Below are 144,179 nucleotides of genomic sequence, written 5' to 3'. Positions count from 1 at the left end.
GGTTTGTATTGAGCTACTATTATTGTCTTATTTCCATTGCTAATGACAGAATTTGTTCCACATGGAGAGCATCATTTAGAATTTCTACCATTTCTGCCTGGGAAGAGGAAATTCTTGTGACAAAATGGAAACTTTTGTCACTTCAAACAGATATGCTGCAAAGCAGATTTGTGTGTGCGTGCGCGTGTGTGTACATTATGTCTACTCCTTGTTGGGACGCTGATTAACAGCGAAAACAGAGAACCTGTCAACTTTTGTTAGGGCCATTGCCTTGTTATTTCACTATCCAGAATGCCTTTCCTATAACCTGCCCACATGCCTGCATGAATTTAGAAAAGCAGGAAGCATCTTCTGCTCTTCTCTCACTGAAAACCACCAAATCAGGAGCATCTGGGGAGTGGGGGGAGGCCTTCATCAGGGCCTGGACTTTCCTGCAACTTTATTGTAGGAGTGCATTCAAAATAATCTGAGAAATACTGGATTGAGAGTAGATGAAAACAGTAAATTCTGCCACTCCTTGATGGGTACAATTTAGGAAAATTGATACTTGATGCCATGAACAATGTTTCCCTTCCAGTCAAAATTCTTAAGGACCTGATATAAATTCAATGGATAGAACTAATCCTTTTACTCAGGCTACAACCAATGATGTAAAAAGTATTTCTGGGAAAATCAGAGGTTACATGTGGTGCTGTTCATGTTAAGACTATTTATAGGCTGAGCCAAAATTAAGCATAAGCAATGGAAAAAAAATAGTCCAGTGCCCCAATCTTAGGTAGGATGTTAAAGGACAGAAAACTAGGAGTAAAGACAAGGTCAAGAAAAGTCATGGTATAAATGGATGTTTCTGAATTACTTTTCCAGTCTAAGAAATATTTACAATATGAATTATAAAAAGCAGGAAACTGTAATTTTGAAGAACAAATAAAAATGTTTTCCATAGTGTGCAACAATATGAAAAGTTCTTTCTTTTTCTTTTTTAACCAGAGCACTGCTCAGCTCTGGCTTATGGTGGTGCCGGGTATTGAACCTGGGACTTTGGAGCCTCAGGCATGACAGTCTCTTTGCATAAGCATTATGCTATCTACCCTCCAGCCAATATGAAAATTTGTAACTGAGAATAGGAAATGTATATAGTAAGAAAAAGCACTGGGTTATGAGAGGTCTGCTAATGAGTGTTTAGAGCTGCTATTCCCCAGCTGACGCCATATAGACCAGCCCGAATGTGCTTCGGGCACATGTTGCTATGTGAGCGCAACTGCTGGCAAAGCCACCTCTTAGAGGCTCAGTAAACATGGGGAGGAGGAGGAGGGGGGATAGGACAGCGTAGAGGTGATGATACCTATTGCTCTACATGAGTATGTCTAACACTTATACTCAATATTGCATGCAATAATATTCAGCATTTGCACATGCTGAAATACACATCTAGTAAATAGTAAGACAATGAAGAAAAAAACAACTTGAATAAGTCATTCTTGAGTCAAGATGAGGTCCATTATTTCTTCTATTTAAAAGTCATACAAGGACTCTACAGTTTAACCAGAAATTCTACAGCTATAGAGTCCATAGTAGAAATACTGTGTGTTCTTTAAAAACTGCCAAATTCTCAAGAATTTAGAACAAATTTTCCTAAGGACACCAACAAGACAAGGAAGAGGCGCCATCCAAACAGGAGGAATGGCTGAGAGTGAAGTGAAATGACCTTGACCCCAGAGCTTCCTTTCACCCCATTCCAGCTTCCTGAAGAAACTAACCTCTTACTCCTGAGTCTTCCAACTTTTCCAGCTAGTGACAAATGTGAATAAAACACACAGGGTGGGGGTGGAGGTGAGCAGGAAAAAGATAACAAGTTTACAGGTAACATACAGCAGATATATAACAGGAGGTGTGAAAGGGACTCTGACAGTCTCTCTTGAGTATGAAGGTAGGAAGAAAACAACTTAAAGGGCAAAATGTATTTTTACATACCCTCACCAGGCTTTTAAATACTGCCTAATTTTTCCTAACAGGTAAATTCTGAGTTGATGAAAATCCCCAGGAATCAGCCATGTCCTAGTTACCATCCTACTGATATGTCCTCTCACGCAGACACAAAATTGCCCATTTTGAATTTCTATTTTTTTTTCAATAGTCACAATGAGTCCGTTATGATGCAACCTTTTCTCTCTCTCTCTCTCTCTTTTTTTTTTTTTTGGTAGAATTGTCTTTTTTTTTTTTTCACCGCTGTATTTCTCTAAAAGCTCATTCTTTAAATTAGATATCCATACAATTATTACTAAGAACAGCAGGTCCTTAGAGGAGAGTGACATGTGTAAATTTTGAGCTCTTCAGGCTCCAAGTTAACTTGGGTTCCCTTCTCTTCCCCAGCAAAGCAACTTTGAACCGCTCAACTGATCTGAAACTAGAAGCTAGACTTGATGCAGTGACAAAGGAAGAAAGACAGCAAAGAAAGAGAAGGGAAAACAGACTGCAAGGATAAAGACCAGTAGTCCTCAGTTTCAAGGGTTGCCAAGGTTTAAGACCAGTCTTTCCAGATGCACTCTCACCAGCCTCCCACTCCTCCCCCCCTTCCCCTCAGAGCAAGAGTCGAACACGGGCTTCCTCTCCCTTCAAACTCTGTATCTTGCTACAGCTGGTGCACTGAAAGTTATGAGCACAAACAGATGCTGCAGAGAAATCTGTTTCTATTGCTCAACTGTTCCAAGCTTGTCTCAGTATTTTTAGCTCCGGGGATGTTGTGGTGCGCACAAACTCTATAGGAATGATCTGGGACTCCGGAGCCCTGTGTGTAGACGCCGCAGCGGCATGACAGCTGGGCACTTCTAAAGCAGCAGGGCAGGGCAGGCTAAGGGACCACAGCCCAGGTCCACTCGCTCCCCGGGACACACAGGAGGCCAGAGAGAAGGAGGGAAGAAAACACACAGTAGCCCTTACCTGTTGCTGGCGCAGGAGCATGGGGACATGGAGTGCAAGTGGGGGGATAAAGAGGCATGTAAAATCCAGTCGTTTTGTAAAATAAAACAAATAAAAAATAAAAAGCGAGTGAGTCAAAGTAACCCAGAATTCCCAAGAGCCCGCTCGCCGACGCCGGGGAAGGCTGCGGGCTGGCCAGGGCTCCAGTGCGCTCTGCAATATCCTGGGCCCTTTTGAGGCGGTCCGCGAGACACCGGCCCTCCTGACTCCGCCCCCTGGGCGCTGCTAGCCAATCGCAGCGCGTGTTTGAGCGCGGCCGGCCCCGGGGCCCGCGGAGGGGAGGGGTGGGCGGGGAGGATGCTACACCCAGGCGGGCCCCGGCGACCCGCGGGGAGAACCTGCCACCGCTTCCTCCTCCTTCTCCTCCTCCTCCCCGTCCTCCTCCTCCCGCTGAGCCCGGCCCGGGAGTCCTGCCCCGGCTGCTGGCGAGGAGGAAGCTGCGCCCCAGCTGGGACAGCAGCAGGTGGGAAGGTCTGCGGCGGGGTTTCTGCGGCTGCCTAATTGCAGTCTGGTCTTGGGCAAAGCTTCCTACCCTTCTCCCGAACCCCAAGCTTTTCTCTCTCTCTCTCTCTCTCTGGCGGCGGCATTTCTGTGCATGCTCCCCCGAGGGTCTGGGACATGCCAGTGCTGCAGGCGAAACGTGTTCAGTGGCGGAGAGCTGCCATTCAGCCCGGGTTCCTGCATCTGTCTGTCTCTCTTTCCCTGTCTCCCCACCCCCCCATCCCCACTCCTGCACTCCCACCCAGAGCCCCACGCACCCCCCCCCCCCGCCCCAGTCTGCAGCAGAACCAGCGGAGCGCAGAAGAGCTAGGAATTAAATGTGGAGGGGACAGGATCCGCGCGCAAAACCCTGCTGGAGCTGGGAGCTGGGAGCTGGGAACTGGGAGCTGGGAGCGCACACAAGTGTTGCAACTGCTTAGCCTTTTGGCTCTTTCTCCTCCTGAACGATCGTGAATTACAAAGCGCCTTCGACTTCTCTTCTGGGTGAACGACTCGTTCCCTTTTGCATTACCCGCCCTCAATCCCTTTCTCCACCACCGCCAGGCACGCTCTGCTGATCTAAAATGAGAGCAATTAGGGAGTAATGAATTCTCTGGAAGAGCAACTCCTACAGACACTCAGCTCTGCCCTCGCATCAGCGCCTCCCAGCCCTCATTCCCAGCAACCAGGCAAGAGCATATTGCATGTAGACCTTTTAAAAACCTGTGTCAGCTTCACTGCTCCTCAGGTCTGGGTGCTAGAACTTTACAGGTGTGTGTGTGTGTGTGTGTGTGTGTGTGTGTGTGTGTGTGTGTGTGTGTGTGTGTGTGTGTGTGTTGAAAAAGTGCGTGCATTTCTGTGTATTGTCAAATGAAGATTTTTTTTTCTCTCAAAAGGACACAATATATTTAGAAGCGCTTTCCTTACACTGAGTTTGAAATCCCAGCGTGTGTTTTATGTTTATTTCTTCAGATGATCAAATGCGTCTTTGGTGCTGTTTATTTACACTTTTAACAATTCCGTTAAGAGTCGCCAAACTGTTTCACTGAACGAGCTTCTATACTGGGTGGATTCTGTGTGTGTGGGCGAGGTGAAGCTGACAATTCAAGAAAAGGGCTAAACTCTGGTTTCTGTTCAGAGCTTATAAATCGTTCGCCCTTTTTTTTACAAGAGTCCGCTCTGGTACCCACCTACTGGCCTCTACCCTCACATGGCCCCTAGGAGGTGCTAGTGAAATATACTTAAGCCCTCTCCTCGATGATTGCATCTCTTCTGAGCACTGAGCAACATTCTGAAATTCAGAGTGTGGACGTCTGCACACTCAATCAAGTCTGTGCTGGTGGCCAAATTTGTTGTCTCTGTTCCATTCTCAAGACTAGACAGTTTTCCAAGCACTGTTACCAAACAGTCTTGCCTTTTTAGAGCCCTGTACCCGGAAATATATCTCATACAAGAGATAACCACGTTTACATTTATTCAGTCATCTATTAGTTATTAAAAGTTTGAATTAGCTCTGCGAAATAGATGGATGTGAGGAAACCAGGTTACCCTAAATAATGCGTGAAGAATAGACATGCTCATTCTGCATAACCAAAGGGATGATGAGTAACAGCTCAATGAACTTTAAATAAACCTCTTCTGAATAGGTTTCCTCCTGAGTTTCTTCAGCAGGTAAATTTCTTTAAAGAAATGAAGACACAGTTCTAAAATGGTGTTTATTTCCCATAGATTAGTTTATGGAAGGGTCAGATAAATATACATATTCAGTCTTTCTCATCAACCTTACTCTGATCCTCAGGGACTAACATGTAGCAATATTTATTTCTTGAATTATAAGGGGGAAAGGGCTGTTTTCTTTCAATAAGCAATTTCCAAATATGAATATAATTTTGACTTTAATTATTTGGCTAAGTAAGAAAACATGAGAGATTAAAATTTGTCACTGAAACTGCCATTTTAGAAGAGCACAGATTAACTTAGATGCTTCCACTTAGAAAAAAAAAACTATAAATGTGCATGTTTTATAAGTGAATGACTTTTCACTATGCCCCTATTAGGGAAAAAAAACCCTAAGGTTTCAAATATTGAGAAATATGCTTTTTTTTTTTCTTCTTTTTTGTAATGTATGACTCCAGATTTTCTCTAGTCAGTGCATGTCTTTCTTTGGTTAACTCAGTCTTAATTTAGAAAAAAAAATCCCCATTAATTTTGGATACCAATACAATTGGGTGTTGGGATCCATCTGTGGATTAAATTTTTCCAAGGAAATGACAGTTGCTGTCATACTGATTCCCTCCACGGCAACCACCTGTTATTTTAGGGCCAAATATTAGTCACAAGCTAGATTCGCAGGCAGATTATGAATGGTTATGTGACACAAAAGTGATTGTTCTACTGAAAACACAAAATCTTTCCTTTGCACCTAAATAAAGGGCTCCAGCAACTGCTCTGTTCCCAGACTTCCATTAATCATATATACAGTTCAATTTCACAATAAGAGATGGGAATCTCCAATCATCTGCATCTACGCTGGTATTAAAAACCACTTACTAATACTCACAGCAAGAATTAATAATAATTGTCAGGCTGATTTGAAATACAAGCAGGATAAATGTGTAATATGCTGATGAGGACAAGCTACCCACTATGAGATTTTAACTCAATGAATACAATCTTTATTTAGTATTTGTTTCCATTATTATAAAATTTCAGGAATATAGTTTTAAACCTCTGTATATCTATGAAACTCACTGCACCCACCACCAACGTGCCAGTGTTACACTGCAAAATGTTATTCCATAGTGACAGTCTTATCTATTGGAGAACATCTCTGACAATTACGGTTAACATAGTTGGTAAGATTTAATTTTCATAGTAAATTGAACACATGCATTTCTTTAGGAACAACTTTGTACTTTATATGCTAGATGGTATGGAGAGATAACAGCTTAACAAAAAAAGTTACTTTCAAGAATTTAGTCTTTTTCTTTTTGCCTCCAGGGATATCACTGGGGCTCGGTGATGACACCAAGAATATAGTGCTCCCAGTAGTCATGCTTCCTTATTTTTTAATTCATGTTTCCTTTTTAAAAAAATTTTTTTTTATTCAATAGGACAGATGGAGCTGGGGCTCGAACTCAGGTAATTGCACTATGTGTGCTTAACCGAGTGCACCACCGCCTGGACTCTAAGAGTTTAGTCTTTAGTTGAGAAGACAATGTATAAGTCAGATGGTCTGATGACAAATGACTGCATACAAAGATTCAATGCAAAAACCGTGCAAAAACAAGCAACTTCTGGGGAGTTCCTGAGGACTGCAATCAACGGAAATCAAGTTTATGGGGAAGAATGAGTCTGTATGCGTTATTACCAAGTGTAGTTGTGCTAAGGATGATGACAGCCTACCTGAAATCAGGAATGCCTGCCTTTTCTGTTGATGGTTTAATATGCTTGTTATGCCCCCAGATCCATTACAAATTCATTTGTGTGTATAAATTAAAAGAATGGTATCTTGCACATCCCTGCCGACACAGCCAATATTTCCTTTGAAACAACAGTCTTGATTGCACAAGTTGTATTCACCATTTGTAATACACAGTGATGATGTTTGGCATATCTAGAAATGTAGTCAGCCCACAGTGGCTTTGCTAAAGAATTAAAATCTATTTTGGCAGGGGCCAGATGGTGGCGCACCTGGTTAAGTGCACACATTACAGTGTGCAAGGATCTGGGTTTAAACCTCTGATCCCCACCTGCAGGGGGAAAGCTTCATGGTGGTGAAGTAGAGCTGCAGGTGTCTCTCTGTCCCTCTATTCCTCCTCCCCTCTAAATTTCTCTTTGTCTCTAATAAATCAAATAAAGAAGAAATGTTTCAAAAATCAAAATCTATTTTGGCAGGAGGTCTCATCTAGGATATATTGTATGCATCCATGAATTGTCTGTGTCTGTAACACTTTACACATATTTTGGCAAGTACATAGTGTACACCTCTCATGTTCTTACAAATATCATTTTTATATTTATTTATTTTCCATTTTGTTGCCCTTGTTTTTTACTGTTGTGGTCATTATTGTTGTTGTTATTGATGTCATCATTGTTAGACAGGACAGAGAGAAATGGAGAGAGGAGGGGAAGACAGAGGGGGGAGAGAAAGACAGACACCTGCAGACCTGCTTCACCACCTGTGAAACGACTCCCCTGCAGGTGGGGAGCCTGGGCCTCTAACTGGGATCCTTCACGTGGCACCACGTGCACTTAACCCGCTGCACTACCGCCCGACTCCCACAAATATCATTTTAATCCATATATCTAGAACACAGTCAAGTAAATAAATGAGTTTGGAGAAAAATGCCAGTTGAATGATGAGATAAATGAAAGTAATATTTTTTGCATCATGTGTCCTTTAGCATAGTGACACAGTATTGTTATGATAAGCATAAGCCATTTCATTCTTACTTGCAAAACAGCATGCTTATTGGCATAGTCAGAGCATTCTTCTGCATGAAAGACTCTAGACTCATCTTACTACAGTTATTCATTTGTTTCTCCTCCTCCTCTGTCAATGACAGCTTTCACTTCTCTCTTTTTTTTTTTTGCTTCTGCCATGTTCCTTAAATCTATGAAGCTATCATATGCTCTGCCTAATTTGTTGATTCTAATCTGTACTGGACCAAGAAATTATATAATCAAGGTTTTAAAAAATGTGTGTAAAGCAAAATCAAATAAGGTCTGAAGGACTTGAAGCAGATATATATATAGAGAGAGAGAGAGGGAGAGAGGGAGAGAGAGAGAGAGATTTTTAAACAGTTTTAACTGCTGCTAAATCTACAGTTACATTGTTTTGGTCAGTTTCATTTGTGTTGGGAAAAAGCTTCAGGATATGAATTTATAGCAACTTAGCTTCTCAGGGCCCTTCAATGCTTTAGTTCTTACATTTGCTGTGTTAGGAATAATTAAGAAAGATTGTTGCCGTACATGAAGAAAAGTGCTGGATAAGGGAGGTGTCATGCATTTGCAAATATGTACTTGACAGGGATTTGAGTGTTTACTGTGTCTGTTCGATCACATGATTTTTCTATTCCACCAAATATGTCAAAACTATCATAAGCCGGGGTTGCTCTTTAAGAAGCTCACACTGGCTTGTTAATTAGCAAATGACTCACCTCTCCTTCATATATATATATATTCCCTTTGTTGCCCTTGTTGTTTTTATTGTTGTTATTGATGTTCTTGTTAGATAGGACAGAGAGATGGAGAGAGGAGGGGAAGACAGAAAGGGGGAGAGAAAGAGAGACACCTGCAGACCTGCTTCACGGCCTGTGAAGCGACTCCCCTGCAGGTGGGGAGCCGGGGGCTTGAACTGGGATCCTTATGCCGGTCCTTGCGCTTTGTGCCACCTGCGCTTAACCGGCTGCGCTACCGCCCGACTCCCTTTCTCATTCTTTAAAAGGCTTGTCTCATGTGGATAGCAGTTACACCCTGAAAAATAAATACTCATCGAAGGGCCGGCCTCTATATCACTATGATTCTCAATGCAGTCATTGCAATGAGCACTTCATTTGTCTTATCTGTGACATTCGAGCTCTCTGAAAGGTAAGGAACCAGCAGCCTCATATATTCTCTCTCTGTCAACACAAACCATGGCTTCTTACGCCAGGTATTTCTGCCATAAGATGCAGGCAACTTGGCTTTTTCCATAGTTTACAGCAATAATAATAATAATCAAAAAAGAAAAACAACTCCGGTAGCCAAAAAGTTGGTTACTATTATAGATATTTAAGGAATATGCCACAAGCTGCAAAATAAATGCAAAAAAAAAAAATTGGGGAGTCTGGCGGTGGTGCAGCGCATTAAGTACATGTGACTCAAAGCGCAAGGACCTGCTTAAGGTTCCGGGTTGGAGCCCCGGGCTCCCCACCTGCAGGGGGAGTCGCTTCACAAGCAGTGAAGCCGGTCTGCAGGTGTCTGTCTTTCCCTCCCCCTCTCTGTCTTCTCCTCCTCTCTCCATTTCTCTCTGTCCTACCCAACAACAAAGACATCAATAACAACAACAAAAATAACTACAACAATAAAAACAACAAAAGGGAATAAATAAATATTTTGAGTAATGACAACAATACGATAACAATGGTTTTCAAAGAAAGGATAATACTTGAATGTCTGGTTGGTGATATGGGCTTTAACAGTTTTAAATGTATTTTGTTGTTGTTGTTAAGTATGAGTGTAGGGGGCCGGGTGGTGGCACACCTGTTTGAGCGCACATGTTACAGTGTGCAAGGACTCAGGTTCCAGCCCCAGTACCCACTCGCAAGGGGAAATCTTCACAAGTGGTGCAGCAGTGTTGCGGGTGTCTCTGTTTCTCTTACTTTTTCTCTTCCCCATCCCTCTCAATTTCTGACTGTCTGTATCCAATAAATAAATAAAGATTTTAAGAAAAGTTAAGTGGGGCTGGGTGGTGGCACACCCAGTTGACCATAAATATTATACTGCGCAAGGACCCAGGTTCAAGCCTCCAGTCCCCACCTGCAGGGGGAAAGCTTTGCAAGTGGTGAAGCAGTGTTGCAGGTGTCTCTCTGTCTCTCCCCCTCTGTATCTCCCCCTTCCCTCTCTATCTCTGGCTGTCTCTATCAAATAAAGATAGTTTAAAAAAAACTTTTCTTTTTTTAAAAAAAGTTAAGTATGAGTATATGTAGGTCTTTAAATTTTTTTTATTAAAAGAGCTTGAAAGGATAACTTTTTCCATTGCATGATTATAATTTTAATTAAAATTATACCCAATGTGAAAAATAGGCAACACAGATATTTTAAAAATGCAACAAACAGAAAAACACAGAAAGTAAATTCACATTCCTATTATTACAAATAATAATAGTATAGTTCTGGTATAGTTCCTTTTCCCTATATTTTTTCCATATTTTATGATGACATTCTTAAGTGTTTTATGATAAAGTACAGCCCGTAAAGAATTTTGGTCCATACTCCAAGAGATAAAGAAAGTTTCCAGTGGAGGGGATGGGACATGAAACTCTGGTAGTGGGAACTGTATGGAATTATATATTATATCCTTATTATCTTTCAGTCTTGTTAATCATTATTAAATCACTAATAAAAGTTAAAATATAGGTATATATATGTATATATTTCCTACTTTCTGCTACATTTGTTATGCAGTTAAAAATAATTTGAAGGGGAGTCGGGCGGTAGCGCAGCGGGTTAAGCGCAGGTGGCGCAAAGCGCAGGGACCGGCGTAAGGATCCCGGTTCGAGCCCCCGGCTCCCCACCTGCAGGGGAGTCGCTTCACAGGCGGTGAAGCAGGTCTGCAGGTGTCTATCTTTCTCTCCCCTCTCTCTCTGTCTTCCCCTCCTCTCTCCATTTCTCTCTGTCCTATCCACCAACAAAGCAACGTCAACAATGGCAATAATAACCGCAAGGAGGCTGCAACAACTAGGGCAACAAAAAGGGGGAAAAATGGCCTCCAGGAGCGGTGGATTCATGGTGCAGGCACCGAGCCCAGCAATAACCCTGGAGGAAAAAAAAAAAATAATTTGAAGAAACATATTTGATATTCACATATATTTCATGCCCCAAATGTGTACAAACCCTCTTAAATCACCACCTGTACTTACACTTTCATTCACTTTTTAACTCTACTTATAGATTGGTATTTCCCTTCCTCTCTCATAATTGTCTTGGATTTCTAAATTTCAAGTTACTAGATTAAAGGCTATGATGTCTTAAAACTTTTATTTATTTCTTTATTTTTCTCAAAGACTAAAGCATCGAGTTTCAGGGATGTTCTAAGTTATGTGACCTTCACAGTGGTTGCAGCGTGTAGAGTCTGGGCTTTGGAGCAGCCTCATATGTGTCTGCAACACTGATCTCACTAGATGTCATATATTGCTTTAGGGTTTAGAATTTACATATGCATATAGATATGTACAAATGTTAGTATAAATACTGTACATACAGGGTGTTTAAATATGTACGAGTATGCATGTTAATCACTTCCACTTATGTTATTAATCATGATAAAAATAACATTCATAATAACATTCATAATAGCAAGTTATTAGACTTGAGAAAACAGAAAGCTCTTGCAATGACTGAGTGCCTAAGGATATGTGCAGTGGTTAATATCTGAAGACTTGAGGGGTATCTCATGAGACATTAACACTTTATGCTTTCAACAGGGAGGGATCTCCAGAAGTGTGAGTAGAAGGCTATGAGATGAGAGATGTGAGCATGGCTTTCGGAGCATTAATATGTTTGTCTTTTTGTTTTGTTTTGTTTTATCTCTTGCCTCTAGCTTTGGCACTGTCATCTGATCGTCCACATTTTTCTTCATATGATTTCCTAAGTACCAATTTTTAATTCATACAAAAGTAGAGAGACAGCATAGTGGTTATGCAAAAGGCTTTCATACCCGAAGTTGTGAGGTCGTAAGTTCAATTCCCAGTACCACCACAAACCAGAACAAAGCAGTGCACTCTCTTTCTCTTTCTCTCTAAACTTTCTCTCTGTGTGTATATGTATATACTCACACTTCTGGAGATCCCTCCCTGTTGAAAGCATAAAGTGTTAATGTCTCATGAGATACCCCTCAAGTCTTCAGATATTAACCACTGCACATATCCTTAGGCACTCAGTCATTGCAACAGCTTTCTGTTTTATTTAAGTATTTATACACACACAAACACACACACACACACACACACACACATACACACAGATATCACTCTTTCATTAAAAATATAACATTTTTTAAATCCCATTTCGAAGAAGGAGAATGAGGGGGAGGAGGAGGAAGAGGAGGAGGAGAAGGAGAAGGAGAAGGAGAAGGAGAAGGAGAAGGAGAAGGAGAAGGAGAAGGAGAAGGAGAAGGAGAAGGAGAAGGAGAAGGAGAAGAAGAAGAAGAAGAAGAAGAAGAAGAAGAAGAAGAAGAATGGAAATTCCAAGAAAGTACCTGGGTGGAAGCTGTGTTTATGGATTTTGAAAAATTTGGAGTTATTTTTTTTCCTATATTTTCTGCAGAATTTAACTCTCCACAATGTCTCTACTCAGTAAAATCTAGAAATCGTAGAATAGGATCAAAATCCTTTAGAGCTACTAACGCACCCCCCAAATCAGTTCTTCCTGACTCTCTGATTATGTAATATTTGAGATTTTACTCTTTACAAGACCAAATTCCAAATGTTGATGGTCCAATTTTCTTGGGAGCTTTCCTATAGGAGTTTTTTTTCAATTAAAAAATGATTACTATATAAGTATTTAATTGAACTTTTTTCTCCTTCATTGCCCAGTTTGAATTCTGCAGGTGTTTATCCTCAATGGATTTTCAACCCCAGACTTTTGACAAATTTATATTTGAATTCCCAAAGTCCTTGTTAATTAACTTCAAATAAATAAAACTGTACTGCAACTATGGAAAAATAAATGTACTTTGCTATTACTAACAACATTAGTGACTGATGGTAACAGAACAAATAACACTGGTAGCATTAAATATTACTAAAAGAAAATTCAAATAACATTATTACCCATCTTACAGGTGTTTACTTAGATATTCAATGAACTGATTAAGTTCAAACATAGAGACTTATTTTTCACTATTTAGCTATGAACTCCATCCATTCCATTTCACATGTTAAAGATAGTCAAATGAATTACCACTGTTAAGTGTTTGAAGAAAATTCTCTCTATGGCTTGCAATACAGAAACCTTGAATTTATAACATGAACTAAAATGCTGCCAGTAGTTTTTCTGCTTTTGATCTTATCAGAAAAGAAAGGGTCTCATTTCAAAACACATATTTACACAAAAACCTTTTATACGGTTTGCATAACTGAGTCATCAAGTTTTATCAAGGCAGGAACTCACACTATAAATAATACTTTTTCTGTAACCATATTGTCATTTCCCTACTTGTAAACTGATATACGTGAAGGCTCACACAGTACCTAGTAAGCCAACTCAGGAAAACTCAATGAGGAAAGTTAGCATTCCCATTTATTGAGATTAAACTTATTGTCCATGGCAACATATAATTGCAAAAATGCTTGAAAACCCTAATGATGCATTTCCTACTTGGGCAAAGGTTAAGCCCCCAAACTAGTGCTCTTTAATGCCTGTTATTTTTTTTTTAATAAAATTAGACTACCTTCCTGGTATAGAATAAAGTACTTAATAAATGAGCTGGCAGAAAACAAATCCAAAATATAAATAAACATGCAAGCACACAGAGAATTATATTTGTTGGTGCAATGATGAGAGCCCCACTTCTCAGTAACTTGCTTTCATGGTTATGATTTTATGATCTTTAGAATTTAGTTACACTTTACAGTCTGTAATTAAAAACTAATCTCCTCACTTATAGTTACATTTCTTTCTTATGTAACAAAAGACACAAACTTCAAGGTAGATAAAGGCAACTCTGTCAGTGTTTTCCAAAAGTGAAATCATCTATAAAGTTCTAAAACTCAACAATTTCAATATTGGAAAAATTTGGAATACTAAGTAAATACACATGGCATAATTTGTTTCCTTAGAGTAGAAGACAATGAAAATGCTATTTGTAATTCCATGTAGAAATTATCTGCACATCTACCTCGCCTAAGCATAATATCACACACTATCACACACAAGATTCAGTCACTGGCATCTTTACAGTTTCAAATTCCAGCCAGTATAATGGCCTCTTAAATCCCGACTCAAAAGACTCAGTGCTATTTCTTAAGTGAATTAGGCACAGAAATTAGTTTATTTCTCTTGGTGTTCTATCTTCTTTTCTTATGCACTGCTTCTCTTGATTATTTTTCCCCTCTCCCTGGTTTGTCCACTAGATCAGTTCTTCTAAGAAAGAGAAAGGAAGGCTATCAAGACAGCTTAGTGGGAATGGTATCTGCATTGCATTTGAGTATGACCACGGTTTGAGCCGGGCCACCTTTGCACTAGGGGAAGCTTTCATGCTGTGATGTCTTTTTCTCTCTCCCTCTGTCTGTCTCTCTGTCTCTTTCTAGTTGAAAGCGGCCTGGAGTTGGAACACAAATATAGCCAGTGGTCCAGGCAAAGTACACTGAATTACATTACTATTTGACTCGTTATTGGAAAAGCAGCCGAGATTCTTTAGGACTTCAGCTCTGTTACCTAGCGAAGTGGCAGCTCTGGAAAAGCATCAAGCACATGTGTTAGCAGAAAACCAACCTGTAGCTTGCAGGTGAGATGGTCCAGTCAGCAAAAAGAAATCAATTTTTTTATTATTTCTTATTTCACCATAATTGAAATAAATACTCTGTGATTTAACTTAAAAGTCCTAACCAAAATGAAAAAATAAATAAAATAAATAAAATAAAATGAAATAAAATAACTAAACCCTGGGCATCAACAGAGGATTTGTTCTTTTCCTGTCTCCTTAGCCCTCACTGAGTGTCTACCTGAAGATAGCCTGACTTGCAGCCCATTCGAAGCAACAAAAGATCTGGATGGAGCCCTTACCTACAAAAGGCTTTACCCTTAACTCCACCGAAGACCCCTTCAAACCTAGAGAAAAAAATGTTTTCTCACAGAAGAATTTGAGAGTATATGAGTTCATGCTCCAGTGAATTTCATTATTTCCTCTCTGTTCGAATACCAGGGTATTTATTTCTCTTACGTAATTTCCAGGGAGTCTGTTACATGACCCAACTTCTATTCTGTTGGTCTACTGAGAGGCCTTACCGTCAAACTGTCACCCTTGGTGAGAAAGTACCCAAGGACTGATATATGACTGCAAAGGAACTTAACAATTGCTGGAAGGAAAAGGGTTAAGAGCCAGTAAAAACAGCATAAATTTACACATGACCCAGTGAGATTACACTTTTATTCCCTTTCTTGCAGGGAACAACAATGACAATCTCCATAACCAATACTTCCAACTTAAAAAACAAAAATAAAATCTTCCCCTTTTCCTACAAGATGTGTTTTGACCCACTGAGGATGATCTCAGTTACCTTCTGATTAGAAGGACTCTCTAAGAGAAAGAGGCATACAGATACACCTATGGTTAATTTTCTTTTCTAAAGATCTAAACATTTCATTAGGTCATGGAAAAATAGTTTCAACAAGGGAACTGAAGGAACCAGTCTAATTGATTAGTTGGCGACTAGTTTGATTCTAGCTGACAAGCTCTAGAACTGATCTGAATCTTAACTTACTAGAAAGGGGATGGCTTGAATAACCAGAGGACTCAGTTTCAAAAATAATTAGGAGTAGGTAAAAAATAGTGTGGTTAGAAAAGTAAGCCGGTAGTCGGGCAGTAGTACAGCGGTTAAGCACACGTGGTGCAAAGCACAAGGACCAGTGTAAGGATCCTGGTTCAACCCCCCGGCTTCCCACCTGCAGGAGAGTCACTTCACAAGCAGTGAAGCAGGTCTTCAGGTGCTTATCTTTTTCTACCCCTTTCTGTCTTCCCCTCCTTCTCTCCATCTCTCTGTCCTATCCAACAATGATGACATCAATAACAACAACAATAATAACTACAGCAATGAAACAACAAGGGCAACAAAAAGGGAAAATGAATAAATAAATATTTTTTTAAAAAATGAAGTTAAAAATTTTTTTAAAAAATAAGCCAAAAAAAAATCTAGGCATGATATTATTATTTTTCATCCATCAGTATTGTCTCCTTCCTTCCTTCCTCCCTCCCTTCCTTCCTCCCTTCCATCCTGTTTTCTTTCTTCTTTCTCCACCCCCTCTTTTTCTTACAAAATAGAGTGCCGGGCTAGTGTGGGGTTGCCTCTTCCCGGGTGCGTACTCTCTGGGTTGGAGAGAACTTGACCAGAGCCAGCCTGGGCTGCTACTCACAAAGCGACATGAGGGAGATGACTCAGGAACCAAGCTCGTGGCTGCGAAGCAATGCAATATCTTTATTGATCAGAGAGCCAAGGCTTTTTAAGGACATACCCTGACGTGCAAGTCGGAAACGGAAATGGCTAGGAAAGGGGCGAAGAAAGACAAAGGGAGCTGGAAAGATAGAAACTTCCTTAGCAACTGTTGCGAGGGTTTTAACTGGTAGGATTAATAATACCTTGCAGGCAGGGAGGGTCTTGAGGGTAGAAAGAAGATAGATCAAAGGAATGGAATGAGTGGGGCTCTTTCAGGCAAAACAATGATTATGTAGATAGGCCATAGTATCAGGAATGCAGGGTGGAGGGGGGGGAGGGCTGGCTTAATGTTTTAAGGAATGCCAGGCTCCTGGAGGCAGAAAAATGCAGGGTGCTTTGTGAGGTTCCTCACAATTTCCCAACAATAGAGGATAAAGATTTTTATGAGTAAGAGGAAAAATACAGAACATGAGTTTGTTTTCCCTAACAGTTGAGATCAAAAACTCTAAAACGAATTAAGGCAGACATCATGAAGGCTGCCCTAGATGAACCAGCACTTTTCAAATGGAGCAAACAACAGAGAGTACTCTCTGGGAAGAAGAAATTAGGTAGCCTGGACAAGAGCAGGAGTCTCTTGCCAGTGCAGATGCCCTGGTCTCCTAGCACAACCTCATCTTAGCTCTCTTTTCCCTTTTCCTCTCAAATTTTCCATCACTATAAAGTAGGATATCAGTAGTGACATGGGCAGTAAAAATTGCACTTTTGACTTTTGTCCTTTTTCCTGGCTACTTCTGGTAGCAGTAACTTTGCCAGCAGAGCTACTAACATGAAGGAGTATGCAGCTGCCTATCTAGATATGACTCTACACTGTTTCTTTGTCTGATTCCTCCCCCTCCTCAATTTTTTCTGTCTACACACAATTTTCTTTTTCTTTTATTTTTTTTTATATTATTGGATAAAGACAGAGAGAGATGGGTGGGGTAGAGGGACACCTGCAGCCCTGCTTCACCACTTGTGAAGCTTTTCCCCTGCATGTAGGGGCCAGGGACTTGAACATGGATCCTTGCTCATTATAATGTGAGCACCTAACCAGAAGCATCAGCATCTGGCCCCTTACACATAAATTTCTCAAGAAAAATCTACCAAACTTCATGACAACAGAGACAAACTATCTAGGCCAACAGCTATTTAGAAAAGCTGGAATTGGGAACTTTTTAATACAATTAACATTACTGATAGTGTAAAAGTATCCAAAAAACTGAATTAAATGAAAATGGTAGCAATCTAGAAAAAAAAAACTTAAAAAAATGTGTCATTGGTACAAAGAAATTAAAGAAACTCCTTTTTTATGTAGGTTGGTAGAATAAATATTACTAAAATGACCATACTACCAAAAGCAATCTACAACACAATACCTATCAAAATTCCAGTGGCATTTTTAAAGGAAATTAAACAACTTACCCCAAAATTCCTGTGGAACCACAAACAACAACAACAACAAAAACCTAACAAAACTATGAATAGCCAAATAACTCCTGAGAAAAAAGGGGGAAATGGAGGATCAAGCTCCCCAACTGCAGTTTATACCAACAAAGCAACAGTAGCATAGAGAAATACAGGAATAAAAATGGACTCTTGAACCAGTGGAACAGACTCAAGAGGCAGAAACAAATCCACACATAGGCAGTGACCTAATCATGACAAAGGGATCAAATCCACTCAGTGAGGGAAAGGAGGGTGTCTTCACAAGTGGTACTGGAAATATTGGACAGCCACTTGTAGAAAAGTGAAACTAGACCACCACTTAATACTATGCACCAAAATCTGATCAGACCAGACCAGATATTAGATCTGAAACAACACTGTAGAGTTGGTCATCTTTGGTGTTATGGAATTAGTTACCTCACACAAAGAACCGAGGTGTTTGAGTAAGTGATTTTGAAAATATCTCACTCGGTACATCAGTACCCTGTAATCTCACCAATTTCCAGCAGTAATGTACAAGGCTTCCTTCTCACTCCATCCTTTCCATGATTTGTAGTTTCTTTTATTTTTTTCTTAATTTTTTAAATCATTTATTTATTTATTGCCTTTGTTGTTTTTTATTGATATAGTTATTGTTGTTGTTGTTGATGATGTTGTTGTTGTTGTACAGGACAAAGAGAAATGGAGAGAGGCAAGGAAGACAGAGGGGGGAAGGCAGAGAGGGGGAGAGATAGACACCTGCAGACCTGCTTTAACACCTGTGAAGCAACTCCCCTGAGGGTGGGGAGCCAGGGGCTCCAACCGGGATCCTTATGCGGGTCCTTGGGCTTTGTGCCAGGTGCCCTTAACCTACTGCGCTACCGCCAGACTCCCTATTTGTAGTTTCTTATTTTGGGTTAATGACCATTGTGGTAGATATAAGACAATAATCTTTTTTTTTTGCCTCAAGGTTATTGCTGGGGCTCAGTGCCTGCACTACGAATCCACTGCTCCTGGAGGCTATTTTTCCCATTTTGTTGCCCTTGTTGTGATTATTGTACATGTTATTGTCATAGCTGTTGTTGGATAGGATAGAGAGAAATGGAGAGAGGAGGGGAAAACAGAAAGGAGGAGAGAAAGACAGACACCTGTAGACCTGCTTCACCGCTTACAAAGCGGTCTCCAACAGGTGGGGAGCCACGGCTCAAACGGGGATCCTTCCTCGGGTCCTTAGGCTTTGCCCCACGAGCACTTAACCCGCTGCACTACCGCCTGACTCCCTAAGACAAAAATCTTAGAACTCAGAAATGAATTCGTGTCAAAGGTCCCCTTTCGATCTTGATATACCATTTAGGATTTAATATTACTAATGGAAAAAGGTCTACATGAAGAAAATGATGCAGATCAGAGTTGTAAGTTTGTTATTTTTATTATTTATTTTCCTTTTTGTTGCCCTTGTTGTTTTATTGTTGTCGTAGTTATTACTGTTGTTGTCGTTGATGTCGCTGTTGTTGGATAGGATAGAGAGAAATGAGAAAGATAGACACCTGCAGACCTGCTTCACCGCCTGTGAAGCAACTCCCCTGCAGGTGGGGAGCCGGGGGCTTGAACCGGGATCCTTATGACTGTCCTTGCACTTCGCAGCACGTCTTCCTCTCCCCCTCTCTATCTTTCCCTCCTCTCTCCATTTCTCTCTATCTTATCAAACAACAATGACAACAGTAACAACAATAATAATAACAACAACAATAACAAGGGCAACAAAAGGGAAAAAATGGCCTCCAGGAGCAGTGGATTCATAGTGCAGGCACGGACCCCCAGAGATAACCCTGGAGGCAAAGAAAGAAAGAAAGTATAATTCTCATGGGCAATAGGACCTTTTACTAAAATCTGACCCTTTCTGAAATTTTAAATCATGAGTGGAACTGGGGTCTGCAAACTATAGCCTAGAGATCAAATCTGGCCCATTCGCTATAGTCCATCAGCTAAGAATGACTTCAAGTTTTGAAGTGCCATGCTAAATATCAAAAGAGGCATAATGTTTTGTGACACTAAAACATTTTGTAAAATTCAAGTTCCTTCTTTCCTTCCATCTTACCTTTTTTTTTTTTTTTTCTTCCATCTGGGTTATTGCCTGGGCTATGAGCCAGGGAAGTAAGTCCACTGCTTCTGGAGGCCATTTCTCTCTCTCTCTCCCTTTCTCCTTTCTTTCTTTCTTTCTTTCTTTCTTTCTTTCTTTCTTTCTTTCTTTCTTTCTTTCTTTCTTTCTGTTTTATTTGAAAGTACAGAGAGAAATTGAGAAGGGAGAGGAAACAGAGAGAGAGAGAGAAAGAAAGACACCTGCAGACCTGCTTCACCGCTCATGAACCATCCTCCCTGCAGGTGGGAAGTGGGGACTCCAACTGAGTCCTATGTGTGCTTTACTGGGTGCACCACTACCTGGCCCCTGAAATTCAAGTTTTTTGTATTCATAAAACATAATGGGGGGGTCGGGCGGTGGCGCAGTGGGTTAAGCGCATGTGGCGCAAAGAGCAGGAACCGGCGTAAGGATCCCGGTTTGAGCCCCCGGTTCCCCACCTGCAGGGGAGTCGCTTCACAGGCGGTGAAGCAGGTCTGCAGGTGTCTGTCTTTCTCTCCCCTTCTCTGTCTTCCCCTCCTCTTTCCATTTCTCTCTGTCCTATCCAACAACGAATTGCGTCAACAAGGGCAATAATAATAACCACAACGAAGCTACAACAAGGGCAACAAAAGGGGGGGGGGAAATGGCCTCCAGGAGCGGTGGATTCATGGTGCAGGCACCGAGCCCAGCAATAACCCTGGAGGAGGAAAAAAAAAAACATAATGGAACATAGTGCTTGCTCACTAATTAACGTTGACTGCTTTAATGCTTCAAGGACAGAGTTGAATAGATGGGGCACAGACTACATGTACAGACTGCACAAAACCTGAAATACTATTTGACTATTCACCAAAAAAGCTTTCTGAATTCTCACCCAGGGTTTTCCTATGAGGCATAAATCCAAACAGATTGAGTAGAAGTGACTGCCATATCTCAACTCCCTTCTAATATGATGAACAAATTTAACTGAAGGACTTAACTACTCTTGCCTCCTTAAAGTGGTTACAAAATGTCCATGGATTTACTTTAGGATTAACTATGTGATCTTTCAGTAAGTCTTCAAATAATATATACTTGCTGTTCGAAATAGTTAAACATCTGTTTTTCTATCGGGCCAAATTTCTTCATTTTTTAGTTAATAAAATGCTATTTTAATAGACTTCACTGTCTCGAGGTATCATCTTTACCTTAGCATTTTAAGCAATGTATTAGTGATTCAATGTTGATTTACAAAAATTACAAGATAATAGGGGTATAATTCTACACTGTTTCCACCACCAGAGTTCTAGATCCCCATTCCCTCCATTGGAAGCTACAGCAGTTCTTCTAAGATTGCAGATGTGGGATAGTTATTATTTCTACAACTATCTGTCTATATTTGTATCTATTTGCCCATTTTTTCCCCACATGTTCCTTTCTTCTCTTCCTTTTAAAGTCACACCTACACCTATTACTACTTCTGAATGTTCTTCCTATTTTTCTCTTCTTTCTCTGCATCCTGATGGAGTTGGAGTTCAGAGCCCTCTGGTCATCTTCCCCTAACATTTCTCCCTCTCTGGGAGTATGGACCAAACTTCTTTATGGGGTGCAGAAGGTGGGTATTCTGGCCTCTGTTACTGTTTCTCTACTGGACATAGGTATTGGCAGGTTGATCCAAGGGGTATAATTTTAAATCCTTTACAGGTTAAAATTGTATAAAACTAAGAAGGTACATAAAATGGAATTAACAGTATTATTTACAGCAGTTCTTAAGTGAAGTTGACTAGCTTGTTCCCAAGTCTTGACTATTGTATGTATACTTTTTAACTTCTTGGGGAATCTCCATACTGTTTTCCATAGTAGCAGTAATTCCAGCAATAATGTACAAGGTCCCCTTCTCATCACATCTTTCCCATCATTTGCTGTTTTTTGTCTTTACCATAGGTATAAGACAATGAAATCATAAAGGGAAATTACACGAGTGATATCTTATTGTTGTTTTGATTTCATGGTTCCTAATAGTAAGAAATGATGAGCATTTTTTTCCATGTGCTTTTTGGCCATCTGTATGTCTTTGAAGAAGTTTCTATTCAGATCCTCTGCCAACTTTTCATTGGGTTTCTTGCATCTTTTGTTGTTGAGCTTTGTGGGTTGTTTGCATATTTCAGATATTAATCCCTTGTTGGATGTGTGATTGGAAAATACTTTCTCCCATTGAGTAGAATGTCTTTTCATTTTGATGATGGTATTTTTGGCTGTGGAGAAGCATTTTAGTTTGATATAGTCCTATGTGTTTATCTTTGCTTTTGCTTTCCTTCCCTTAGAAGCTATGCTCCCGAAGACACTGCTAAGACTAATTCCAGGAGCATATTGCTGTGTGGCACTTCATATGACTTAGGTCCACATATGCCAGCGCTAACATATACACATACAAATGTTGACTATCAGGTTCAGGCAAAAATGACTTTGTAACACACCTAAAATAGTCTTCCTAGCTTCTTCCCACACGAAGACCCCTAATTTCATCTGCTCTATTCCTACCTTTGGGTTCCTGTTTATTAATCAATTTATTCTGTTTTGTATCTTACTGACTTTCAGCCACCAAGTTCCAGATGCTACCATAAATCCATCCTGATCTCTCTTTGCAGAGAATCTCAACAGTGTGTCCCAGAACCTTAACTCTCCAGAGGTCTACCCCAACTAGGGAAAGAAAGAAACAGGTTGGGGGGGGGGTATGGGTTAACCTGCCAACATCCATGTGCAGTGGAGAAGCGATTACAGAAGCCACAATTTCCACCTTCTGCACCCCATAAAGAATTTTGGTCCAGATTTCCAGAGGGATAAAGAATAGGGAACCTACCAATGGAAGGTATGGGACATGGAACTCTGGTGATGGGAACTGTGTGGAATTATACCCCTGTTCTCTTACAATCTTGTTAAACATTATAAAATCACTATTAAAAATAAAAACAAGTTGGGAATCAGGCGATAGAGCAGCAGGTTAAGCCCACGTGGCGCAAAGCACAAGCACTGGCATAAGGATCCTGGTTGGAGCCCCGGCTCCCCACCTGCAGGGGAGTCGCTTCACAGGTGGTGAAGCAGGTCTGCAGGTGTCTGTCTTTCTCTCCCCCTGTTGGGTAGTATGCCAGCTCCCCCTGGCTTCTGCTTAACCATATGCCTATATAGGGATTGATTTGATCCCATTCAAAGCTTTGGTCTATTTACATAAATCACTTTTACATTTACACAAAGCACCACACTCCCTCCGGGGCATTGGTGGTTTAGTGGTAGAATTCTCACCTGCTCCACCCCCTCTCCTTGTCACACCCTGATCCTCTCCTTGTCACACCCTGATCTTCCACCAGTCACTTTTCGCTCCACCCTCTCTATGTCACATCCTGTTTCCACCATACCTGGAGAGTATAAAAACAGCTGCTCTTCTGATTAAAGACACTTGGAAATTGCTTTCTGGCTCCGAGAGTTCCAGAGTGTATCTCCTGTGAAGTTACTGCGGCACGAGTTCCTGATCCCTCTCCCACGCAGCAGCCTAGATCAGCTCCAGTTGAGTTCTCTCCAACCCAGAGAGCACTAGCTCGGGAAGAAGCACCCTCAGGCTATCCCAGCACCCCCCTCTCTGTCTTCCCCTCCTCTCTCCATTTCTCTCTGTCCTATCCAACAACAACGACATCAACAATAACAACCACAACAACATTAAAAACAACAAGAGCAACAAAAAGGAAATAAATATTAAAAAAACAAAAATAAAATAAAAAATAAAAACAAGTTAAAAAATTAAAAATTATAGTATAGTTACAAGGTCACTGTTATTCAATCATATATTTATAATGTGATATACAATTTCATAATCAGCTGATAAATGCATTTTAATGTGTTTTTCCTACTGTTTTGATACTGGAAATTTTCATTTATATCTATTATTTTATAAAAAGGAAAAACTTAGTGTGCCATAAAAATTTAAGAGTACAAAATTGACACCATTCTTTTTAAAGAAATCATCTCTAAGGTTTGCCTTCTTTGCTAAGGCTAATAAAGAAGTTTTATCTTTCCTGTGCTCAAGTGCATACAAGACTTTGCGATCATATTTTCTAAGTCACTGGAGGGAAAAATTTATCTGTCTAGGAGAACAGCTAAATCATTAATACAATGTGTTGTTCTTCAGTTGCTAAATGAGAGAATACAGAAATAGTTTTAAACCCATGTAAGTTCACTGGTAGAAGAGGTTCAGGGAAATCCCTCCACTGACTTTAACAAGAGGAAATAAAAAAAAAAAATAGAACACACATTTGGACCATAATTTAGTGTTCAGCTTTTACCACTGTGCCTTATTGAAGGCAAACCCTGGTTTACTGCCTCTAGGAACTGTATCCAAAGGCATCCAAAGATTGGCTTCTGCTAGAAATTTCTAAGAATGAAGAGAATTCCATTAGATGTGCAGGTCAATCTAATATAATCCCGATCCCATTCATCTTACATAAAATGAAGTTGTAGGTTTATTTTCATATAAATAATTTAGTAATAAATGACTAGGGAGTTTGACTTCTCATTTAAATAGTTTATGTAAGAAGAAGAGTTAGGAGAGCACAGCTCATTATTAACAATTGTGACTTGGGCTTGCCATGACAATATTAATAGGATGAAATGCTAACCCCACAGACAGACCTTGGAAACCAGATTCTAACATGTAAAACCTCTTGATAAAAATACTAGTTTTTGGAGTCGGGGTGGAAGCCCAGCGGGTTAACTGCGCATGACACAAAGTGCAAGGGCGGCATAGATCCGGTTCGAGTCCCCGGTTCCCCATCTGCAGGGGAATCGCTTCACAAGCGGTGAAGCAGAAAAAAAAAAAGAAAAGAAAAAGAAAATATATATATATATATATATATACATAGATTATTTTTCAGAAATATGTTTCTGATAGGTTTGCCATCTGACATTAAGTTTCCTAACACAGTTGGCTAGTAGCAGAATCATTGTGCTCCCACAGAAAAACCATTATCCATTAAAATCATATGGCACATGGGGCTAAATATTCAAAACTGTTTCTAAGAGTCAAAGAAAATCACATAGGGAGATCAAATATACAGAAGGATGGGACAGAAGCACAATTTTAAAAATGCATCTTATAAAAACCTCCAGGAAGAACAATTCACCAGACATTGAAACGTTTTATTTATTTCTTGAGTTTTGGAATCTACATAATAAAATTGAAATGATGATACCAATTATCTCAAACAGTATTTGACTCCTCCAAATCCTTGTATTTAATACTATTTTTTTTTTATTTAAGAGAATTTTAGTTATTTTTTTTAAGGTTATCATTGAAAATCCATGGAAAGTCAATTATATTTTGTTATCGTGCAATGTGGGAGAGGGAATTTAATAAGAATTTTATTGTGCTCTCTAGGGTTATTTTTCTGTAATCACCTGGCCACACTAAAATGGCAGGAAATTTGTTATATGGAAAACTGGGAAATGTCATGCATGTACAAACTATTGTATTTACTGTCGAATATAAAGCATTAATTCCCTAATAAAGAAATAACAAATAAATTAAAATAAAATGGCAGAAATTGTGTCTTCTGATTAGTAACTTTAACAATTTGATCTGCCAGGAATAAAAATGTGATTCTAATTTTTTCAAAAGCTTTTATATGAATGTGAGTCTTCTGGGAGTCATATAATTGTGAAAGACTATGATAAAAACACTGAGATAATGAACTAGCACCTTAGTATGCATTGCCTGGGTATTTTCAGTTCTTTAACATTCAACATTGCAGCATTATGTTATTTCTCTCCAGTTTTTGTTTGCACAGTTACTTTAACCTCACAATCTCTGAGGGTTGATCTATGGCGCTATTAATATTCTTACTATTATCATCATCATATCAGTCTTCAGAAAAATCTAGACAACCAGCCCCAGTGATTTCAAGTCATCTGAAAGCAAGTAGATAGTACATTTGATATTTTCAAGTCCTTGTTACTTTCTGTGAGTTACTCTCTCATTTATGTTAGGATAGTAAACAAAGGTCAATGACTTATTCCAATTGTCCAATAAATACCAACTGTACTATGAATTAAATATAAGCCATTCCTCATTTAAATGTGATAACTTATATTTACAGTGGCTATCACAAAATATACATCACAATTTTGTTAGATCAATATTTATTAGTCAATACAACAGTGAATGTCCTAATAAACAACCACAACTTTACAGTTATTCACTGACAACTCCATTATCAAACTTGAATCCAACATACTCTCTCTTCTTCATAATGCTTTCATTAAAAAGTGGAATGAAACTCTACTTTTTAATTTTCACCCATGACAACATATGTACTATACCAGTGCTCTGGTCTCAATCTCTCCTTTCTTTCTCTTCCTCTCTCATTTTGAGTCTTTTTCTCTTTTAAATACATCTTTTAATTAATTTTTTAAATAAAGAGGTTTTATTTTAAAAGAATATATCCCAACCAAGGCAGTATCAAATCTATCAACACCCTCCTTGCTCTCAAATATGGGGGGAAAAGTCAATAGTAATAGAATGTAAGAATTTAGATAAGGATGAGATTGACATTATAATAGGAAAGACCAGTCTTGACATTGCAGTGTGAAAGAAAAAATCTCGATTAATAGAGTGAAAAGAATTACTGAAAAATTGCCACTGCTACAAATGCATATTTGACACGCTTATTCAGCACTTGATTGCTATCTATCTAGTTAGAGTGTCAACAGTATCGATAGTACCAACAGTGGTCACTGTTCTAGAACAATTTCAGTTTAAAACAGATTCGTGCCTCTCAACCTCTCGACCTTTAAAACTGCTTCTAGCCCCGCTTTTTATTATGTTTTAGGATATACTAAAAAGCTTCTAAGACAGTATACAGACCCACGAGTAGAAGGGAATTCAAACATACTTTACACATTTTCTTTCGACATTTGGCTGTAATATATAATCAAAGAGAGCTGCAGAGCTGGAGTGCTGCAGAGAATCAAAGCTTTCTCTTTTGGAGAGATAAGAGATAATAAGATATCCTTTTGAGCCCAAATGGTGATCTGACCATTTATTTCTAGGTGTTCACAACTAATTTCAATGGCAAATAAAATTAGTTGTTGTTTCTATTTTTCTACTCAAGAACATAAAACATGTTAATTTGGAAAACTGGATTTTTTTCTTTCTTTTTTTTTAAATTGGTGATCAATAGCATACAGTATAGTCTTTTAATACATAGGCATAGCCTCTCACTTCTTGATTGGTGACTAGGTGACACAACAGGACCTCAATGTCCCTTCACCCTGGCCCTTCCTCTTCTTCCCCAGAGTCCATCCTTATGGTGCAATATGCCACATTCAGTCCAAGCTTCACCTTATGTCCTCTCTCACTATCCTTTACTCGGACGTTGCACTTATGAAGGAGATCATTCAGTATTCGTTTATCTCTTTCTGGGTGTCTCACTCAATATGAACCCTTCAAGTTTTTTTTTAATATTTGTCTAATACTGATTTATAAGATTAAAGGGGACTGAAATAAATAGTTTTAATAGGAGTGTAATTCCATACAGTTCCCACCACCAGAGTTCTGTGTTCCATCCTCTCCATTGGGAACTTCCCTATTCTTTACCTCTCTGGAAGTATGGACCAATATTTGTTTTGGGGTGCAGAAGGTAGGAGTTCTGGCTTATGTAATTGTTTCTCTGCTGGATACGGTTGTTGGCAGATTGATCCATACCCCCAGGCTGTTTCTAACTTTCCCTGGTGGGGTAGGGTTCTGGAGAAGTGAGGTTCTGGGTCTCACTGGTAAGATCACATGCCCAGAGAAGTCAGGATGAAATTATAGTAGCATCTGAAACTTGGTGGCTGAAAGGCAGTAAGATGGAAAGCAGGACAAAATGTTTAATAGACAGGAACCATAAAGTTGAAACAGCACGGCTGAAAGTAGGGAGCTCAGGGTAGGAGGAAGCTAGGAAGTCTATGTTAGGAATGTTTCTAGGAGTCTATGTCTTAGTAATATTTGCTTGAGCTTTAGAGCTAACATGGAGTGGACCAGAAATATAATCTTGAAAGATGGTTACAAAGTTGAAAGTGGAACTAGGAAGCAGGATTAGGTCAGATAGTTGTTTGAAAACTTGAAGAAGACATATAAACGCAATGAACTGTTTACTACATTGATCTAACCCAGATATTCATTCCTATTTAGCACAAGAGCCTGTACAATCTCCAAGTCCCTATAAGACTGAGTAACCAGTCTTCCTCAAATGGCAGAGTAGGATGACCCAGCCTCCCTTCAGAAAGTGGGGCAGTCTCTACCATTATTATTTCATAGTGAGGGTACAGTCTTGAAGCCTACAAGAGATCCTCTAGTGACATTCCCAATGGGTATGACCAGTGAAGGGAGAGAGAGGAATCTATCAGAGGTCTAGGCCCATCTTATCTATGGTTGAACCCAAGGATTCCCACTCTAGGACTCTGGGTGATAGATGCCCTGCAAGTGGCCAAAAAAGGACATCAGTGTGTGAGCCAGTCTCCTGCTTTTATCCAGCTTTTGTATGCCTTTAAGTTCTGGCCTTGATGCAAAGGAGATTGCCTCATCATATTTTTAATAGCTGCCCAGAACTCCATTGTGTATATGGACCACAACTTGTTGGACATCTGGATTCATTCCAAATTTGGTCAATTATAAACTGTGCTGCAATGAATGTTGGTGTACATAGATCTTTTGTTTTCCCTGAGTCAGTCCCTAGGAGAGGGATTGTTGGGCTATAAGGTAGGTAGATTTCTAGAATTCTGAAGAATTTCCATATTGCTTTCCATAGGGATTGGACAAATGGATGTTTCCCCAAGCAATGGAATTCCTTTCTCCCCACAGCCTCTCTAACTGCTGGTGTTTCTGTCTTTTCTTTTTCTTTTTATCCATTTTATTTACTTTCCCTTTTGTTGCCCTTGTTGTTTTATTGTTGTATTTGTTCTTGTTGTTATTACTGTTGTCATCATTGTTGGATAGGACAGAAAGAAATGGAGAGAGGAGGGGAAGACAGAGAAGGGGAGAGAAAGACAGACACCTGCAGACCTGCTTCACCGCCTGTGAAGTGACTCCCCTGCAGGCGAGGAGCCAGGGGCGCGAACCAGTTTCTTGTCTTTTCTAATGTATGACATTTACATAGTTGTACAGTGATATCTCATTGTCCTTATTTGCATTAAGAAGGGATTTTTTAAAAGCTGTAACTTATTGAGAGTTTGTTTGGAGGTTCTAGCAGGGGAGCACTGCTACTCCTATACCCTCTACTAAATACCGACCCATCTCTATTCGGAGAAGGCCGTCCTCTTCCACAGAAGACCAGCTTGGGGCAAGGGCGGGGGGGGGGGGGTGTTGCACATAGAGCAGTGAGGGAGGAAGGGGCCACCCGCCCAGCCAGTCAGATCAGCTGAATCAACCCTGGCTATCAATGGGGTGATAGATGTCACAGCTAGATCACCTTCACATCCAAAAAGCTATAAATTCTTATGAACCATAACTTATGATGAGTTATAGATAAGCATGCTTCTATCTTAGCTCAATGACATCATTCTTCAGGTATGATCAAAGGCCTCAAGGGCACTTCAGGAATGAATGACTAATGATCCTATTGTATTTCTCTTGTCCATCCATACTCCTAGTCTCTGAGATCAGCATTTGAACTTTTCCCCCCCGCTGCAGTCTCCAATACCCTTCATTCTCAACTCATTTCTTTGCTTCTCCTTACACTGAAAGAATCAAACCAGAGGGCCTGTGGCTATACTAGTTTTTTTTTTTTTTCCCCGAGCCTGAAATCTGATATGTAGATGGATCCAAGTTATTGTCTGGGGAGATGATGTTATGGCTGGAAAAAGGACTAGAAAACTGGATCAGGGAAGACAGTAGCTCCCAAATATGGGAAAGGTATATAAATATTGTTGACTGTAAACCCCATCGATTTGATGTGATCTGGGGGCTCATATTCAGCTTAGGAGCCTGTGTGACCTCTGCATCCCTGTAGATCTGAGCTCACATTCTGTGGTCACGAGTAGGAATGTTCCAAGCTGCCCCTATATCAACCCACCCAACTCTTCATCTGCACTATTTCAGATTCATGATTAGTCAACAGTTTGTTTGGCTTTGTATGTTAACTCTCTTTTCAGCTACCAGGTTCCAGATGCTAATATGATGCCAACCAGACTTCCCTGGACAGACAACCCTACCAATGTGTCCTGGAGCTCTGATTCCCCAAAACCCCACCCATTAGGGAAAGAGAAAGGCAGGTTGGTAGTATGAATCAACCTGTCACTGCCCATGCTCAGCTGGGAAGTCATTACAGAAGCCAGACCTTCCACCTTCTACATCCCACAATGACCTTGGGCCCATACTCCCAGACGGTTAAATAGGAAAGCTAGGGGGTCGGGCGGTAGCACAGCAGGTTAAGCGCACATGGCACAAAGCACAAGGGACCAGCTGAAGGATCCCAGTTTGAGCCCCCAGCTGCCCACCAGCAGGGAAGTTGCTTCACAGGTGGTGAAGCAGGTCTGCAGGTGTCTGTCTTTCTCTCCCCCTCTCTGTCTTCGCCTCCTCTCTCCATTTCTCTCTGTCCTATCCAACAACGACGGCATCAATAACAACAACAATAATAAAACAACAAGGGCAACAAAAGGAAATAAATAAATAAATAGAATAGGAAAGCTATCAAGGGAGGTGATGGATACAGAGTTCTAGTGGTGGAAACTGTGTGGAGCTGTACCCCTCTTATCCTATGGTTTTGTCAGTGTTTCCTTCTTATAAATAAATAAATAATGTAAAAAAAAAAAAGAAACAAACCAGAGAGACAAATACCTTCCCCCTCAGTTTTCTGTCCCCAGCATGGAGTCAGATCTGTATATGCTACTTTCCTTGCTGTATCTGAGGCTTGTACCATCCCCCCCCCCCATCGGAGGCCACATGCCATCCCTTCTCGTCTAGTTCAGCACTCTCCTTCTTTAATTATCCCCTCTCCTACATTGTCTATTTTTTTTCTTCTCAATGGTATCATTCCCATCTGTTCATAAGCATGCTGTACTCCCTCCCACAAAGGATAAGTACAAGGAAAGGATGAAGTGGGAAAAAAAGCTGCCTTTGAGCTTGTGGCTCTTTCTAACCCCCTACTTCTCTTCTTTCTTTTACATGAAGACTTCACAAGAATGATCTTTCTCACCTCTCATTTCGCTGTTGGATTTCATTCCATTGGGCACTTGCCCCAGGCATTCTTTGCAAAGTCTTTCACGCCTTGGTCGATGTTGTTCTCACGCACATGGTTTCTAGGCAGCACTTCAGACTCCATCACTTCTTGGCTCAGTTTCTTTACTTGGCTGCTAAGTAACCATTCTTCATCCTTTACTTTTTTATCTTCCGCTAATGGATTTCCTTATATCTCAGCCTCCTCATGCTGCAGTGGCCCTGCTTTCTTTGTCTTCAAACAGTTCCTAAGAAATCTCATGGGCGCCTGTATCTTTAAACATGCGTCTAATGGCAGGGCTTCTAAACGTACTTTTTCAGGTATGACACTTCTCCTCAATGTTGCTGTCTAAACAAATGACACCTCAGCCATGAAGCCTTCCCTGACTACTTAGAATGACTCCCGTCCGTCATCTTACAGGTACAAATATTTCAACTTAGATTTGTGCCTCGGAGGACTTGGAGTCAAATACAGTAACACAGGTTCTTAGAAAGAAAGAGGAATGGTTTCTTAGAGCTAAAGAGAGAATAATGGGGTGTGGTAGTGGTGATGGGGTTGGGGGTGCACTGGGTAGTGGCACAGCTGATTGGGTGCACATGCTGCCATTCAACAAGGACCCAAGTTCAACCCCCCAGTACCTACCTGCAGGCAGGAAGCTTCACAAGTGCTGCCAGGTGCCTCGCTTTCTCTCCCCCACACTATCTTTCCCTTCCATTTCAGTTTCCCTCAGTCTCTATCCAATAGACGAATGAATGAATGAATGAATGAATGAATGAATGAATGAATGAATGAATGAACAAGCAAACCAATAAAGAAAGAAAGAATAACGATGAACAGTCCCTCAGATTTTTTTTTTTCCTCCTCCAGGGTTATTGCTGGGCTCGGTGCCTGCACCATGAATCCACCGCTCCTGGAGGCCATTTTTTTCCCCCTTTTGTTGCCCTTGTAGCTTCGTTGTGGTTATTATTATTGCCCTTGTTGACGCAATTCGTTGTTGGATAGGACAGAGAGAAATGGAGAGAGGAGGGGAAGACAGAGAGGGGGAGAGAAAGATAGACACCTGCAGACCTGCTTCACCGCCTGTGAAGCGACTCCCCTGCAGGTGGGGAGCCCGGGGGCTCGAACCGGGATCCTTACGCCGGTCCTGCGCTTTGTGCCACATGCACTTAACCCACTGCACCACCGCCCAACCCCCCCAACCCCCCCCCAGATCTATTTTCCTAGTGTAAACAAAAGCAAATCCAGGAAGGGGGGAAATAGGAGGAGCTTCAGAAAGAAAGAAGAATCTACATCATACTGAGTTATCAGATTTCATAACATTGGCTACCTCTGGGACTGGATGTAAGTGGCTAGCCAGTAAAGTAGAAGGGTGTATTAAAATAGCAGAGACCCAGCTACACAATATATATAGCTGTTAACACTGGGTTATACATTTGATTCTTTAATTGCTGCCTTTCCTACTAGATTTTTAAGTTCCAAGACAAGTTCATCATTCTTTTTACCTTTACAATGTCTGTTGGTGAGCAGACACAGTAGATACTTGAATTATAAATGCATGAATTGATGAATTTTAGAGAAATCAGACACTGTGACAATGTCTTAATTATCTTGCTGACTGTGTTAATTCTAGACCTAGAAAATACATGCATATATATATATATATATATATGTGTATACACACACATACACACACATACACACACACACACACACACACACACACATATGGAAAGAGAGAGAAATAAAGATGGAAGAAAGGAATATCAAAGCTATATTCATGGTTTATAAAGAGAATCACTTTTATCACAGTGAACTTTTGGTAAGCCTATAGAAATAGCAGCCTTGTATTCACGAATGGGTTCTGTTAATAATTACGTGGTTATAGGGGAGATGTTTCTGATTCTTAGTATCTCACTGACAAAGTACTAAAAGTCGTTCATGGAAGACTTTTCTGTTTTAGAATGCAGTGGGAGGGCCAGTGAAATAGCTCACTTGAACACGTCAGTGTGATGCTTTGTCATATGCGCAACCCAGGCTTCAGCCCCACCACATTGAGGAAATTTCTGTGGGGTGGTTTCTCTCTCTCTTATTCGCTCATTCTCTTCCCCCTCCCTCCCTTCTTCCCTCCCTTTCTGTCTAGATCTAAATAAAATTCAATGAAATGCATTTCCAATTTATGGTGACACTGTGCATCTAAGTGAATAGTATTGGAACATCTTATGATGACAGATATTTTAATATTAAATATGGATACTTTTTTCAGAAAAAAAACATACAGGTAAGAATGATGAACTCACTACTCTAAGGTAAATATTGTTTTAAGTGCTTTTACAGGCTCATGGAATTGTCTTGCTCTCTCTCTCTCTCTGCACACACAAACACACACACACACACACTACTTAAAATGACAACACTGTTGGGACTTTTTTTTTCTCTAAAACTTTCATCCTTGATAAAAGCAACAGTCTTAATCAAATAAACACTGATAGTATAAACCCTGCTGCATTTACAAATCTAAAATATATTACTTAATCCCTATCCATCCTCTCTCCTCTCTTCATGTCAGAATGCTGACAAAAGTAGAAATCAGAAAATAAAATATCAAGTCTTTGAAATTCATAATATTTATGATGTTATATTACAACACAGCACAATGTATAAAGTAAATCACTACTCTTGTTATTAAATCATGATTATTAAATTATATATATATATATATATATATATGTGCACTAACATGACTGTTCTAAACTGGTATTTTAATGGGTACTTAAATTCTGACTACTTTCCTTTGCTATAGATTGTTGAGTTCTTTATTAGGTTCTCAGTGAACGTTATCCAGACATCCAAGTCTAATACTTGCTGATTGAGAATAGTAACCCAAATAAAGTTCAAGTTTTATTTTCTATACACATTATTCCCATTGAAGTATCAGAAGGAAAGTAAATTACATGGAATCCAAACATATATCAATGTCATTTGTTATTTTCTCATGTGTGGTATCTTCTGACTAAAGGACCCATTGTATTTTCTTTCTTTTTTTTTAAGATTTTATTTATTGATTGATGAGAAAGATAGGAGGAGAGAGAAAGAGCCAGACATCACTCTGGTACATGTGCTGCTGGGGATGGAACTCAGGGCCTCATGCTTGAGAGTCCAAATCTTTATCCACTGCGCCACCTCCCGGGCCACCCCATTGTATTTTCTTTGTATGCATTATGGACTTGTGCTTCCCAACTTACTCTTCCAAGTATCGTCCTGCAACACTAACGGGGGAATTTGAGGGAAATAAAAGCTTAATGAATTCATTTCAGGGTGGGAAATGTGTTTTTTTGTGACCACAAGGTGGCACAATGGTGACCAAGAATAGTCACCCTTCTAGTAGAATTGCGATTACTGGAAAACTTTACAAATTTGTTATTAATAATCATAATGTTATACTGTTATCTGTATGTTATTTTAAAGACCACCACATCACCCTAGCCTTTGGTAAACGGTAAAGTGCTTTTATTACTATTTCTTATATGTCTTCTTTCATGGGCAAAGTCAGCAGTAAAGTCAATCCCCAAACCCAGAACAGACAAATGGGTGTGCATAGCCTTCCATCTCCTATACAAAGTTGTAAAATAAAGAGTCCTAACTTATATCACCAGTAACTGTCCTGGATAAGAATAAATAAAACATTGTCGTGTTTGACGGACTTGATATTGCTCTCACGGTCTCAGTCATTCCATGAAAGCTCTCAATATATTTGCAATGTAAGAATTTTAAAAAGTCATTTTGGAAACTCTGGCTTGCACTAAATGGTCATTTTTGTTATTTTCAAATTGTTATTTCCCCAGGATCTATGACAACCTGATACTGGGAGTAGCACCCAGAACAGCTCCGCATTCTATTTATTTTTATGTTTTTTTATTTTTAATGTTTTATTTATTTATTTATTTACTGTATAGAGACAGAGAGAAATTGAGAGGGGAAGACAGGGAGGGAGAGAGACACTTGCAGCCCTGCCTCACCACTCGTGAAGCTTTTCACTTATAGGTGGGGACCAGGGGCTTGAACCTGGATCCTCATGCACTGTAATATGCACTCTTAACCAATGTGCGTGCTACCACCTGGCCCCGTCTATTTAATCTATGGACTTCTAGCATTAAGGTTAGACTACCTTTTCCCATGAACAGGGTACTAGGAGACCACCCATATCTGGTAAGTCAGCTGCTACAATCCAAGTCAATGGTACTTATTGGGAGGATACAAAAGAATACATATGTTTCTCCAAATGCAAATCAAAGATGGTGAGGAATTCACTGCCAGACCCATTCATCTGAAGATCTTTCTTTCTTTCTTTCTTTCTTTCTTTCTTTCTTTCTTTCTTTCTTTCCTAATAACCCAAAAAGTAGCAGCATCTTTGATTCCCTCCTCCCACCTTCCTTGGATTATACAGTCTGGCCTTTTATACACTTTAATAATGTCCTGAATGACTTTGGTGAGCTTAAATTGAGTTTGTCCTCCTCAGAATCTTAGTGCTTTAATAGTCACTACATTTACTTTCTTCCTGCCACTGTAAGGCTAAAATAATTTTTCATTAAAATTTTACTTGCATCTGTTTTAAACCCCCTAAAATGTAATATTTAAAACAGGCTAAGCTGTAGAAAAAGACAGTTACGTCAGATTTGAAAACTATGTTCGACAAATATTATTGTTGTAACTGAGTCATTGATGTATTCAAGGACTCCATCTTAATTAGTAGAACACCTACAGACATTTAAGAGTTTGCACTTTCTTAGCGCTTATGATGTGTATAGGTCCTTCCCTAAACACTGCAAATATTATTTCACCTAATCTTGACAAATGTGAGGTGGTACTACTATTTTTCTCACTTCACAGTTTTGAAAACTAGGGCACAGAGAGACTAAGTAAATTGCCCAAGGTGATTCAGCAGGAAAATAATAAAAAGATCCAAGCATCTGCCTCTTAAGCCTGTACTCTTCATCACAGCTTAACATATCAAGAACAAACTACAGATAAGAGAGGTAAGACTTCAGAAATGCCAACTAAGTTGCGCCAGGTTGTATCATGTAAAAAGATGGGTGGCTGTCATCAACTCAGGCTCATGTGACTCTCTCAATTGGACTACTTGCCTTCTAGGTTCTGCCTCGAGAGGAATGGACACCACCTCCATTTAGTGGCAGCAAAACCCAACTCCTTCCTCACTGTTTGCTTGTTCCCTGTGATTACCCCTGTCAGCTTCTGTGCTATCAAGGTAAAAGGTTGGGCAGCAGTGGATCAGCACACAGTGACTGTCCCCACTACAGCTCAGCATTGCTCTAACCAGGGCTGAGCCATTTGTCAATTCAACCATTTTATTTACATTTTGGAGAAGATTATCTTCATTCACCAATGTCCTTACTAGCTGTTTCTGAAAACAGCTAGTCTATTCACCAGCCTTTCTCGACATCATAACCAATTAAGAGTTCTATTCAGAATAACTTCAGAAAATATTGTGCTTCAATGTAGCCAAAGGTCTTGAAATGATCACTTTCCCCCATTAAACGATTATAGGATAGATCCTTCAGCCTCAGGCAGCGTGAGAACCCACTATGGTCTATGACGATTAATAAGCCTTGGGTTGATCACTGACAGTTTGGTTTCTTCTCTGGCTAGTTCTCTGTGATTGTGTCTCATTGAGCATGTAACTTCTTGAAGCTACATGCTCTCTCATATGTACTGGAATCTTTGGTTCTGAACTGGCAATGGTAGAGGCTAGCTTTGTCTTTAACCTGGCCTGTTCTCAAGCAAAGCGGTTTCACAGAAAGTCAACTGGCAACACAATAAATAATTGATCTCTAACATGTGCTTCTAATTCAAGTAAAGAGCCTGTGACCACAGTGTGTAGTGCATGTGACTGAAGTACTTTATGTGGAAATTGAAAAGTTTCTGATAACTTCCTATAAAGAAGTTTTCACCAGGACTAAGCCTCTTGGGATTCTCTCTCTTGCAAGTTAGAGTTACTTAGTGATTAAGGATGTTTTATAGGATCCTGGGGGTAAATGATAGCTTAAAAACATTCCTTGAGGGTTCCATCCAGTGGGTTTGTGGCAATTTTCAATGACTGACTTCTTTCTTTGCAGTTTATGGAGGCCCCAAAGTTTCCATGGTGAACTGAGGTTAGAGATTACCCTGCTCAAGTTTTCAAAAGATTAATTAATTAATTTATTTGTTTTATAGAGACAGAGAGAAATTGAGAGGGGAGGAGGAATTAGAGGGAGAGAGACAGAGAGACACACCTGCAGTCCTGCTTCACCTCTCGTGAAGCTTTCTCCCCTGCAAGTTGGGACTGGGGGCTTGAACCTGGGTCCTTGTGCACTGTAACATGAGCACTTAAGTAGGTGCACCACTGCCTGGCCCCTAGAAGACTCTTTATTTATTTATTTATTTATTTATTTATTTATTTCAGTATATTTATTTTCCCTTTTGTTGCCCTTGTTGTTTTCATTGTTGTTGTAGTTATTGTTATCATCAATGGCATCGTTGTTGGATAGGACAGAGAGAAATGGAGAGAGGAGGGGAAGACAGAGAGGGGGAGAGAAAAACAGACACCTGCAGACCTGCTTCACTGTCTATGAAGGGACAGGGCTCGAACTGGGATCCTTACTCCGGTCCTTCGTACCACATGTGCTTAACCCACTGCACTACCTCCTGACCCCCAGACTCTTTATTTAAAAGACCCTCAATATCAGTCTAGATGCTGTTTCTTGGATTGAAAGACTCTAAATAAATTATTACTTTACTTGGCAGTACAATAAATCAATGGCACTGAACAACAAAAACAGTAGTGTATTTCATTTATTTTTCAATGTTTCCTCTGCTAGCTACTCAGTCTATTGAACTAAACATTTACTCATGTGGAAAGTCTCCTATATTCCCCGAATATTCCCCAGCCATAGGCAAAAATCATTCTCTAGAAAAGGCCTCCATACACTGCAGGGAAAGAAAAAAAAGGAGCCGGGAGTAACAGGCTAAGATGCTGGTCACCCTTGAATTGCGAATTGCGTGACCTAAGCTCAGAGTCCTGAGGACGGTGCTCAACTGCTTTAGTCAAAAGCAATGAAAGAAAAACTTGTCAATTCACTTGGACATCAGCTTTTCTATTACAAAAGAAATAAGCCCCAGAGCAATGAAGGCCAAGCCTGGTTTCCCAGCAACACCAGACTTTGTTCTCCTCAGGAAAATGGCCCTGTGGGAGGTCTTGCTTGCTTTCTGCTCATGGATATATCTGAATTCAGTTCACGTTTTTTTCCAAGTCCTCATATCTAGGAAAGCTTTTGCAAAGAATTAGTCCAAGTCTTCCCTGCTGTTTAATTGCTCTGTGTGACTGTGTTATCCATAGTTGTGTTCTGTGTGCGTGTGACACTCACAGGCATTTTCATACAGTTCTGTAAAACATGAAAAAGTGGTGTGTGTGTGTGTGTGTGTGTGTGTGTGTGTGTGTGTGTGTATGACACAGGCTGAGACACAGGGAATGAAAAGTTAAAATTGAGGCAGGGTTTTGTAATGTATAGCATCCCATGGGTATAAAATGGGTGGTTTTCAGAAGTCCACTGGCAAAGCTTTCCTATATTGAAGAATTAAGAACAAAACAAATTGGCTTAGATTAATGTACCTTAGAAAGCAAAAGAATTAGGCTTTAGATTTTTTTTTTTTTAACCAGAGCATGACACAGCTCTGCTTTAGGATGCTGCAGAGGATTGAATCTGTGACTTTAGAGCCTCAGGAACAGAAGTTTTTTTTTGTATAAACATTATGTTATCTCCACCACCCACTAATAGAATCTTTTAAACTGAGTAGAATTCAGTCCTATATTTTTAAATAACTATGGCTTAGAGAAACTACACAGATCCTGATGAACTGAGAAATAATAAAATACAAATTTCAAAATAAGATTCTAATTCACTAGCATAAATGTAAAGTCCACCTAAGAAGCCATGGAAGAAACTCAGTGGGAAAAACACTTGCCAAGTGCTGGGTGTAGGCTTTGAAACCAAGTACTGCATGCTGGGGTAGTGCTCTGGTCTATCTCACCCATCAAATAAACTAGTAAATATTTAATGCCCACCAGAATGTTCTCCAGGAGTGCAGTTTGATCACCAGGTTGCAAGGCAGAGGTCTAACACACAATGCTGATAGAGTTTTGGTTTTATTGCTCCAGCTGCACAGTGTTCATGGACCTGAGCCTTCAGAATTCCAGGCATTAGGCCTTTTAATTCCATTAAAGAAGGGAAGTTCTGCAGGAGGGAAGGAAGCCTATCTAGCAAGTCAATCAAACCTTTTATCAATGTCACTCAGCCATCAGTATCTTAAGAGGGTTTTCTAGGCTAAATGTAATCCTTTTGTGTTGACTTGACCAGAAGTGTGGCATTTCCTCATTTTCTCAGAAATGTTGGATTTCATACAGAGACCGGCTCCATCAAATGTCACGTACAAGATGATCTACATTTGCACATCACAGTTTCCCTTCAGAATCATGTGTCCTGACAATTCCTTCTACATCTACCACCTACTGTGTTCCTTAGACATCATGTTTATTTTCACTCATGTAAGGCAGTCTTGAGACAAGTTTTTTTTTCTTTTTTTCTTCATTTCCCCTTGTAAAGAGTTATTCTTGATTTTTGTTTTCACCAGTTGTTTGCAAGAGCTTCATTTGCCGAATTTGACGTCTTATGATCTATGAGAGGGCAAGCAAAATGCAGACACAAAGAGGAAAGGCACAGCTGTGGCAGTCCTCAGTAAAAGAGCCTTTCTTTCCTTTTCTTTCTTCTTCTTCTTCTTTTTTTTTTTTCCTTCTATCTTTTTTTTTTTTTTTTGACCAGGAATGAACTAAAGGCCTTGTACCTGGATGATATCACTACTGAGTAGCCTCCATGGACTGACTCAGTCTTTTCTTTCTATTATATACTATAATGGAAGAGAGGAAGGGGAGAGGAAGACACACAGAGAGAGGAGAGACACCACAGCACTACCCCACCAGCCACTGAGCTGCTTTTCTGGATGCTCGCCACAGGGCAGTCCCGTGGTGCTGGGGTTCGAATCCAGGCCTCAAGCACAAGGTACAACGTGTTTTCTACCAGGTGACAATGCCCTGGTTTTTGGTTTTTTTTTTTTAGTTTTATTTGTTTGTTATTATGAGAGAAAGAAGGGGAGAGAGAGAGAGGGAGAGAGCACCGTCATAACACTCTCAAGCCAGGCATTTAGTAGTGCTGTGCTTGGTAAAGGCTTTTTAAAAAAATCATAGCCAGGGACCAGGCAGTGGAACATCTAGCTGAGCACACCATTGCAAGGACCAAGGTTCGAACCCGTGCTTCCCCACCTGCAGGGTGAAAGTTTCACAAGTGCTGAAGCAGGTCTGTAGGTGTTTTCTTTCTCTTCCTGTCTATCCCCTTCTGCACTCAATTTCTCTCTGTCCTGTCTTATCTAATAAAAGAAAGGAAAAATGGGGGGCCTGGTGGTAGTGCAGTGGGTTAAGTGCAAATTGCACGGACATGCCTAAGGATCTCAGTTCTATTCCCTGGCTCCTCACCTGCAGGGAAGTCACGGTGAAGCAGGTCTGCAGGTGTCTGTCTTTCTCTCCCCCTCTCTGTCTTCCCCTCCTCTCTCCATTTCTCTCTGTCCTATCCAACAACAGCAGCAATAATAACAATAAAAATAAGAACAAAAGCAACAAAAATGGGGGGAAAAGGGCCTCCAGGAGCAGTGGATTCCTAGTGCAGGTGCCAAGCCCCAAAGATAACCCTGGAGGCAAAAAAAAAAAAAAAAAGGAAAAATGGTTGCTGTGAGTGGTGGATTTGTCATGCAGCAATATTCCCCAGCAATATCCTTGGTGGAAAAAAAAAGCAAAAATAAACAAAAGCCTATCTAGAAAGTTCTACTGACATATGGACTAGAACTGCACTCCACTCTCCTAATACAAACTAGCTCAAAGGGGGATGGGAAGGGTGTGTGTGTGTGTGTGTGTGTGTGTGTGTGTGTGTGTGTACCTGGGCACACGTGCCAATAATTTGTTAGTCTGAGAAAAGCAAAGAATGATTTTAATGATAAGGAATACAAAAACATCCACCTCACCTTCTGTTGCAGGAATAACATAGCTGCATATGCACCAACACCACTGGATGAACTAATGGCACAAGAATAACATTTCTTTCATTCTCCCTGTATTTTCTCACTCCTCAAAGCCCTGGATCACAGGCTATATTTAGCGGAGTGGAGCAAAGCTTGGATGCCACAATTGTGCTTTCCATCTAATTAATTCCACTGAATAATTTCATCTTTAGGGAGAAAATTGATGCCATATGAAAAAAAATATATTCAACCTACTTCTCATCATTGACAGCATTTGCAATTGAAAATGCCATTTTGCACAGAGCTTCCTTGCAATGCTTAAGGAGAATTTAACTATTCATTTGGATACAGCATTTCTAGAAGCTATTTTAAACCTACAAAATGTGTTTTTGGGAAACAAAAAAGTTGTTTTCAAGTGGTTGTCAAGAGATGGTTCACTCAGTAAGGCACATACTTGTCTTGTCACTCACAAGCTCAGGCTGATACCATATAGAAGTTCCCGAGTATTGGAGCAAGTCCCATGGAGGATGGATTAGTTCTGTGTTTCTTTACACCCCTCCTCCAAGCCCCCCACTTCTGTCTTTGTCTCTTTCTCTCTAGGACAGAATAAATAATGGTTATCAACCAAGTAGCCATGGAATCGAACATACAAGAGATTTTGACACAACACATGTAAGTCATTTTAAGATACCTCACCCAGCAAATTACCCGCCCTGGACCTGAGCGTGATATCCCCATATGGCCTGGGAATATCACTTGGAGCACCAAAGGGAGCTTCATGGATGGCTGAATAATAATGCTATGGGGTCTCTCCCTGTCTTTCTCTGTAAAAAATAACGATTATAAAGTAAGTCAACCTGGAAGCGGTGGAATTGTGCACACCAAGGTTCTAGTGTCATACACACAAATTAAAACAGGAAAAGTTATAACATGGGTTATAATGCTGCCCATGTTATAATAGGAGGCAGCAGTGTCATTTTCTGTGCATTGTACCCCATGCTACAGTATTCACAAACACTGTTTATATTACTCTGGATATATGTGACTTGCATTTTAAACTCTGTTGTTTAAGTAGCTCATTGGAACATCAAAGTATTCTATATGCATCTACAGAAAAAAAAAATCAGAGATAGCTATTACAGAAGGATACTGATTTTGCTTTATAATCGTGGCAAGATGATTTGATGGTGGAGGTGCACAGGACAACAGAATGTATTTATTTGGATATTGATTGATGCCTGTGTTCTGACACTGACAAAGTAAGACCAGATAGGCGTGTGGATAGGCGGAAAACAGAAGCAAAAACGTTTTTGTTTGTGAGGTGTTTGCTGTTTTCCAGACTGTAGTGCTCTTGGATCATAGCTGTTGCTACAAAAATCCAAATCTGTTGTGCATGGTAGGAAAATGGGTCTGACATCCTGAAAGCAAGACAGGAAACTGCATTTTTTTTTTTTTTAATCTCTGGTATTAGATTTCTGGAGAGTTTTGTAATCTGTTGCCTGAAGAATTTCAACTCCAGAGCTAGGGAGATAGCATAATGACAATGCAAAAAGATCTTTCACACCCGAGGCCCTGAGGTCTCAGGTTTCTTCTTTAGCATTTCCATAAATCAGAGCTAATCAGTGATCTGGTGTCTATCTCTGTTTCTGTCTCTCTCTCTTGTTAAAATAAAGTAAAATAAATTTTTAAAAAAAGGGTCCGGGTGGTGGAGCAGCGGGTTAAGCTCACGAGGTATAAAAATATAGCAACAACTCTGTAAGATTTAGACGTGGGACTTTATAAAGAAACTGTATGATGCATAAGCAGAGGAAAGGAAATTAAGACAAGGAAGGAAAGTTGGGAGAAAAGTAAAAAGGATGTGAAGGAGGAAGGAAAAAAGAAAAAAATAATAAAAAGCAAATCTTTTTATATAGCTATGCATTTTACTTGTTGGTATTCCTAGACTATGGGATTCAATACAATTTACTTTATGATTTCATTTTCTTTATCTTGCTGCACTGGGGTTTCACCCATGTGTGATTTCACCTCTCCAATTTGCTTTCTTCATTTAGAGAGAGAGAGAGAGAGAGAGAGACCGACCACAGCACCAGGGTTTACTCTAGTGTCAAGTCACCTTACATATGGTATTAGTGCTTGAACTTGTGTTGTACTCATTATGGTGAGATTTCTCATCATATTTGCTTTAATTTAGATCCAGAAAGACTATATAGCATAAAAACAAAAACTGTCTGTGTAAAAAATAAAGAAAATGACTCAACACAATGTGAAAATAAAACACAGATAATTCTCAGTGTAGTTAATAACTCTTCTATTTATAAAGCTTAAAAAGACTCTTCACTCACAGGTTATTAGATTTACACTCATAGTGATCACGATTAAAATATTTTAACAAATACATAGAGTATGTAAATTTACCTATGTTCTAAAATTTCAGGAATTCTGTAAGTTTGTCCACTTTGCTTATGCATAAAACCAGCTTAAATAATTTCACAAAATATTCAGTTTAAATGACTGTTTATATTCACTGGAACAATTGAATATAAACAATTTCTTAAAATCCACAAGTCAAGTCATTTATGTTTTGTAAAGTGAAGACAAGAAGTACGCATAGCTTTGGGCACAAACAAATAACTCTCCCCTTGTTCCCAACCCCCCCCCCCCCAATATTTTTGTAGTCAGTCCAAGCTGGCAGTGTTTATTCTTGTCATCCACTCCTTTAAACTGAATCTAAGATTCTTTATTATTATTTTTTTCTCCTTGGAAAAGTTGAAAAATAGATAGAAGAAGCCCTTTTGATGGAGAAACTACCCAGTTCATTGTTGCCTGTTTTCAGTTTTTTAATAGGAGGCCATTTCTTGCAATTAGCCAAGGTGTTTAAGAGAAAAGCAGTGCTCTCATTAATAATGTCAACCTTTCTTCTGCCTCATGGATTAGAGAAATAAAGGTTCTACCATGCATTGATCACTATTTAGGTTAAGTGGTAGTAAAAGATTTTTTCTTCTGGTCGGTATCACTGATTATTTCTTATAATCATTACCTCTGCCAGCAGTGACATAATGAGAAGCAAATACTGAATGGTCAGTACATTTCACAGTTAAGTATTTCAACCTTATAATCTACCCATTTCATATCTTGGCCAGACCATCTGATTATTTTTTGATATAATAAATCACTCCACTCTACATTTTTGTATATTAAAGATTTTATTTCATCTATTACTCTATCTGAGCTCTCCATTACTGAAGATTAGACTTCCAATTGGAAATATAAGTATATGACATAATAAAAGAGAGAAAAACCTTAAACCTTAAAGTTAATAATTAACTGTATCTTAACAGTATCCCTCATATAAATCTGTTAGCAAATAAAAGATTAAATAATTGGCTATTATATAATTTTAGGCTATCTTTTGTCAAGTTTAACACACTCTATTAATCTACTGTGACTATCAAACTTAGTTATTACAGTTTTTAAAAGTCAATTTCCTTCGATTTGCCTCATAGCGGTCAGCTAAATACTGAAATCATTGAGTGGCAGTCATTCTAACCACAACACAGGACTACATTTGGGACTCTACAGAGATTCTATTTAAAGACAGAAGAGCTTTCTGATAAGGTGCTTCCTTACACTCCTCTGTGACTGAGATGGTTGTCTCCTCTGGGTTTTCACAGCTGCTGACAATGGCAATTGCACTAAACGACCTTCTTCTGACCTTGGTGTCTGACACTCCAGATCCCTGTACTGGTGGGGCTTTTCCCATGTTGTGGAGCTGCTGGTCTTTCCAGTCCAACTGTTTGGCACTACAGAAAGGAGCGTAGACTTCAACACTTCCTTCGAACTGGAGACAATTCACTTTGTAGTACTTTCTCTTAACTTCCAAGACATCATTAAATCTATGTCCCCACAGAATTTCTCGGGGAACATAGGAACTCCGGGATTGGTGGGAAGTGCCCGTGGAATCACCAGTATAGATGAAAGTCACCAAAATTTCAAAGTTATCTTTGGCCACTGCTTTTCGGTCAAGGGCATACAAAGGGCTCTCATGGTCGATTTCATGAACGATCGTTACTGGTGTGACAAGGATGATTTGGTCATTGACTAACTTTAGGTCTTTAAAAGCCATGGTCATACGTCCTTCACTGTCTTCTGTGTAGCGGAGAAGTTGAGCTCTTACTGTGCCTTCTACCACATGGTTTGGTCGAAAATCACCAATACGCCACATGAGGCAAAGCTTCCCGTCTCTCATGCCTATGAGTGCAAAATAGCTGAACCGAATGGTTTGGGCTCTCTTTCGAGCAGTTGCCATTTTGGCCAAGGCAGCTCCAATGATGAAGGTATTTATGATGCAACTTAAAATGGACTGGAAGATCACCATAAGCACCGCCATGGAGCATTCTTCAGTGACGCAGCGGTAACCGTAACCTATGGTGGTCTGGGTCTCCAGGGAGAATAAAAATGCACCTGTGAAAGAATGGACGTTGTCCACACAAGGTGTGATGCCTGGATCATTTAACAGATCTCCATGATGAAAAGCTATGAGCCAGAAGATAGAGCCAAAGATCAACCAGGAGAGAATGTAAGACAGAGAAAATATCACAAACATGTGACGCCACTTGGTGTCTACAAGCGTGGTGAAAATGTCGACCACGTAGCTCCCCCACTCTCCAAAGATGTGTTTGAAGTACACGTTACAGCTTCCGTCTTTGTGAAGCAGACGTCTCCTTGCTCTCCTCTTTTCAGCTATGATGTGTTCTGGGGGGTAGCCTGCGTATTTGGGGTCCACATTTACAACTGGATAGTTGCTACTATAATAACTCATTCTTTCTTGTGCTCTTTGGGTATCCAGGTTAAGTTCTGGAGCAATAGCAATTTTAGGTGTGATGTTAATTGTCGGTGCGGCTTTTCAGTTAAAACCTTAAAGAATGAGAAAGAAACAGGCTTTAGTTGTTAAGTTCCATCTTTCTAGCAATGCGCCGATTCTGAAGCCATCGGATGCCGTCTGAGAGAGCTCAGGCTGTACTGGGATGATAAGAGACATTCAATCTCAATTCCTCATTTCAGTTTAAAATTCAGCTCACTCATGATAAGAACAAAATTTGCAACTAAAGAAAATAGCAATTTTATATAGGCACAAGACTTGAGTGAACACTATGCTTAGCCCAAATACAGGCTTACTATCTTTTCTGACTGGGCATTAAAAAAAAAAAAATTCTGTCTTCTTTGTTGTCTCCTCTGGCAAGCAGGCAAGTAAAAAGCAAAGCTATCTATAATGTGAAAAAGGCAATAATCCAGATACTTGTCTAGAGAGAAAGGCCTTAGAAGCTTTGAAACAGTTTATGGCAGACGGTTTCCCTTACAAGATACAGGCAATTAAGGGGTTCCACCTTCATGTTAGAGTGTAACTTACATGTCGGCTGCTGTCACAGGCTATTTCCTCACCTTCAGCACCTACAACTTCCTTGCTCTTCCAGAGAGATGTTTCTTCTTCGTGAACTTTTCAGAACAGAACTGAACTGACAGTGCCAGGGCCACTACTTCAGATAAAAGACTTTCTCCCTAGCTCCACCTTTAGTCTTAGAGGAAAATAAATAAATAAATAAAACTTTTTTTCTTAACCCCAGAGGAGTTGAAAACCCCTCCCAGGTAAGCCTTCAATGAGGTATAAAATTGCTTTAGTTTTGTTGCAGAAAAGTCCTTTCTCTCTCTCTCTCTCTCTCTTTTTTTTTTTTTTTTTGGACATTGGAAACTTTTCTCTTTCCTTCTGAATAGAAGTCGAAAATTTGCCAGAGTTGCTAATTGTGTTTCTCTCTTACAGAGCACATACTACAATCGGACCCTTTCTTCTGCTCTTGATCTCTCCTGATAATTCCACAAGCAAACTTGGGCAAAATTCCCATTCTCCAAATATCATGACAAGCGTACAGCTCTTAGTGACTTTAGCATCCGTGTAAGTATCAGTATGTTAAGCAGTGTCAATTTAGATGCGATTGTGTTACTTTTCCGGGGAGGGGGGAAGTACCACAACTCACTTTTAATGGTTTAGTGATTATTAGAAATGTTTTTTTTTTTTTTTTTCACATAGTTGACCTGAACTAGATGAGGAAAGGGCATAAAGGGGAAGAGAAAACTTTAGAGCAGAGTAATCTGCCACCTAACTGCGCAGTTGGAGGAAACAGCACTCTTGACATTGAGACCACCTTGGAGCCAATCAGGAAATTAATCAGGAGGTATTTACCCAGTACCTTCCCCAACGCAAAAAAAAGCAGCAACAGTTTATTTCCCTCCAGTTAAAAATGGATCATTTTTCTTCTCTAGGGACCAGGCCCACTTTACAATGACCACTATGTTCAGGGGATCTCTATAAAGAACACTTTGCATATAACTAAAGAATCCTGTAAGGGGCCAGGCAGTGTTGCAGCTGGTTAAGTGCACACGTCACAGCATGCAAGGACCGAGGTTCAAGCCCGTGGTCCCCACTTGCAAGGGGGGAAAGCTTCACGAGGGGTGAAGAAAGGCTGCAGGTGTCTCTCTGTCTCTTTACCTCTCTCTGTTTTCCCCCTCGCCTCTTAATTTCTCTGTCTTTAATAATAAATAAAAAGATTAAAAAAAAGAATTTCAATTTTTTTTTTTTTAAAAAAAGGAATCTTGTAAGTCATGAAGGAGTGATTTTCTCTTGGTCACTTCATCCACCAGAACTATAGATCTGTTTTGCCTTGTTATATCCGGTTCTTTGTCCATACTTCAATAGGGAAGCAACTGCATAATTTCAAGATGTGACCCAGAATTGACAAAATGCTTCTGAGAATGCTGACTAGAATACATTTCCCCCCACTCTGTTCCTGACACACATCACTCACTGGAGGTTCCTTTCTGAATTGACAAGGAGAAGCTGTTCTAAGGTTTTCAGTGCCTTCTCTCTCACCTGATCGTTCAAAGCATGTGAAAGGGACCAGTTATAATCAAAGTCTCCTGTGATTTCAAATTAAATAGCAGATTTGGAGATAGAGTCCTTTTCTTCTTCAATGCTGCCAAGCCTGCTCCTTAAAGGGAAAGACACACATCGTGGGACTTAGGGAATAAGAAAGCACAGTTCATAAATCAAGAGCTACTGTGTGACTCTGCTCTTTACTGCTGCCAGAAAGGGGAAAAAAAAAGGTTTTATTTGAAATGGCATTCAGTTGGTATCATGTTCAGTGCCAGCAGTGCCAAGGACTGTTGTAAAGAAAACATTTTAAAAACGCTCCTTCAACAGCACGCTAATTGGAGAGTGAATTTTCAATTAGTATAAGCGACAAGTGAACAGATTTGAATTATTTCTGAGTAATGTAACAATTCAAGGGATACAAGTTACAGATGTGAGAATCCTGCCCCGTTTAAACCATGTCCTCTGCTGTGGTTCCTTACAGTCACCATGAATTCCAACTTCTTCGAGGACAAGCTCAGAGGATTCTGCTTAGGAGAATACTCTGTGTTCATCTTTTACTTGATTCTCCAGCTATCTAAATGATACATTTTCTTTTTCTTTTAGTTTTTCCTTTTTTTTTTTTTTTGCCTCCAGGGTTATTGCTGGGGCTCAGTGCCTGCACCATGAATCCACTGCTCCTGGAGGCTATTTTTTTTCCCTTTTGTTGCCCTTGTTGTTATATCGTTGTTGTAGTTATTATTGTTGTTGTTATTGATGTCATTTGTTGTTAGATAGGACAGAGAGAAATGGAGAGAGGAGGGGAAGACAGAGAGGGCGAGAGAAAGACAGACACCTGCAGACCTGCTTCACCACCTGTGAAGTGACCCCCCTTCAGGTGGGGAACCGGGGACTCGAACCGGGATCCTTAGGCTGGTCCTTGAGCATTGCACCATGTGTGCTTAACCCTCTGTGCTACCACCCCACCCCCGATACATTTTCTAAAAGGAAACTGTCTCTAAGCTGCATGATATATTACAACTAACGTTATTTAGTTTCACTCATTTCTCAGTATACACAATGAGTAAAGAAGGTTCTAGAGGCCTTTCCATCCAAACAGCTAATTAATACATATATTAGTTATTACTATATATGAAATATATAAAATAGCTATTCATCTCTTCTTAGTATCATTTTAAACTGAGAAGTTTCCATACTTATTGATTTTCTGGACATTCTATATTTCTTATTTACAGTTTTAGGATTCAGAACCAACATTAAAAGTGACTTCATGCTTTCATAGTCATTGTGTCATCATCAATTATTATGACAAAGCATTGGTAATGTATTTATTCATATTTCTTTCTTCATGCTAAACTGCTTACTCTCTGATAGTGGCTACTTCTAAAATGGTTCTGCAATTCAATTAAAAATGTTCCATTTATTTACTTATTGGCTAGAAACAGAGAGACTGAGAAAGGGGGGGGGGCACGGAGATAGAGAATGAAAGACACCTTCCCTCACTACTTCACTATTTGTGGAACTTCCCTACTATAGGTGGGAATCAGAGCTTGAACTTGGGTCCTTTTGCATCACACCATGTAGCCTCTGCTCAGTGTGCCACCACCTGGCCCCTAAATTCCATTCTTAATAGAAATGGAAACGTAAGGACTGAAGGAATGGTTCACTGGACGGGCTGCTGTGGGTCTAATGTGTGTTCGAGCACTGATGGTTGACCCCTCGGAAGCTCATCTACCAGAATCCCCCTGGCATGCCAGCTAGCCTTGTGGTCGATGTGGCCAGAGGAGGTGGGGGAATTCAAACCTTCCTATCAGCCTTGTGGCATCATCCCACCCCTCCTCCCTCTGGTGGGCTTCACCTTCCTTATGTTTCTATGTCCCTGTTCCTGCATCACCATCCATACCTTTTCATTGCCTTGCTCTCCTTTCCCTGCTCTCCTTTCCCTCATAAGGAGATATTGGCATTAGCGGGTTAGCATGGGGGTACCTCTTCCAGTGCGCATGCTCTCTGGGTTGGAGAGAACTCCACCGGAGCCAGCCTGGGCTGCTACTTACTCAGCCACGTGAGGCAGATGACTCAGGAACCAAACATGTGGCGCAAGACAATGCAATATATATTTATTGATCACAGAGTCACGGAAACAGAAATGACTAGGAAAGGGGAGGAGAAAGGCTGGAAAGATAGAAGTTCCTAAACTTCCTTAGCAACTGTTGTGAGGGTTGTAACTGGTAGGATTAATACTACCCTGGAGGCAGGGAGGGTCTTGAGGGTAAGAAGATAGAGCAAAGGAATGGAATGGGTGGGGGGGACCTTTCAGGCAAAACAATGATTATGTAGATAGGCCATAGTATCAGGAATGCAGGGTGCTTTGTGAGGCTCCTCACAATTGCCCGACATGGCCTCACTGGCCAGCTGGCTACTACCCCTGCACAGCTACCTCTTTATGAACTTGTAACTGCGTCAATAAAGACATCCTGTTCTCCGCAGCAGTACCCTAAGGAGGTTTGTGTATTGTCTGCTGCCACAGTATGCTAGAAGACCCCTTAGTGAACTCGCTTCTGCTTCTGCTTCTGCTAGCCTGTAGTTCCCTGCTAGCCTGTAGTTCCCTGCTCTCCACCTGTCTCCTGGTGGCCAACAGGCACCAGCTGCCTTCAATGCAATGCCACTTGGCACTCCCACATAATGTCAGGACTTGAGCCTGGCCTGTACGCATGGTAAGTTAGGCAGCCTGTCTGGATTCCTCAGGGAGAACAGGCCAGCCTGGCTCCCACTTCCCCACCTGGCCTCTTCTTTGTCTATTTATTTGTTATTTATTTATCAAAGCACTACTCAGCTCTGGCTTATGGTGGTGTGGAGGTTTGAACCCGTGACTTTGGGGCCTCAGGCATGAGAGTCTCTTTGCATAACCATTATGCTGTTGACCCCCACCCTTATTATCTTTCAATCTGAATGAGAAAAGCAGCTTGTAAATGGTAAATTTGCATCTGTACAAAACCTCAGCCTGTGGCCCGGGAGGTGGATCAGTGGCTAAAGAACCAGACTCTCAAGCATGAGGTCCTGAGTTCAATCCCCGGCAGCACATGTACCAGAGTGATGTCTGGCTCTTTCTCTCTCTCCTCCTATCTTTCTCATAAATAAATAAATAAATAAATAAATAAATAAATAAATAAATCTTAAAAAAAAAACAAAAAAAAAACCTCAGCTTATTCCCACCCTCCACCCCTCCCCCCCAAAAAAAAAAAGAATTAAAAAAGGAAGGAAAGAAATTTGATTACTGCAATATAAAGTTTAAAAGTCAGCTCTGAATCAAGTAGTATCTCCTTCTACACCAGTTTCAAATGATCTTGTCAGACACTTAATGACAAAGGCAGAGAAAGAACTACAATGACTGTCATGACATTAAGTATTTTCATAGATGCAGCTAGAGTAAGAGGCCATGTTTAGTTAGATGATGGAGGGATTCCTAACCATTTGCTCATTACAACTTAAAAAGACACTTGAGAAAAGTATCTCCCTTATTTATTTCATCCTATAAATGTTTTTAAGAGGTATTTTGGAAGGTGGGAGTCATCAGTCTCTACTTGAGAGAAATGTTACTCAGACCTGGCTCATTATAGAAAGTTCACTCACAAAGAAATGGTTATTTCTTGCTCTTCTTGGGACCTGCTTTAAAGAAGAAACCTTTACCAATTTAGCACATTTCAAAAGGGACACACAAGAGAAAGCATATTCAATAAAAGCAGTGAGTGGCTTCTATTTCTGTCCCTGTTTGTCAACATGTGAAAGTATGTCTCTGACTAGCCAGTTTAGAAGCTATTCCTTTGCCTTTTGACATATCCTCTCCAATTCAGCACTTTAGCAAACACAATACTTTTGTAGACAGTTTTTTTTTAATGATTTTTTTTTTTTTTTTTTTTACAACTGAGCACTGCTCAGCTCTGGTTTATGGTGGTGCAGGGGACTGAGCCTGGGACTTTGGAGCCTCAGGCATGAGAGTCTCTTTGTATAACCATCATGCTATTCACCCCTGCCCTGTAGATAGTTTTTGAAGCTTAAGGTTTTCAGCAGTGTGCTGAGGGTATATCATGAGTAAAACTTGACAATCCAATGTCTCTTTGATAATTAAGTCAACCTTCCTCCAGTATTTCCTTTCTCTAATGTGAGGCATACCACTAACGATGCTATAAAAACATCTCTAGTAGTTTTTAAAATTATTTTTATTCATTGAATAGAGACAGCCAGAAACAGAGAGTAGGGGGGAGATAAAGAGGGAGAGAGACACCTGCAACACTGCTTCACCACTCGCAAAGCTTTCTCCCTGCAGGTGAGGACTGGGGGCCTGAACCCAGGTCCCTGCACATTGTAACATGTGCTCTTAACCATCTGCACCCCCACCCAGCCTCTCCCTGGTGAATATTCAACGTCCATGGCCTTTGAGATTATCAAAGACTTTCTTTACTATGAAAAAAAAAAAAATCACACACGTAAAGTCAAGTCATCAGTAATCAAGTTCCTTTTTGGGCAACTGTTAAGTGAGATAAATGTTAGTGGAAATGTGAGAACTGATGGGAAAAGAGTGTAGAAAGGATGACTTAAATTTTGAGTAGCAGCCATTGTCTTCGCAGACAAGGGTGGAGCTCTGAGGTGTGTGGACAAGAGTCCGTGAGTGAAGGCTTTATCAGATGCACCTGCAGGGGGGATCTGCTTGCCAAGCAGGAACTGAGTTAAGACAGAATCCTAACAAGTTAGCTTATTTCATTCAACGCCTTTCCCACAATGGTTACCTTGGAATTATGTCTGACCCTTAGTTATTTATTCTTTTTGTTGTTGTTGTTGTTATCACTGGGACTACTTTCTTTCTTTGTTTTAGATAGAAAGACAAAGGGATAGAGTCAGAGAAAGATAAGACAGCACAGCACCAGTTTCCTTTAGTGTGGTGGGGACCCAGCTCGAACCTGAGTCATTCACGTGAAAAAGCAAGCACACTATACAAGGAGCTATCTTACTGGCCCTTGCCTGGGATGCATTGGATCGACCTTCTCGTGGTGCATCCCGTGAGTACCCATTTATTGGGGAAACTGACGATCCTTCCTAGCCGACTGAATCCACATGGATCCCAGTCACTTTCAAAGCCAGCAACAAGCAGACATCAGGCTCAACCTGACGCTGTTGACCGGCTAAGGAAGAAGGGCAAACGCTAGAAGAAGAACTGGCCCTTGCCTAATACTTGTCTTGCCTGGAAACCTCAGAAGACATTCAGATACTCTTAGATGGAGCTCTGGATTCAGTTACTGAACAACTGCTTCAGCCAGCACCTACTAGGTACCATTTAGAGTTCTCTGAATATTCCCTATCCTCATAACTTCAGTTTCTCTTTTTTTTCTTGGCAAATGTGTGACATCCTTCTCAGCTGCCATAACCCATAAGCAGGCCTTGGGCTGTCTTACAGCTGTTACTTCCTTTGTTCTCCTTCCCCCTTTAAAATCTACCTTCTGACCGTGGTGAAATTTATCAGCAACTATGCACTTTATCTCTTTCTTGATATTTCTTTACAATTCCTACTTATGCATCAATCTAAGAAAGGTCTGTGCTAGTTTGTGATTAGGAAGAGGGTATGTTATAAGTAAACAATTTACTTGAAATCTAGAACTGGAAATAGAAAACATAAACTCAGTATTACAGTATCACTAGTAAATTTATTTGGAGACTTTTTTCCCCCTAGTCCAGCTTTTACATAAATGATAGCTACAGTCTCATCATAAATCCTTCCTCACCCAAATAATGTTGTTATTTCAAAGGGTAGAAGGTGTGTGTGTGTATTTATATCTATATCATCTCTCTCTCTCTCTCTCTCTCTCTATATATATATATATATATATAGAGAGAGAGAGAGAGAGAGAACGAGACCACATGACAGAGAGGAATAATCACCATAGCACCAAAGTTCTATTGCCTCAACTTGAACTTGCATAGCACATGGCCTGGTTATCAGTGAGTTATTTCTAAGCCCCTCCTCCACCTCAAATGTTTTCTTGGTATTGTTGAGGAGTGAAAGGCTAACTGAGCCCTTTGTCAGCCCCCTTCCCTGCGGGTTCATTGGATTGTCTCTTGAAAGAATTCCAGGTTAGCACATGTGATTTGTATGTAGTACCAAAATCCCCAAGCTTCTTTAATGTAGTGATAAGGTAGTTATAGCTCAGAAGTGAAGTTATTGAGAGGAGGTAGCTTGGAGAAGACTCCCTGAGGGCCTGGGAAAATTCCCCCAAAAGGAAAAAAGAAAAAAAAAAGCCTCTCTGTATAAAATCCCTCTCAAACCTTACACAGGACACACCTGGGTCAGCTTCCCATTGGCCTGATGGAAACGCCAGGTGTGGTTACCCTCCCAAACTCCCTCCTGTACTACACATATATATATATATGTGTCTGTGTGCCCAATTCCCCCCGTTCCTGCTTTCCATGTGCTTGTGCCCCAATTCCCATGTCTCATGTGTGCAAACACAGTGCAGCAAAGCATCTAGGTTCTCCAGGTCCTCCCCATATATGCCCCACCTCAACAGTGTCGAAGAGGAGACATTAACTCGAAGCACACTCCAATTCTAGTTGTGTCTTCAAGATGCTAAGTGACTTTTCTCCAAATCTCAGTGTTATTCATGATATAGAGATAACAATTTCTATGTTACTGAGTTACCATGAGACTTGAAGGGAATAATGAGCTAGTTATATGTCATCTCTCATTACACTAGAATCATTACACTGATACCCACTCAGTAATCCTTGCTGGGCTCTGAGTCCCATCAGGTCTTCCTTTCCCCTCTATAACACAAGCATCTACCTTAGTTCTCTCCATGAGTGTCTGTTTACTACTGTCAAATAACTTTTCATTTGCATGATAGTATTTCTACTCAATTATTTCTACCAAGCTACAGGGACCACTTTTCTTTCTACTAGTCCCTTCAAACTCAAGGGCTGAGTCATTTTCCTTTCTTTTCTGTAGCTATCACCAAAAGCAAATGAAAGATCCCCTATTCTTTGTCCTCAACACACACACAAACACCTGCATACATACACGCTCCTGCATACACACATAACATATATGCATACTTACAATTCAGTTTATGAATCTAACTGCTATTTAGAGGAACCACTTTAAATAACAAAACTGATTAACTTGACACAGAAACAGGCTAAAGAAATTCACAAGGTAAGTGTTAAGTGTATTATTTGACCTAAATGGCTCGTACTTGTTTTACTAAGATGGCTCTGAAAGTCTATTTTACTATCTTTAAAATCAACCTGCTCCACCCTTGGCTAGATGCCAGGCAGAGTTGTCTAGAGTTAACCTGAAGCTAAATCTGGGTTGGGTGAGCTATTATATGGCCCTTTAAACATCAAACTTAACTTGTCTTTGTGTAAGGAGAGTATAGTATCGATAATTCTCCAGTGACTTCTAAATTACTCCTGGGAAGAACTTATTATTGCTTGTTTTCTTCTTCTTTGTTTAATTTACTTTTCTAAATCGAACTGCTGTGTAACAGATACACTAATTAAGGAATTAGTGAACAGAAGCCTACCTCTGTATTTCAGAGTTCAGCATCAGTAAACAAAAAGACAATAAAACAAGAGAATCACTGCCAAAGAAAAAGCAAAATGAAGTCTTAAACATAGAAACAGCCCAGAGGGTGGGTGTTATTCAGCCAGGGCACTCACAGTAAGTCAGGTCCAGGAAGTGACTGTTCAGCCCAGAGTGAGGCTTCCTCTTTTAGTTCCAACCTTAGGGAAAAAATGCTTTTACTTCAGACTGTTCTGTGTTGTTTGTTTGAGGCACCTTCATTATTTGGTTGTTAAGGCTCTCACTATTCATAGGTATAATTTGGCTGCAGTATGTTTTGTTCTAAGTAATCTGAAGACCTGGTTCTCATAAGAACCTATCTTTGCAGGAACTCATCTGCATTTTATCACTGAATTCAGGCTTTCCAGATCAGATGAAAGCCTGGTTTTACCTGGTTTACATAACAGCTTTCTAAGTCATCCCTTGCCATTTTCATCCAGAGCATTTGTTCTAATCTGATGGAATTGGGGAGCAGGGGACTGGGGGTAGACCAAGCTCTACAATGCCTCCTGCAGTGACAGGGGCAAAGGACAGGGGTAAAGACCTCAAAGGATTTTAGTTATATTTATAGGACTCTAGTCATAATATTACTACCTCTGAGAAGTATGATATCAGTATCTTACAAATATCTTTAAACTGCAGTGCATTTATTTAATTAAAGGAAAAACTGTGGATTCATCTATTAAAAGGCAGCTTACAACAGGAATTCTATGGGCCTCACTGCCAAGTTCATTTCCTCAAGCAAAGCAAATGACTTCTCCCTGCCTTCAGGTATGGGGGCTGGGAATTTGTAAACATTCACTTCCCTACCCCATAGGCTAGGAATATGATCTCTCTCTCTCTCTCTTCTTCTTCTCCTTTCTACTTCCTCCTCCTCCTCCTCCTCTTCTCCTTCTTCTTCTTCTTCTTTTCTACTTCTCTCTCTCTCTCTCTGTAAATCTCCATCCCTAACCTTCGGGCTGAGTAATTTTAATTCTTTTTTTGCTTGACTTCATTACTGAAGTTTCACCTTTAAAAAAACGTTTTCACTTTTCCAAAGTCTTATCCAATGAAGATATAAATGAAATCCCTTTCTGAAATCATTATGTTCTTTTGTTTAGTTTTATTTCTTTGCTTTTTATTTTCTACATTTTAATGGTACTTTTTATGGGGAGGTTTTTTTCTTTTGGGGGGGCACTGTATAACCAGGGACTTGGTATTTCAGACATGAAAGCCTTTTTATATAACCATTACACTATCTTCACAGCCCGCATCATTACTTTCTGTCTCATTAACATGACTTTTTAGACCTTTTAAGATAGCTCTACTTACTGACTTGTTTGTTGGCCTAATTACCCTATGTAATTAAGTGCAAACTCTAGAAGAAAAGTTCACCTTTATCTTACCACTGCTTTCTGCAGGGTAGAATACTATGAAGTCCTAGTCAATTATAAAAGGAACTAATCAATCAATAACTCAACAGTAAGAGACATCCAGGAGATTTCAGTACAAATATGGAAACTGGCATCTTTAAGACTATGAAGACATCAGTGCCGACAGTTCTCCACACACGACTCTCAATTTCTTCCATTCATCTGCCTGCCCCTTATGAATTGTTAGTTCAAAATGTTCTTTTTTTTTTTTTTTTTTTAAGTTGTACTATCTGCTACTACCTCTAGCAGTGTCTTAAGAATTAGATATTCTGGTGCAACAAGTAATTACATCATCGCATAAGGCTCTAGAATTCTTCAGAAATCTGAAAATAATTTTGCACCACACTAAAATGTGTTAAAGCAATTACTGAATTAATAGAGCTGTGGGTCTCCTGACACGAAAGTGTGCTATAATATTGTTCTTAAAAATGTATAATCAGACAGGGGTAGATAGCATAATGGTTATGCAAACAGACTGTCATGCCTGAGGCTTCAAAGTCTCAGATTCAATCCCCTGCACCACCATAAGCCAGAGCTGATCAGTGCTCTGGTTAAAAAAAAAAAAAAAAGGTATACTCTAGGGGTACAGGATACTGGGAACTTGCATGGACAAACAATGGGAGGGGATTGTTCTACAGTCTCTCCTCTTTCCCTGTCTATCTAAAATAAAATAAAAAATCATATATATATATATATATATATATATATATATATATATATATATATATATATATATATATATATTCTGGAGGTTAATTGTTTGTGATAATAGTCCATGAAATGAGTTCACCTGCTGATAGAACACTTTCATTCAAAGCAGTTTATCCTAAAGAAATCACCACAGATGAACATAAGGATAAGACTACTTTGTAGGGCTACTTAAGAGTAGCCACATTTGACTATGGGTTAGCCACCTAGGAAATACATTGTTTCAGGTAATAGTATATAGTATGTTGTATCTTTACTTTCCTTTTAGTGTCATTTTTTTTTATAGTGATGAAGTAGAAGAATGGTAGAGAAAATATAAAACATGTTTTAGTGAAGGAGAAAATTGTAAAACAGCTTTTACAATGTAGGTTTTATAGCTTAAATCCATGTAAATACGGAATGTCACGCAACAAAGATGCTAATTACGGTTCTCTTCTTGCATGATTGTTTTTTCTTCTCCTTTTTCCCTTTATGTGCTTATTGACATTTTCTAAAACTTTACAGTGAACATGCACTGCTTTTACATAAGAGAAAAAAACAGGTGTTTTCAGTTGATACTTTGAAGTGTACCAATTCCAAGGCTACACAAAGGGAAAACAAACCAATAGCCATCTAAAAGCATTTATTAGAGCTTTTAAAAGGAAAACTATAAATAGTCCAAAGAAGCAGACAGTCTTACAGACATTTAAAGTCAGACACTGATGCTGTAATTTTTGCTGGAACAATTCACAGAAACAAATATAGTGACATTTAATTCATCTAAGTAAAACCAGATCTCACTTAAAACACGGAAAGGGAAGGAGGAGGGGCTAGGTTAGATTTGCCCACTGGAGACCAATTGAAGAAATCATGAAAGCAGTTGGTAACAAATCAAGGGTACATAAAGCAGAGTTAGAATTCAACAGGGGTCCCATGCAGTCATCCGCCCCCCCCCCCCCCCAGCGTTCCCTTTTCTTCCTACTCCATCCCAAACCATATTAAACTGCTAATACCTTCATTTCTTGGCTTTGGATGAGAATGTCTGTTTTAGGAATCTTTCATCTTAACATTTGAAAAGAAAAAGTGAAAAACCGTGCTAGTTTGCAACTTCATTAGTTGAAGGTCTATGTTAACAGACTTTCAGACCTGAGGAAAGAGTCTTTTGAAATTAACAAATTTGAGGGGAGCAAGACCATTTTTATGATGTAGATTTGCCTCAAGAGCTGACCCCCTTTTTAGTTTTTTTTTTAATTTATTCCCTTTTATTGCCTTTGTTGTTTTATTGTTGTAGTTATTATTATTGTTATTGATGTCATTATTAGATAGGACAGAGAGAAATAGAGAGAGGAAGGGAAGACAGAGAGGGGGAGAGAAAGATAGAACCTGCAGACCCGCTTCACCGCTTGTGAAGCGACTCCCCTGCAGGTGGGAAGCCGGGGGGTTCAAACCATGATCCTTTTATGCTGGTCCTTGTGCTTTGTGCCACATGCACTTAACCCGCTGCGCTATTGCCCAACTCCCCCCCCCTTTTTTTTCGGTTTTTAGTAGTTCATATTCATGAACTCTGCAACTTCAATCATATATGTCCCCGCAAACAGACTAGTATGGCAGTGTTTTTTCAAAGTGTAGTCCAACAACCTGCTTCCAAATTCTAAGCAGGTGTGCAGACCCAACCCCTGAATTTTGCTACAGTCATTTTGACTCTGGACCCACTGTTAATTTGTATGCATCTTCAAGATAGCAATCCAATACCTTAATATTAAAAAAAAAATGTCAATGTTGGTTTCAGACAGGCATGAAACTGAGCCCTAATTAAGGCCTGTTTGACTACTAGAAAGACTGCATTTTTGCATAAGTCACTTAGCCTTTTATTCTCTATTGGGTCACTTGAAAAAATAAATGCTTATCATAGGACTGCTAGGATGATTAAATGAAGCTATGTTACTAAACATCCATTTACAGTATGTGGTTTTGAATAAGCATAAAATTGCAGTGTGTACATTACAGCATGCAAGGACCTGGGTTCAAGCCCCAGGTCCCCAGTGTTGGGGAAGCAGGGAGAAGCTTTACCAGCAGTAATGCAGTACTGCAGGTGTTTCTCTCACCTATATCCCTCTCTATCTTCCCCTTCCCTCCCAATTTTTGTCTTTATAATATATATGTGTGTATATATATATATATATATGATAATGAAGGAGAAAAAGATAGGAAAGAAAAAAAATTGCAGTGTGTATAGCTATGGCCACAGCTGATTCAACAAAGAGAGCTGAGAGACAGTGCTACCATCCCCCCCCATCAAAAATTATCAGGTGATTTCCTAGATTTTCTTGGAAGTTCCCTTGTAGTATCTAATTACCTTGACATAACCTTCAGGGAGACACGGCAGGGCTGCTTAGAAAAGAACACACACCACACACAACACCCGTAAGAATAGAAGTAACTGTGTATCTCTACCCAATTCTTTGTAAATGTGCTGTCACCTATTTAGTTTGTTTAGGGAGTTGCATTGGTTCAACTTTACTGTTTAAGCTAAAAAAAAAAATCCATTTGTAATATATGTATTTCTTGACTTTTGACTTTTGCAAAAATCTTATATTTATTGTGTTTTAGCAGAAAACCACTTTCTCTCTGCGTGCTGCTGTTTCGCCATTTTGTGAGAATTGCCTGAAAATAGCCCTCTCTGACAACTTACAGAGTCTATTTATTAGTGACCTCACACACAATATTTGCTAGTCTGCTTGGTTAGTTAAGCCTCTATAACTCCTTCAGCCTTTAAACGATTGAGTTGCTGTTTTAAGCTATCAAAATAAAGACTCGGGACATCTTTACTGAAGAGAGAAATAAAGGAACTGCTAGTGATTGTTATTTCAATTCCCATGTTCCACTGTGGGTACAGATAAATTGAGCAGGCCTTAAAATAGAAGACAAACAGTCTTCCTAGGATGATCCAGATAGATAGCCTATTGAGAGACGTCCGTGGGCCGTGTGTTGCCAATCGCGTAAGATTAGCTTTCTATTAGTCCGGGTCTTTTCAAGGGCACTTAGTGAAAAAGCGCTAGCATGTAATACAGAGAATAGAAGAGTTAGGGAGCTGACAGAAAAGAGTGCATTTCATAGAGCTGAATTTCCATGCATTTCACGTTCTATATTTTCTTTGGATTATTACTGTGTTTTGTTTTATTTTTATTTATGTATTTATTTTTAAACATTTATTTATTCCCTTTTGTTCCCCTTGTTGTTTTATTGTTGTCGTCATTGTTGGATAGGACAGAGAGAAATCAAAAGAAGGGAAGACAGACAGGGGGAGAGAAAGACAGACACCTACAGACCTGCTTTACCGCTTCTGAAGTGATTCCCCTGCAGGTGGGGAGCCGGGGGCTCTAACCGGGATTCTTAAGCCGATCCGATCCTTGTGCTTTGTGCCACCTGCACTTAACCCACCGTGCTACCGCCTGACTCCCTGTTTTTTTTTTTTTTTTTTTTTTTATTGACAGCAGGGTTATCACTGGAGCTTGGAGCCTGCGCTATGACTCACCATTCACAGCGGCTTTTTTCTTTTTCTTTTCTATTTTATTTGATGGGGCAGTGAAAAGTAGAGAGTAAAGGTGAAAATAGAAAGGGAGAGAGAAAGAGAGGCCTGCTTCACTGCTTGTGAAGTGTCCCCCCTGCAGAGTGGGAGCAGGGCCTTGACTCAGGGCCTTGACAATGGCAATGTGTGTTCTCAGCCAGGTGAGCTGCCCCTGGGCTCCTTAGTTTATATATTTTATCAACCAATTTATACTTGTTTCCAGTATAGTCTTGGAGAAGAATGAATTGCCCTATAGGCTTGATCTCTTCATTTATATGAATGCTGCTACTAACAGAGGTGACCTACATGAGATATACATATTTCAATTAGATATTTTATTTTATTTTATTTTTTGCCTCCAGGGTTATTGCAGGGGCTCAGAGCCTGCACTAGGAATCCACTGCTCTTGGAGGCTATTTCCCCCCCTTTTTGTTACCCTTGTTTTTATCATTATTGTGGTTATAACTGTTGTTGTTACTGATGTTGCTGTTGCTGGATAGGACAGAGAGAAATCAAAAGAGGAGGGGAAGACAGAGAAGGAGAGAGAAAGACAGACACCTGCAGACCTACTTCACCGCCTGTGAAGCGACTCCCCTACAGGTGGGGAGCCAGGGACTTGAACCTGGATCCTTACGCCGGTCCTTGCTCATTGCGCCATGTGCGCTTAACCTGCTGTGCTGCCACCCGACCCCCAATTAGATTTATTTTTATAACAGCGAGAGATAATACTGATTCCAACATTTCTTAGTCTGGAGTAGTCATTGGGATGGACCTAGGGAGTTGAGTTTGAGGGAGATGGAGATATTTCCCTTAAACTTCAAGGTAAGATATTAAAATTTCAACTGGACAGGTGACTCAGTGGGTACAGTGCATTCTGCATACATGAGGCCTAGGGTTTGATCCCTACCACCTGTTTCTCTCCCTCTCTCTCTCCCTCTCCCTCTCTCTCTCTCTCTCTTACACACACACAAACATAAAATAAGTATCTTATAAAAATGAATTTAAATAGCTGTCCTTGGCCCAGACAGCAACTTTGTAAGTCTCCCTCTTCCTTGCTCTCTTGCTCTTTTTCCAGAATTACCATGTGAGCAGCATGTAAGTCAGCTCTGTCTCCTCTTTCTTTCTTTCTTTCTTTCTTTCTTTCTTTCTTTCTTTCCTTCTCTGTTTTTCTCTACCTCTCTTGCCCAAACATATTCTGTTTTCAATAAAATTTTAATTTACCTGAAAAAAATATTCATTTAAATATTCTCTGTAAGAGATTTTATTACTTAGCTAAATTTAATGGCTGGGAAAGAGTTGGAAAAGATCACAGAAATAGCCTTTAGTTCCATCAAACTTTAACTATGGCTTAGACACTGTGAGGATGATTACTGGGAATTATGGGTACTACTCCTGCTTGAGGAATTCAGTATATCACAGTCTTTCAAAACAGCTGAGCATGGGGGCCAGGAGGTGGCGCACCTGGTTAAGCGCTCACATTATAGTATTCAAGGACCCAGGTTCAAGGCCCTGCAGGTGCCCACCTTCAGGGGGAAAGCTTCACAAATGATGAAGAGGTGCACATGTCTCTCTGTCTCCCTCCATCTCTATCTCAATTTCTCTCTCTCTCTCTCTAATTAATAAAAATTTTTTTTTTTTAAAAAAAGAAACAGCTGACCATGGAGGTTTCTATAGGAAAATAATTTCAAGATGGGTAGGTTTGAATCCTATTTCCAGCATGTCCGATACAAAGATGTTTCTTCAGAATTCTATTTTTGTGTGTAAGTGTTGATTATTAAAATAGGTAGATGATGCCACAGGTAGCCATGGAAGAAATGTTGTTGATTTTCATTTGAGTTGGAGTAAATCATATGCTTTCAAAATAACATCTCATTTCTGTACATTGCAAACTGTTTTTAAAAGACTTTCTATTCTTTGTACTCAAGCTATCAGACAGGGTGTAACCAAAGGAAATATTTTAGGTAGTTGAGCAAAAATCAATTTAGGAACTTTTATTTTTAATTCCTTGAGGTAATTCATCCAGCAGGTAATCTGCCTATGGAAATTTGAGAGGTCGCTGGCTTGAACAAAAAGATTTCCTGTGGTCAATTAAAATTTTATTCTTGGCCAAGAATGTACACAACACAGCTTCGTGGAAAATATTTTCATTGCGTTTTTAAAGTTTAACATTGTTTAGATAATGATTCATCTAAAATTGTTCATAGTGACTAACTCTAGGAGGTAGAGCCTCTCTTTACCCTTGTGCTTTAATATTAATTTTATTTGATAGGACAGAGAGAAATTGAGAGGGCAAGCAGACAGAGAGGGAAAGAGAGAGAAAGAGAGACCTGCAGCCCAGCTTTACCACTCAATGAAGCTTGCCTCTCTGTAGGTAAGAACTAGGGAACTGAACCTGGGTCCTTTGCATTGTGATATGTGTGCTCAACCAGGTGCACCACCACATAGCTCTGCCTCATTTTGAAGAAAAGGGACTGTCTTCTCTGGTAATAAATTTTTTTGTTTCAACTTAATCAAATTCTACTGTGGAAGCATACAGAGTCAGTAACATTTATATAGGACCCATTCAACTGATAAATTTTTGCAGTACTACAGAACTTCAACAAAAAAAAAGATTCCTATCCATAGAGTCTAAGGTCAGAGGAAGAAATACTGGCTTTTTAAGTGAGAAATATAGGCATCTTAAGTAATGAAGAAATTCTGTCTCACTTATTTTTCCAGTAGAAAGACAGACTGGAAAAATATATATGTAATTTTTCAGAAAGATTTTCAACAATCTTTGATGATGCCCATATCATTATCTAAAAACATTTTGGAAGAAATAGAATGAAGGAATATTTACTGTTAGTTACGTGTATTTGGTTAAAGACAACAAAGCCTTGCGAAATCCATCAATGTGTGATCCTCTGTCCCTCTCTCCCCACCACCACTCTGCTCCCAGACAGTTCTTGGGTTCCTCCATTCAAGGTTGTCTTGGCATGGAAGCACAATTATCTACACCTGAGTCATGAAGTAGTACAGGTCCCTTCTTCCTCTCTCTTGATATTTTCACCAAAGAGCACTCTTTATACGAAAGCAGCACACTGGGATTAGTGACTAACATGAAGACTATCTGTTTTCCTGTAACTCCAATCACTTGGGTTATAGTGAGGCAAGCTGACATCCACGGTTGTTTTCAAGTTTTCCTGAGATCTATCTACTCACTCTGATGATAAGACCAGCCTTTGGTGTGCATTCCAGCGTACACTTGCACAAGTGATTCTACCCAACAACAGTCCACCAGATCGAACCATTATCAATGTAAAGAAGTATCTGTGAGGAAAGTCTGAGACCCTTAGAAGAGAGGAATACTGTCAGTGAGAGGCAATTAGGCAACCTCCTTCAATGGAGAAGAATGTTTCCAGCAGCAAATGAGGGAGCTGGAAGGAAGATTTGTTGCTTTTGGATGCCTTTTGGTTTTCAGCCAAAGTGTTTGAACAGAAGGGGAAAACAATTCAGTATGGGTGATGTCACAGAGCATCCTGAGGAAAGCAGCAAGGATAAAACTTCCTGCTGCTTGGATCCAACACACACAGACTTCTTTTGGTATTAATTTCTCCTGTAGCCAGAAGCTTGATTCTTAACAGGGACAGAGAGGGGATGGCGTCCAGGGAATGTTATTTCTCATCATAAAGACTCAGAGCTGAAACCAGCGTGTGTGTGTGTGTGTGCGTGTGCGTGTGCGTGTGTGTGTGCCCTGATTTGTGAGTTAGGAAATCAACATTCCCACCCCTCTGTTGCCCTTTGTACAAGGTTAAATTGATTATGAGATAAATTTCACTGAGGCCAACAGTCTATTAACTTACTCTCCTTCAGAATAGGAATGAGGATGGAGTCGGGCATAGCGCAGTGGCAGTGGGTTAAGCGCATATGGTGCAAAACGCAAAGAACCTGCGAAAGGATCCAGGTTGGAGCCCCCGGCTCCCCACCTGCAGGGGAGTCGCTTCACAGGCAGTGAAGCAGATCTGCAGGTGTCTGTCTTTCTCTCCCCCTCTCTGTCTTCCCCTCCTCTCTCCATTTCTCTCTGTCCTATCCAACAGTGACATCAATAACAATAATAACTACAACAATAAAAACAACAAGGGCAACAAAAGGGAATAAATAAATATTAAAAAAGGAGATCCCAAACAGTATTGGGGACAGTGCAGCAGCCGTAAAATACAGAGAATCTCATATCCTCTCAGGTGACAAGGAAGAATCTGTCTGGTTAGATCAGGAATGAAAGAGAATACATACATAGTAGAGTACAGAGTATAGCAGATGGTGGGAGTCTTTCCGTCTTGTCAGATAACCGCTAAACGCTACGTGAGGAATGCGGTGCACAGCGATTCTGAAGGACTGGGAACATTCAGCTAGTTAGGGCGATTTCTCCAAGGTTACACAGGTAGTAAATGCTGAGGGGAAGAGAACTAGACAAAATTCACCTCATTTCACAACTTGTGCTTTAACCCTTAGCAAGATGATATTGGCAGCATCAGGGATAATGTGGGTATTTATTCCTGATCTCAGAAAAAAAAAAAAAAAGATAAAGCCCAGTCTCTAGAGTTGGGGACAAGTTCAGAGGAGAACTAGTTTTGAGAGACACTGATAGGGTTTTAAATCTTCTTAGGTGCTCTCAATTTGACTCACTTTAAATCGGAGAATAGAGGGGTTTGACCATACAAGGATTAGAGAACTTTGTAGCAGGAAAGTTTAAACAACTAAATGTTTCAGTGATTACATCTAAAAAAAAAAGTTGATCAATATCAAGTCCAGAAAGCAAGCAAAGATGAACAGTGAGATAAAAAGGGACAGCAAATCAGACAGAAATGATACATTCTCCAAAGAACTATGGCAAAACTCAATGCAAATACCTTCAATTAATACACAACCTAGTGCAAGTAATACAAATATTATGTAATTGGAGATATTTCACATCTGAAGAGTAATTAATGCTAGGTGTCTTGTTTTTAAAGAAGTTTTAGTTGTTTTATGAAGCACAAAGGAATGAACCCAAAGCCCTGCTGAACATCATATTTATGATACTGTCATTCAGTAAACAGCCTTGTCCAGTTTTCCCTTTCTTTTTAAATGTTACTTTTTAAAAAATATATTTATGGGAGTCGGATGGTAGCGCAGTAGGTTAAGTGCACGTGGCACGAAGCAAAGACCGGCGTAAGGATCCTGGTTCGAGCCCCCAGCTCCCCACCTGCAGGGGAGTCGCTTCACAGGCGGTGAAGCAGGTCTGCAGGTGTCTGTCTTTCTCTCCCCCTCTGTCTTCCCCTCCTCTCTCCCTTTCTCTCTGTCCTATCCAACAACAATGACATCAACAACAACAACAATAATATCTACAACAATAAAACAATAAGGGCAACAAAAGGGAGTAAATAAAACATATATATATATTTATTTTATTGTGAGAGAGATATGGAGACAAAGATACACACACACACACACACACAGTGGGGAGGAGTAAGTGAGAGAAATTAGAGCACTTCTCAGTTCTGGTTTATGGTGGTGCTGAGGACTGAACCTGGGACTTCAGAGCCTCAAACATGAAAGTCTTTTGCATAATCATTGTGATATCTCCTCAGCCCCCTTCCTTCCTTCCTTCCTTCCTTCCTTCCTTCCTTCCTTCCTTCCTTCCTTCCTTCCCTCCCTCCCTCTCTCCCTTCCTTCTTTTCTTCCTTTTATTTTATTTATTTTTACCAGAGTACTGCTCAGCTCTGGTCATACAGGGGACTGAACCCAGGGCTTTAAAGCCTCAGGCATGAGAGCCTCTTTGTATCAACATTATTCTATCTCTCCTGCCCTTCCTTCCTTTTATAGCCACCAAGATTATCACTGGGGCTTGGTGCCTTCACAAAAAATCTACCAATATGGTGGCCATTTTCAAAATCAATCTTTCTCCCTCCCTCCCTCCCTCCCTTCCTTCCTTCCTTCCTTCCCCTCTCTTTCTCTCTCTTCCTTTATTTTCTTATAGATACAGAGAGAAATTGAGACAGAGGAGACAGGGAGAACTAAAGAGAAACCTGCATACCTGATAATCCACTTGTGAAACTTTCCTTTGTAGGTTGGTACTGGGCTTGAACCCAGAATTTTGTACATGGTAATGAATGTTCAAGAGAGAGAGGGGGAGGTGGGGAGAGGCAAGTAACAGAAAGAGAAGGGGGGGGGAGAGAGAGAGAGAGAGAGAGATCATCTTCATTCACCATCCCGAGCTCCCTGAGTGCTGTCTATGGTGCTGTGATGTGCCAGGATTGGAGCCCAGGGCCCCACATCAGATGTGCACTCTGCCAGATGAGCTGTATCTTTGGACCTGAGTGCCTTCCTTTTAAAAGAAATCACTATGAGGAAGGAGCAAAATAGGAAACAACAGAGACAAAAATCAATATTAAAGAAAGTATGCACATGAGGTTATCTACTTAAAACAAAGTGAATCAAGCAAACCCTACAAAGAATAAGGAAAAGAAATGATGCAATCATGTTTCAAAATAGTCCTTGAACTGTGAATTAGATGTACTGAGAAAATTAAAGTAGAACCCAGCCCAAATAGCTTGTGCCCCTGAATCTATATCCATGCAAAAGAAGAAAGGGTATCCTGTATCAAGTTAGAGAGGGAGCTCTATGGAGATTTTAGGGAAGTCGTTTTCTTTTCTATACGGAGAAGCATTATTTTATCGCTTGTATCTCTAACGGTGAAATCCAATGATGGTAAGGATGCTTTACTCAGAAATTAAATGATTAATGTGAAGAATACATGAACTAGCTTCCTGAATTTGTAAGGAGTCAGAACTACATCATTCTGAAGGTCTCTGCTCACAGGCTTTAAAAGTTTAATGATGTTTCATTAATTAGTAAAACTGGAGCATCTGCTCTAATTTAATGAGTTGAACAGTGGTAAAAGACTGTCCAAGTTCATTAAAATTGAATGTCAGAAAGACTTCATCTTCATACCAAAGTTAGGACACTACTCATCTAATTAAAAAAAAAACCAATTATGAGCATGTTGACATGTTTGGCAACCTCACTGCCTTGACTTTTTATCTTAGCTCATCTATTTATTTTCGTTTTGTATTTCTGTGTATGTTTCTAAGTTAAAAAAAAAATCAGACAAAAAAAAAAACAGTGGGTGTTCTTTGGAAAAACTCAGGGGAAACTCAGGATAAAGGTTAACAGAGACATTTTCACCCCTTATGTTATAGTATGCCTCTGAGTCCCAAAATGAGGTTGGATATACTGTTTCTTGATAGTGAACCAAATTTAGGTATTGATGGTCTGGATCCTAGAAGTACCTGATCATTGTTATTTATTCTCGATACATTATTCATTCATAATGCAAGTGAAACAATGCCTTTTCCTTAGTTACTCATACTTGATTTTTGGACTTAGGCTGATTTCTGTTTGATTTTCATTTCCACTCAAAGCACTCACGAGTAGAAGAAAAACATTAAGAGTTAGAAATCTCAATGTTTTTACACCGAATCAGCCCTTAGAGCCTTGGGATTTTATTACTTACTGAATATATCTTGTAGCATTCTTTTCTAGCAAGTTTTTAACAATATTTCTGGCTGTGTTTGTCATTAAAAAGATGTAATTTATAACAAGCTGAGGAAAGCATATTTTATCAGAGTTAAAATTTTTATTGCCCTTTTGTTGTCAAAATAGAAGAGTGACAAAGACAGAAAAAAGATGGCTTTCTGAATGTTTTCACAGGAAAATTAAGACTCATGGTTTTCCATGTTGTCTTTCATCAATAAGCAAGAGTCAACAGGCTAAGTCACCATGCTTTTAACCTTTCTTTTTTGAATGCTATGTCCCTTACCTCATCTATAAATGGCATAAGTATTCTTCACCTGTTTGGTTAAGAACCCCAGAGATATATGAGAGAAAGAAAGACATTATGTAGGCCTAGAGCACACAGCAATAAGGCCCGACTACCACACTAAAGGCAGCATCATCAAGGTGTCTACCAGTAACCACACAGACAATACAGAAGGAGCTTAAAGGAACAGATAAACAGGTCAGGCTTTCGATCATTTCATAATCTACAAACAGTCTTACCGTAGTAACAGGTAATGAAGTTCAGATGAGAACTTTTCATGTCCTTTTCATCTCCTAGGAGTTCTATAGTTAGAAGTCTCGGGGTTCCTGTCTCTTTCATCTCCCTGCTTTCACTGAAGCTGTTAGCACCTAGAGTTTCTCATGGAGATGAGAAACCCCACAGGAGAATCTGGCTCTTCTTTGCCTTTCCAGACACATTCACAACAGACAAAGGACCCTGAGTTCTCAGCTTCATTCTACTGAATCAACACTTTCTTTAACTGGTTCCCATGCCTACATGTAGTAAGTAGTCTTTCCAGGGTGGCTTAAAAAAAAATCAAGAAGAAATATCCTTGTTTCCGCTCAACTATACTTTTTTTTTTTTTTCTAAGCTAACAGTTGGTACTTATTCAACAACCAACGACATCCCAAAACACAAAATGACCAAAAATCGGTCCTAAAGGGCTAGACTTTCTCTAATGAATACTTCCAGGACTGGCACAACTCCTTCTCAGTGTGTTCTTCTTAAGGGTGGGGGCTCCATTATCATTACTACAAAGATTTTTACCTATGCAAACACACACCCTGTCTGATTATGTAACAATCCTACGCCCAAGACAAATAGCCTCTTGGCCAACATGGGTTCATTTGGATATCAAGGATCTGTGTGCCCCTAGAAGACATGGACCGCCCCCCCCCCCAGTAGCAATTCCAAGGATAAAGTGTAAACATTTTATAGAGAAGCTAGATTTCTTTGGTAACTTGCTTCCTTCTTCTAAACTTGATGGAGGGAAGGAATAGTATCTTCTTCAATGCCCAGTCTTAATCTGTAGAGAATTCTCATAATGTGAAGTGCGCAAGCGTATGACAATGTGGGCATTTTGAAGAAGCATATTGGAATTGGTGTCCCTTACTTAGATGAAAGAACTGGGAGGGAGGAATCGGAAGTGCTGGAGTCAACAGTTGAGGTTTTGCAGTAGGAACTGTATATACTCTCTACCAAACAAATGAAGATGTCAAGTTGGCATTCTCAAGTTGAGAAAGAAGGTACAGAGTGAAGACATAAGACTGGAAGTTATCAGTGCATCCCTAGAGTTTAAAAACATAACACGCAGCCAGGGAGGTGGCTCATTAGAAGAGCACATTCCTTGTATGCAAGATGTCCCAGATGTGGTCTCTGGCACCACAAACAAAAGACTGGTGCTTTAGGCTCCCTATCGCTCTAAATAAATACACGTTTGTATGTTTGTTTGTTCGTTCGTTTTTTAACTGTAACTTGAGTGCAACTACATATTAAGGGAGAGTAGCTAGAAAAGAGAAGAGTACCACTGAGTAAGTTCAGGGACAACTCTGATTTAGGAAGATGAGGAAGAACCAATCCAGGAGGTAGACAGAGAACAGCTTAAAGTAGAATAAAAATTATGAGATATGAAAATATAAATGGAATAATCAGCTGTGTCAGAAATTAAAGATAGTAAGGGGAGCCGGGCAGTGGCACATCTGGTTAAGCGCAAATAATAGTATGTGCAAGGGCCTGGGTTTGAGCCACCACTTCCCACCTGCAGTGGGGAAATTTCACAAGTGGCAAAGCAGGTCTGCAGAAGTCGATCTACTATCTTTCTCATTCCTTTCCTATCCCCCTTCCTCTCAATTTCTCTGTATCCTATCCAATAAAATGGGGGCGGGGGTGATGGCTGCCAGGATTTGTGGAGCTAGCACTAAGCCCCAGGAAATAATGAATGAATGAATGGATGAATGGATGGATGAATGAATGAATGAATGAATGAATGAATAACACTATGAAATTCTATTACCTATACCCATTTTCTTTATGAATTATAGTAACATCAGGACTAGCTTATGGGTATCTGAAATATGTTGCCCACATAACCCTGAGAACCACTATCCTAGACACAAAGAATAGAGTTTATGTGGTTTTTTTTTTTCCTAATTAGTAGAAGTAAAACTGAACTTCAGAAAAATGTTGAAATACATTTTTAAAACACATATCCATGAGGAGACACATGCAAACACTGTGTTATCAGAGCATCGTGTCAGAATGGGTTCAATATTCTGTCTGTAAAGTGATAAAGAATAAAGTAATTAAGTTGACTGATGATTAGAATCCTGAGTAAAGATAATTGATTTAACCATCTTATGCCTCAATCCCATCTGGAAAGGAAAGATAAGAATAAAAATATAAGTATTTGATACAGCTTTTAGCATAATTAACTTAATTTATGCTTATAAATCAATTTAAATGCTACCAGGAAATAGATACTATTTATCATCTTAGTGTTTGTTAAGTAGCAGTCTGATTGGAAGACTGTATAGAGCAATGCATGAGACTAGAAAATAATTGTCCGTATTTCTGGATGATGGAGTGATGAAAAAGTCCAACGGGAAAAGAAAAAAATATTGAAGAAATTTACACGGCTAGAGGAATAAGCAATTGGGTTTTAAGCAAGATTTTTACTTATTTTATTTATTTTGGGGATATAAAGAGAAACTGAGAAGGAAAGGGAAGATAGAGAGGGAGAAAGATACCTGCAACACTGTTTCACTTGGTGGGGACCAGGGGCTTGAACCGAGGTCATTGCACCTTGTAATGTGTGCACTCAACCAGATGTGCCACCACCTGGCTTTGTGTTAGGTAATCTTAAATGTGTGCAAATGAGAGGCACTGATCTTGGGTAAAAGCTGTACAAAGTATTCCCATGATAGTTCATACGATGATCAAACTGCTGACTAAAGTAATTTGAGATAGAGATTAGCTATCTAACTTTTATGTGGTATGCTGTAAATACTAGGTAATAATTTTTAACCTGATTTTCCAAGCTCAGTTGCAAGTTGTTTTGTATAGTCTTAGCTCCATGCCTTCCACAGACCCAAACAAACGTCACAGAGGCCATTTTGTTGTTGTTGTTTTGAAAGCTTCCTGTTATTCTAGCTGTGAGACTACCATAGGACACAGAGGAAGTGTCTGTATTCCTCTGCACTAAACAGTATATTCCTCTTCCACTACTTACGAATGTCCGTCCCCTACTTAAGGTGCTATTTGAAACTCCTCGAGTTATTTTCCTCTCTAACCAAACTTCATTAAAAGACAGGTGACTATCCTGAAAGTCTAAAATCACAAATAAATCTGTAGTAAATTGGTTAACATGTAATTCCTTGCAAATTAGTGATTATTTTAATCTTTATTGAACAACAAGACTACATATGAGTTTCTGCTTGGGTTTTGTCATTTTTTTTTCCCCATAAATTCAGATGAATTATTTTTCTGGTTAGTTCCATTTTCACTACACACTCTCTCTCCCTCTCCCTCTCTCTCTCTCAAGCAAAGATCCTCTGAGAATTACCAAAACATCCAAGTCAGATACAATTAATAGTGAAGGATCAACTCAAAATATAACTCCACTGAAGGGCATTAAGAAAACAATATTGTGTGAGTCCCTCTTCAGGGTAATTTTCAGACTCTGCCTGAGCGATTTCATTGACAATGACCTCACTGACCTCCCACATGTCTCTTCCTATTTTATGATGACTCAACTCTACCAGTGAGGAAGTGCTTCCTTAAACTCAGATAAAAATGTGTCTCCCCATTAGATCCTCAAAAGTCTTTCCTGTATTCATGGTGTCTGTCTACAAAAGAAGTCATGTACTACTTCCAACAGCCAGTTCTTCAGGAACCGTAAGATAAGAATCATATAGTTTCTTGTTATCTTCCAAGTGGGCCTTTGCTTTTTCCAGTGAAAAAAATCTCCAAAGCATCCTGTTATTCCTGACGGACTGAATCACTAACACAGCAGGTGTAACCAGGACTGCTTGGACATTGGGCTAAATTTGTTTTAAGTAATGGTGTGCTAGAAATTTTGTTGTTGCTGTATGGTGATGAGTTTATTTATTTCTAATTTTTATTGAAGTACTATTAGTTTGTAAAATCATATAGGCTTCAGGTGTACAAAATTAAAAATCAACTACTATATAATTATATTTATCACCAAATGTCTAGTTTCTGTTTTCATACAACTGATCTCTTTTATTATAATCACTTCTAGTCACTGCTACTTTGTAAAGTCTTAAAAATGATTTTGTTGGAGAGTCGGGCGGTGGCGCAGTGGGTTAAGCGCATGTGGCGCAAAGCGCAGGGACCGGCGTAAGGATCCCGGTTCGAGCCCCCGGCTCCCCACCTGCAGGGGAGTCGCTTCACGGGCGGTAAAGCAGGTCTGCAGGTGTCTATCTTTCTCTCCCCTCTCTCTCTGTCTTCCCCATCTCTCTCCATTTATCTCTGTCCTATCCAACAACAAAGCAACGTCAACAATGGCAATAATAACCGCAACGAGGCTGCAACAACTAGGGCAACAAAAAAGGGGGGAAAATGGCCTCCAGGAGCGGTGGATTCATGGTGCAGGCACCGAGCCCAGCAATAACCCTGGAGGAAAAAAAAATGATTTTGTTTTATTTCTGTTTTTTTCAACAAGATTATTTTATTTGTTAAGTATTTTGATGCCATGCATTGGCCACCTAGCTGAAGAGGGGCTGTTGGCTCTGGTTCACTTTCTCTTCCATCACCCCCCCCCCCAACACACACACACACTTCTACTCGCAGGAGACCCTGATAAACTACTGTCACATACCTTGGGTAATTTCCAGTTTTCTTTTCTTTTTTTTTTTTTTATTAATTTCTCTTTATTAGAGTTTCAAACTGGATTTACAAAAATCGTGTTTTATTTCTCTACTATACGTAAGTCAATTCATGGTTGTATGTCTTTATATTCAGCTTTAATCTCGACCAAAAAAATGAATATACTTTTATAATTAGTTTTTTGAAGTAGGATCTTTATCTCTTAAAAACCAAGGGTATGTTTGGTTTTGTTCTGCAGTAGTTGTGTGTGAGTCACATTTCCCCAAGGGTGTAATTTACACCCTTACTCCATTCATATTGAATGGTACTGGATTGGGACAAGTATGTTAGCACTGAACAGGAGTTAGCAGGGAAAACAGAAATGTTTATTTGGCTTGATCATGGGATTTATGATGGGGAGAAAAGAGATGAAATAGACTGGAGCACTGAGCAGCTTCTAGTAAGTCAGGCAAGAGAATTTCAATGAAAGGGCTTTTATCTAGACAGTTAAGACAATCTATCAATATAGTTGTTTGACATTTAAGCAACTATATTCTAAAGTGGTGATAAGAATGAAAGTCATACAACAGAGAGGAAAGACAGTAAGGAAAAGATTGTTTCACTTGGTGGGATATAATAAAGTGGCCAGATTCAGATACCTGAGAGTCTAAATCCCAGGGAATCTAAATCTATAGTCAGAAATCCATCAGAGAGGGAGTCGGGCAAAGAAAGGAGTAGTTGCCTAGTGGGGGAGTGGGGAAAAAGCCAAGATTCCCAGCAAAGCATTTGGTATGGATGTGATCAATTCTAAAGATCAAGTGTTACAAAGATTGGGAATTAATTTTCCTCTAGAGCGAAAGGATGGTGAATAGGGGGAGACAGGAGGAGGGATTTACGTATTCATATACTTATTTTAGATTTACTTATTGCAGATGAAATAAGAGTTTTACATAAGAAAGAACAAGAAGCCAGAGTATCCCTCAGTGTATGCGTTGCTGGGGATCAAATTGAAAGCCTCAGGCATGTAAGTCTACCTGCCGCTCTATTTCTCTAGCTATCATGAACAGAGGCTTAAAGACAATAGAAAACACTGGAAATAATCACTAGAGGAAGTTGAAAAATATATTACATGGGACTGCGTTATGGGCTCATTCTTAGTAACATTTCCTCAAAAATTTAATAGGAGGCAAGTATTTTAGAAAGTGTCCTTGAGGACACTCCTGACACATCTCCCCACTTCCTGATTCTGACCTCTTCCTCTAGTGTCTAATGAGAACCACCAAGCAAAGCAAATACTTGGTGATGTAAGAATTTTAACAAGGTAACTCATTCCATTCTTAGTTTCCGGATTGACCACTAAATGTCGCTTGTGACACAAACAGTAAAATTCGCACAAAATACTAGCTCTGAAAACATCTGCTGGAGAAACCCCCACACAAATCCCTGTCATCAGCAAGGAGATGGGAAACTTGGACATTTAGTCAAGGAACAAATCCCAGTGAGGTCATGTCTTGTTTGGGATTAAATACCTAACTTTGCTTCTGTGATCATATTAAGAAAAACATACACAAAATGCTCAAAATTTTTTCCTTTGTCTCAGAAATTAAACTTGCTTACATCATGTCTGCAAAATGAGAATTTCACTATGTCAGATGCTTTCTTTGTGCTCGGTTAGGGAACACACCGTCTTTTGTCTATGACATGTACCTCAAGGCTCTTTGGAAGTTGTGTAAAATGTAGCATTTTCTGCATTTCGAAAAAGTAAACTAGACTCAAGAATATAGATCAGCCACCAGAGTGCCTGTATTCCATATACACATCTTGGGTTTCAGCCCCAAAGACCCCACACACTGGAGTAAGTTGCTTTGGTGTGATATCTCTTCCATGGTCTTGTCTCTCTCCATTTTGACTCTCTTTAAATTTGAAAAAAAAAATTCTTGGGGGCCCAGGTAATGGTGCACCAGGATGAGTGCGCACATCACAGTGTGCAAGGACCCAGGTTCAAAGCCCTGGTTCGCACCTGCAGGAGGAAAGTTTCAGGAGTGGTGAAGCAGGGCTGTAAGGTGTCTCTCTGTCTCTCTCTATCTCCCTATCTCCCCTCACCTCTCAATTTCTCTCTTGTCTCCAATAATAAGTAGATATATATGTTTAACTATCTTATTGAGCAGTGGTGACAGAAAATAAAAACATTTATATACAAAAAACCAGGGTGACATTAGTAGTTGTAATATATCTAAATATTCACAGTCATTGAGAGTGCTGAAGCCAAAATATACCCCTGACTGCCTACTACAAATCATCCTCCTTTTGAAAGATGTGGATTTCAGTAAAACAGGAGCTGTGTAGCATCTGAATTATGAAGACAGTTGCCTTCACTCTCCATATGACATGATGTACATACTATCTTATAGCATTATCTATCTTCCACCTAGAACAACCTGGAAAAGATACGGCACTTTACTAGTGAGTTTTAAATCGCTGCTTTAAATGTTCTGATATTAAGAAGATTGTTTATTTGAAAATATGAGCACCCATTTTGACATAATTGTGACTTTTACTTATTGAGTACATATTACGTGTTAGGATTTTGTTAACAGTTTTGTAGAGACCATGCTTTAATTATTTTTCTTTCATGAATACAGCAACTCACATTTTTTCAGACTTATTTGCAGACAGAGAATGAGAGGGGGGTGGGTGGGTTAGGTAGGTAGGTAGACAGGTCTGTGGGTACTTAGGTAAGTAGAGAGCCCAACACGACAATGCCACTCACATTCTTTAACTCTTAAATAGCTCCACACAAAAAAATAAGTGTCACCAGCAAAGTTTAAATAAGTGAACTGAAACTTAATTATGTTAACAGACCCTTCCCCAAGCCACATGATGAACAAAAGTTATTAACAGGGGGCCAGGTGGTGGCACACCTATTAAGCACACATAATACTAAGCACAAGGACCCACACAGATTCTGGGTTCAAGCCCCCGGCTCTCCACCTGCAGGGAGAAAGCTTCACAAGCAGAGAAGTAGATCTGCAGGTGTCTCTCTTTCTCTCTCCCTCTCTATCTCCCCCTCCTCTCTCAATTTCTCTATGCCCTTTCCAATAAAATGCAAAAATGGCTACCAGGAGCAGTAGATATGTAATACCAGTACCGAGCACCACTGATAACACTGGAGGAAAAAAAAAAAAAATATATATATATATATATATATTAGCAGGATTTAGGATTGACACTAACTTCAAAGACTGTAAGTTCTTTTTTCTATTTTCAGTAAAAAAATGGAAAATTAACCTTATAAAGGAAAAAAGAGAAAATCTAAAGTAATATAAGGTGAATGCCCATCACACCTGAGGAGTTCAATAAAGAAAATCATTTGTCAACCAGAGGAGTGAGACATCTGCTCTGATCCCTTGGAAAGCGACCTGAGTGGTAAAAACATCATCACACATCTGAACTAAGTCAGACCCCAGTTTTAGCCAGTTGAAACAAATGTTCTAGTTTTCAAAATGATTGGCACTCCACTCCATACCCAGTATCCCATAAATTATTTTCTAACGCGGGGCAGGGCTTGTCTTGGTGTTTAAAGAATTTTCATCGAGATATTTTCACAAATTTTGTAAAACGAATGTCTACCAAAGACACAGCAAGGGAAGGGAATCTGGCACAACCTTTTGTGTTTGGAAGAGAGTCACTGGAAGACAGAGGGGTGGGAAAGCTTTACAATGTACAAACAGGTTTTGGGTGTGCTATGATCAGAGACTGTTGGCATGGAAAGCTGGACTCGGGTTAACTGGAACCAAAGCATCCCATGACTGGTTCACAGAGCATATCTGACATTCTTTGGTTGCTTTCAAGTTAGAAGTAGTAGAATAGAAGGTCAGGTGGTGTTACGTCTGTTAAGTACCTGTATTAACATGCATAAGGACAAGGACTGAGGTTCAAGTACCCAGGCCTGCCCTGTAGGGGGGAGCTTCATGAGTGGTGCTGCAGTGTCTCTATCTCCCTCCTCTCTCTCAATTTCTCTCTATTCTATCAAATAAAGTTAAAAAAAAAAGAAGTAGGTGAATAGGGAGTTTGGAATTTTTGACCAAGTCTTGATAATTTTGGAAGCTATGGCTATAAGCCTTATGATTTGTCATTCACTCTCCGCTGTTTGTTATAGAGGCTGAGCTTGGAGTTGTGTTGTTTATGTGGTCTTTACCATTGTCTGTTCACATACTTAGTCTCCCAAACTACACACACACACACACACACACACACACACACACACACACACACACACTATGGTGATAAATCAAGTGTGTGACAGTAAATTTATGTGACATTTCTTAAACCTACAACCTCTACACTGACATTTATAATTGAATTACTTGTAAATGCACCTTCCAAATCAACTATCCATGAATGAAATATCAATGTAATCACTTTTTTATTTTTCAGGAATGTGAATATCTTGGAAATCCTATTATTAGCTTTATCTTTTACTAATCCTATTTATTTATTTATTTATTTATTTATTTATTATTGCCACCAGGATTATTGCTGGGACTCTGTGTCAGTACTATGAATCCACCATTCCTGGAGGCCAATTTTCTTCCTTCCTTTCTTTCTTTCTTTCTTTCTTTCTTTCTTCCTTTCTTTCTTTCTTTCCTTCTTTTTTTTTTGCTTCCTGGGTTATTGCTGGGGTTTGGTGCCTGCACTTCAAATCCACTACTCCTGGAGATCATTTTTCCTATTTTGTTGCCTTTGTTGTAGTTGTTATAGCAGTTGTTGTTGTTGGATAGGACAGAGAGAAATGGAGAGAGGAGGGGAAGACAGAGAGGGGGAGAGAAAGACAGACACCTAGAGACCTGCTTCACAGCCTGGGAAGCGACTCCCCTGCAGGTGGGGAGCCTGGGCTCAAAGCAGAATCCTTAAACTGGTCCTTGTGCTTTGCACCATGTGCATTTAACCCACTGCTACCAGCCCAGCACCCCAAGGCCATTTTTTCTTCTTTTCTTTTCTTCCTTTTTTTCATAGAATGAAAAGAAATTAAAAAGGGGAGGGAGAGGTGGAGAGGGAGAGAGGACAACAGGCACCAGGAGATTGGCCTTTACTGCTTCTGAAGCTTATCTGCGTATCCCCCCCGCAGGTGGGGGGGGAGCAGGGGCTCCAACCTGGGCCCTTGTGCTTGGTAACTTCTGTGTTCAACTGGGTACACCACCACCCAGCCCCACCATGCTGGATTTTTTTTTTAAATTGCCACTGAATCTCTGATTTTAAGGAAAAATGTTAACAGTTATTCAGTGGAGCTCTGAGGAGATGATTCACAGGTTGTATGTTTCACAAACATGGGACCCTGAATTCAGTCCCCAGCAGCATAAGAAGGTGATGGAGTGTCCTCTCTCAAAAACAAACAAATGATAAGAAAACAAAAAAAAAACCCAAACCAAAACTTTTGTTTGTTTTATTGTAGAGAAACTGCAAGTCTTTTTAGCTTAGGATTTTAAGAACAACGATTCCTACCATCTCTCAGAACTGGTACAGTGGGGTAGTCGGGCAGTAGCACAGTAGCGCAGTGGTTAAGTGCACGTGGCGCCAAGCGCAAGGACCAGCATAAGGACCGGCATAAGAATCCCAGTTCGAGCCCCTGGATCCCCACCTGCAGGGGAGTCGCTTCACAGGTGGTGAAGCAGGTCTGCAGGTGTCTGTCTTTCTCTTCCCCTCTCTGTCTTCCCCTCCTCTCTCCATTTCTCTCTGTCCTATCCAACAACAATGACATCAATAACAATAGCAACAATAAAAATAAACAAGGGCAACAAAAGGGAAAATAAATATAATAAAAATTTTAAAAAAGAACTGGTATAGTATAGCAAATTGAATATATCTGTTCTGGAAATGTGACATCTTGGCCACTTTATCTCTTAAGGTCGACTTTATTTTAAAAGTCTAAATTTAATTTAAACTCTGGAGGGATAGTGCGTACTAAATTTCAGCCTTGTTTAATCTATCAGCTCAAATTTATTTTTATGACAAAAAGTAAAGAAAATTAATTCCATCACCCCTACCCTCACCACCCTGTCCTTCACTGGCTCTATTTCTCTGGCTCATTTTACCATATTGTTTAGTAGGATACAGTGGATGGGTAGTTTAAATATTTTCCCAGCTCTGTGTATACAATATATACTTTCACTAATTATTACAAGCTCAAGTTCTTTCATCTTCAGTGATTCTCTTAAATTCACACATGCAACACTGACTAATCAAAAGTTTTTTTTAGCATGTTTTCTTAGATTCATTTGACATTTCCACTGTCCCACCCCTTGTTACCCCTTTTCCCCGAGACACTCTGCTTGAAAATCTTACTATTGCTGCAATGAAAATACGGACCAAAAGACCAAAATATTTGCCAAAATATTTGCGTCAGTTGTCCCATGCAGAAGCTTCCTGAAGATTACTTTTATTTTCACTTTGATTTTCTCCAAAACCTTAAGTGAATGCAAATGTTACCATTGTTATTTCTCTTTAGTCTAGGCAGTCTGGAAAATATAGAGGAAGCTTCAGAAACACACAGCTGTCTGGGGCACAAGTGAAGTTATGGAAGCAAATCTGATTCACGAGCTATGACATCAATACGAAAATCTTTATTTTCTCCATGTTTATAGAATGACCATTTGTGAGAATATTTTCTGCCGTTCACCTTTCTTCAACCCACAGCTGAACTTTTTCTTTTATTTCCCCTCTATGCTCATCTTTCTCCTCCCTCATTGTGAGACATCACCTACACTTTGATTACTTTCAGCTTTAAAATTGCTGGCTTACAGAGAGCTAACCCAATTCCAATGAAAACAGCAAACTACCCGGCCCCCTAAAGTACAGGCAGGCCATGCCTTTTCAAGGAGAGAAAAGAATTAGTACAATGAGTAGAAAAATAAACACTTCCATCTAGTTTTACTTAATCATTCCATAATGACTTACAGACATAAGCATCACAATAATGGAATTATTAAGATTAGGGAAATAAACTTTTTCTTCATTTCACAATGATTCTCTGCTCCGTTATGAGGAAAGAGTGCTATTTCTTATGTTTCTGCTTTAACCATCTGTTACGGGTTGAATTAGCCCTACCTACATACCCCCAAATTGATATGAGCTTTTTTCCCTGTTTTACTGTTTTTGTCCTGAAGGTCTCTCTCTCTCCCTCTCTCTCTAAATATTTTTTAATTCTTTTTTTAAGCTTTATTTATTATTGGATAGAGACAGAGAAATTGAGGGGAAGGGAAGATAGAGGTGGAGAGAGACAGAGAGACACCTGCAGCTCTGCTTCACCACTCGTAAAGCTTTCCCTCTGCAGGTGGGGACCGGGGGCTTGAACCCAGGTCCTTGCGCACTGTAGTGTGTGCGCTTAACCAGGTGCGCCACCGCCTGGACTCCTGAAGGACTCTTTTTAAGGTTTTTTTTATTTATATAATTTTTATTAAAAGTGGAAATATTGACAAGACCATAGGATAAGGCATTTCCACACAATTTCCACCAACAGAACTTCATATCCCATCCCCTCCCCTGACAGCTTCCCTATTCTTTATCCCTCTGGGAATATGGACCCAGGGTCATTATGGGGGGCAGAGGGTGAAAGGTATAGCTTCTGTAATTGCTTCCCCGCTGAACATGGGCGTTGACAGGTGAATCCACACTCCCAGTCTGCCTCTCTCTTTCCCTAGTAGGGTGGGGCTCTGGGGAGGCAGGGCTCCAGGCCACATTGGTGGGGTTGTCTGCCCAGGGAAGTCAGGCTGGCATCATGGTAGCATCTGGAACCTGGTGGCTGAAAAGGAGTTAAGATATAAAGCAAAAGAAATTGTTGACTAATCATGAACCTAAAGGCAAGAATATTGCAGATAAAGATTTGGGGTCTCTGTTTTAGGAAAAGCTAGTAGGTCTATTTTAGATATATTCCAAGTGCCCATGACTTTGCTAGTTTTTGCCTGAACCTGACAGCTAACATGCAGGTGGTGCCAGGTGATTGTCTGGGGAGATGGTGTCATACTTGGAATAAAGGACTAGAAAGCTGGATCAGGGAAGAGAGTAGCTCCCAAATATGGGGAAAGTGTGTACATATTGTTAACACTGTAAACCCCATGTGTTTGATCTAGGGCCCATATTCAGCACCCTGTGTAACCTCTGCATCCCTGTAGGTCTGTGTGGGACTATGTGAAAGCTTGGTAGAGCTTAGGGGAGCTCTGCCATCCTTGGATGGAGGTCTGGATAGACACCCCGTATCTTAGCCTCTCTCCTTATAGAGATGAGCCAAGAGGGAAAAGTCTCCCAGACTCAGTTTCTCTTTGTCAGTCTCTCAAGCTCACAGAAATCCTACAGGCCTGTCACACTTAGTTCTCCCTGCTGTCAGGCCAAATGGCTGCCTGCTTTAGGGTTCACTCAAAGTTCACACATCTGCTTCACCTTTTGATCATAAAGGAGAACACATTCTATCATACACCTCTCATACACTCCGGCAGTGAGACCCCAAATCCTATTTCCTTGTGTTCTTTGATATCTGTGATTTACATCAAGTTTTGTTTTTCTTTTCTCTACCTCACCTTACTGGTTTAACCCCTATGCTTCTCTCAAATGCCTTTGAATAATTAACCTGCCTGCATCATGGAGACTATTCATTTTGACCTTTAGGTATTGCAACAATTCTTGTCATACCAGCCCCCTACCATAGGGGCAAGCTGACCTTTAAGGAACCTGTAAGTTCTGACATATGTGAAAACTATTCTTTGTTTACTCTCTATATAAGCCCATACCCATCTCCAAATAAATGAGTGTTTGTGTCAGAATGCTCCCCGATGCCTCCTTTCTGAATCACACAGTCACTAGAGCTGGTCAGGGAGGATCGGAGACTTACCCCCTGGCTGGATCCCCTCCATGGGAGTGCCAGCATGTCTGAGCTCACATTCTGTGGTCAAGGCTAGGAACATTCCAGGCTGCACTAATTTCAGGACCCATCTTCCTCAGGTAGTAGGTAGAGTATGTTACCCAACCTCCCTTCAGAGAATAGACCATCCCCTACCATTGTTGATCCACAATGAGAACAAGGTCTTATAGGGCCCACAAAGGGGTCCATTATGTGGTTCCTGATGGAGATAACCAGTGACAGCAGTGAGAGGAATCTGTCAGATATCTAGGTTGAATTATGTCCCCCTACATACCTCCAAATGGATTTATTTTTAAAACAACAACAAGATATTTGCAGATTTCATCACCATAATATATGATCATTAGGGTGGCTCCTAACCCAGCATTACTCATGTCTTTTAAAAGAAGAAATGTAGGGGGCTGGGCCATGTTGCACTGTGTTAAGCACACACTACAATGTGTGAGGACCCAAGTTAGAGCCCTGTTGCCTACCTGCTGGGAGAAAGCTTCAGGAGTGGTGAAGCAGGTCTGTGGGTCAGTCTCTCTCTCCCCCTCTTTCTCTCTCCCTTCCTCCCTCCATCTCCTATCCCCTGTCAACTTATACCTGCCCTGTCAAATTAAAAAAATAATGAAAAATGACTGCAGGGGGGTGGGTGGTAGATTTCTAGTGCTGCCACCAAAACCCAGCGGTAACCTTGATGACAATAAAAAAATAAAATGAAAAAGCTGGTCTCTTATTGACAAGATTTGCCTCAACACAGTTCCCCAATGGGCCTCAGTTTGCTGAAGATCCCTCCCAGTTGCCTTCAACCCAGCTGCCACCATCACCTTTTGGAGACTATTGACAATATCAATAGGATATCTTTCCCAGAATTTCTTAAACAGAATGTGCTATAGTTCAAGAAGGGATTGCAAAAGATCAAGTTAGTCTGTTTTTACAACCATAGGAGGGGCAAGTATGGTCACATAAGGTATGAAGAGACATTTAACACTTTTTTTTCTATTTAAAGAAACTCGAGAGGAGGGGCTGTTAAAATATCATCCATTTAAAAATATTATACATTTATTTATTTACACTTGAACTGCATTTGTGATCAAAATAAATGTCTGATATCTGTAAAAGAGAATGTGATAAGTGCTTAGAAGATGATGGAGCAAAGGGCAAGCAGCAGTGAAATATAATCAGCATATCCTTGGGGACTTCTCTGCCTGGTTCTGTGTATACTATTAATCAATAAAATAGAAAATACTCCTGGAAAAAAATAAATAGAAAGAAAAATAAATCTCATCTGCTATATTCTTGCCTTTAAGTTCCTGATTATTAAACAATTTGTCCTGCTTTGTATCTTAGTGCTTCTCAGCCAACAAGTTGCAGATGCTACCATGATGCCAACCTGCCTTCCCTGGGCAGACAACCAATGTGTCCTGGAACTCCCCTCCCCAGAGCCCTGCCCCACTAGGGAAAGACAGAGACAGGCAGGGAGTATGGATCTACCTGCCAACACCCATATCCAGAGGAGAAGCAGTTGCAGAGGCCAGACTTTCCACCTTCTGCTCCCCGTAATGATCCTGGGTCCATACTCCCAGAGGAATAAAGAACAAGAAAGGTTTGAGGGGGGGAGGGATATGGAATTCTAGTGGTGAAAACTGTGTGGAATTGTAACCCTCTTGTCCTATGGTCTTGTTGATCTTATTAAACCAGTAACAAACTAAAAACACATACATGTAAAGGAAAAAAAAAGTTAAGATATGGCCAATGTTTCTATTAGTCAAGACAAGTGCAGAGCTAACAGAAGCCGAAAGAACTGAAGAAAGAGCCTCTGCTAGCATCTTCCAACATTAAACAAGCCCAGATAATAACATTGGATCTTATTTTAGAACCCATATACTTCCTAAAGTATAATCATGAGGAAGTGATCTATGATTACATCTGACAGTTGAGCCAAATAAAATAGGTGCTATTTCCATGTTTTATATGTTTGGCAAATCTAGCAGAACTCCACCATATTTTAAATGTTCTTGATCTCTTATGATAGATAAATCATTGATGACTGGAGAGAAATTGTAAAGATTAACAGTTGAAAATGACAGTAATGGACACTTAAGTGTCTTTAGCAGATGAAGATGCCAATGAATTGGTAACCATCAAGTAGGATTGTGTCTAAATTAGGTCTGTAATTCAACCCAGGAAAATAAAGTGTTTTTCTTGGCCTCAATTACTCGAATAATGTGTGCGATTTTATCCAGTCGAAGTATTACAAAGATGGTCTGTTTTCTAAAAACACTTGTGAGCTAGCACATACTGTTTTTAGGGACACTATTCATCTATCTTAGAACTTTGCTTACAGGGGGAAAAGAAAGAACCCAGCACAATTATACTATTCAATTTTAAGATCAGTGCAATCAGTCTTTCTCCTACTGACCCTTTGGACAGAAGCAGAAACAGCCGGTTCTGCCTAGATTCAGTTGCTCTGTTTTACTAGCACAAATACTTTGGCAGGACGTTAAGTAAGTGATTAAAACCAAGGTGGAGCTTAAAAAAATAAATGCTTGAGCAAATAATTAAACAACTTTCTTGTGGTACAACGAAATAGCTGAGGCTGGACAGAAGTGGACACCTTCAGTTCTCCTGTCAAAATTTCCTTTGTGAAAAAGCACTACTTCATTATGACCTTGTCAAGGTAAAGGGGAAAGTTACTGTCAGGGTCATGAAGTATACTGAAATTATCCTGAGTGTGATCTAACTACAGACTCAAAACAGAATTAATCAGAGCTGTGTGTGATCTGTAAATACTAGAGTAACTAGTTTTAAGCTTTTCACCTCCACATAGATTTGATAAACAGATATGGGAATGTTTTGTAAAAAATTGACTTAAAGTTGTTAAGTGTAGTTTATAGCTAAATATTAGGAGGCAAGGCTATTGATTGGTGCACCTCTGGTATGTAGACTGCCAAAATTAAGGAAATCCTGCCATTTTAAACTTTAATGAATTTCTTTTTCTTTTACTATTTCTCCCAGATCAAGATTTCCACCTTTGGAAAGTGACTTTAAGTGATTATTTTCATAATTCAGGGGCCTGGGCTTACTGGGGGTTAAAGGATAGCAGGCTTATAGTTAAAGCTCCTGCAAGGCCTTTAAAACAAACTAAAAACACATTTAAAAAAATTGGCCAACTGATGTGACCTAAATACTGTAATTCCTGATAACAGAACACTCTCACCCTAAACTGAACACATGTATCAACAACTTTCCTGTAAGCCATTATTTCCCATAATAAAATGATCTGGAAAAAAAATAAACGAAAAGATAGAGAAGCAAATAAATGAACACAGCACAGCGGTGCTTGCCATACAGCATCATGCCATTACAAAGCAGCCAGTAGTGGTGACTGTTCTCTACCTAGTTATGTTCAGGAATAAGATCGGTGATTCATTTATTTATTTAAAACCAGAGCACTGCTAAACTCTGGTTTATATTGGTACTGGGGATTAAACCTGGAACCTTTGGTGCCTCAGGTATGAAAAGTCTTTGCATAGCCACTGCTTCAGGAAGGAGAGAAACAGAGACTAGATGAGAAATTAATTTTCCTTTTTTCCAGTCAATCTTTCTTTTTCTCTTCATACTTGTATATCCCATGAACTACCAAAGAACAACCTTTATATGTCTTGGCGGAAGTACAGCTGAAAAACATCTTTCAATGAGTTTGTAAACTGAATTTATAGATTTTCTTTTTTTTTTTAACTTAAGACCTCTCATCCACATGGAACATACACATTTTAGTTTTAGCCATGGAAATAAAATGGTCATTAGGAAAATTTACTAGCATGACTGCTAGAATTACATAAACATACAAATGAAACGATGAGGACAAAGACCTTTGTAATGAAATTCCCAGATAGAAAAAAAAAATACGTTAGCCCCTACCTAGTTCTCACACTGTCCAGGTGTGCTTTGGCCCTAGTAAACGAGAGATAGCCAGCACTTTGGGGTTTTGATATAGTATGACATTCAGGAAAGGTGACCACTTTGCTTCTTTTCTCATAGAACCCAGACTTAATGAACAAGATGGTATACTCACATTAATAAAATTCAATACCCTTGCACAGTCAATATTTCTAAAGTGCACGCTGTATGTTAGCTGTTTCAGATCCACTGTCACAATGCTCAGAGGACTTTATAATGTAGCTATTTGAAACTCAATTTAAAGAGGAAGTAGAAGCCCTATGATGGTCAAGTGCGTAGCATGGAGCACTAGTTTTCGAACTTTCATGTCTATCAGAATCACTTGGGAGCTTGGTAGTAACAAGTATGCTGGTTTTCATCCCCAGAGTTTCTTATTTGTTACAAGTCCCCAAGTAATTCTAACACTGTGGTCCTAGATTAAACTTTGAGAACCACTAGACTAAACCAAGTAAATCATAAGTGGTAGAGTCTCTTAGTTAAAACACGCTGTTACAACCCAAGCCTTCCTGTGTTTTAATTATAGAGTACAAGATGATGCCAGACTGAGAATATACCAGTTAACCTCAATATTCATCTACTGATGAGATGGGAAAGGAGAGAAGGCATAGTCACACTTTATGGAATAGAAATGAACTCGAGGGAATCATGTTAGGCGAGATCAGCCCGAAAGAGAAGGATGAATAGGGGGTGATCTCACTTATGGACAGAAGTTGAGAAATAAGAACGGAAAGGAAAACACAAAGCAGAACTTGGACTGGGTTTGGTGTATTGCACCAAAATAAAGGACTCTGGGGTGCATGCATCAAGTCCTGGTGCATGATGTTGGAGGAGGACTTAGGCTGGGAGTGAGAATGTTTTGCACAAAAACTGAGAAATTTTACATATGTACCAACAACCATATTTACCTTATACCACTAAGCCTTCAATTAAAAATGAAAGAGGAGGAGAAAGAGGAGGGAGAGGAGGAGGAGGAGAAGGAGAAGAAATTAACCTGTCGTTGCAACACTGTAGTTTGAATTAGTCTGTTTCTCATGTCCCGGCACAACACTTGTTCGTGGTCCTTACTTAGTGCAGAGGCCAGATGGAGACTCGTTCTGTAGAGTGCGCATGTCACCGTGTGTGAGGACCCAGGCTCAGCCTGCAATTCTCACCTGCAGGGGTGACGCTTCCTGAGTGGTGAAGCAATGCTGCAGGTGTCTCACCTTCTCTGTGTCTTTCTCTCTCTAGTTCTCCACCCCCTCCCTCCCCCACCAAGGGGAGAAGGAACACATAAAAGAAAGGGACAAACAACCACTGGGACTGGTGGTGCTGTGCGGGCACCAAGATCCAATTGATAGCCCTGCTTCTATCACTGATACTTTTATTACCACCAAAGACTTCTTTTGAAAACATTATGTGGTTACTGATGTAAAGGAATTTTATTCTTTTTTTGTTTGTTTTCTTTCCTTCTTCTTCTTCCTTCTTCTTCTCCTCCTCCTCCTCCTCCTCCTCCTTCTTCTTCTTCTTCTTCTTCCCCTTCTTCTTCTCCTCCCCTTCTCCTCCTCCTCCTCCTCCTCCTCCTCCTTCTTCTTCTTACTACAGCACTGCTCAATTCTGGTTCATGGTGGTGTGGGGGACTGAACCTGGGGCTTCAGAGCCTCAGGCATGGCAGTCTGTTTGCATAACTATTCCTGTAAAGGCATTTTCTATCAGCATAAGTCCAACCACAAATGTTGTTTGTTGCTTTACTTTAGAATCAAGTCAGAAGTAAGATGAAGAACAACAATACTATGTCAGTAGAAGATCCAGTCTTTCATCGAAAAGCTGAAACTATGTAAAAGGAAATGCCACACACACAGAGAGACGTTTATTTGAACCTTCAGGAGTTCTGTCATCTTTAAGATGGACGCACACACAAGTTTTAAGGATTGTATGACTGCAAATTTTTTCCATAAAATTTTCTACTTAGACAATGAATCATTTTTCTTCAAGAAACATTTTTGGTGAATAATAAAAAGGACTAGTAAAATATTTTGTTGTAATTAATTTTTTAATATTTATTTTATTTATTTATTCCCTTTTGTTGCCCTTGTTTTATTGTTGTAGTTATTACTGTTGTTGTCGTTGTTGGATAGGACAGAGAGAAATGGAGAGAGGAGGGGAAGACAGAGAGGAGGAGAGAAAGACAGACACCTGCAGACCTGCTTCACCACCTGTGAAGTGACTCCCCTGCAGGTGGGGAGCCGGGGTTCGAACCAGGATCCTTATGCCGGTCCTTGTGCTTTGCTCTACCTGGGCTTAACCCGCTGCGCTACAACCCGAATCCCTGTAATTAATTTTAAATAGTTAAATATTAATGTTAATGCCTACCTTAGGATATACAGACTTTTTCATTCACAGACTACATCAAAAATACAATTTTGTTATACTGATCATTGACTTCTAGCTGACAATCTTTCTAAAAATAAATGTAGCGTGATTTGTTAGACAGGAACAATCTGATAACATTCAGGGCTTTTGGGAAATAAATGCCATCATTCAGACCATTTTTACTCTTCAGTAAGTAACATTAATACAAACGGAAGAACTAATATGGTTTCTATGTTCTCTAGGAAATTTCTCATTGTATTTGCATAGTAAGAGCAGTAATATCTACCAACGAATATCCTTCTACTCTAGTAATCCAATGTTTAAGTGAAAGGAAGACTTTTTATTCCAACATATCTATCGTAGCTCTCTGACGTCCACCTTTATCTGTGCTCCACTTCCTCAAATGACTCATTTGATATTAGTTCAATACTTGGCAGTAAAGGGAAAAGCTGTCCCTACATCAGTTGTAGAATAAGGAAGAATCACATTCTCCATCGTAGTGAAACACAGTTCTCTTTATTTTGGACTTCATGTTTGCTCAATGAAGTGAGATTCTTATTTTTAAAAATATTTATTTATTTATTTTTGTTGCCCTTGTTTTATTGTTGTAGTTATTATTATTGTTGTTATTGATGTCATTGTTGTTGGATAGGACAGAGAGAAATGGAGAGAGGAGGGGAAGACAGAGAGGGGGAGAGAAAGACAGACACCTGCAGACCTGCTTCACCACTTGTGAAGCGACTCCCCTGCAGGTGGGGAGCTGGGGGCTCAAACCGGGATCCTTAGGCCGTTTCTTGTGCTTTGCACCACGTGCGCTTAACCTGCTGCGCTACTGTCCGACTACCTGAAGTGAGATTCTTACTGGTTTCTGTGGTTAACATTCTGTTAGTGTTTATTAACTTTTCAGGAAAACGACAAATCTCTGTGCTGCCTCATCTGGGGTTTTGGCCACTAAGTAGAGTGGAGAAGTACCTTCTGTTTCTGACTTGCTTATGTTTAAGCTTTAAGCACCTTGATAAAATACAGTTTAATGTTCTCCATGTAAAGCAAAACCCTTCAGAGAGCAGAAACTGGGTTCAGGTTATAGGGTTTCATTCATTTGTTATTTCAATGCCTGAACATGTCTCAGGATTTTAATCTTAGTTTTCTGCAAAGTTGTATTGACTGTTAAATGTATAATGCAAATTATGTGCTAGTATGATTTAGTACCTCCAAAATCCAAACAGATAATTATTTTATGGAGAACTGAGTTTCCATAGAAGGCAACATTAGAAGTTAAAAACCAAAAAACACATATGACAAAAACTGCGTGTTTCAAAGTAGCCATGCCACTTAGGCATGGCTGTGTGATCAGAGCTACAAGGTCACTCATTGTTTCCTTATCAGTAACAATGAACAAAATAAAGTATATCAAGAGGTGAGAATGATTAGTGTTTTTAAACACTTATAATTATGTGCTTCTTTTTGGTATGGAGTATTTGTTAAGTTCAATCAGTACATTAAAATATTTCTGGGGCTCTTGTCTAAGCACCCAGTTGAAAGCCCCTGGTCTTCACCTGAGGGAGGAAGCTTCATGAGTGCTAGGAGTAACCTGCTTGTGTCTCTTCTCCATCTCTGTCCCTTCCACCTCACTCTCACTTTCATGAAAAAAATAAATAAATAAAGGGGGGTGGGTTTACTGGGAATGGTGGAGATATGCCGGCTCTAGGTCCCAGAGATAATCCTGGTAGATATGCTGAAGGTGAAAGATTTTATAATTTTATAATCTTACTTCTATTTAGTGTCATTCATAGAAGAGTAGAAGATTCAAGAGAAAAATAACTTCACGACTTTGGCAAGAAAATTATTGGGATGTGGAAATAAATCCTTTAAATAAATAAGGAAACTGCTATCTATGTGATAAAGAGGAAACTGGGGGGGAGTCGGGCTGTAGCGCAGTGGGTTAAGCGCAGGTGGCGCAAAGCACAAGGAACGGCAGAAGGATCCCAGTTCGAACCCCGGCTCCCCACCTGCAGGGGAGTCGCTTCACAGGCGGTGAAGCAGGTCTGCAGGTGTCTGTCTTTCTCTCCCCCTCTCTGTCTTCCCCTCCTCTCTCTCCATTTCTCTCTGTCCTATCCAACAACGACAACAACAATAATAACTACAACAATAAAACAACAAGGGCAACAAAAGGGAATAAATAAATAAAATAAATATTAAAAAAAAAAAAGAGGAAACTGGAACTCTTTGAACTATAAAACAACAACAACAACAAAAACGTACCCAACTCGACAGCTTGAACAGTCAGAGAAACTGAGGTATAAGATTAAGGTAAAAGAATCAGTCCAAGATGGTCTCATAAAGTAGTTGGGAGATTCTCTGTTTTGAGACTAATTCGAAACTTCAGTATTTTTAAAAGTGGTGATATGGAATTTCCCTATCCTCTTTCCTTTAATGGCTTCTTATTGATTTATTTTTCCTCAGCTTTAAAGACTGGTAAGTTATATTTAAACAGAACAAACACTGTCTCTGAAAAAGTGGTTGGGGACATAAGTAAATATATGTAATTGGGAGACAAACAAGGATTTGTGCTAATGTGGAGGCTTGCTGCTATCCGGTCAGCACCACCGCTCCCCACAGTGGGGTCTGGCTAGGAAAAACCAGCCTGAACGAGCAAGATGTCTAGGGTAACTGATTTCTCAGTAGGTTTTTAGTTATTTATTTATTTATTTATTTATGTCCATTACCATCATTTCACACTCCAGACCAAAGCTTCAGATAGAAAGACAAAGACAGAGAGACGGGGAAAAACAACAAAATACTTAAATTTCCCATAGGACAGATGGGGCCAGTCTCAAATCTGGGTCACACAGATGTCAGGACAGGTGCCTTCTCAGAAAAATAGAGGCAATAAATTGTCAAACAGTCAAATTGAGAAAATGAAAAAGAAATTAAAATGAATAGTTTTAAAGCTGTTTGAAGTGGTGTTACTTCATTTTCTGCTTATAAAGAAAGCAAAATAGTTCCACTATAACACATCAGCATGAATTCAGATTCTTTTTTTTTTTTTTTTGCCTCCAGGGTCATTGCTGAGGCTCAGTGCCTACACTACGAATCCACTGCTCCTACAGACCATTTTTCCCATTTTGTTGCCCGTTGCCCTGGTTGTGCTTGTTGTAGTTGTTATTGTTTTCATAGCTTTTATTGTTGTTGGATAGGACAGAGAAATGGAGAGAGGAGGGGAAGACAGAGAGGGGGAGAGAAAGACAGACACCTGCAGACCTGCTTCACCGCCTGCGAAGCGACCCCCTGCAAGTGGGGAGCTGGGGACTTGAACCGGAATCCTTATGCCGGTCTTTGTGCTTTGCGCCACGTGCACTTAACCTGCTGTGTTACTGCCCAGCCCCCGTGAATTCAGACTCTTTCCCACCATAGTTAGCTCTTCTGGAGTCAGAAACTTGTTCTCAATCTGTTGTATATTCTGAATGGCACGGTAAATGAAATAAGTTGAATTTTATTAATTATGCATACTTGGAACAATGTGCCCCCGAATACCATTCTCTTCACAATTCCACATTACTCTAGGCCACAGGAGACATTTATGAGACATTTGTGAGGTGAGCGGGGGAAGACACAGCCATTTCCTTTGTAAATCTGTAGGTCAGCGTGAAGCCCTGTGGCAACTGACACAGGCTGTCATTGAGTTGCTAGCTCATGCACTGACATGGGGCAACAGGTGAGTACAACAGCCCTTGTGGTTCATTCTGAATTTTCTCCTCAGTTTTCATTGTCCTTGGGTTAGAGAGGGAAGGACACCAACTTCTGCTTCTGGCCAGCCCCATTATCATATAGGGAGCTCACATTCTGTGACACCGAGATTACCTCTGTTTCATTCTGGTGGTGGCCAGCTAATCTTCACTGGTTGCCAGCTGTCTGACTTCACTTCACATCACAGCTACATGTCCTTCTGACTGTTTGCCTGGCAAATCCAGACTCAGAGAGAGAGAGAAAGAGAGAGAGGTAATAGGCTTGGTAATCATGGTTTGGTTACAGGATCTGAAACTCTTAAGAAAACTCAAATTTCTTTACAGATGAGGAGACTGAGAAACGGACAACAGGAAATTACTGTAGAGCAGTAAGAAGTGTGTAATGATAATAAGACTGCAGACACTGGACATCGTGCTCCATGACCTTTCCACTGCACAAGAATGTCTCTTTTGACTTATCTGCTACTCACTCATCCCTTTAAGGTGAATCCCTAATTCTTTTCTTTTTTTATCTTCATTCTCCTCTCTCTTTCCCTTCTTTCTTCCTTTCCTTCCAATCCCAGGCCTTGAATATGTATATTTCACAACTCTGGGCTGCTTTTACATTCTGATAAGAGGGAGAGAGACCACATTACTGGAATTTCTTCTGGTGGCATAGTACCTCTCAAGCGGTACTGAGGCTCAGTCCTTGTGAGCAGACACACTGCCTGGTGAGCTATCTCCATGTCCCCTAACAAGCTCCTAATAACTCTACTGAAATATAAAAGGTTATTCTCATCCCCTGCTCCATAAATAGGACAAAACAGTTACACACATACAATTTAGGAAAATAAACTCCCAAGAATGTACAGCTTCATAAGAATGTAGAACCAGGATAAGCAATCCTAAAGTCCCTTGTGTTAATTAAAGATTAGTTGGAGGGCTGGGGAGATAGCATAATGGTTATGTGCAAAAGACTTTCATGTCTGAAGTTCTTAGGTGCTAGGTTCAATCCCCAGCACCACCACAAGTTAGAGATGATCAGTTGTCTGAGCTCTCTTTCTCTCTGTATCTTTAGTTCAATAAATAAACAAATAAACAAAATACTTAAAAATATTTACTGGAGGGAGTTGGGTGGTAGCACAGTGGGTTAAACACACGTGGCACAAAGCGCAAGGACTGGAGTAAGGATCCCTGTTCAAGCCCCCGGCTCCCCAACTGCAAGGGAGCTGCTTCATAAGTGGTGAAGCAGGTCTTCAGGTGTCTGTTTTTCTCTCCCCTTCTGTCTTCCCCTCCTCTCTCCAGTTCTCTCTGTCCTATCTAACAACGATGACATCAATAACAACAACAATAAAGCAACAAGGGCAACAAAAGGAAAAATAAATAAATAAATATTTAAGAAAATATTTATGGGAAAAATCCACCATGCAACAAGACAAAAAGGTCATTTATAAAGAAAGAATGTATCACTGTATCTAGTCTCTGTTCTCCTTTTTAAATGAAATCTTCTTCCTCTTCCAGACTCAGTCCCAAGTAATAAGGAACTAGTTGAGTTTTAGAATTATAGTTCCTGAGGGGCCAGGTGCTGGCACATTTGGTTGAGTGCACAAGGACTTGGTTCAAGGCCCATCTCCACATGTAGGGGCAGGGGACAAGAGGTAAAACAGTGCAGCAAGTCTGCCTCTCTCTCTCTCTCTCTTCCCTCTATCCTCTCAACTTCTTGCTGTCTCTATGCTAAATAAATTGTTTTAAAGATAATATGGGGGTCAGTAGCACAGCAGGTTAAACACACAAGGCATGAAATGCAAAGACCTGAATACAGTTCCTGGTTGAAGCCTCCAGCTCCCCACATACAGGGTGGGGGTGGGGGTGTCACTTCACAAGCAGTGAAGCAGGTCTGCAGGTGTCTTTCTCTCCCCCTCTGTCTTCCCCTCCTCTCTCCATTTCTCTCTGTCCTATCCAACAACAACAGCAATAATAACAATAACAGTAACAAGGGCAACAAAATGGAGAAAATGGCCTCCAGGAGCAGTGGATTCCTAGTGCAGGCACCGAGCCCCAGTGATAACCCTGGAGGAGAAAAAGAAAAAAAAAACAAAAAGGATAATATGGGGGAAGGGTTGAACATTATAAATATGCAACATCCTTCCCCTGTAACCTACTACATAACTCATATACAATTAATTTATCATTGTTATTCATTATTATATCCATTTATTACCACTCTGCTTCCAGTCTCATACCAAGAATGCTACAGCCCGTCCACAGCAAGCCTCTCACCTTTTTGCCTGGTGTGATTTCTGACTCAAGTAAAAGGCAAGCTACACAGACAAAAGGGGCAGGCTTCTTGGTGTGCCAAGTCTGGCACAGAGCTCACAGTCTAATATTCTGGTGTCTTTACAGTTTTTGATGCAAGTATGAGGAAGGATTTTTACTGTGCCATCTATAAATAGAACTCAGTAGTGCATGAGAATGCTAAAAGGTCCGTTAACAACCTAATAGCTCAGGATGGATGGTTGAGTGTGTCTTTCAGTAAGTGCTATTTGCTGAGAGCTATTAAGTTCTTGCTCAGCAGATTCAATGTGCTGACTTCTGTGCAGAATTTTGAATCAGAAACCTAGCAGACAACTTTTGTGGTCCCGTCATTACGCCAGGTCCCTTCCTTTTTGAGGTAACTTTGGAATTATTTTTCCAAAGTAGAGACAAGATGTCCTGAATTACCCATTGTTTGAAATGGTCTCACATGAGATGAGAAGAGTACTATTTGTGAAAAGACTGGCCAAGTTTGTGGGTGAGGAGATATTTTTCTGGGGTAGAGCCAAATAACTAATCAAGTTGCAACCTAACACAAGAATTTGGTCTCTCTCTCTCTCTCTCTCTCTCTCTCTCTCTCTCTCTCTCACACACACACACACACACACACACACAGACACACACACACACAGACACACACACACACACACACACACACACACACACAAATATCCTTTAAGAGCACTTTTCAAAATTTTCCATTAAAAAAGAAGCAAAAATAACAAGAGAAATGAGTACAGGATCCTTATTCCTGCCTCAAAACTTGGAAGACCTGAAAATTCTGTACAAAGAACTGGGCTCAAGTTCAAAATACCCATCCAGCTTATGAATTTTCCCTTAAAATATATTATTTTTTGTGGTTGCACAGGCTCCTGTGCTGAATATGGGCCCTAGATCAGATCAATGGGGTTTATGGTTTACAGTATTTATATATATTTCCCATATTTGGGAGCTACTCTCTTCCCTGATCCAGCTTTCTAGTTTTATTTTCAGCTCTGACACCATCTCCTCAGAGAATACCTTTAGCCCACTTGCATGCAAGCTCAGCCTACGGCAAAAATTAGTAAAGTCATGGGCCCCTTGGAATATACCTAAAATAGACCTACTAGCCTTTTCAAAATGGAGACCCCCAATCTCATCTGCTCTATTCTTACCTTTAGGTTCCTGATTATTAAAGTTTGTTCTGCTTTACATCTTAATGCTTTTCAGCCAATAAATTGATTGCAGATGCTCCCATGACGCCAACTTGAATTCCCTGGGCAGACAACCTCACCAATGTGTCCTGGAGCCCTGCCTCCCCAGCACCCTGCCCCACTAGGGAAAGATAGAAACTGGATGGGGGATGGATCCACCTGCCAACACCCATGTCCAGCGGAGAAGCAATTACAGAAGCCAGACCTCCCACTTCTTGTACCCATAATGATTCTGGGTCCATACTACCAGAGGGATAAAGAATAAAGAAGCTTCAAATAGAGGGGATGGGATATGGAACTCTGGTTGTGGAAACTGTGTGGAATTGTACCCCTCTTATCCTACAGTCTTGATCATTATTAAATCAATCAATATATATATGCATATATATAATTTTTGCATTGTGAGATGTACGATTATAAAATAAGTGTATTGCTTAGCAACTGAAACATTTAATTTTTCTTATCTGTTCAAATTACTTAGCTAAATTCATTCTTCTAGGAATAACTATGTTTACCTTGTCACCTGTGGTTTGGTACAGCTTACGGAATATTGCCCCTACTGTGAATACAGTTATTTTGAGGAAAGGTTCACAAGTACACAAGACAGACTGAACAAACATATTTAAGAACAATATTTTGCATAAGAGGATGCCCGTAGAAGCTCTTTTACAATCCCTATTCTTTGTCTATATTTTCGTTTATGTAAGCAGGGAGGCGAGGCAGCAGGTGAAGCTCAGGACTTATCTGTGTGGTGGTCGTGGTTTGAGCCCTGACATGACAGACACTAGAGAAAGTGGAGCTCTAGTTGGTCTCTCTCTCCCACACATAAAATCAACAGTCATTTTAAAAATTATCTATATTTATTTATTGGGTAGAGACAGCCAGAAATCAAGAGGGAAGGGGATAATAGAAGGGGAGAGAAAGAGACGCCTACAGTATTGCTTTTCACTTGAAAAGCTTTCCCCCTACATGTGGGGATCAGAGGCTGGAACCTGGGTCCTTGCACTCAAACTGGTGTACCACCACCTGGTCTCTAACATCAACAGTCTTTAAAAATAATAACTCATCTTCTTTGGACCATATGGATTATTAAAATGCAGATAGTATGTATATTAATGTAATATTCCTATTTGCAAGTGATGGTGTTTGGGGGCATAATTAGACACAATCTATTTTGCTTAGAATTTTAAGTGTCTAAAACTAGCAAAATATTAACTTAACTTATTTTACAGAAACTAAAGCTTCAAATTCACATATCTAATAACCTTCTAGCAAATGTGAAGATGTCCACTTTACTGTGGTAGTTAATTCTCTACATTGACTTGGTCAGGCTATAGGGCCAAGGTGCTTGCTCAAACACCATACTGATGTCACTGTGATAAGACTAGTTAGATATGATGAATATTTATATCAATTTTAATATTTTTATTTATTTATTTTCCCTTTTGTTGTCCTTGTTGTTTAGCATTGTTGTAGTTATTGATGTCGTTGTTGTTGGACGGGTCAGAGGGCTCGAACCGGGATCCTTACACCGGTCCTTGCGCTTTGCGCCACATGCACTTAACCCGCTGCGCCACTGCCCGACCGCTTAGATGTATATTTTCTACATGAAATACCATTTTAATCCATGAAAAGCTGTCTGTTTTTCTCCCCGTCATTAGTCTTTTTTCCCCCCTCCATCTTGAGGGTTTCACCACTGCAGGACAAGTTTTTGAGAGAGGGAAGGAGGGAGGGAGAGAGAAGGGGGGGGGGAGATGCTGGGGGAGAGAGAGAGAAGCTGAGAGAGAGAAGCTGGGACCTGGGGTGGGGTGGGGGGGAGAGAACAGCACTAAAGCCTCCTCTAATGCAGTGGGGGCTGGACTTGAATTGCAAATGCAAAAGCAATGAATGCACTGTACAAGTGAATTATTTTTCCTGCCTTCTCCTTCATTAGTCTGTTTCTAAAAACAGTTTTATTCTAATATCTCTACTCAACTGCCAAGGGTTGTCTGTTTGTTTTATCAGAGCACCACTCAGTTCTAGCTAGTGGTAGTGCCAGGGAATGAGATGGAGAGCCTTCACAAAGCACTGTGTTCTATCCTTGCACTGTCTCTCCAGTCCTCAACCTATAGGCTTTCGGACTTCGGACTTTATCATCACACAGTAAGTGTCTGGTTAGCTGGTCTAGCAATGAGTAAATCAGAGAAAATCATCTGTTGCTAAGTGCAGTGCCAATCATATCAGGGAAATATTAGTGACATTCATCACCTCAGAGCTGGTGTCTCATGGAGGGAGGGCCGGGACTTGAGACCATGCCAGCAAAAAAAAAAAAAACCAGAATCCTAGAATTTCTCTTTTTTATTTTTTTCTTTCAGAAAGAATTTCTAGGCCATTGCTCCTGCAATAAAATAAACTTATTTCTCATTGTTCAAAAACTGGATTGGCAAATAAAGCAAGCAACACTCACCCTTTCATTCTAAAAGAACTTATTTTAAATGTTTTACTTTGTTTAAATATTTATTTTCCCTTTTTTTGTTGCCCTTATTGTATAACATTGTTGTGATTATTGATGTTGTTGTATAGGACACAGAGAAATGAAGAGAGGAGGGGAAGACAGAGAGGGGGAGAGAAAGACAGACACCTGCAGACCTGCTTCACCACCTGTGAACCAACTCCCCTGCAGGTGGGGGGAGCCGGGCCTCGAACCGGGAACCTTACGCCGGTCCTTGTGCTTTGCACCACCTGCACTTAACCCATTGCACCACCGCCCGACTCCCAAGAGTACTTATTTTATCAATGTGACACATTCTATTTCCCTGTATGCTTCTAAATCTATGTATTCTTATAAAAAGAGCCAGGTACATTCCTAAGGGCTAAGTCTTCACCCATGTCCAGTGATACAGGAACCAGCAGTGGCAGGAATCTAACTGGCTTGCTGAAATGAAGTCAACTCAATCACCATATTACAAGGTGATAGTACTGGCGATCTCACTCTTTCCCAACCACACATACACACACTGGTCACATAGGAGAACTTTTTACTTGGTGAAGCATTTCTTTATTTGCACTTTGTCTCAAGCCTAATAACTCATATTAACTTACTATGATCATACTGTAAAGGTGGGTTATTGTGTAGTCACAGAAAGAACATACAGGGGGCCAGGCGGTGGTGCGCCCTGTTAGGAGCACACAGTACTATGCACAAAGACCAGCACAAGGGCCTTGTTTCCAGGCCCCACACCCCACCTGCAGGGGGGACCCTTCATGTGTGGTGAAGCAGGTCTGCAGTTGTCTCTCTTCCCCTCCTCTCTCAATTTCTCACCACCAGGAGTGTGGATTTGTAATGTGGACACAGAGCCCCAGCTATAACACTGGTGGAGAGAGAGAGAGGAGGAGGAGGAGGAGGAGGAGGAGGAGAAGGAGGAGGAGGAAGAAGAAGGAGGAGGAGGAGAAGGAGGAGGAGGAGGAGGAGGAGGAGAAGGAAGAAGAAGGAGGAGGAGGAGGAGGAGGAGAAGGAAGAAGAAGGAGGAGGAGGAGGAGGAGGAGAAGGAAGAAGAAGGAGGAGGAGGAGGAGGAGAAGCAGGAGAAGGAAGAAGAAGGAGGAGGAGGAGGAGGAGAAGGAAGAAGAAGGAGGAGGAGGAGGAGGAGAAGGAAGAAGGAGGAGGAGGAGGAGGAGGAGGAGGAGGAGGAGAAGGAGGAGAAGGAAGAAGAAGGAGGAGGAGGAGGAGGAGGAGAAGGAGGAGAAGGAAGAAGAAGGAGGAGGAGGAGGAGGAGGAGAAGGAAGAAGAAGGAGGAGGAGGAGGAGGAGAAGGAAGAAGAAGGAGGAGGAGGAGGAGGAGGAGAAGGAGGAGAAGGAAGAAGAAGGAGGAGGAGGAGGAGGAGGAGGAGAAGGAGGAGAAGGAAGAAGAAGGAGGAGGAGGAGGAGGAGGAGAAGGAGGAGAAGGAAGAAGAAGGAGGAGGAGGAGGAGGAGAAGGAGGAGAAGGAAGAAGAAGGAGGAGGAGGAGGAGGAGGAGGAGGAGAAGGAGGAGAAGGAAGAAGAAGGAGGAGGAGGAGGAGAAGGAGGAGGAGAAGGAAGAGGAGAAGGAAGAGGAGGAGAAAGGGAGGAAAGGAAGGGTAGGGAGAAAGGGAAGGAAGGAAGGAAGGAAGGAAGGAAGGAAGGAAGGAAGGAAGGAAGGAAAATAACATTTTATAATAAAGACAAGACTGAACTTGAATCTTTGACTGAAAGAGTTATATGACTTTCCCAAGAGTACACAACCAGAAAATGGAAAATCTTGGTTTCATCTATAAAATGAATATATAATAGATCTTTTCAAAGTTGAGGTAAAGGTCCAATTAATATTTAAGTATCCAGAACATAATAGGTACTTAAATGAATATTTACTAGTTGTATCATACATAACTAAAGTATGAGTGCTAATTTTTATAAATACATTAAAAAAATGATCTGTCACTGCTCAGCTCTGGCATTATGGTGATGCTGAGGAATGAACTTGGGACCTCTGGAGGCTCAGACATAAAAGCTTTTTACATAATCACTATGCTATCTCCCCCAGGAGGCCAAAATATGAGTTGAGAAAGAGTAGACTATGGTTTACATTTTAATGCATGAAATGCCTAGCCACAGTGATTTTTGTGTAATATCATTCAAGAACGCCTGCAGTTTGACCAAAAACTTTAAAATGAACAGCGTCTAGAGTTCAGTTCAATTCCAGTTAGCAAAGTAAGAAGATAGAATGAGAAAATCATTTTCAGATGTAGTTCCTGTAAATGTAATATTAGGACATGAATACTATAACAAATCTAAGACCTTGGTCTCACGTGAAGTAAGGTCATGACAACATTTGAAACTGGAAAAAACTGGAGTAAAAGGGATACTCGATGTTCAATGTTTTATGTTAATGTATGTAACTAAAAATGCCTTTTGACAGAACAAAGAATTTCAAGGACTTTTAAAAAGTATATTATTTCATTATATGTTAATGATGAGGCCAACTTCTGACTTGGAAATAGTTAGTTTAAAAGTAGGAATTGGCAGTGTAGTTTGGAGAAAACAATGAGATACATTATGACTGTTTAAGATAAATGTGCGCAGCCACAATAATCTGTGTATATAAACATTTTCTATTTTTTTAATTCATCATTTGAACCCCTGTTTTTATCTGAGAGGAATTTTACATTGAATACTTTTCAGATATAGTAAAAATCATCTCAGACCTGACTTTAGAAATAGTGAATATCTTGCCTACCTGAAAAGGTAATGTTCAATAGAAATATTCCAATCTTGTTTCCTGAAGACTTTTCAGTATATGACTATAGTTTAGAAGTAAATAATGTACATACTAAAAGTAATCTAACTTATCTAAAAGTTCTTGTTTATAGTTTATATCCATGAACAAGAGAAAAATTCAATTATATATATGTAACAGAATTCAGAAAGAGCAGAAAGAGTAAGACACATAATTCAGAGATCAAGATTTGAAAGCTATACTCTTTTCCAAAAAAAAAACATTCAAGGACAAAAGTTCTAAGATTTTAATGTATAAGAAAAAAATTTTAGAGTGATTAAGATGAAAACAGAAGGATAAAACTCTTTACTCCTAATCTGAGTAAGATAAGTCTAAAAATGGATATTTCTGTTTCTCCTCAGGTCACTACATATAAGTCTCAGAAAATTTAACCCATTTATTTTTACTGGAAGTTTTCTGTAGGGGGTATGCTAATGAAAATTTCACAGCTTGAAGCTATACAATTCTAAATATGTACAAATATCATTATATACTTATTTAATTTTCAAAGAAATTATGAAATGATATGGGTATTGAATTAATGAAGTATTATAATGAAGTCTCTTTTAAATACTTACAAATAAAGGTAAGAACTGTTTAATAAATTCTACATAGAACACCACCAGATTACTTTTGACCAAAGCTTCAAAAGGTTCAAGAACAATAACACTGTTTAAAACACTTGCATTGGGAATTAAATGATTTAATGGCACTTAATCCGATGTTGAGATTTACATTGCTGAACACAGAATTTGTGATTCTCTAAACTGAGAGGTCAGTGCAAGCAAACTATAGGCTGAATGAGTTTGTATAATAACAGAAAGAGCAATACTTACCTTTATTCATTCTCCTCACAGAGAATCTGAGTAGAATGTTCACTGCTAAGCAATGGTAAAAAAAAATTCTTTGGTTAATAATAAAAGGAAAAAAAAAAAACTCCCAGACACCAAGAACTTGAGTTAACCATTGACACTGGTTTGTTCCTACAGTTCCACCCTGGGAATCTACCAAGGTAGCCCTTGACATCTTATAAGCTGGCAATAACCAGTCAGCTGAGACTGAGGTTAACTCACCACTGCTGTACCTCTCTCTCTGAAGCAGGTTCACTGTGAAGGTCATTCAAGCATACTTTGACTGCATTTTCACTGAGTCAGGGAGAGAAAGGAGGAAGATTTCTCAAGCCAGAAATATGCTCAACAATGCCAGTAAGTGACTCAAATATTTACAAATAGGATTGTGGAGAGCTAATCTATGGACATGCTCCAGCCAGTTTTCAGATTGAGTCTCCACAATGCAAAGCAACTCTTTTCACACAAACTCTTTCTCTAGCTTCCAGTAGGTGAGAGTTGAGGTGCCAAAGAGAACCCAGAGAAGACAGCTAGAAATAGTTAAGCATGGGGGTGGGATTGGGTGGGCAGGTGGTGGTGCACCTGGTTGAGTGCACATGTTACAATTCGCAAGGTCCCCAACTGTAGGGGGGAAATGCTTTGCGAGTGGTGAAGCAGTGCTGCAGGTGTCTGTCTCTCTTCTTTTCTATCTGCCCCATTCCCTAGATTTCTGGCTCTCTCTCTTTAGTAAATAAAGATTTTTTTTAAAAAAAGAAATAGTTAAGCACCTAGTCATTTACTTATTCAGTATGTTTTTAATGACTATCCTATGTGGCACAGTTTCTCAACTGGATAATCACTCAGAAGTTGTTGCACACTCTGTAGTTCAGCAATAGGTGCTAAGGGCTACAGTGAAATGGTGAGGGTCTGTGTGTTCCAGTTGGCTGCTCCCAAGTCAGAAACATGAAACCATTGGTGAAGAAGTAGTTCTAAAAATAGCAGTCAAGAGAAATGGTGGGGGGGGGGGGAGAGGTGGTCACAAAGAAGTAAATAACAATTGTAAATTCTTCAGAACCTAAGTGAGTGATACTCAGGAGCGTTCAAAGGTGTACTGTGCTGGCAGGAATTAGTGTATTCTTTTATTCCAAAGAGCAGTGGTGGAGGACCTAGAACCCACCTGTGAGTTGATTAACCCCTTATATTCAAGAAGGGGCAAATTCTATGTTCTGACCATACTTGTTATCCTGTGCTTGCCGGATTTCTCTCTCTCTCTCCCCTACCTCCCTCTCTCTCTTCTTTCCCATAAAAAAATATGCAAAATCACACTTCAATGTTGGTTCAGCCACTTACTAGGTTTGCTCTATCAGGAGCTGATTAATCTTTGTGCGATCCTCAGTATAATGTGGTAATAATAACAGCAACCACCTCAGGCAAATAATTAGTATCCACAACCCACTACATATCTATCTATCATGCGGATTCTGGTTTTTTGATAGGAGCACGCGATTAGCAACCAGGTTACAGGTAAGAGAAATTGAAACCTCCAAGGGATCTTTTTCAATTACCTATTGCAGTGGACTTAGAATATGCCTTTTGTGATATATATATATATATATATATATAGAGAGAGAGAGAGAGAGAGAGAGAGGGGGGGAGAGAGAGAGAGAGAGGGAATAGAGAAACACCTATATTTCCGTTCTGATGGAGACAGCTTTTATAGTGGTTTATCCATAATAACTCTTAGTAGTTTGCTGATTATTATTATTTGTCCTGCTTAATTACTGATTTTTTTTCCCTGAAATCTGAGCTCCTCTTATCAGTACTCTCCAAACACAAGGATACACATACACATCCCCAGGCCCCACTTAACAAGGACAGTTTCAGGAACGCTGGTTTTGTTTGGGTGTATTTGGACTGATCTAACAAGATGAAGCATCAAAATACAGCGTAAAAAAGAGCACAGAGAAGGGCCAGACAGGAGGCAAGATGAGAAAATTGGACAGCTTCCCAACTCCAGTCGAGTCAGATCACCACAGCATGGCTTCTTTTTTTTTTTTTTGGTTTGAAGTAAATTCCCAGAACACACCCATACTCACATGTAACCAGAAAAACACTTTCTAAAGCCAAATAATAATGCTATCTGGGTTGCCTTTTGGTTGCATGGCTATGCCTCTTAAATCTACCTTCACCAAGAATGACTTTTTATTGAAGTCATACTTTGATAAATTTAACAGTCTGCCCTACCTCCTCCCCCCCTAAAAAAGACAGGAGAAATTCAAGCAAATTGAAAGTAAATGTCTAACGTTTGTCAAAGTACAAGATAATGATGAAAGTGAGTGCAACCCCGTTGTGATTCTCTTTTCCAATATTCTCCTTTTTTAAATAATCCGCATTTTGATGTTCACTGATTTTACTAGGGGTATACAGTTAAACTAGATAAAAGAATAACCCATTACGTAGTCTTAAGATATTGCACCTGTGGTTCTTGATAAATAAATTCTTGATTAAATAAATAAATTGCCATGTCTCCTGCTTTAGTAAAGCCCCTGAAATAAGAATGACACTGATATTTACTTATTTATTGCAGAGAAGAGGACTTACACTTACACATATGCAATTTCACTGGTTTGGGGTGACTTCGTCATTGAGGGAGGGACATGACAGTACCAGAATTTCCTCGTGTCATAGCGCCTCTCTTGTGAGCTGGGGTTTGAACCTGAGGACACACATAGAATAAGACTTGCATCCTAGCTGGTAGGCTGTCTTCTGTGGGCCTAGATGCTATATAGGTTTTTTAAATGATGGGAAAAGGCTTAAAATAGAAGTCATATTTTATGGCATTTCGAGATCATATGAAAATAAATTTCATGGCCTAGAAATAAAATTTAACTGGAACATAGTCGCATTCACCCTCTGGCATATTCTTAATATCTACTTTCACCCTACAATGGCAGAATTCAGTGACACTCGGGATATCAACAGATATCATCCAATTTCCATGTATTACATGTTTAGTATTTGGATTCGTACAGAATATTTGCTCATTTCAAGCTAGCTATACAATTTACTATTCTTCAAAGGCAATATTCCTCTTATTTGATTAAGATGTTTCCTCATCTGGTTAACTCTAAGTCAACTACATGTCCTTATTCATTCAGTCCTTCACTTTCAAAGTCTTTTAAAAATATTTATTTATTTATTTATTATTGGATAGGAGCAGAGAAATTGAGAGGGGTGGGGGACATAGAGAGGGGAAAAGACAGAGAGACACCTGCAGCCCTACTTCCTCACTCCTGAAGCTTCTCCCTTGTAGGTGGGGACCAGGGGCTTGAACTTGGGTCCTTATGCATTGTAGTGTGAGCCCTTAACCAGGTGCGCCACCACCTGGCCCCTCACTCCTTCACTTTCATTTATTCCTTTACTATCAGAATTGCCATTAGGGCTTGGTGTCTGCATGAAGACTTCCCTGTTCCCAGTAGCCCAGTAGTGAAGATAAAAAGGTGAGAGTCGGGGGGTCAGGTGGTAACACAGTGGGTTAAGCACACATGGTGCAAAGTGCAAGGACCAGCCTAAGGATCCCGGTCCGAGCCCCCGGCTCCCCACCTGCAGAGGAGTCGCTTCACAGTTGGTGAAGCAGGTCTGCAGGTGTCTGTCTTTCTCTCCCCCCCCTGTCTTCCCCTCCTCTCTCCATTACTCTCTGTCCTATCCAACAACGATGACATCATCATCAACAACAATAGTGACCACAACAAGGCTACAACAACAAGGGCAACAAAAGGGGAAAAAATGGCCTCCAGGAGCAGTGGATTCATGGTGCAGGCACTGAGCCCCAGCAATAACCCTGGAGGCAAAAAAAAAAAGTCAGAGTCTTCGGAGCACACAGAGAAGGAGCACTTGGGGGAACATGTCGCTAAAGCACAGAGGATCAGTAGTAGAAAAACTACTGTATGTGACAGCATAAAAGCAGACATGTCATTATACACCACCCAAGCCCACTGAATCATGAGCAAACCCTAATGTCAAGTATATTCTTGGAGTGCATTTGATGTGTCAAAGTAAATTCATCCTTGAAAGAGCATATACCACTCTGGTGAGGGATTTTGGATTGGGGAAGGCTTCACATGTGTAGGGATTGGCGGCCTACAGGAAATCTCTGTATCATTTCATTTTACCACAACCTCAAAATTAATCTTAAAAATAAATCCTGACACCCTCCTCACCTACCTCCTATTATACGTGCCTCACTCACTCCAAAGCTAACCTTGTCAGACAAAGTAAGGATTACAAACAATGAATAAGGGCAAGAGACAGGCACACTTTACTGATGACTCTTCAGTCACTACCAGGCCACCCTGTCACCTGGGGCCCTAGTCAGGGAGTCCAGGGATTCCCACACAGACATGATGGGCTTAGACCTCTAACAGATCTCTATAGACACTGTCGCTGGGCATCTCCATCAGAAACAACATAACAGGCCTCTTTATGGGACCCTATTGTCGTCAATGTGGATCAACAATGGTAGGGAATGGTCCATTCTCTGAAGGGAGGTTGGGTAACATATTCTACCTACTAACCAAGGAAGACGGGTCCTGAAATTAGTGCAACCTAGAATGTTCCTAGCCATGACCACAGAATGTGAATTCAGATCCACAGGGTTGCAGAGGTTACACAGGCTCCTGTGCTGAATATGGGCCCCAGATCAAACACATGGGGTTTACAGTTAACTATAGTTACATAATTTTCCCATATTTGGGAGCTACTCTCTTCTCTGATCCAGCTTTCTAGCCCTTTTTCCAAGTATGACACCATCTCCCCAGACAATAACCTGGCTCCACCTGCATGTTAGCTGTCAGCCTCAGGCAAAACCGAGTAAAGTCATGGGCCCCTCGGAATAGACCTAAAATAAGCCTACTATCTTTTTCCAAAACGGAGACCCCAAATCTTCATCTAAAATATTCTTACCTATAGGCTCATGATTAGTCAACGATTTGTTCTGCTATATATCTTAACTCTTTTTCAGTTACCAGGTTCCAGGATGCTACCATGATGCCAACCTAAAATCCCTGGGCAGACGACCCACCAATGTGTCGTGAAGCCCTGCGTCCCCAGAGCCCTGCCCCACTAGGGAAAGAGAGAGACAGGCTGGGAGTATGGATCCACCTGCCAACGCCCATGTTCAGTGGGGAAGCAATGACAGAAGCCAGACCTTCCACCTTCTGCACCCCACAATGACCCTTGGTCCATACTTCCAGAGGGATAAAGAATAGGGAAACTATCAAGGGAGGAGCATGGATATGAGCTCTGGGTGTGGGCACTGTGTGGAAATGCACCCCTCTTATCCTATTGTCTTGTCAATACTTCCATTTTATAAATACAAGTGTTAAGAAAAGGTTTAAAAAAAGAAACCTTCTTTCCTCTTAGCATCTGATACTAACTCCTTTCTTGCGTACTGTAACCACCAATTAATGATTTATTTTAAAAGTTATTCAATATATTATTCAATATTCAAGAGAAATAATATTCAATATAATATTCAAGAGAAAGTTTGATAATTCAAGAGAATATTTGGGGGGCATCAATGGAATTCAAGAGAATATTCAAGAGAAACTTTAGGGGGCATCAATGGGATTCAAGAGAATATTCAAGAGAAACTTTGGGGGGCATCAATGGGATTTTAACACACAGGGATGACTTTTTCAGGGAGAAATACAGAGGCAGGAACAGGGAGGGAAGGATGCCATAGCACTAAAGCTTCCTCCTTTAGCATGGGGACCAGGCTTGAGCCTGGATTGTGCATATGTCAATGCAAGTACATTATCCAGATGAGATCTTTTGTTGTTCGTAAGAATAAACTTTTTCTTATCTCCAGGGTTATTGCTGGGGTGCAGTGCCTGCACCACGAATCCATTGCTTCTGTAGATGCTTCTGGAGACCATTTTTTCCCCTTTTGTTGCCCTTGTTGTTCCATTATTGTTGTAGTTATTATTGTTGTTGTTGTTGTTGTTGCTGTCCTTGGATAGGACAGAGAGAAATGGAGAGAGGAGGGGAAGACAGAGAGAGGGAGAGAAAAACAGACACCTGCAGACCTGCTTCACTGCCTGTGAAGTGACTCCCTGGCAGGTGGGGAGCCGGGGACTTGAACCGGGATTCTTACGCCGGTCTAGAATAAACTTTTAAAAGCCACATGTGCTTTTGTTCTATATATTGTTGTTCTTTGCTTCATGTCTCACTTCTGTCACCACATTTCAAATATGAGTGAGTAAAGCCGGACTAAATCTTATCCATCTTAAAATCCAGTATAATGTCTATCAGAAAACTAACACAGCTGATACTAAGGAATGAATGTTTCTTTTATGAAGCCCTGACATATTTGAGATGCTAAGCACTTGCTTATTTTACTTTTCTGGACTCCTTGATTTAGCTTCTACTTTAATACATATCCCTTTCATTCTGTTCCTTCTCTCACATCTACTGAGGTCTAAGACCTTCTTGCTACCAAATAATCCCATCTCGATAGTTAAGTACACTGCACTTGACTTTTCTCTCTTTATAATCCAAGCCTTGTTTCCCTTCATTGTGTGTATATGCCCTGCATAGTATACATGATGAGAGAAAGAGGAAAAAGAAAGAAGGAAGATGAAGAGGAGTGTGAGAGGAATTGACTTTCCTCATGAGCAGTCCTCCTCAGCATGTCCGTAAGATGCACGGGTCAGACAGATAGTTAACTGACCAAGGCCCAGACTGGAGCCGCTACGCCATATAAGAGGCGACATGGTACCTGATAAAGCACTGGTGCAGTGGTGTCTCTCCCTCTCAAACTCACAACCTAAATGGACAGCTGCTCATAGTGAGGATATCCTACAAGCAAGAGCCTCTATCTCTGCAAAAACTATATATACACACACTATTTCAACAAATGATATAAGTAACAATGGTGAGATGGCATCAGTTTAAAAACTTGCTATACTGGTCTAGGAAGACAAAAAGACTTTCATGCCTGAGGCTCTGAGGTCCTTGGTTCTATCCCCAGCACCACCGTAGTCCAGAGCTGAGCAGTGATTTGATCTCTCTAGTACTTTGCACCACCTGCACTTAACCCGCTGCGCTACCCCCTGACATGATCTCTGTATTACTATCTCTCTTTTAAAAAATTTTCCACACTGGTGAAATGTCTTTTTAATTTTTTTATTATATTTATTTATTTATTGGATAGAGACAGCCATAAATCAAGAGGGAAGGGGAGAGGATAGAAAGGAAGAGAGACAGAGGGACACCTGTAGCCCTGCTTCACTACTCATGAAGCTTTCCTCCTGTAGGTGGGGACCGGGGGCTTGAACCTGGGTCCTTGCGCACTGTAACATGTGCGCTCAACCAGGTGTGTCACCACCTGGCCCCACTATCTCTCTCTCTCTTTATAGAATATTTTAATGTGTTTACTACTGGACAGAGACAGAGAGAAATTGAGAGGCGGGAGGGGAGGTAGAGAAGGAGAGAAACAGAGAAATAACTGTAGCCCTGCTTCACCACCTGAAAAGCCTTCCCTCTGCAGGTAGGAACCAGGGGCTTGAACCCGGGTCCTTGTGCACTGTCATGTGTGTGTGCCCTTAACCAGGTACATCACTGCCTGACGCCGTCTATTTCTATCTCTATCTTTCATTAAAATGAAATAAATAAATATTTCTTTTAAAACTGAGAAGGCTATATCTCTAAAAATTTCTCTCAGGTGTTAAAGTCCTTATGGTTACTGTAGACAGCATAAGTAAGGATAGAAAGATTCTGTAGAAATCATTCACCACCCTTGATTTCGTTGGGCTACAATAATTCTAATTGCTTTCCCAATTGTTCACAAGTAATTCATAATTGAAACTATTCAAGGATTTTCACCTTGATTTTTACTTTTGTGAAGGGCCTCTTGCATTAAATGCAAACAGATGGGTTTCTGTAATTTCCACTACTCGGGAGCTGCAAGTTAAAGAGACCTTTTGGAGCACTGTTGCTGTGCTTCTCATTTCTACCACATTGACATTACGTTTGAATGGAAACTGTGTTTTCTCCACTGTTCAGCATGCCACTGGTGTGATCGAATATCTGAAGGTAGTAAGCCCAAGCATTGGGCAAGTCTCATTCTTCTGCAAGTTTTTGTAAATGGAAAAGTTGTCACCCACTTCAAGAACGTCTGGCTTCACTCAAAAGGGACAGATCGGACGTCAGTTTCAAAGATACTTTTGGTTTTATTAACTCTGTCCTTATCTAGGGGGGAAGACCTGAGATAATTACATGAATACTTTATGCCCCAAATCCCTACTAACATCATTATCACATTGTTTACTTTGTTAGGAAATGATTGAAGGAAATTAATTTATCTGCATCACTTCCTTAATTCTTTCTCAATTTTTATATGGGTTTACAATACTGTCTTTCCTAGCACACACCTCGTAGATCCTTTTGAACAGCAGGGATGGAATGTGAAAAGGTAGGTGCTTGTTGCTTCTCTCCCTTCCAAGTTATTTTCCCTCCTAATGCTTTCCTTTCTCCCCTCAAAAATAAAAATTAAAAGTGATATTTCTTTTGACAGCTGGTAACTAATCCCACCTTAGCAGGAAGGAGAACAGGAAACCAGCAAAGGAATTTTCCATTCCTATGTCCCTTTTAATTTTTTTCCACATCAGGTACTTTTCAAACCTAGACATTTCCCGTGAGTCTGTATATCTTCTTGTTTTGTCTACCAGGGTTGAGTGTTCTTTAACTTCTGCTTTGCCGAAGAAAAAACTGACTGAACTGCTGTTTGTATTTGCAGGAGGGAGGAGAATTTGAGAGCATTTAAATCTCCAAAGGGAATATAACTGAAATCTAATGCCTTTGCTTATGCAAACAGAACTTTTTCTTTCTTTTTCTTTTTTTCCTTGTAAAGATAAAGTTCATGCAGCTAGTCTCTCAAACCACAAATCAAAATGCCTCATATTGTAATAAGAAGAACTACTTGACTTAAAGTCAGTCTGCTTAGCCATCTTTTCTTGACTAGTTTTACTTTATTCCTTTTTTCATTTCTTCCTTCTTTGTTTAGATACTACAGGCCTCAGTGTATTTTTATGTCCCACAACTGCCACAGTGTATATAATGACAAGCAGGGGGAAAAGAAAAAGAACATCAACTTGAACTTGCCTCCAAATTCAAAAGAATTTTCAAAGAGTAATGTAGTTCAGAATGTTCACAACACAATTTATCATATTTCCAACAATATAGTTTTAACAATGAAATTATAATTTTCTAAAGTTAGTGACCTGAATAAACTATGAATAAAACTAAGTTCATATCATTTCAAATTAAACAATATGATTAAAGGTTGTTACTGTAACATACCAGATTCTGCATCAATGACTTAATGCATTCGCTGATCTAACATGAAGACTTTAGGCAAGTTTCCAACTGTATGTTTTCATAATCTACTAACAAGACAAACTTTAAAAAAATGAGAGAGTATTTGTTGAATCTATGAGTAGTAAGAGTTGCTCTGGATACATCTCACACATTTTCTCATTTGTTTTCCTCATTTAGTCAATGACTATAGACCTAGATGTTTTATGTTATCTGGGTGAGCATTCTTGCCTATTTATTTATTTTTACCACCAGAGGACTGCTGAGTTCTGGCTCCTGGTTGTACAGAGGACTGAATTTGGGATCTTGCAGCCTCGGGCACACAAGTCTCTTTGAATAACCGTTATGCTAAAGAGAGAGAATACCAGAGTATCACTTTGGCACCTGAGATACCAGGGATGAAACTGGTACCTCATATTTCCATAGTTCAGGGCATTACTCACTGTGCCACCTGCCAGGGCTTGCTCACTCATGCTCTCGTTCTCTCTCTCTCTCTCTCTCTCTCTCTCTCTCTCTCTCTCTCGCACATACCCTAGAGTTATCTATAAGGCTCAGTGCTGGCACAGGAACCCACCACTCCTGGTTACCATGCCCCCCTTTTTTCCTTCTATTTCTTTATTTGATAGGATAGAGAAAAACTGAAAGTGGATGGAGACTTAGAGAGGGAGAGAGAAAGATAAAACCAGCAGATCTGCTTCACCTCTTGTGAGGCATCCTCCTTGCAGGTGGGGAGTGGGAGCTCAAACCCTGGTACTTGCACATGGTAACATGTGTGTTTAACCTGGTGCCCCACCCCGGTCTCTCACTTCTTACTGACCCTAGATTATTTATCCAGGAGGTCTGGCAACTTAAACCAGATCTCTCAACCACTTGTTGTTGCCTAAGCCTAAGTCAAATAAATCTTTCCTTAGTTAAAAAAAAATACCTATATATTATCTTCATTAGATATCACTAAGAACTCCCAGATTAAATTCTATCATCTGCAAATGAGTAAAATGATTTTATATCTCTAATTCTAAATAATGCCACCTAATGAAAAAAAATAATCACAACTAAATCACAACTAAACTAAATGGAAATCTCAAAACCTGAAGCTTCAGCTATCTGTTGAGACAAAATTAAAATTCAAGATAAGGAAACTGTAGCAAGTAAATTTATCTTACTGTAATTTTCAAGGATTATTTAGTATAGGTTTAGTTTCTTTACCCAACTCAGAGCAAGAATATGTTTTAGGAATTCTCCACCCTATCTCAAATATTCGCTACTTCTTCATCGTGTTTCAGTTTGAGTTCTAAAATCCTAAAGAGAGTACGTAAAAACTTCTATCCTTTGCTTCTACCAGTTCACTGCAAACCGTGTGTGTAATACAGCCCTACTTCAAATTATAATTCTCTTTCCTCTAGTAAAGTTCATACTATGCCTATTTTATTTATTCACTCATTTAAATATATCCGAGTTTCTACTGAACTTCTAGATTACAGCAACTCTTTACACTTTTGTCTGAGTCTTTTACCAATTCTGTACTTAATCTAGAATGCTCATCTTGCACTGACGGTTTTTCTTAGCTTGATCTTATGTTTCAAAGGCATTACTGGGTAGCAATACATCCTTTCCCTCTCTTACACAATACCCATTTACCAAAACATTTAAAGGATAGATTGTTTCTTTATTTTAGACACTCCTGTACTAGAGCCTCACACATACATGATTCCACCATTCAAGGACTGACATTCTTTTTGTTGTTTTATTTCAGAGAGAGGTGGAAAAGGAAAGACATCACAGCACTCCTCCACCTTCTGTGAGTCCTTGCTAAGTGCCATGGTGATCCCATTTGAAGCTGAAGCCCAAACCAGGGCCTCACACTGTAAAAGAAAAGCTAAAAACTACTGAAACAATATATAATGTTCTTGAGTAGGTGAGATGGCGGGGCTCCCTTAATAGCCAGAATCTGAGGACAGGGAAGCAACACAGCAGCTTACAGTACAGACCACCCTGCTTGAGACTCTGAGGCCCCAGATTCAATCCTTGGCTCAACCATCAGCCAGAGCTGAGCAGGGCTCTGGTTTAAGAAAAGGGCAGGGGGGTAATGGTGGGATCAGGACTGCATGTCCACTTAGCTCTATACTTCCTAATCTGAACCCACCCCACTATTGCTTGGCCAATGAGTAGACAGCAAACACTGTTCTCATAGGGCAAAGTAGTCAAGATTGATTCTTTTTCTGCCATGTAAACCTTTTTTTTTTTTTTTCTGCAAAACAGAACCCAAGTGGAAGTTGATACAGGAATCCACACTGCAAAATGAAAAAAAAATCCATTTTTTATTTATCAGATAACACTTAGTGACTTGGGTAAAGTAACATTGCATCACCCTGGCATTAATAAAAAGGCCAGTTCATTCCATTAGGAAATCAGTGAGATGAATCGTAATGAAAAACCAAGATTCTTTGCCAGGGTTTAGCAAAAGCCATGAATAGCCCCGCTTAAAAGTTGAATTTCTTGTTTTCCTTCCTGTGTAGATCTCTTTGAAAAGGCAAGAAAATAGTTCATTTGGCCTCTGGAGAGATCATCTCAGAATATAATGTGCATCTAGCTAACTGGTTAGGTTCATCCTAGGTAAATGATGTAACAGGGCACTAGGAATAAAATGATCTGAGTTCAAATTGGAAAATCAAGAATTTCAAATATATTTACATTTTCTTGCTAAGTTACTGAGGGCAGTGAACAAATTTTACTTCATTGGATATAATACCTCTGAGGCCGATTAGTGCCCTACATCTTCATCTTTAGGACTCATTTCAAGTCCCCTGTCCTCACCTGCAGTGGGGAGCTTCGCAACTGCAGATGTCTCTCTCTTTCTCTCCCTTTATCTCCCCACTCCTCCCTTGATTTATCATCTCTGTCTCTATCCAAATAAATTAACACAGAAGTAAAAAGGGTATTTAAAATTAATAATGCAATGCATGAACTGAATAAAATAAAACTTACTGGGAAAATAGCTTGGGGTATCGTCTTCAAACATTTTATCAAAATACTCCAAACAGATAAGGAGAGGGCACACCTGATAGAGCAGCACCATGTACAAGGGGCCAGGTTCAAGTCCCATGACCCCACCTGCAAGGAGGAGGCTTCAGAAGTCGTAAGTGCAGTACTGTAGATCAGTCTCTCTCTCTCTCTCTCTCTATCTATCTATCTCTGCACTACCTCTCAAATTCTCTGTGTTCCTATCAAAAGAAGAGAAGAATAAGGAAGAAGAGAAAGAGAAGGAGGAAAGAAAGAAGGAAAAAGAGTGAGAGAGATTGAAAGAAAACAAAGAGAGAAAGAAAGAAACAGAAAGAGTTCTGCATCATCTCTCTGAAGGAAACTTCCTGTTTGTAAAGAATTTTTACAAAGACCCACTGTAAATGAAAAATAAGGGGCCACACCCATACTACACTTTTCATCATGTTTTTACTGTGAACCCAAAAAAACAACTTATAAAGCGTGTGCGCGCGCACGCACACACACACACACACACACACACACACACAGGATATCCTTGTAAACATCTCTTTGATGATTAGATTGATTCCTGAGAAATTATGTAAGACAACCCCTACCAAAAGTTATATTCAAAATTTCCTGTACCCGATAATGTTTTTTTTTAATGATATTCCTTAATTTTACAGCCACTTAATGAACTTTTTTTCCCATGTTAAACAAGAAACAGAGTCAAGATTAAGACAACTTGGAAATCCTAAACTTTTACAGAATTAAATGAATATAGACTTGTGGAAATAGAAGAATGTTAAATTTTGGAAGATTCACTTACAATCCCAATCTCTTGCTATTTTATCTCCAAGTCTACAAACAGAACACAACAGGAAGATCTGTAATTTCAGGGACAAAGGCCATGTATTGATTTAGTCAAGATGATAGACGAGGAGTAAGGAAAATACCCAAGCCTAGAAGTATAACTAAACAACACACCAGTGGGAAGGGAGTCTCAATGTTCAGTAACTTGCAAAATAAGATTTTGCTGTCATCTGAAAGCAATAATGACATTACAGAGAAATTTGCAAGATTCAGGTTTAAACAAATATATCTTTTAGGATTCTTAAATGTAACTAAGTATCAATTAATCAATCCATTCTGGGGATACCATGTGAAAACTATATTTTGTAGAAGTTAAAAAAAAATCAAGGGAGTCGGGCAGTAGCGTAGCAGGCTAAGCGCACTGGCTCCCCACCTGCAGGGGAGTCACTTCACAGGTGGTGAAGCAGGTCTGCAGGTGTCTGTCTTTCTCTCCCTCTCTCTGTCTTCCCCTCCTCTCTCCATTTTTCTCTGTCCTATCCAACAACGACATCAATAATATCAACAATAACTACAACAACAACAACAACAACAAAAAGGGCAAAAAAAGGAGAATAAGCATTAAAAAAAGTCAACAAATGCTTCACAGAAGGAATATAATTTCTTTGAAGACACGAGACACACACATATATATACATTTTTTTTTTAAGACAAATGACTTGATTTCCTTATGGAACCAGTATGTTCTGCTTTCTCCTTGTAATACAGTTCCACAAACCATGGATGGAGGGGGAGTCACTTTTCATTTTATTTCCTAGGGATCACAGATTCTATCAAAGCCTGAAATCTGATTGCAGTGCAACTGCCCCAGTTTGCTCAACACTGATCACTAGGTTCCTGAAGTTTTAAGTAGAGAAAATAAACATATTTTATACATCAAGTTTACTCTAAAAGTGAAAAACTCAAATTACTAATGCCCTGCTCTTCTTAAATTACTCTGGCCATATTCTCTATGGGAGACCATTCTCATATGATCGTAATTCCCAGCATAACCTAGTATGGCAGTATCGTCTGCTATAGTAGGGCCTACTGTGCTTTTTTTTTTTTTTTTTTTGAAAGAGTTCTAGGGATTCAAGAGGCAGAAACTGAACTGTACAGTGTATTCGATTTGGCAGTCTGGTTTCCAGCCCACTCATTTGGCCCAGCTCAGGTGTCAGTAACTGGAGGAGAATAGAGTAATCAGTAGAAACTATTCTTTTTTTTTTTTTTTTTTTTTTGCCTCCAGGGTTATTGCTGGGGCTCAGTGCCTGCACCATGAATCCACTGCTCCTGGAAGCCACCCTTTCCCCCTTTTGTTGCCCTTGTTGTTGTAGCCTTGTTTGTGGTTATTATTGTTATTGTTGATGCTGTTCGTTTTTGGATAGGACAGAGAGAAATGGAGAGAGGCGGCGAAGACAGACAGGGGGAAGAGAAAGACAGACACCAGCAGATCTGTTTTACGGCCTGTGAAGCGACTCCCCTGTAGGTGGGGAGCCGGGGGCTCGAATGGGGAACCTTGCTCTGGTCCCTGCGCTTTGTGCCACATGTGCCCAACCTGCTATGCTATTGCCCGACCCCCAGTAGAAACTATTCTTACTTGGTCACCTCTGCACTTGTGGCAGATGCCATACTCTATAAAGTTGGGGGGGAGTAAAAATTATAACAATCCAGAAATAGCAATAGCCAATTTAAATTCCCCAGTATGGGACATTTTAATAGAAAAGAAAACAAACACAAGTGACTGTAAATAAATGTTGGAGATATATATGTATATATGTATATATGTATATACACACACATTCACATCATTTCTACTTCAACAAATTTCAGAGATTTGTCTAATCAGACTTGCATATTGTTTTTGATCATTAATATTACTACTCAACACTCAGCTTCACTGATGCTTCAAGCTCTTCTGAACTCCTGCCTTGGATACGGTGATTTAGAATGTTTAGCCTGTTGCCACTAATGACGTTAGTACTTCATCTACTAATTGGCCTCCTGGTACTTTCACACTTGTCCACAAAGAGTTTGAATTTTCTATTATTTTTGGTCATCATATTTTGTATCAGTGTCTCCCTTCTGAAGATGTTAGTCCCACAGCCAAAGTAATTCCTCAGCACAAGGCCACTCTATTGGTATCTTTTTGTGGTTTCATTTGGGTCTATTAAAGAAAAATTCCCAACGTGATTCGGAAACACAGGCTGGGTTCCTGATGCATAGCCAGTACTCTAAATGTATGGGTGAATGATGCACTAGTGGGCTGACGTGACCAAGTCACTGGACTCATCGGATCATGAAGACATGGTTTGAGCTATGACAGTAGAAATCCCCTATGCCTCACAATGAAGTAAGAAGCAAACTTCTACCACTACCCCCAGATTAGTGAGGAATGAACGAAGCAACTTTCTCTTAGTATCTACAAAGAAGAAAGTCATGCAGGGAACCAGGGATCTCACCTCTGGGGTGAATAATGGATATTTGTGGTTACAGTTCATTTTGCTGGACATGGGACTGAGCTTTCCTAGCATTCTGTCCTAGAATGAAAATTTAAGGGCTGTGTGTGTGTGTGTGTGTATGTGTGTATATGTATGTATGTGTGTGTGTTTGTGTGTGTATGTGTGTGTGAGTGTGTGTGTGTCTGTGTGTATGTGTGTGTGTGAGTGTGTGTGTGTCTGTGTGTGTATGTGTGAGTGTGTGTGTGTGTGTATGTGTGTGTGTGTGTATATGTGTGCATGTGTGTGTCTGTGTTTTATGTATGTGTGTGTCTCTGTGTATGTGTGTGTGTGTTTATGTGTGGGTATGTGTGTGTCTCTGTGTATGTGTGTGTATGTGTGTATATGTGTGTATGTGTGTGTCTCTGTGTATGTGTGTATGTTGCATATGTGTGTATGTGTGTATATGTATATGGGTGTGTTTATGTGTGTCTCTCTGTGTGTGTGTGTATGTGTATATGTGTGTGTTTATGTGTGTGTCTCTGTGTGTGTGTGTTGTGTGTGTGTGTGTGTGTGAGAGAGAGAGAGAGAGAGAGACCCAGCACCAAAGCTCCCTTCAGTGAGCAGGTACTTAAACTTGAGTCACACATGGGGCAAAGCAGCCCACTATCCAAGTGAACAATTTTGCCAGCTCAGTATGTTCTGTTATTTTAAGATGAAGTAGTATTCTGTCATAAAAACACAATTATTACGGGACCTGGTTATTTTTGTTCCACACCCTTCACTATTTGTTGATTGGTCAGTGGACAAAGGAAAGTTGTTCCAAAACAGATGGAAAATCAAGCTCAGTGAAACTTGAGAATTGTTGGAACAAGTGCCACACATAGCAAGGTGCCAGTGCCAAAACAGACTGAAATTTCCCAAACCATAAAACTGCCATCTACATGTAACACGAGGACCAAAATATATATTGTCACTCACCCAGCTTCCAAAACGCTGCACCTGTTCTGTCTCTAGAAGGAATTAGTACCTCTTTACCTCAAGCCAGGCTCAGTGTGCACCAAAGATAAATAGAAGAAAGTTGCAAAATGTATAGAAAATGTCATCTTTGACTCTTTATTGGAAAGCAGAATACTAATTCCAGCGAGAGAATGATCATACTAATTCTAATCATATTAGTACTAATAATGAGAATGCACTAGTAAAGCAAGGAAAAGAGTAACACACCCCCATCATAGTTATTTTGGTATTTACCTTAGATATCTAATAATAAATAGTGAGCCCTCTTACAGAACAACTGTATCGCTCTCAGTCCTAGGTATTTTCTGACAAAAAGCCTATATCATAGTAATACAATGTACACTAGGCTGTCATTGTATAACCGTATTCTTTCTCCAAATATATGCTGATACTTGACTGCCATTTAAAAGGGAATCTGTGGCAGAAAAATACACAAGGAATGAGCTATTGATAACAGCTGCCCGCTGTGTAGCATTTATGAAGGTCAAGCAGTATTTTAAGTGCTTTAAGTATGCTATCTCATTTAGCCCTTAAAATGCCAAGAGTCAACAAAACAGGTTCACTCCTACTTTACAAACAAAACGTGAGCCTGAAAGAAGTCTAACCCAATGTCACATAGTTAGTGCGGGTTCCAAGCTTTCTTCAGAAGCCTTCTTCCATTCATTTTTTTTTTTTTGCAAATTATCTCTCCACTCCTCCTTTTTTTCTTTCTTTCTTTCCAGATACAGTTAGAGATAAATACAGAAGGAAATAGAAGGGAATAGAGAATGAGAGACAAGTGCAGCAATGCTCTATCACTTATAAGCTTCTCCACCATAGGTGGGGACCTGTGGCTTGAACCTTGGTCCTTGCACATGGTAATGTTACACCTTACCGGGTGCATCACTGCCCATCCACTAATATATCTTATTTATGAATTTATGAAAAAAGATAGGGTTTTCACACAAAGAAAAAATGTCACACAGAACAGATTTACAAGGTTAGGGGGCACAATTCCTAGTAATCAAACAAAAATAGTTCTTGCTTTTATGAAAAATCTTGAAGATTTAGGAATCACAACATCCTGGCAATAAAGAAATTATAACCTTGAAAACAAGAAATATATGTAGTATTTACACTACCAACCAATGTAATTATTTGAGTTCAGTAAGCTGTGATAGTAGTCTTATCATTATCTATATATTGAAATATTTTGAAGTGCATGTACCAAGGTCATTTCATAAGAAAAGAAAGAACTCATATATTAACCTAGTAAAGTACACCAGAGACACTTAGAAATTTAGTTTTTTTTTGCAAATTCTGTCTATATAACATGTGATTGTTACTTGAGTCCTTTAGGTGCAATGTCAGAAAGGCATGCAACTTCGTCCAAAGCTGTATTTCAGTAGATGAGATCTGTTAGCATTCCAGATGTTCCCCAACTTTTCTTTCTACCTTTTTACAGTATTTTCAGCAATACCATTCCAAGAAGATGGGTTCCTCAAATATTTTAGCACAATTCAAAACTAAAGGGAAATAAAGAAAATGGAAGGTGAGCCCCCCCAAACAAACAAAATCTAACCTGCTTAATGCCAATATAGATATTATATATAGATTAGAAAAGAAAACACAAGTCGAACCTGAAATGGAATTGCAGTATTACACCAAAGTAAAAGACTCTGGGGTGGCTGGGTGGGTGGGTGGGGAGAATACAGGTCCATGAAAAATGATGAATGAAATAGTGGGGGGTGTATTGTTAAATGGGAATCTGGGGAATGTTATGCATGTAAAAAAAAAAAAAAAAGAAGTAGAAACGCAAAGCAGAAATTGACTGAGTTTGGAGTATGGCACCAAAGTAAGAAAGCAGAAGTACACTAGAGTTTGCAGTGAATACCTCCCTAATACTTCCTCTCCACTTTTCCAAGATTTGGGTCCATGATTGCTCAACAATTTGTTTGGCTTTGTATGTTAACTCTCTTTTCAGTCGCCAGGTTCCAGGTGTCATCAGGATGCTGGCCAGGCTTCCCTGGATTGAAGATTCCACCAATGTGTCCTGGAGCTCAGCTTCCCCAGAGACCCACCCTACTAGGGAAAGAGAGAGGCAGACTGGGAGTATGGACCGACCAGTCAACGCCCATGTTCAGCGGGGAAGCAATTACAGAAGCCAGACCTTCTACCTTCTGCAACCCACAATGACCCTGGGTCCATGCTCCCAGAGGGATAGAGAATGGGAAAGCTATCGGGGGAGGGGGTGGGATATGGAGATTGGGTGGTGGGAATTGTGTGGAGTTGTACCCCTCCTACCCTATGGTTTTGTTAATTAATCCTTTCTTAAATAAAAAAAAAGATATTATATATAATATATATTATATATATACTGTTCTTTACCACTTTCCTTCTTAAACTAAACTTCTCATTGTATCATTATCTGTCTTCTGCTCAGTGCCTCCTTCTAAAATGTTCAGACTCTTTCCTGAGTCCTAGTTAGAAGTGGAAAACAACAACAACACACACACACACACACACACACACCCCAGTATATGCAATAGACAGTAGTAGCTAATGACTTAGAAATATACTTACAACAAAGGCAACAAAAGGGAAAATAAATAAATAAATATTAAAAAAAGAAATATACTTTCTGTAAACCTCAAAGGAATATTTCTAACTAAAAGAAATTACAGATGCTACTGAGAGTACTTGTTAAAAGTATGCCCATTTTTAAAGAGCAAACTTTTCAATGTTTTTTACTATCTTCTATCATTGAATGAAGTTAAATCACCAGGGAGCAGAACATATGAGATTGCTGAAGATAAAAAGGTGGCTTATGGAAGTGTTGGGAATTGAACCTATGGCTTCAGGTTTCAGTCATGAAAGTCTGGTGCCTGTCACTGTATTATCTTCCCAGCCTCCATATTGCCCTTTTAAGTAGGTAAAATAAATAAATAAGGAACTGCATAAATGACCTGTGCTTATTCTTCAAGTGAATTAATATATTCTCCCTATGGAGAACTATGGCATCTTATAGTTATTCTTTGTCAGAAAGTAGGCAGGCACCACGAGATATATTACTTCTTCAGCTCAATCTCAGTTCAGTCACATTTACTCTTCAAACTAAGCTACTAAGGAAAGACTGTAGTCTTCCTATTTGCTGGAAGCCAACCTGCTTGCCTTTGACATCACTTTGCAGCTGGTCTTCAGTTCTTTACTGACTCTTTTCACATAGGACCACTTTATATTTTGACAAGAAATTATTGCTATAAATCATCTATGCTGTGATATGTTGAAAATAACCGTTATTATTTATCCACCCTATTAATGTGCTTTGAAGATGTGTGAAATTGATTTTGGAACCCACACAGGAAAAGAAAATTGTCATCTTTAAAAAGAAAAAAAAAAAGAACTGAATGAATGGTAGTTACTCTAGAATCTAGGCTGTTGTATCTTAAGTAGCATCTCCCTCCGATACAGTCATGATTTGTAGCAGTATTCAGACAATGGCATTGGCTAGCCTAGATTTTCAAAGTCAAGTCATTCTCGCTTTTGCAAGGCTTCCCAGGAAGTGGAGCAGTGATCAAAGGGCTGATGTAAAAAGGAAAAGTTCATCGACCCAGTTTCTGAGGTCCACTCTAAGAAAAGTAACAGAAGGCAATAAGAAATTTACTTCTGGTGATGAAGTAGAGTCTTAGAAACGCAACAAGCAAGATGAAACTGTCTTGACACTTTTTGAGGATTAAGCAATAATTGAGTGTTCTTAAGGATCATTGACAGCATCGAGTTGAAAGGTGTTAATAGAATTGCATTTAAAATGTCTCCAATTACAGGAAAAAAACTTGGTGAAATGTTAAGTCAGAGCTGTAACACTGCCTAGAGGCTGCAAGAGTAATATAAAAATGATTTATTTAGGTTTCGCACATGTGTGGCCTGGCCCTCCTACAGTGAAAATGTTGGACACACCAGGAAGACTTGTGAAAGTCTAAGAAACATGCCTCTGGCAAAGCAAAAGCAGTACCTGACTGGGACACCATCTTCTTACGGATACAGCGCATTGAAGAAAAAAAAAATCTTTCATAAGTTTTCTTCAGTTACATGAGTTTTTGCTAACTGAGAACTGTGACTCACAGGACTTAGAACTCCAGAAATCTTCGGCAAAGCAAAAACGCTTTTATAGGCTGGGTGGTGGTGCAGCTACATGACAGTGCACGAGAACTTGGGTTCACACTTCCCTTCCCCATCTGCAAAGGGATGAAAGTATTGCAGCTCTCTCTCTCTCTCTCTCCCCCTCTATTTTCCCCTTTCCACTAAGTTTCTTTCTGTTTCTACCCAAAGTACATAAATAAATAAATAAATGAATATTATAAGCATTAAAAATACAGTCAAAAAGACATGTAAAAAGAAAAAACAGTGTTTAAAAATTTTTTTATTTATTATGTAATCCCCCCCTTTTGTTGCCCTTGTTGTTTATCATTGTTGTTGTCCTTGCACTTTGTGCCACGTGCACTTAACACACTGTGCCACTGCCCAGCTCTCGAAAAAATAGTTTTAAACATTTAATAAAGGTGAGCCACCTATGCACTGTTTCCTACCAGAGCAATATTCGTAGCACTTCAGCAATAATAGGGTGAAATACATCAGAATGGAAGATGTCTGCAAGATTTGAGATAAATCACAGATTCAAATTCCTTGAGGTGAGTAATGTTTAATTTACCAATGTAGCCCCACAGACCTTGCCTACTTGAGTTGGTGAATTGTACTCTGATTCCTTGAATGTTCGTCGATCCATTTCCTTTTTTATCCCTCTTGCAAAGCTACTGTACAACAGAAAGTATTAAACTGAACATCATCAGCCTTCATTGTAAATTCTGAGGGTGGATAGCAAACAAATTACATGGCGAATCTCTTAAGGATATAGAATTTGAGTTCAAATAAACTGAGGTTGTAAATTGAGACTGGTTTGAATTCTGTTTAGTGTTTTTGTCATTTTATGGAGGGGGATTAGTGTTTTACAATACAGTTGTTAACACAAAGGTAAAAGTTCTCATTTCAACATGATAGCTGTCTACAAAACACTCTTGTTCCCATCTTAGTTCCTCTTCCATCATTCTGCACCAGAATCCCAAAGATGCCTCCCCCCACACCTTGCCCCCACCTGCTCAGTCCCACCCTCCCCTCCCTCCCCAGAGTTCTTTTCTTTGGTGCAGCTCACCAAAAACAGTCATCACCAAGACTGGGGATATTCCTCCACTCGTGCTGACGGCTCTATCTTAGCCGACTGGGCTTCAGCGAATGACCTCTCCCTATTATACGATCCCAAACAGCCAGGCTCTTTTCACAGTGCTAGATGGAATAAAGACTCGTCACCCGACCTGTGCTGGATTAGCACAGTCAATGGCCAAGCCTTTCCCGCTACGAGACAAGTTCTCAAGGTCTTCCCGCACAGTCATCACCGCCCAGCTATCAACCACATTGGTCTCCAGCTCCCACTGATTCTGTGCTCAGAGAAACTAAGATGGAACTTTCGGAAAGCAAACTGGCGTCTGTTCAGTGATCTAACCAGCAAATCTATTCCTGCAATTCCAATTAACTCTATCCCCTCTGAAGATTCCTACAGGCGCTTCCGCCAAGCCATCTTCAAAGCAGCTTCCCAAGCCATTCCTCGTGGGAGACATGCTAACTATACGCCTTGTCTTGATGCTGAATGCGGGCAACTACTAAAGCAGTATGATGAGTTGGGCGACCCAGATGTGGCCGACCATCTCATTGCCTCCCTGGATGCAGCACGCCAAGCCTGCTGGCAACAACTCACGGAAAGTCTGAACTTCACCCACTCAAGTAGGAAGGCCTGGAAGCTTCTTCATAGTCTGGGTGCCGGTAGCCCACCCTCTCCCGTCTCCCGTCCTCCCGTATCTCCAAACTCAGTGGCCAGTCACCTAACTCAAGTTGGACGTGCTAAGATCGACCCAGTCTGGAAAAGAGAAATTTCCCATGAGTGTTCATCCCACTTCCGTTTATCTTGTCCATCTCCAAAACTCTCTCCCTTTACACTGTCTGAACTGGAAGACGCTTTTAAGAGGGTTAAACCGGGAACGGCTGCTGGCTATGATAACATCACCCCAGAACTCATTCTTAACTTGGGCCCCGCGGCAAAGAAGTGGCTCACTACATTCCTGTCCCACATCTTGGAATCCGAATCTATGCCCAAAACTTGGCGTCGTGCAAAGATAATAGCAGTTTTGAAACCAAAGAAAGACCCAACACTGGCCGCCAGCTATAGACCAATTTCTCTCCTCTCTGTGTGTTACAAACTCCTTGAGAGGCTGCTTCTGTCACGAATTTCTCCTCTTACAGAGAAATTCCTATCACCCGCCCAAGCTGGTTTCTGCCCAGGAAGATCTACCTGCGAACAAGTCCTGGCCCTCTCAACTAACATTGAAAATGGATTCCAGAAGAATTTAAAGACGGGTGCTGTCTTTGTTGATCTCACAGCAGCCTATGACACGGTCTGGCACCGTGGTCTCCTGGTCAGGATCTCAAGATGCCTGCCTCCATGGGTGGCCAACACTATATCGTTTCTTCTCCAAAACAGAAGATTCCGGGTGCATCTGGGTGACAAGTCTAGCAGATGGAGACTTGTCTCAAGTGGCCTCCCCCAGGGCTCTGTTCTGGCTCCTACGCTATTTAATATTTACATCAATGACCTTCCAGAAACTGCTTCAAGGAAGTTCATCTACGCCGATGACATCTGCTGTGCAACTCAGGCATCCAAGTTCGACAGCCTCGAGAAAACACTCACGAAAGACATGTCTCTGATATCTGATTACTGTAAAAAATGGCGACTAATCCCTAGCACTGCAAAAACGGTATCATCTGTTTTCCATCTACACCATGCCTCGGCCTCGCGTGAGCTTAATGTGCAGCTTGGCGATACGAGAATCCGGCATGAAGCCCAGCCAGTCTATCTTGGTGTTACTCTCGATCGCACTCTGTCATTTTACGAACATCTCATAAAAACTGCAGCAAAGGTGGGCGCGAGGAATCACATCATTGCAAGACTGGCCAGCTCCTCATGGGGCGCGAGCGCTTCCGCACTACGATCATCCTCTCTGGCATTATGCTATTCCACTGCAGAATACTGTGCCCCAGGATGGTTCCGTAGCCCCCATGTCCACTTGGTCGATTCCAAATTATATTCCTCCATGAGGATCATTTCTGGAACCATCTGTTCCACCCCGGTTCCACGGCTGCCAGTTCTTAGCAACATCGCCCCGCCAGATATTCGTCGGGATGCGGCATCATCTAAGTTCATTTCCCACGTCTACGCTCGACCGGACCTGCCAATATACACGGAGATCTTCGCCCACCCTGTCCAACGCTTGACGTCTCGGCACCCAATCTGGTCCCCTACGCCTACACTGAACTTCTCTGTTCCAGACTCTTGGAAACAGAGTTGGCAGTCAGCTGAGGTAAAGAACAAACACCTCATCACAGACCCCTGCAAGCGTCAACCCGGCTTTGACCTGGCACGTTATGATCGGGCCCTCCTCAATCGCTATCGAACAGGCCATGGCCGGTGCGCCGCTATGTTCCATCGCTGGGGAGCCAGAGACAACCCAAACTGCCCCTGCGGCTCCAGACAGACTATGACCCACATAGTCAACGACTGCCACCTCTCCAGATTCAAAGGAGGTCTTGAAACTTTACATCAGGCTCAACCTGATGCTGTTGACTGGCTACGGAAGAAGGGCAAACGCTAGAAGAAGAACCAAAACCAGTCCAAGTTTTATTTTGTGTTCCCCCATTCTGTTTTTGTTTCTTAAGCTTATCAATAAGTGAGACCAGCCTTTTTTATCCTCCTCTTTTAGACGTTACCTCACATTAAAGGACAGTAACAAAAAGTGTTGGTTTGGATCTTAATAGAATATTCAGGCTCTGTTTCTGTAGACTTAGAAAATTATCTATGGACGATGAAAATTAATTTAAATAAAAATCAGTTCCCAAATACATTTTCCCCTCTGGTCTTTGATCACTGCCTTTAAAAATTAGCATTAGTTGATTTTCTAATGTATTTTATTTATTATTGTCTAGAGTCAGAGACAGGTCTTCAGGAGTCTATCTTTCTATCCCCCTCTCTGTCTTCCCCTCCTCTCTCGATTTCTCTCTGTCCTATCCAACAATGAACAACATCAACAACAACAATAATAACCACAACAAGGCTACAACAACAAGGGCAACAAAAGGGGGGCGATGGCCTCCAGGAGCAGTGGATTCATGGTGTAGGCACTGAGCTCCAGCAATAACCCTGGAGGCAAAAAATAATCATTGTACAGACACTACTCTTAGTGATAACCCTGGTAGAAAACCAAATCAAATCAAATCAAAAGAAACATAGTGAGCCTGGATTCAAACTCACATATATTTTATTTTAAAATCCATCTCTTGGGCTAGTGACTCAGGTTTAAACTTGGTTCCCACTTTATTGAAGGTAAATTGATGCTATGGTCTCTCTACAGCTCTGGATCTATCAAAAAAAATAATCAAAAGAAAGAAAATCCTTTCATTTTATTTTAAAGTAAATCAAAAATATGAAGCTGATTTATAGACATTCTAGGAGAAGATTTGAACTAGAAGTCAATAAACTTTTCTATTTGAAACCATTTACTGTACTGTATCAATAAATCATTTCCTTTCTGATTGTCAATTCCCTCCCAGTGTAAAATGACAATTTGTGAAATGAAAATGTTGATCTTTATTTATTTTAATTATGTTTCAGCATTGAATAATATATTATAAAATTATTTATTATTATAAGCCATTCTTGTCAATATCCACTTAAAAAATAATAACATAAAAATATCTAGACCAGGCTGGCAACACTAACTTAATACAATGGTTATAAAAACAATCCTTTTTACTATCATTATCAATTATTAAGTCCTGGGACTGGGTGGTGGCCGACCTGGTTTAGCGCACATGTTACAGTGTTCAAGGACCCGGGTTCGAGCCCCTGGTCCCCACCTGCTGAGGGAAACCTTTGCAAGTGGTGAAACAGGGCTGCAGGTGTCTCTCTTTCTCTCTCCCTCTATATCTCCCCCTACCCTCTCGATTTCTGGCGGTCTCTATCCAATAAACAAAGATAAAAAATATTAAGTCCTAATAGCTTCACTCACCGGTTCATGAGCTTAAACATCTTCCTTTAGCGCCTCTGAAGTTTCTCTTACTAATGTGACACAAGCTAAGCAAAGACTGACCTGCTTTGACCGCTCTCATATATCCCATTATCAGAATCTGATGGCCAGCCCGGTTTGTCCCAGATATATGCAAAAAATCTAAAGTCAATATTATGCTCGCACTGAGTTCCTGAGCCTTCTTCCCTTTTGCCAAGCCATATGATCACCAAATATTTGAGGAGGAACTCATGTGCGATGGGATCATTAGAAAGGCACCTGAGAGGATATCATCACTTCACTGGCTTGCTCCAGGGATTCACACCCCTTTTGCCAACATAGGTTGGGGACAATTACGTAACTTCTAAAGCACTAGTCGCTTACTTTCAGTAACCTGTGAGTCTCAGGTCGATTTAAAGGAGACAGGTGTGGACTCTTAAGAGTCCCCAAGTTGGTGAACAATTTTTTATATTTTTACGTTCACACCTCTCATATTCAGGTATCATAATGTCCTTTTATAATCGTACAAAATTCTTTTTTTAAATTATTTTTTATTTTTTTATTTATAAAAAGGAAGCATTGACAAAGCCATAGGCTAAGAGGGGTACACAATTCCCACTACCAGAACTCCATATCCCATCCCCTCCCCTGATAGCTTTCCTATTCTCTATCCCTCTGGGAGTATGGACCCAGGGTCATTGTGGGATGCAGAAGGTGGAAGGTCTGGCTTCTGTAATTGCTTCCCCGCTGAAGATGGGTGTTGACAGGTTGATCCATACTCCCAGCCTGCATTTTTGATGCTCAGTTATTACTTTTGAAATAATTACCTGTGTCACAGCTACTGGCCATCTGCCAACAGTTCTTCCTGAAGCATTTTTATTTTAACCTGAGTCATATTATAATGTCATCATATCATCATATGATATAATGTCCTACCTCCTACACTAAATTAACCTCAATGATAAAACCTGTGACATGATCTTTCAATATTTTAGATAATCCACCAGAATCCTGATGCACTGGCAGCTCAGATAAAATAACTTGGAGTTACTAAGTTATTAAAAGTCAGAAAGACAAACATGTCAGCTTTTGCAGCAAAGGGAGTTTGGACTATTCAATGAAGGCATAGACAATTCCCAGACCTACCTCCCCACCCCTTTGTTTCAGGGAATATTAATACAGATAGAAAAGGCATTAGAAACCTCTATCTTGGGAGTCGGGCTGTCCCACAGCGGGTTAAGACCACGTGGCCAAAGCACAAGGACCAGCGTAAGGATGCTGGTTCGAGCCCCAAGCTCCCCACCTGCAAGGGAGTCACTTCACAGGCGGTGAAGCAGGTCTGCAGGTGTCTGTCTTTCTCTCCCCCTCTGTCTTCCCCTCCTCTCTCCATTTCTCTCTGTCCTATCCAACAATGACATCAACAACAACAATAATAACTACACCAACAAGGGCAACAAAAGGGAAAATAAATAAATAAAATCTATTTAGAAAAAGAAACTTCTACCTCGTATTTCTTGAAACATATGAGGCTGATTTTGAAACTGTATGTGAGACACTGTGTGTCGTGTTCCCCCTCCCCACCTTAATGAGAAAGCAGTCTGGTGTGCTGAAGTTGTGCCCGTACAAGGCCCTGACTCTTGCAAGTTGGGGGCCAGTGTATACCGATTAAATTATGTTTAGCAAGAGTTTTGAGTATAAAAATTCAATGTGGAATTTGTAATCTAAAATAAAAAAGAAACCATCTTTCTTATGCTTTGTCATCACAATAGTTAAGTACTAACAGTGACACTACTAATAATAAACGTCTGGTGTAAAAAAGTGACTATTTCAGGGACTTGGGTGGTGGCCCACCTGGTTGAGTGCATACGTTGTAGTGTGCAAGGATCCAAATCCAAGCCACCCCCAACCCTACTAGACACCCCCCCCCCAGCCACCCACCCCAGTCTCTACCTGCAGAGGAAGCTTCATGAGTGGTGAAACGGTATTTCAGGTGCCTCTGTCTTTCTCCCTCTCTATCTCCCCCTCCCCCCTCTCAATTTCTTAAGTCTCTATCCAAAATAAATGCAATTAAAATAAAATCTTTAAGAAATTCAAAAAGTGCCTTATACGATACATATATTGCTTCTAGGGCTATAGCTGGGGCTCAGTGGCTGCCTGCACCAGGAATCCACAGCTCCTGAAGGCTGTTTTCTCCATTTCTGTTGCCCTTGCTCTTGCATCGTTATTGTTGTTGGATAGGACAGAAAGAACTGAAGACAGGAGGGGCAGACAGAGAGGGGATGACAAAGACAGACATTTGCAGACCTGCTTCACGGCCTGTGAAGCGACTACCCTGCAGGTGGGGAGCCAGGGGCTCGAACCAGGATTCTTACTCTGGTCCCTTGTGCTTCTGGCGATATACGCATAACACACTACACTGCCCATCCCCCAGTAACAATCTTAGAGTGGAATGAACCTGACGAATTTAAACTTATTTAAACGAAATCATCTCTTACTAGGCGCTCAGTGGTGGCACACCTGGTTGAGTGCACATGTCACAATGTGCAAGGAGGCAGGTTCAAGCCCCCAGTTCCCACCTGCAGGGGAAAAGCATTGCAAGCGAATCAGTGTTGCAGCTGTCTCTCTTACTTTCTCCCTCTCTACCTTCTCCTCCCCTCTAGATTTCTCTCTGCTTCTATCAAATAAATAAATAGAAAACATGTGTAACTTAAAAAAGCCATTTCAAAAACTAGTAATTCCATAAAGTGTATCCTATCTTTTTTGCCTCTATATAACCATTTTTTGCATAAATAATAATACATGGTAATTTGTGAGGCTTTGTCCACAAAGGCAAACAATACAATGTTTTGTTTGTTTGTTTGCTTGTTTTCCCTCCAGAGTTATTCCTGGAGCTCAGTGCCTGCACCATGAATCCACTGCTCCTGGAGGTCATCCCCCCCTTTTGTTGCCTTTGTTGTTGTAGCCTTGTTGTGGTTATTATTGTTATTATTGATGTAGTGCGTTGTTGGATAGGACAGAGAGAAATAGAGAGAGGAGAGGAAGACAGAGAGGGGGAGAGAAAGACAGACACCTGCAGACCTGCTTCACCAACTGTGAAGCGACTCCCCTGCAGGTGGGGAGCTGGGGGCTCGAACCAGGATCCTTATGCCGGTCCTTGTGCTTTGTGCTATGTGCGCTTATTAACCCACTTCACTACAGCCCGACCTCTTTACTCTTAATGGACACCATTTCTGCTATGTTGAGGTTGGATGAAATTATCTTTTCATACTACATTAAAAAAATCTAGATTTAGTTGACTGGCCTACTATCTGAATAAGCATTTTTTTTTTTCCTGGAAAATTAGGTCAGTGTATCACTCTTTTTAGGATCGAAAGGAATTACAAAGATAAGGGTAGACCTTCCCTAACTGTTCTGCCTTTGAAAACAACAGTGCCTTTCAGTTAATAAATTGTCAGGAAGGAGATGACAGCACAGAAATCTGTGTTCACGTCTCTCAGTTGTTTTTGTCTGGTTCAGAAATCATTAGCACCTGATAGTGGTTTCAGTGCTGTCCCAATGGGGAAGGCAAATTCACAGGCCAAACTTCTGTCAGACAAAAGACAATTTATGAAGATGGTACCTCAGAAATAAAGAGACATCCAAACTTTCAGAGTGCACTCCACATCTTTATAGACAGTCTTGCTTACGTAAGTTTTATAGTAAAAATTATAGTGCATTCAATAAGAATAATTAATTATTTTTATTTGCACAAGTTACAACCACCATACCAGTAAGTACAGTGATCAAATTCTAGAGTTTCTTTTACAGCTCACCTGTTTGATAAGGTATATGTACTTTTTTTTTTTTATCATGGTTTCCATTATCTGAACTTGGAAATAGAAAACCAACACTGATTGTGAATCCAAACATTATTTCTGGTACAAAATGCAGCTGTCATATTTAGAAATAGATGTTATACTGTTCTTGGAAGACTCTTCCTTTCCTCTAGATAGAGGGTAAGAGGCAGAGAGAGAGGAGAGGCAGAGGGCGAGGGCGAGGGCGAGGGCGAGGGCGAGGGCGAGGGCGAGGGCGAGGGAGAGGGAGAGGGAGAGGGAGAGGGAGAGGGAGAGGGAGAGGGAGAGGGAGAGGGAGAGGGAGAGGGAAAAGAAATATACCACCACAGATGAAGCTTCCCTATGCAGATGACCCTATGTGGTAGTGAGAGGGCTGAAGTCCAGGTCCTCAGTCATGGAAAATCTCTGCTTCCCTAGGAAAGCTGACTCTTAGCCCTTTACATAGTACATGCTCAAGTAAAATATAGACAACAGTGACGTTTACGGCTACTGTTATGGTTGCCACTTTTGTACTTTTTTTTCCCTCTCGGCCATACACTTTTGTACTTTTTAGGATAAACCTCCAGCCTTCCTATCTTTAAATATTTGTCTACTTAATAGAGTGCATAGACTCAGGCAGGGTAATAGCATAGTGATTATGAAAACACTTTGATGCCTGAGGCTCCATGGTTCTAAGGACAGTCCCTTGAACCACCGTTAGTCAGAGTTGAGCAGTGCTGTGGTAAACACACACACACACACACACACACACACACACACAAACACACACACCCCATATAGTCTGACTGAGATGATGTGCAGTGCTCTGGAAAATATATAATATAGTAGAGTCTGAGAAGTCCTCTGGTGGAAAATATATATTACATATAGCATGATTGAGATGATGAATACAATTAATATGAATACAACTAATATTGTCTGACTGGTATGATGGCATCAAGGATTAAAGTGCAATATAATCGAAAAAGCTTAAAGACAGACACTCTTACAAAGTGTAACTTTCAGGGCCAGGAGCCAGCTCACTCTGTAGAGCATATGCCTTACCTCCTCATAGGCCAAGCTTCTGAGTCTTGGACCCACATGGGAGCACCATGGATAACACTGAGGGAGAGCCATGGGTGGCAGAACAGTGCATTGGTGTCTCTCTTCATTGTTTGTCTCTCTCCTTTCTCTATCTCTAGAAACTGAAGAACAAAAAAATGCAATCCTAGGGAGTCTTCCCAGCAATGATATCGAGCATTTGCAAGGCACCTATACTAAGAGAACAGAGAAGAAAGAAAAAAAAAAAAAGAAACTTTCATGTCATAGAGAAATACAAACAGCAAAAATGCATTTTTATGGGATGTATGGCTTCATAGTGGCTTCATAGTGGCTTCATAGCTAAGTACCTATGTTACCTGTGTTAAGGAAGGCCCTGTGATCAATCCCTGGCCGCACCTTAGAACAAAGAGAACTCTGTAGACAACAGAGTTGTTCTTTTCTCTCTCTTCCTTTTCTCTTCTTTTTTTTTTAAAAATGTATTGTCTTTATTTACTTATCAGACAGAGACAGAGATTGAGAAGGCAGGGGGAGACAGAGAGGAGGAGAGACAGAGACACCTGGAACACCGCTTCACCACTTGCAAAGCACCCCCCTCCAGGTGGGGACTGGAGGGTCGAACCCAGGCCCTTGCACAGCGTAACTTATGCGCTCAACCAGGTGTGTCACCACCTGGCCCCACTCTCTCTTACTTTTTCTTTCTGTCTCTCTATCTATATCACTCTCTCATTATTAAAGTGTTGGACCAGAAGTTAGGTCCGAAAAAAAAAAAAAAAAAAAGCTTGTGTGGGAACTTTGATCTTCTGCACAGCATAAAAAAAGGGTGCATCTGCATTCTATTAAACCTCTTTTCCGAGGAGAAATATACCATGAATATATATGCTCCTACTTAGCACCCCTTGCTGTTGATATTATGGTAAAATGGCTGGAAATCTCTCCTCTACTGCTATCTTTTCACATGTTTAGAACATGTTTATATATATATATATATATATATATATATATATATATATATAAATACAGAAAAAGCTTTAGTTTTAAACTTCTCAAAGCTTTGAGGGGTAGGAAGGAGACAGAAAACTGGAGGGAGATGTAAGGTCAAAGGAAGGACTTGTTTGAGAATGACAGACATTAATTCTCTTGTATCTTTGTTGATTCTCTGCTTAGTTGATCTGTCTAAGTGTGAGAGTGGGGTGTTGAAGTCTCCTATTTCTATATTACTACTGATGTATTTTTCTAGCTCTTTCAGTAAGTGTTTGATGTATTTAGGCGGGCCCTCATTGGGTGCATAGATGTCAATAATTGTTAAATCTTCTTGGCTGGTTGATCCTCTGATCATTATATAATGGCCTTGCCTATCTTTTATTACTTTATTTAATTTCAAGTCTATTGTGTCTGAGATGAGAATGGCTGCTCCCGCCCTTTTTTGTGGCCCATTAGTCCGTATGATAGTTTTCCATCCTTTCACTTTAAGTCTGTGTTTGTCTTATTGGGTCAGGTGGGATTCTTGCAAGCAGCATATGGTTGGGTTGTGTTCTCTGCTCCATCCTCCCACTCTGTGATTATAACTGAGGGGGAAGGAGACTGTTGGGAAGGAAAGCCTGAAGATACAGAGGAAGGAGGGTCAGGAGGAAAGAGGGTCAGTGTTGGGGCAAGGTCTTGGAGGAGAGCAGAGGAAACGTGACCTAACATCCAGAGTACAACTGAAAAGATTGCTATGATTCAAAATAAATGCTCCCCCCCTTTTGTTCTGCTAAGAATAAAGGCACACGTGTGTCTACACCTTAAGAGGAAAACAGAAATAGGTCCTCCGGGGATGGGCAGGTAGCACTATGAGAGTCCATCTTCCTAGACAGGAGCACACTGCCTCGGTACCTGTACTTATGCAGAATTGTTATTGCCCACTCACTTCCCATTCAGCTTCCAGACCAATTTCAAATCACCTCGTGTGCTGTACGCAGTTTCCCGTGTCTCTGGTAGTCACCTTGTCTGGATGATTAGAACCGACACACTGGGAAATCTGTCAGCAACATAGCCCTCAGGAGGCCACACCTAGAGCACATGCTTTCAGAGTGGGGAGCACTGTTTTTTCATTTGTACACATGACTTGTTCTTAAGATCTTAATGAAGTACATATTCTGGGCTCTTATTGCAAATACAAAAACCCAGCAAGTGCTGAAGAGGATTTTGAGAGAAAGGGATCATGTACACAGTTGGTAGGAATGTAAATTGGTGCAACCTTTCAGGAAGGACTATGGAGATCAATCAAAATATTAAAAACAGAGATTCTGTGTGATCTAGTTATCCAGCTCCTGGGAAATACAAAAAACCTGTACAGGGAAAAAAAAATCTCAAATACCCAAGAAGTACAAAATGAGTAACTTTAAAAGATATATGCGGAGGCCGGGTGGTGGCATACCTGGTTGAGTGTACATATCACAATGTGCAAGAACCCAGGTTTGAGGCCCCGGTCCCCACCTGCAGGGGGAAAGCTTCAGGAGTGGTGAAGCTGTGCTGCAGGTCTCTCTCGCTCTCCCTCTCTATCACCCCCTTCCCTATTAATTTCTGGCTGTGTCTATCCAATAAGTAAATAAAGATAATAAAAAATTTTTAAAGAAGATATCATAAACCTAGCATTTATTGCAGCATTATTTGAAATAGTTATGAAATGAAAATAGAATAAGTAATCAACCGCTAACTGGAAAATGCGTAAAGACATTGTGGTATATACAGAAAGTGGAATACTAGAAAGAAGAAATTCTGCCACAGATGGACCTAGAAGGTATGCTGAGTGAAACATGTTAGAAAGAGGCAACCATGTATATTTTCACTCATATGTAATTTGTAGAGAAAATGAGCAGAGGAAATAAATAAAACAATAATATACACTTTTGGACTATAACACCAATTGATAGTTACCAGGATAAAAGGGGGGAGTAAGGGTGGATAAAGAAAAAAGAGATAAACTTGTTGATTTTCTTTTTAAAAACATACTTTTATTTATTTATTTATTGGATAGAGACAAAAATTGAGAAGGGAGAAAGAGATAGGGAGGGAGAGAGACAGAGAGATACCTGCAGCCCTGCTTCACCACTGTGAAGCTTTCCCCCTGCTGGTAGGGACCAGGGGCTTGAACCCGGGTCCTTGTGCACTGTAATGTGTGCACTTAACTGTGTGTGCCACGGCATGGCCCGCTTATTGATTTTAAATGGTACATACCTGAAACCTCCAAGATGTTTTTAAGCAAATTTTCTGTAATTAAAGAAGAAATGGTGTTTGTGTGTGATGAGGGGTGAGGGAGAGTGAGAAAGAGAGGGAGGGAGAGAGGGAGAGAGGGTGAGGGAAAGGGAGAGAGAGGGAGGGGGAAAGGGAGAAGGAGAGGGAGAGGGAGAGGGAGAGGGAGAGGGAGAGGGAGAGGGAGAGGGAGAGGGAGAGGGAGAGGGAGAGGGAGAGGGAGAGGGAGAGGGAGAGGGAGAGGCAGAGGCAGAGGCAGAGGGAGAGGGAGAGGAAATATTCTGATCTAGTAAGTCTATAATGAAGTTAGAAGACTGGCACTTTTAACAAATGTAAAGTCTGGCATTCCAAATAATGTCCGTAGTGCTAATCCTGAAACCACATCAAGTAACAGAATAAATAGAAGAAGTTGTGTCTTTTTGTTCTAAACAATTCTGATGTATTAAGTGTCAGAACAAGGCATTAATAACCATTGGGAATCACTATCCACTACTCTCCTGATTGTGAGAATTTGTTCCGCTTTAGTGCCGATATTTATTATGAATTGGTTTGTGTCTTCAACTAAACTGTGAATTAGTGAAAACACTTCTCTTCCATCTAGCAGAGTACCCTACAGAGCCAAAAAAAAAAAAGATGAAAGAAAATAAATGCCTCTTCTATTTTAATATGGGTAAATCCAAAAGAAAGTATGTTTACATTTGCTGCTATAACAAATGCACCCTGAAAAGGAAAAGTTTAAGCCCTGAGATTTCATTTGAATTGACAACATACATAGTTTCCATTAAGTATGACAGAATACACATTAAAACCCACTGTGGGACTCTCTGGTGACACTCCCAGTCTGACCCCCCCCCCCATTTTCCTGCTGTATTTATTATTCATCTGGCCTTGACTTTGCTTTAATTACCAGGTGTCTTGCTCCCTTTAGCTCACACCTGATTTCAGATGTTGAGGTCAAATGTTCTTTTCAAGCTCCCTGCATGACATTGTATCTTGTTTTGAACACCTGAAATGTATAAAATCTAAGGTTAACATGGATTTTATGTTGTCCTTTGGGGTAAAGTATATATATCCCTGAACACCAGGGTTTGTCTATTTCCTTTTTTCATTGGTCATAAAGGTTTTATAGTGGGAGCAGGTGTCACAGAAGCATTGACTCAGTGGACCCCTAGTAAGACACTTTCTTATGTGCTTACCTGACAGCTAACTGCCCTTTCCATACAAACCATATCAGAACTCCTGTATGCAAAGCCCTCTCTCTACAGTGCTCACACCCTCTTTAGCGTGCAATTCACTGACTTTTTAGCAAATGTGCCTGGTTAGGCATGTGCCAATAAAATCCTTCAAGCCTCTTTAGAATTAATCATCTCTATTCCTACCTCAGCATCCGGAAACCAGTCATCTATCTTCTTTCTGGAGCCTCTTACTTTCTGGATATTTCATCTGAATAGAGTCAGGCAAGGCATATGTGCTCTTTCGTGCCTGGATTATTTCTCCTACAGTGCTTTCCAGGTTCATCCAGGTAGCTGTCCATATCAATATTTTCATATCTTTATTGCCAAACATAAGCCACCCTATATGGACACTTTACTTATCCCTTCACTAGTGAGTGAGCAGTTGAGTTGTTTCTCCTTTCTGTCTATTACTCATAATACTGTTAAGAGCATGCAGATAGGTTCATGTGTGAACATACATTTCATTTCCCTTGAGTAGATTGGTACCTGAAGCTGGGATGTCTGGGTGATGTGGTTACATGCATGTTTCACTTATTAAGAAACTTACAAACTGTTTTCCCAGGCAATGAGCCCCTTAACATTTCCATGTGCAGTGTATTATGAGTGTTCCCATGTCTCTATAGCCTCAACAATTATTCCCGTCTTTTTTTTTTTACTATATCATCCTCATGAATATGACATATTATTGAACTGTGACTTAAATTTGCATCTTTTTAATGACAGATGATGTTGAAAATATTTTCCTATGCTTACCACTTATCCATACAGCTTCTTGGTAAAAAATTCCAATAGAGCTGGGTCTTTTAAAAATACAAAAATACTCGTAATGCTTCTTTCTCCAAACCAACCTCATTTATACATATGACAACATGAAACTAACTCTCAAAGACCAACCACTGTGAAAGTGAAAAATGACTTAATAGTAGATATAGCTATAAATACATTTTTTAAAGGAAATCTGAATTTCATTTTGTGGGATGTAGTCAAAATACATTGCTGACCTAAAATTTTACTATCAGTTTCCCTGAGTTTCAATCTGTAACATTTTGTTTAATTTTTTTTTGTTTACATTCTTTGCCACACCTCCCCCAGCACAAAGCACTTCCCTCACTATTGTTGTAAACCCTAACCCCATGACAGGCTCTTAGGCACTGGGAACAGATGGCAAAGGCTTCCATAAAATACATAGGGGTAACAGACCTGTCTGAAGTGCGATAAGTCAACAGAGCACGTGACTGGTGAAAACTGCCATGGGGTGTTAAGTACAAATCAAAAACAGAAATCAAAATTGCTAGACTTGTTTCTGGAAAAAAAAGTATATTTTTAGAATACGGTTAATGAAAAGTGTGCATAAACCCAGTATATTTTATATAATTGCACATGACATTGTCATTATGAAGAATAAATAAAATATTCACTGATAGAATAGAATAGTTTTTTTTTATAATGTAGAAGTGGCTACAGGTTTTATAGGTGAATGCCTTTTGTTTTATCTTCCTGAAAATACAGGGGAAAAGGGGGGTTATCAAGAGCTCTTACGGGGTTGAGTGCCTGCTTGGTCATGTGAATGAGCAGGGTGTCCCAGACCTGCCCCAACAACACAGGAACAACTTTTGGCGTGTTATTTCCCTTCCTTCCTTCCTTCCTTCCTTCCACAGGACTGAGAGAAACTAAAATGTGGGAGGGGAGGAGAGAGAGAGGAAGAGAGAAAGAGACCTACAGCATCATTTCCCTGCTCTTGAAGCTTTCATCCTGCAGGTGGGACTGGAGACTTGAACCCAGGTCCTTGTACATTGTAGCATGTGTGCTCAATTGGGTGCTCCATGGCTCAGTTCCCTCTAACTCTTTCCAGTTGAGAACGTTAGCCTGGAGCAGTGAAATCTGAGGAAAGAAAAAAGGACAGACGGAAGTAAGAAATGAAGGAAGGAAGAAAGGGAGGGAGGAAGTAAGTAAGAGAGGAATGAAAGACTGAAAGATAGATAAAGAAAGAAAGGAAAAGAAAGAGGGATGGAGGTAGGAAGAAAATATAAAATCATTGTCTACATGGATCAAGAGGTAATTATTCTCCAATTTTTTTTTGTCTTTTTAAATGAATTCAATGCAGTAATTGTTAAAGGGAGGCAAGAGAATGATGGCTTTTTATTTTTTGTGTTTCTTCTCTTATACAACAGACTATTGGGGTCCTCCCCATCATTATCAGTGCTATAACTCATCAAATGAACTGAGTCAAAAGATCCCCAGTCTCTCCCAGAGGAGGGGCTACAGAGAAGCAGCAGCTGTGTTCCTCTCCTCTCCTCTCCTCTCCTCTCCTCTCCTCTCCTCTCCTCTCCTCTCCTCTCCTCTCCTCTCCTCTGCTCTCCTCTGCTCTCTTCTCCTCTCCTCTCCTGGGTCAACTAGGAATACCAAAGGAGACCACCTGGGACCACAACAAGACAGGACTAGAACGACTTCAGGAACCCACCAAACCACCCATGAGTGCAAACACGTGTGGCTCGTAGATAGAGAGGAGTCTAGGGAGAGATTAAGTGGCTGGTAACAGTCTGGCAGTTTACCAGTTGAGACAACACCTCTAGTCTGTTTCACCAACAAGGGTATGGCTGACGGGAGGAGAGGACTACCCTGGGACTCACCAAATGCAACTGTGAGTCTCCATTGCTACTGCCCTCAGAAGCTGGAGCAGTGACAGGGAGGCTGTGTGCTGACACCAGGGGACAGAAAACTAACCAGGAAACTCAGGAGAAGACCTATACCACGGTGGCTTAGCTGTGAGGCTGTGAAAGACTCTTTGCATAACCACTGGATTATCTCTGAACCACCCTGCTTTATCTCTTCGTCAGGAGTCAGTGATTAAGCTAAGAAGTCTACTTATAGTTTAAAGGCCCTCAGGCTCCCATAGCTTACAGGGAGGAAAAAGAACAAAAGAGGCTTTTAAGCCACTGAGCTCCAACTCAGGGATTAAAGTACTATTGAAACAACTGTCAGTTTCCACAACTGTGAACCCTTTAATTACCTTACTTAGACAGAAGTCAATCCAGGCAAGAGTGATCAGTAATTTGAAAAGTACTGAGAGAGGGACCTCATAACATACTATGTAAAATGGTTAAACCAACAAGAAGAAATATTGGAGAAATGAGCCAGGACAAGAGTCCAGCTAAAAGCCTCCCAAAAGTTGAAGCACAAAATAATGAGGCCAACATCCAAACACTAGTTAAGGAAATAATCACAGGAGTGAGTAAAGAATTTGAAAGAATTGTCATCAGAAATGCAGAAACAAATGAGATCCTGGAAAAAAAAACACTAATTATCTCAAGGTTATGAGAGAGCTGAAAGCTGAAATAGCTGAGCTAAGAACACAGCTAGCTGAACAAGCTAAAACAGTATCAGGACAGGGTAACAAAATAGATAAACTTCAGAAAACAGTAGATGGGAGAGAGAATAGAATGAATTAGGCTAAAAACAGAATTAGCAAGATCGAGGATGAATTAGAGACAACTAAAAAAGAAGTAAGAGATCTCAAAAAGAGATTAAGAGATACTGAAAACAACAACAGAGATCTATGGGATGACTTCAAAAGAAATAATATACATGGGAGTAGCACAACGGGTTAAGCGCCCTTGGTGCAAAGTGCAAGGACCGACATAAGGATCCCGGTTCGAGAACCCGGCTCCCCACCTGCAGGGGAGTCGCTTCAGAAGCAGTGAAGCAGGTCTGCAGGTGTCTGTCTTTCTCTCCCCCTCTCTGTCTTCCCTTCCTCTCTCCATTTCTCTCTGTCCTATCTAACAATGATGACATCAATAACTACAACAGCAATAAAACAACAAGGGCAACAAAAGGGAAATAAATAAATATGTAAAAAAGAAATAATATATGCTTTATTGGCTTACCAGAGAAAGAAAGAGAGAGAGGGGAAGAAAGCATTCTTCAGGACATAATAGCTGAGAACTCAGAGCAAATGATTTATGTGAATTTGCATACTCACTTAATTAGAACTAGGCAATCTTGAGTGTAATCAATCTCTATGTTAAGATTTAATACTCTTTATATTACAAGACAAATTGCTCTTCAGAAATCAGTTTTGCAAACATGTTGTACCTCTTCTCTCTAATCCCCGAGCAAAGAGGAAAAACCACAACATGTGATTTTTCTGTCTTCCAAAAATTACAACCTCTCACCACCAATTTATTCTTGCCTGCCAAGCAATTATTGGTATAGGACTTGCTATATGGCCAGTATCCGGCTAAATTAGACTTTATAAACCTGAGACTGTTTAGGCAGCTACTAGCATGCACCTGCTATCTATCCACTCAGGATTATTAGTTAATGGTATTACTAGGTGGCAGAGGTAGTGACTATTCCTAATCCTGTTTTTGAAACTGTGGCTTAATCTGATTTACGAGAAATTTTGTGTATCTTTGTTAGCTCCTTTTTATGATCATCTTTGTTACTTAAAATTTTATTATGTATGGCACATATTTTTAAAATAGGTGATTTTAAAAACTACTGTGTGGTGTAAATAAGACATCTGGCATAAAACATTAACTATTTCATCTCTATGAAAGTTTAATTCATTTACAGATTTATGTGTAAATATCTTATTCACTAGTGTCAGGGTCATTTATTGCAAAATCCATACCTATTTTTCGTTTTATACTTTTTGAACATCTTTTCCTTTTAATTATTATCTTTGACATTTTTATTTGTTTTCATGAGAGCATGACAAAGAGAGAGTAAAGGCGCAAGCGTGCGTGAGGTAGAGAGAGAAAAATCAGAGTCCTGGTATTTTGTTTTACCTGGACTTGAACCTCCTCCTCTAGGACCTCAGGCCTCCAAGTCTGGTACAGTCTCCCTGATCATGCTGCATGTACTTTAAGCCAATGCCGGCTGCCCCATCTCTCACCCCATTGATGTCCAGGGTGGACTTAGCTGATCTGGCTGGCTAGGCGGATGTCCTCTTCCTCCCTCACTGCTCCATGTGTCCTTCCTGAAGCTAAGCACCTGGTCAGAAGGAGGATCTTCCCTAGATAGACTGGAGGGATATAGGTAGCTGTGCTCCCCTGCTAGAACCTCCAAACAAGCTGTTGATACAATGTATTTCAGGACTAATCTTTTGGTCCTGATCCATCAAGAGATAGTCAGACAATCAAAAGACAATCAGAAGAGTGTCTGTCTGCTAATTAAGTACAAATATTTATATGGTTCATTTTTTCTTATTTTCTATAGTGATCTTTCCTCCCTGCTTTCCTTCCTTCCTTCCTCTTCTTTCGTTCGTTCTTTCTTTTTCTTTCATTTGTTTTTTAGATACTGAATCAGACCTAATTCTTAAAGCAAACACATTTTTAAATATGGATTTGGCCTTGAATTCACATCAAGGTTTTTCTTTTGTACCTGTCAGTTTCCCTAATCATTCAATTAGGCTAATGTTAAGACTGAGAACATAATGTATTTCATAAAGGAAAGGTAAAAATAATAAAAGTATGGTAGAAACCAACTTGGTATTGGCTAGTAGTTCTTTCAGTTACTAACTGGGGTAGTCACAGACTTTATGGAATAATTCTATATGTCATGTATGAACAAGATTATAATAATAATAGTTACTATTAATAACACCTCTGTGGGTTTTTCAATGGATGACATACTACCACATGCATTTTCTCCAACAATGTATATTTCACCACAGCTGTGAGAGATATAAAACCCACTTACAAGTTAAAGGATTAAGATAGAACTTAGCCAAGAAGTATTACGAGCAAGTGAAAAAAACCAAGGTCTATACCAAGATCTATTTGAGGGGCCGGGTGGTGCACCTGGTTGAGCACACATATTGCAGTGCACAAGGACCCGGGTTCTAGCCCCCGGTCCCCACCTGCAGAAGGAAAGCTTTGTGAGTGGTGAAGCAGTGCTGCAGGTGTCTCTCTGTCTCTCTCCCTGTCTATCTCCCCTCCTCCTCTCATTTTCTGGCTGTCTCTATCCAATAAATAAATATAATAAAAAATTTTTAAAAGATCTACTTGATACTAAATGTTACACCGGGGGCTGGATGGTGGTGAACCTGGCTGAGCACAGGTGTCACCGTGCGTAAGGTTCCAGCTCCTGCGCCCCACTTGCAGGGAGGAAGCTTTGGGAACAGTGAAGCAAGTCTGCAGGATTCTATCTTTCTCTCTCTTTTTCTTTCTCCTTCTTCCCTCTCAATTTCTTTTTTGTCCTATCTAATAAAAAAAAAAAAAGAGGAAAGAAAAAGAAAAGGTAGGTTCTGAGTGCCAGTACCAAGCACCAACAATAACCCTGGTGACAATAAAATATGAAAAATAAATAAAATACTATGCACTTTTGAGATATATCTCTTGATTCACAGAGAGAAGAGTCCTTAGGTGACTCTAGATTAATAAGTCAAGA

At 40.2% G+C, this 144,179-nt stretch overlaps 2 protein-coding genes and 1 long non-coding RNA gene across 4 annotated transcripts in view; 1 reads left to right on the top strand and 2 right to left on the bottom strand.

Annotated features, from left to right (window-relative positions):
* The window catches only part of KCNJ2 (potassium inwardly rectifying channel subfamily J member 2), a 10,797-nt gene extending 7,727 nt beyond the window's left edge, over positions 1–3,070 (bottom strand). Inside the window, exon 1 of the mRNA XM_007524468.3 lies at positions 2,938–3,070. The gene's annotated coding sequence lies outside the window, so the exon portion shown is untranslated. The remainder of the gene's footprint in view (positions 1–2,937) is intronic.
* A 315-nt stretch (positions 3,071–3,385) lies between these two features.
* Positions 3,386–6,812, top strand: LOC132541824 (uncharacterized). The gene is made up of 3 exons (XR_009552904.1): positions 3,386–3,439; positions 4,021–4,227; positions 6,570–6,812. It is a non-coding gene; the product is annotated as an uncharacterized LOC132541824 (long non-coding RNA).
* Positions 6,813–43,522: 36,710 nt separating this feature from the next.
* Positions 43,523–102,852, bottom strand: KCNJ16 (potassium inwardly rectifying channel subfamily J member 16). 2 transcript variants are annotated; one of them, XM_060202656.1, is made up of 2 exons: positions 102,651–102,852; positions 43,523–46,145 (listed from the first exon to the last, which is right to left on the bottom strand). In XM_060202656.1, the coding sequence occupies exon 2, from the start codon at positions 46,048–46,050 to the stop codon at positions 44,791–44,793; it is 1,260 nt and encodes a 419-aa protein (XP_060058639.1). In that variant the 5' UTR covers positions 46,051–46,145; positions 102,651–102,852; the 3' UTR covers positions 43,523–44,790. The 2 variants fall into 2 exon arrangements, with proteins under 2 accessions (XP_060058639.1, XP_060058640.1); XM_060202657.1 differs by lacking the exon at positions 102,651–102,852 and adding an exon at positions 77,459–77,512.
* Positions 102,853–144,179: the final 41,327 nt, after the last annotated feature.

The sequence above is a fragment of the Erinaceus europaeus genome, chromosome 12 (assembly GCF_950295315.1).
Source record: "Erinaceus europaeus chromosome 12, mEriEur2.1, whole genome shotgun sequence".
Classification (NCBI taxonomy): Eukaryota; Metazoa; Chordata; class Mammalia; order Eulipotyphla; family Erinaceidae; genus Erinaceus; species Erinaceus europaeus.
The sequence above is the reverse complement of the archived record's forward strand: the minus strand, read 5'-3'. Positions and strand labels throughout refer to the sequence as shown.

Excerpts from the sequence above, each read along its gene's own strand:
- KCNJ16 (XM_060202656.1), bottom strand. The coding sequence starts at position 46,050 with ATGAGTTATTATAGTAGCAACTATCCAGTTGTAAATGTGGACCCCAAA.